The 125,898-nt window shown below is 39.8% G+C and overlaps 3 protein-coding genes across 9 annotated transcripts; 1 reads left to right on the forward strand and 2 right to left on the reverse strand.

Annotated features, from left to right (window-relative positions):
- Positions 1-505: 505 nt before the first annotated feature.
- Positions 506-26,946, reverse strand: TRMT10A (tRNA methyltransferase 10A). Of its 3 annotated transcripts, none has more exons than XM_059066909.2 (8): positions 26,792-26,946; positions 21,009-21,205; positions 17,737-17,899; positions 7,840-7,911; positions 6,701-6,775; positions 4,652-4,801; positions 3,682-3,787; positions 506-2,485 (listed from the first exon to the last, which is right to left on the reverse strand). In XM_059066909.2, the coding sequence occupies exons 2-8, from the start codon at positions 21,191-21,193 to the stop codon at positions 2,220-2,222; spliced, it is 1,017 nt and encodes a 338-aa protein (XP_058922892.1). In that variant the 5' UTR covers positions 21,194-21,205; positions 26,792-26,946; the 3' UTR covers positions 506-2,219. The 3 variants fall into 3 exon arrangements, with proteins under 3 accessions (XP_058922892.1, XP_058922890.1, XP_058922891.1); XM_059066907.2 differs by lacking the exon at positions 26,792-26,946 and adding an exon at positions 26,192-26,486 and having other exon boundaries at positions 1,245-2,485; XM_059066908.2 differs by lacking the exon at positions 26,792-26,946 and adding an exon at positions 26,168-26,439 and having other exon boundaries at positions 1,245-2,485.
- On the forward strand, positions 26,621-83,058 carry MTTP (microsomal triglyceride transfer protein). 3 transcript variants are annotated; one of them, XM_067035541.1, is made up of 19 exons: positions 26,645-26,755; positions 36,277-36,434; positions 42,612-42,799; positions 44,263-44,406; positions 50,200-50,307; positions 51,498-51,614; positions 51,901-52,040; positions 53,787-53,937; positions 56,081-56,238; positions 59,757-59,925; positions 60,821-60,928; positions 65,598-65,810; positions 67,957-68,168; positions 70,536-70,633; positions 70,735-70,856; positions 72,232-72,459; positions 77,641-77,765; positions 80,020-80,190; positions 81,698-83,058. In XM_067035541.1, the coding sequence occupies exons 2-19, from the start codon at positions 36,374-36,376 to the stop codon at positions 81,867-81,869; spliced, it is 2,685 nt and encodes an 894-aa protein (XP_066891642.1). In that variant the 5' UTR covers positions 26,645-26,755; positions 36,277-36,373; the 3' UTR covers positions 81,870-83,058. The 3 variants fall into 3 exon arrangements, with proteins under 3 accessions (XP_066891643.1, XP_066891641.1, XP_066891642.1); XM_067035542.1 differs by lacking the exon at positions 36,277-36,434 and having other exon boundaries at positions 26,621-26,755; XM_067035540.1 differs by lacking the exon at positions 36,277-36,434 and having other exon boundaries at positions 26,641-26,905.
- Positions 83,059-96,346: 13,288 nt separating this feature from the next.
- On the reverse strand, positions 96,347-117,458 carry C6H4orf54 (chromosome 6 C4orf54 homolog). Of its 3 annotated transcripts, XM_067035545.1 has the most exons (5): positions 115,412-115,669; positions 109,149-114,583; positions 108,559-108,581; positions 101,013-101,139; positions 96,347-96,909 (listed from the first exon to the last, which is right to left on the reverse strand). In XM_067035545.1, exons 1-2 carry the CDS (start codon positions 115,477-115,479, stop codon positions 109,186-109,188), a joined length of 5,466 nt encoding a protein of 1,821 aa, XP_066891646.1. In that variant the 5' UTR covers positions 115,480-115,669; the 3' UTR covers positions 96,347-96,909; positions 101,013-101,139; positions 108,559-108,581; positions 109,149-109,185. The 3 variants fall into 3 exon arrangements, with proteins under 3 accessions (XP_066891646.1, XP_058922877.1, XP_066891645.1); XM_059066894.2 differs by lacking the exons at positions 108,559-108,581; positions 115,412-115,669 and adding an exon at positions 117,106-117,458; XM_067035544.1 differs by lacking the exon at positions 108,559-108,581.
- Between the last annotated feature and the right edge of the window lie 8,440 nt (positions 117,459-125,898).

The raw sequence follows: 125,898 nt of genomic DNA on the forward strand, positions 1-125,898 counted from the left end.
CTCATTCTTACTTCACATGTGATTATCTCTAGGCTCATCTATGGTGCTGGAAACAGCATTGTTTCATCCTTTAACATGGCTAATATTCCATTGGCTACATGTACCACTTCTTGTTTGTCCACTCATCTGTTGATGGCCATTTTGGTTGCTTCCATATCTTGGCTATTGTAAATCTTGCTGTAGTGGACGTTTGGGTGCCTGTGTCTCTCCCATTCTGGTCTTCTCAGGTTATAGGCCCAGTAGTGGGTCTGCAGGATCATATGGAATTTTAACTTTTTAACAGCACCTCCGTTCTGTTCTCCTTAGTGGCTGTTACCAGTTTACATCTCTCCAACAGCATAGGAGGGTATGCATTCCTCCACCACCCCTTCAGCATTTCTTGTTTGTAGACTTTTTGCTGATGGCCATTCTGATTGATGAGAGGTGATGCCTCTTTGTTGTTTGGATTTGCAAGTCTCTAATTATTCATGATTTTGAGCATTTTTCCACATCCTTTTTTTTTTTTAAAGAGTAATATTCTGTTGTTTTAAACCACTGGTTTGCAACAGTTTGTTATGGCAGCCCTAGGAAACAATTACAGGGCTTTTATAATCGGTGAAAATTAAACTATGTAGTGCTTGTAATGATCTTTCTCCACCTTTCAATATTAAACTGTGCCTTATTCCATATGGAGTAATTTAAGGAAAAGGCATAATGTTCCATGCCACCAACTAGATTTACTCAGAAAAACCTGGAACTTTGAAAAATACTACTTAAGACATTAAGCTTTGTTCTTCTACCATTGCGGGGGCTTTTCTTTGTTTACATACATTGCTCACAGACCTTAGACGGATAACTATAATAGATCACTATGAATAAAGCAATGTAAGAGACTGAACACCAATGTTAAATTCAATGAACTTTCTACCAGATAAATATATATAATTTGAGATGCCAATGAGTAAAAAGAATAGAAACTTAATTTATGCAAACTCAAAAGGCTTCTGAAATGTTACTTTAGCTATGACAGAGAATAATGACTTTAAACGTAATTGCTCTCCATTTACTGGTAGGAACTAAAATATCTTTCAAGCCCCATCTTCCCTTGCCATATGCCCTCATACAGATGTTGAGTTATGGATTTTTGCACTTTATGAAATTTAAATTCCTTAGTGATTTTCAGCACAATCATTCACACAAATAAAACATGTATGGCAACTCCATCCTATTATCGTTGATTAATAACTGAGAATCATACATGATATGGACAAATAGGTGTATATATAATTACATGCATATTTTCATATATGCTTATATTATTTATAGAAACATACATTTACATTAGCTTGAATATTATTATATGATAGTAGACAGAGCACATATAAAGTTAACTTTATTTGCTTAAGAACCAACATATTTTATTGTAAAGAACTACATATACATATGGAAGGAAAAGAATAGCTGCTAAGAGCTATGTTTTTTTTTTTTAAGAACTGTTTCTTTTTAAATTTGGGTAATGACAAAATTGATCCTTCAACAGCCTTTTAAAATAATATAGCCTAAAAAATTAAATTTTGTAATTGAAATAATTTACCATTATTGAAATTAAGAAAATATATTAAAGAGAGTCTTAACTCTTCAGTGATTGATTGCTTTAGAACCACCAAGGCATTACAAAGGAAGAACAGAGATGGGCCCCGCAGTCCAAAAGAAATCATTGCTTGAGTTTCTCAATCCAATGCTTATTCCTAAAATCACTATATTCCTTTGAAGTAACTAAATTGAATATAAAAGCTGCAAGTAGAAGGTAACTATCCATACAGAACACTTTGGTAGACTTAAACGAGTTTTAGGATATCTGCCTCCATAAATAAATAGGCAATAAATCAGAAAGACATTGATATAAACATATAATAATAAAACTGAAAGGTCAGAAGGCACATTCTGAAGAATACAATCTTGTAAATAAAAGAGAATGAAGGTTTACTAATAAGGTAAAATTCTCAAGAATTGCTTATTTGAGGCTTAGAAAATTATTTTTTAAATTACACATTTAAATCTTATGCAAAAACAAAAAAATGCTTTTTATCACTTAGTGCTAAAAAAAGAAAGTTGAAAAAATTCATAACAGAAATAAGAGAAAATTAAAGTTTCTTCCATTTCAAATATTCTATGAAGTATTCTATGAAATTCCATATTCATTTTCTCCTAATTTTCCTTAAACTTAAAAAAAAATGACATTAGTGTAGTATAGAGTTCACTGTAGATTCAGTGCTATTTTCTTTATCCTGCTTTTCTTCCTTATGTGGTGAATCTAGTTCATTTCTATTTTCCTCCTCACTGGAATCACTGTTCAATCCACCTTCAACTCGGGCGAACTTCTTGTCATGTGAAGAACTTTCACAGGCTTTGTCTGTGGGAACAGCTCCTTTTCTTTGGGGTAGGATAGTAAAAAATGCTTCTTGCCAGTCTCTTGTTTCTAGGTATTCCAGAATAATCTCAAACACTGCAACGAAGACAAACTCCATGTGTTTCTTAATCTAGTCCATCACAATGGTGCATGCTTTAAAACACACTGCTTTTGTGTTAAGAGTGCTAGTATGTCCTAATAACTACTTTGCTCTTATTACTTCTTTCTGCTGTATTAGCTGTCAGAGCCAGTATGCCTAAGGCTCTCAAGGCTGCTGCCTCTTTTGTAGCTTTTTCTCATTTCAGTTCTTAAGCACTCAGAGGTTTACCATTATCTGTTGTCAATTATAATAGACAGAGGACCTTTTTTGTTTCCTTCCTATTCTTTGTTCCTTCCACTTCTTTATCCTTTATGTGCTAACATAAAACTAGGAAAAAAAAAAAGGGTTAGGGTTGACCTAAATTTCTTCTATCTTTCCTATATAGTGCCACTCACTCTGGGGAGTGTCTTGACTGCTTTTTTAAAAAAATACTATCTCCAATGTCCTTTCACTTTAATACACTGCTGGGGGGAAATCTGGATTACCTTATGATAGAAAAGGATTTTCCACTAATTTAGCAAAAGTCTTAGAAGAAGTTCATTCCTTGAATCAAGTTTGTTTCTATAACTCCCTAGAGCCTGCTATAGAGAAATTTTAAAAGCCCAGTTAGTAGTTGTGTACTAACAAAAATCTCTACTAAAAAAATTTTTAAAAGCAAAACTCCAGGCAAAGACTTAATTAAGTCTGAGCATGTCTATTACAATGATATTTACAATAGTAAAAAGAAAAAAAATATCAACAACAGGAGAATGGTTACATTATTGTGTATTTAGATGACGGAAAATTACATAGCCACTAACAATGATTCAATAAATATAATAATAAATGGGGGGAAACACCCCGGATTTATAACATTTTATGCAATAGAGTAAGAATCCAATTATGTAATAAATAATATTATATATGCATAGGAAAAGAACTGGAAGAAAACACACCAAAAAGTTTCTAAAAAGTATTTCTGCATAGTGAAATTACACCTATTTTTCTTTATACTTTTGTACATTTTCAAAATTTTCTAAATTATGCATGTATTATTCAAACAAATAGTAAATGATTACATTTTATAATTTTGTACCCCAAATTGTGTGTTTTCCAAAGGTGTGTATTTTCTACTTGTCCAAAATGTAAATGTAGTGTTATTTTTCACAGTGTTCTCTCAGGTACATTTTCAGTTTCTCTCCTTATAGCTTACCATGATTAATTGCCAAAACTTTTCTACTATTCATCTTCACAAAATTTCCAAGGGGGAGCTGTGCATGATCAATTCCATGTTCTGATGCTTGTTTATACGTGAGTCCCTAAAACAAAGACACTGTAACTTGGGCTAGAACATTACATTATTTAAACTTAAAGTCTATGAAAGAATAATTTTTAGGAAAGACTTTTAGTTCAGAGAATATAATCTGAAAAAGTGTGTGTGTACGTTTAACCCCTAATTTGGAAACATTCTCTTGACAATAAGTATAGTTAGAATGTTGCTGGCATTTGTCTTAACCAATTTACAAACGAGGAAACCAAAGACATTATGCTCTCTGTCCCTTCACAAAGTTCCTCAGTGGCAGAACCAAAGGAAAAACCTGCCTCCTGCCTCCTCACTCAAACAGCTTCTCATCACTCCACACTGCCTTTCTCTCTTTAAGTACACAAACTGAATTCCTAGAGAAGCATCATCATTCTTCCCATGAATTTAAAAGATAAAACTATGTTTCAATTACATAACACTGAGAGGCACAAATGGCAAACACACGTTAAATAAAAACCTGAATTGAAAAAAATGTTCAATTGCCTATAAATTTTATTTTTCCCTTTCTGTCAATTAAAAGAATGCTGAATATAAATTTTCTCTCTTCTCAAAATTAAAATCCTTAAAGCCTGGGTCTAATCAGGACAGAAAGAACAAAAAGACAGAGTGAAGGAGGAAGAAGAGCTAAACTTCTCAACCAATAGTTTGCATGTTTTATTTTTTTAATTTTTATAGCACTGACCTCACTGGGTTGCAGTGAGGATAAAGCAAACTAATATATGCAAAATGCTTTGCTTAGCTAGAAAGGTGACTGAAATATTGTAGGCACTCAAACATCAACTATCAGTATTGACTATCAAGAAAACTGATATATCCATTTTAAGTATGAGCAAAAGCAAAAATAAAAACTTAATAGTACCTTGTGATGGTTGTGATCTACTAATCCTCCAATCACATAGGCCTTTGATTCATCTAATTCCTTTAGTACCTTAGGTGAATCTGATGTAAGATAAATCAGGTCTTCTTTCTGTATGAATTCACTATAGTGCTCTGGTTTGATGTGGATATCCTTTGAAACACAAGGGGAAAGATGTTATTAATAGGATTTTGTGAAAATTGGCTAAAAATATTATTTTCTTTTCCCTAGACAAACCCATCCAAAAAATATATGAAAGGAAGTTTGAAAGAATGTTATAACAAAGTATTATTTATTTAGAATCTACTACTCCAACATCTTTTCACCTCACATCTCAATTATTTAAGTAGCCTCCTGATGTTATTTCCCTGTCTCTAGCCTCAGATCTCTCCTATTTACTTCCACACACAGATGGTGCACTCACTTTCTGAAAACACTATTCTCATGTTTTATCTTTATCTGTAGAATAAAATTCAAACTCCTTAACTTGGTAATTCTTTCCTGAATATAGCACTAACCTATCTTTCTCTGTTCCAACAAAACAAATGCATTTTTGTCATGTATTTGCTCACATTGTTCTCCAGCCAAAGAATGCCTTCTCCAATTACTTCCTTCTCCATGTACATGAATCATCTAAAGGAAAGGGCTTACAGATTTAATAAATTCCATGCATCTGCTTCCACAAAGATACACATTTGAAATCTTCTTCACCAAAACTGTCAGGTCAGAGGTACAAGACTGAACAACAGTTGGCAGTCAGAATTTTGCAAATTGCACCAAAAGAATAAAGGAAGGTGCATCTCCAGGCTCAGATGGCATTTCTCAATAATTTTTGTGGAAATCAAAAATGAAGCGGGAGACCTCTCACCTAAGAGATATACCTTATTGATTAATAAACAGCCATTTTTCTGGAAAATGGTATATCATAAACTTGATCCCTATGTTTAATAAGGGCCTCAAGAGGAATGTGCATAATTAGAGAACAGCGAACTCACATCTCTCTGGAAAACTGGTGGTATGAAATAATAAATTTAACAAGCCACAAAATAACTGAAAGTATGCCTATTTTAACTTATTACATTATTTCTTAGGAAAGTAGGCATGAACATAAAACTTGGTAAATATATTGTACTTTAAAACTTAAAAAACCTTTGAAAATGTTTTATACTGTGGACTATTAATAAAATAAATGCAGTCATTTTAGTGAGTGAGACAGGGAAAGTCTGTCACGGTGATTAACTGGAGAAAGGAAAAAAGTGTAGGAATAACCCACTACTTCTCTGAGTAGAATAGGGTTAAGGTTCCTTAGGGACTGGTACTGAAGCCAATCTATTAGTCATCTTTGCAAATGACTGAGAGTAGTTTAGTCTAATAGAAAAAAAATGTGAGCCACATATATAATTTGAAATCTTCTAATAGCCACATTAAAAAAAAGTGAAAAGAAATAGATGAAATTGATATTAATAATACACTGTATTCAACACAATATACCTGAAATGTTATTTCAACTTATAATAACTGTGGGTTTTTTTTTTAATTTTAAGGAGATATTTTACATTCTCTCTTTTTTTTTTGTACTAAGTCTTTGAAATGCAATGTCTATTTGACATTTATAGCACATCTCAACTCAGACCAGTCACATTTCAAGAGTTCAATAGCCACATGTGGAAGTGGACACCATATGGTATAGCACAGATTTAGAAAAAAGAGAATGCAAGTACATTTCCAAATTTTAGAGTGACTTCACTCATAAATAATGTATAGCCAGTTTGCTAGGTAGAGACTGCATACAGACCTTTAAATTTTTTCCTTTTTTAAAAAATATGTTTTAAAGGTGGCAGTAAAATAGCAAGTGAGATTTCATGAAAGCAAGTACAGACTATATCTCAAGGCTCTTAGCTTCTCCCACTGGTAAACTTAGGTACAGTGATACACAGGGTTTATAGCTGCTGACTCATATTTATTAGCATTGTGTAGAACTTAGGTAAAAAATGTAGACCTTTAAGCATAAAAATACCTTGAATTATGTGAGAGTTAATCTATTTTAGTTACCTTCCAGTTGACCCATCCTTTGTCATTTTCATCCATGTTCTTTTTCAACTGGCCTCCATGGCTTGTCAAGTAAAACTGATAAAGAGATTGGCAGGTATAGAAAGAGAGAGCAAATGACTATTAAAGTCAATATTTTATTCCCTCATACACTCATCTGATTATCAATGAAACAAAAAATATTTTCATTCTGGAAAAAAATAAATTTATGGCATGCTTTAAACATGCAAGAATAAATTTGTGGTACAAGCGACGTGTATTTTTGTGTATCTCCTAACCCACTAACTTCTGTATTCCACCTACATTTTCATCCTGTTTTCTAAGCAGTTATAATCTGCCTCTTGTTTAATGATCACTTTACTATAAACTTCCTGCTTCCATGTGAAGTTTCCCTTCCCCTTCTTTTGCCACTACAGTTATTTTTTACCAGTCCAAAATCTTCATAATTTTGCTTTGACTCTAAACCCTGAAACCTATTTCAAATCTAATCAAGGGTGAGAAGAATATAGAATGTAAAAATATATTATTACTCTCACTTGATAAGAAGAAAATGTCTAACCAAAAGTATATTAAGATTTTCTGGTTTTTAACATCAGTGAGCCAGAATTAATTTTTAGGTCACCTAGAATTCAAATAAATTCAGTAAGAAAAATGACCCTACTCTTAAGAGCAGCCAACTAGTCTCACAAATCACTTCCTCATTCTAGCTAATAAAGTACCTTTCAAAATTATTAGTGACTCAATATCCTTTAAGTAGAAAAAAAATCTAGCCAACAGACACAATGCCACATATCAGCCAGGGGCAGTTACCCCATTCCCCAGAAAGGAAGGAATTGAGAGCTGAGAAACTGGTATGAAAATATGCATAAGTCCTTTAATGAAGATGTTCAACTACACAGCAATGAACAGGTCAGTGTGTACAAGACTAATGATGAATGGGCACAATGTGTTTGAGAATGACGTGAAAAAATGTTTAAAATATTTTATTTTTGTAGAAAAATAAAACATTTTTACAAATAGGCATTTTGTTCTCTAAGAAAGATTACCTGTAAGATTGTAAAAGCGACGAGGATTACCTATGCCTTTTCCGAAGGAAGATATAAAAGGAAACTAGAAGTTTGTTTTAAATTCCCCAAACATACCTGCACAGGATGCAGTGCTCGTCGATTTTCTGCATAACATCGTTGAATCTGCTTATGAAGTTTCTTAATGTCCTATAAAAGAGTGCAATTTTTAAAGCAATATTTTCAAAATTATCTATGGCCATTCCACAATCCGAGTGGAATAGAATAAGCAGAAGGGATGACTAGATAGGGGCATTCTTTCTTTTGAAATACAAGTCCTTTCTGATAATTTCCATTCAGTTTTCTTACATACTAATAAAATAATTACCATAAGTCAATACTCTATAAGTGACCCATTATTCCACATTTTGTAGCTACTTAACATGCACGTTCAGGAAAACTTTCACTCTTCTTAAGAGACAACAAAAGAAAAAAAGAACTCTCTTATAGTCATGCTATTACAATTTTTATAACTACCAAAGCTTATAAACATATTCCTTTTAGTGGCATTGTTTAAACAACCAGGTTTCTCAAACTATTAAATAAGAAATAATTCTATTAAGCCAATCATATTTCTTATTTTCTTCCTTTTGATTAGGATAAATAACAAACTCCCCACAGCTCTTTATGAGTAATATGCAGTTACTGAGTTTCATAATATATTACGGTATCTGTCTTTCCCTCTGTCTATAGATATACATATAAATAAAAACAACTTATTAGCTACTTTAATTTAGGGTACAGATATTGAAAAACTGAATTCAGGATGCATTTTAAAGCTGGTTTGGTGGTGCTGAATTCCCTTAGCTTTTGCTTGTGTATAAAGCTTTTGATTTCTCCATCTAATACGAACGAGAGCTTTGCTGGGTGGAGTACACATTCCTGCACACTAACAACAGAAGATCAAAAAGAGGAATCAAGGAAACAATCCCATTTACCACCAAATCAAAAAGAATAAAAATACTTAGGAATAAACATACCTAAGGACACAAAGGACCTGTACTCGTAAGATACTGATGAAAGAAATCAAACATATGGAGAGAGATCTAAGATATTCCATGTTCTTGGATTGGAAGAGTTAATATTGTCAAAATTACTATAGTACCTAAAGCAATCTACAGATTCAATGCAATCTGTAGCAAATTACCAATGGTATTTTTCACAGAATTAGAACAAAAAATTTTAAAATTTGTATGGAAACACAAAAGACTGAGTAGCCAAAGCAATCTTGAGAAAGAAAAACGTAGCTGGAGGAATCAGGCTCCCTGACTTCAGACTATACTACAAAGCTACAGTCATGAAAACAGTATGGTACTAGCACAAAAACAGAAATATAGATCAATGGAAAAGGATAAAAAGTCCAGAGATAAACCCATGCACTTATGGTCACCTAAAGGAGGCAAGAATATACAATGGAGAAAAGACAGTCTCTTTAATAAGTGGTGCTGGGAAAATGGGACAGCTATATGTAAAAGAATAAAATTAGAGCACGCCCTAACACCATATACAAAAATAAACTCAAAATGGATTAAAGACCTAAATGTAAGGCTGGAGACTATAAAACTCTTAGAGAAAAACATAGGCAGAACACTCTTTGACATAAAACGCAGCAAGATCTTTTTCAATCCACCTCCTAGAGTAATGAAAATAAAACCAAAAATCAAACAAATTTTTGTTTTTCTTTTCAGTTTTTTTTTTTTGGCCATGCACATGGGATCTTAGTTCCCCAATCAGTGATCAAACCCACGCCCCCCCCTGCATTGGAAGTGTAGAATCTGAACCACTGGACCAGGACCACCAGGGAAGTCCAAATGGGACCTTTTTAAGTTTAATTAAGCTTAAAGTTTAATTAAAACTTAACCTTTTAAGTTTAATTAAACTTCAAAGCTTTTGCACAGCAAAGGAAACCATAAACAAAATGAAAAGACAACCCTCAGAATGGGAGAAAATATTTGCAAATGAAGCAACTGACAAGGGATTAATCTCTCATATATACAAACAGCTCATGAAGCTCAATATCAGAAAAACAAACAACCCAATCAAAAAACTGGGAAGAAGACCTAAATAGACATTTCTCCAAAGGACATACAGATGACTAAAAAGCATGTGAAGAGATGCTCAACATCACTAATTATTAGAGGAATTCAAGTCAAAACTATACTGAGGTATCACCTTGCACCAGTCAGAATGGCCATCATTAAAAAATCTACAAATAATACATCCTGGAGAGGATGTGGAGAAAAGGGAGTCCTCCTGCACTGTTGGTGGGAATATAAACTGGTATAGCCACTATGGAGAACAGTATGGAGGTTCCTTAAAAAACTAAAAATAGAGCTACCATATGATCCAGCAATCCCAATGCTGGGCATATATCTGGAGAAAACCATAATTCAAAAAGATACATGCACCCCAATGTTCACTGCAGCACTATTTACAATAGCCAGGACATGGAAGCAACTTAAATGTCCACTGACAGAGGAATGAATAACGAAGATGTGGTACATATATACAATAAAATAATACTGAGCCATAAAAAGTAATAAAATAATGCCATTTGCAGCAAGATGGATGCACCTAGAGTTTGTCATACTGAGTGAAGTAAGTCAGACAGAGAAAAATATCATATGATATCGCTTATATGTGGAATCTAAAAAAAGGGTACAAATGAACTTATCTACAAAACATAAATAGAGTTACAGATGTAGAAAACAAACTTATGGTTACAAGAGGGTAAGGTGGGGGAGGGATAAATTGGAAGACTGAGACTGACATATACACACTACTATACATAAAGCAGATAACTAATAAGGATCTACTGTATAGTACAGAGAACTCTAGTCAATACTGTGTAATGGCTTATATGGGAAAAGAATCTGAAAAAGTGGATGTATGTATATGTATAACTGATTTACTTTGCTGTACACCCGAAACTAACACAACATTAAAAATCAACTACTCCAACAAAAATTTTTTTAAAAATGCATTTTAGAGGGCTCCAATCAAGATCGCGGAATAGAAGGACACAGAGCTCACCTCCTCCCACAAATACATCAAAAATACGTCTACATGTGGAACAATTCTCACAGAATACCTGCTCAACACCAGCAGATCTCAGACACCCAAAACTGCAGGAAAGATCTCCATGTAACTGGGTAGGATGAAAGAAAAAAAAGGAATCGGGACAAGACTTGAGCCCCTGGGTGGGAACAGTAAAAGAGGAAAGGTTCCTGCACCCTGGGAAGCCCCTTCACTGGCAGGGAGATCAGCTGGGACAGAAAGGGAGCTTCAGAGGCTCGGAAGAGAGTGCAGCAGCTGGTTTGCAGCAGGCAGAACAGACGGAGACCTGCACAAATGGTCCCTGCCACCACCCAGCACTCCCCAGTCTGAGATGTGCTTTTGCTTTTGTGTGTACGGTGGCTGGGTGCTAAAGCTCGGGCTTCAGAAGACAGACCCAGGGAGAGGACTGGGGTTGGCTGCACGGAGACAGCCTGAAGGGGCTGGACTGTGGCCCGGGCCTGCCACAGAAGTGAAGCACCATTGTTAAGGGGTGCACAAAGGGAAGGGCAGGGCCCGCCATAGCAGCCTCACTCTTGGCGCACTTACAGCAGGTGTGCTGTTGCCACTGAAACCCCACTATTAAGGGGCAGTGCCTGCCAAAGCTGTCTCTTTCTCAGTGAGTTCTCAGTAGGCTCAGTGCTGCCTCTACGAGCTCTGGGAGCATGCAAGTGCCAGTGAGTTGCCCACACACAGAGGCGGGGCTGAAATCAGAGCTGATCCCCAGGGGCCGTGTGACTTAGGAAGCAGGGCTGATATCTGAGCCCTCTCCCTGCGGCTGTGCGATCTGTGGGTTTAGGCCACTGCTGCCAGCTTTGTAAACTCTGCCTGCGGAACATCCAAGTGGGCTACAGGTGCTCCCATGGCTGGGGCGGGTCTGGCCTTAGCAGCTGTGGGCTTTGTGGGTGTGTGCATATGGAGTTGGGCTGGGGTCTGGGCTCCATCCATACCTCCCACGGCAGGTCCAGGTGTGCAACTACTGCGGTCCTGGTACCTGACTTCAGTGGATCTGAACCCAGCACCTGAGGAACAACAGGGCCAATTGCCTGCATTCCCATGGTTGAGGTGAGGCTGAGGGCAGTGCCAACAACAGTGTACTTTGTGAGCCTGCACAACAGGTGACAGATGACACGACAGAGCACACTTCTCAGTGGACAGCTCTGGCAGAGGAATACTCAGTGGCTCCTCTCCCAGTGGGAGTGCTCCAATACTGCTTACCTCACACTACAGCTCAGAAATGGATCTGGGGGCTTCTACTCCAACAACTGGGGAACAGACCTTGCCTCCAATAGGGCTGTGACAACCACAGAGCAAAGAGGAGGCCCTGCTCAATATTCAGTGCAGGCTCTGGCCACCACAACCCCAGTCACACCCCCTATCGAGGAGACAACGGCAGGCATCCATACAAAAAACAGCTGTCTCACCAAAAATATTAAACCCATGCAGGCTACACAGGGACATTCCCACATAAAAATATCTCCAACTATTTAGGAAATAATTGTTTCTCCTAAACTCATAGAGTAAGAGAACTATAAGTAAAATGAAGAAAACAGGAACCACTCCCAATGAAAAGATCAAGAGATTGCCAGTCAAAGACAATGAAACAGACTCCTTTAGTCTAAAAGACATCAAGTTCAAAAAGGAGATAATGAAAATACTGAAGGAAGTAAGAAAGGCTATTGACAGAAATGCAGATTACCAGGAAAAGGAACTAGAAAATATAAACAGGAGACAAGAAAAATTAGGAAACTCATTGGCTGAGACAAAAGCTGAGATAAAGTCAACGAACAGCAAATTGAATAATGCAGAAGAACAAATAAGCGGTACGTAAGACAGACTAATGGAAATCATGCAATCAGAACAGCAAACAGAAAGCCAAGTGAAAAAAATTACAGCAATATAAGATGTATGGGGTAATATAAAGCATGCCAATCTACACATAATAGGGATCCCAGAAGCAGAAGAAAGAGAAAAGGGAATCGAAAATATATTTGAAGGAATTATGGCTGAAAACTCCCCAAACCTAAAGAAGTAAACAGTTATACAGGTACAGGAAGCACAGAGTGTCCCCAAAAAGATGAACCCAAATAGACTTACACCAAGACGTATTATAATTAAAAAATGGCAAAAGTAAAAGATAGAGTATTCTAAAGGCAGCAAGAGAAAAACAAAGAGTTAATTACAAGGGAACCCCCCATTAGGCTATCAGCTGATTTCTCTACAGATATGTTCCAGGCCAGAAGGGAATGGCAAGATACATTCAAAGTCCCGAAAGGGAAAAGTCTGCAACCTAGGATACTCTACCCAGCAAGATTATCATTTAGAATAGGAGAGATAAAGAATTTCTCAGACAAGCAAAAACTAAAAGAAAAAAGCAATACTAAACATATCCTAAAAGAAATATTAAAAGGTCTTATCTAAATAGAGAAGTAAGAATCTATGCGAAAGAGAAAATCACAATTGGAAAGTAAATCACTTAAATAAGCCAGTATACAGATTAAAAAAAAAAAAAGAAAAAATTTCTGTGAAAGCAAGATAACCACAATGAACAGCAAAAGGATGAACATGAATATGTAAGAGAACATCGAAATCATAAAATGTGGGGGAGGAGAGTAATAAAATGTAGGGTTTTTTTTTGAATGTGTTTTAGCCTATATGACTACCAGTTTAAAGGCAGTAGATACAGGAAGGGGTTAACATACTTGAAAAACAGGGTAACCACATCAAAAACATACAACAGATTCACAAGAAAACAAAAAGAACACAAGCATAGTACAAAAAAAAATCATCACATCACAAAAGGAAATACAAAAAGGAAAAATAAAGAAGAAATACAAAATCAAGTGGAAAACAAGGTTTAAAATGGCAATAAATACATACCTATCAATAATTACCTTAAATATCAATGTGCTCCAATCAAAAGACCTAGAGTGGCAGATTGGATAAAAAAGCAAGCGCCTACAATATGCTGCGTACAAGAGATCCACTTTAGGGCAAAGGACACACAAAGACTGAATGTGAGGGGATGGAAAAAGATATTTCATGCAAACGGAAATGACAAGAAAGCGGGGGTTGCAATACTCATATCAGACAAAATAGACTTTAAAACAAAGGCCATAAAGAAAGATAAAGAAGGACAGTATACAATGATGAGAGAATCAATACAAGAAGATGATATTACACTCCTCAACATATATGCACCCAACATAGGAGCACCCAAATACATAAAATAAATACTAATGGACATTAAGGGAGAAACTTATGGGAAAACAGTAATAGTAGGAGACGTTAACACCCCACAGCAATGGATAGATCTTCTAGACAGAAAATCAGTAAGGAAACAGATATCGTAAATGATAAAATAGAACAGTTAGACTTAAATAACAACCAAACATACAAAGAAGAACTTATATCAGTCCTTCTCAAACTCTTTCAAAAGCCTGAAGAGGAGGTAACATTCCCAAAGACACTCTATGAAGCCATTTTCACCCTGATACCCAAACCAGACAAACCATAACAAAAAAGAAAATTACAGGCCAGTATCTCTGATGAAAATAGATACAACAATTCTTAACAAAATATTAGCAAACTGAATCCAAGAACACATAAAAAAGATCATACACCATAACCAAGTGGGATTCATCCCAGGGTCACAAGGATGGTTCAACATATGTAAATCAATCAATATGATACACCACACCAACAAAAGAGAAGACAAAAACCACATGATATCTCAATAGATGCAGAAAAAGCATTTGATAAAATTCAACATCCATTCATGATAAAAACTCTTACGAAAGTGAGTATAGAGGGAACATATTTCAACATAATAAAAGCTATTTATGACAAACCCACAGCCAGTATAATACTCACTGGTGAAAAGCTGAAAGCCTTCCTGCTATAAACTGGAAGAAGACAAGGATGCCCACTCTCATCACTTCTATTCAACATAGTATTGGAAATCCTAGCCACAGCAATCAGACAAGAAAAAAAATAAAAGGTATCCACATTGGAAAGGAAGAGGTAAAATTGTCATTATATTCAGATGATATGATACTATATATAGAAAACCCTAAAGACTCCACACAAAAACTACTAGAACTGATAAATGAATTCAGCAAGGTAGCAGGATACAAGATTAACATACAGAAGTCAGTTGCATTTCTTTACACTAACCATAAATTTCAGAAAGGGAATGTAAAAAAAAGAATCCCTTTTAAAATTGCATCCGGGGCTTCCCTGGTGGTGCAGTGGTTGAGAGTCTGCCTGCCGATACAGGGGACATGGGTTCGTGTCCCGGTCCAGGAAGATCCCACATGCTGCGGAGTGGCTGGGCCCATGAGCCATGGCTGCTGAGCCTGTGTGTCCAGAGCCTGCGCTCCGCAACAGAAGAGGCCACAGCAGTGAGAGGCCCACAAATAAATAAATAAATAAATAAAATAAAAAATAAAAAAAATAAAAATAAAATTGCATCCAAAACAAAATACTTAGGAATAAACCTGACCAAGGAAGTAAAAAACTTATATGCTGAGAACAATAAAACATCAATAAAGGAAACTGAGGAAACTGAAGATGATTCAAAGAAATGGAAAGATATCCCATGCTCTTGGATTGGAAGAATTAATACTGTTAAAATGGCCATACTACCCAAAGCAATCTACAGACTTAATGTGATCCCTATCAAATCACACATGATATTTTTCACAGAACTAGAACAAATAATCCTAAAATTTATATGGAACCATAAAAGACCCAGAATTTGCAAAGCATTCCTGAGGAAAAGAACAAAACTGGAAGCATAACCCTCCCAGACTTCAGACAATACTACAAAACTACAGTAATCAAAACAGTGTGGGACTGGCACAAAAACAGACATATGGGTCACTGGAACAGAATAGAGCCTAGAAATAAACCCACGCAACTATGATCAATTCATCTTCAACAAAGGAGGCAAAAATATACAATGAGAAAACAAAGTATTTTCACCAACTGGTGTTGGGAAAGTTGTACAGATGCATGTAAATTAGTGAAGTTAGAACACACACTCACACCATACACAAAAATAAACTCAAAATGTCTTAGAGACTTAAATACAAAACATGACATCATAAAACTCTTAGAAGAGAATCTAGGCAAAACATTCTGTGACATAAATCCTACCAATGTTTTCTTAGGTCAGTCTCCCAAGGCAATAGAAATAAAAGTGAAAATAAACAATTGGGACCTAATCAAACTTATAACCTTTTGCACTGCAAAGGATGCCATGAAGCAAATGAAAATACAACATATGGACTGGGAGAAGATATTTGCAAATGATGCTACCAACCAGGGCTTAATTTCCAAGATAAACAAAAAGCTCATACACCTTAATATAAAAAAAAAACCCAATCAAAAAATGGGCAGAAAACCTAAACAGACATTTCTCCAAAGACATACAGATGGCTAAAAAGCACATGAAAAGATGCTCAATATTGCTAATTATTAGAGAAATGCAAATCAAAACTACAATGAGATATCACCTCACATCAGTCAGAATGGCCATCATCAAAAAAATCTACAGATAACAAATGCTGGAGAAGGTGTGGAGAAAAGGGAACCCTCCTATACTGTTGGTGGGAATGTAAACTGGTACAGCCACTATGGAGAACAGTATGGCGGTTCCTCAAAAAACTAAAAATAGAGTTGCCATATGATCCAGCAGTCCCATTCCTGGGCATAGATCCAGAGAAATCTATAATTTGAAACAAAACATGCACCCCTATGTTCACAGCAGCACTGTTTACAACAGCCAAGACATGGAAGCAACCTAAATGTTCATCAACAGGTGAACAGATAAAGAAGATGTGGTGTATTTATACAATGGAATACTACTCAGCCATAAAAAAGAATGAAATAATGCCATTTGCAGCAACATGGATGGACTTAGAGATGATCATACTAAGTGAAGTGAGTCAGAGAGAGAAAGACAAATACTGTATGATGTCACTTACATGTAGAATCTAAAAATGTGACATAAATGAACTTATCCACAAAACAGAAACAGACTCACAGACACAGAGAACAGACTTGTGGTTGCCAAAGGGGAGGAGGGGTGGGGGAGAGATGGATTGGGAGTTTGGGATTAGCAGATGCAAACTGTTATACATAGAATGGATAAACAACAAGGTCCTACTGTATAGCACAGGGAACAATATTCAATATCGTGTAATAAACCATAATGGAAAAGAATATGAAAAAGAATATATATAAATGTATAACTGAGTCCCTTTACTTCCCAGCAGAAATTAAGACAGCACTGTAAACCAACTATACTTCAGTAAAATAAATTTAAAACACAAGAAAAGAACAAAATAGCCAAGAGGTGGAAGCAACACAAATGTTGATCGACACCAGATGAATAAATAAACAAAACGTGGTCTATACATACACTAGAATATTATTCTGCCTTAAAACATAAGGGAATTCTGACACAGGCTACAATGTGGGTGAACCTTGAAGACATAATGCTCAGTGAAATAAGCCAGTCACAAAAGGACAAATACTGTAGGATTCCACTTACATAAGGTACACAGAGTAGCCAAATTCATAGAGACAGAAAGTAGAATGGTGGTGCCAAGGGTTGAGGGAGGGGGAATGGAAATGGCTGTTCATTCAGTGGGGACAGAGTTTTAGTTTTTCAAGATGAAAAGACTTCTGGAGACTGGCTGCACAACAACATGAATGTACTTAGCACTACTGAACTGTCCACTTAAAAATGGTTAAGATGGCAAATTTTACATTACATGTATTTTACCACAATTAAAAAGAAAAAAAAGATGCATTTTAGTACATAAAGTTATATCAAAGTCATATTACATATTAAAGCAAAAATTATTCAGCCTAGTTCAGTTACAGGATTTTTCTGACAATGATTCATGATACCTTTAATGCCATCAAGCTATCAAAACTGCAGTCAATGATAAGGCGGAGTGGGCTGTAAACAACATCTCTCCGAATACGTTTTCTGTCACTTCCTTCTGAGTTTGATTCCAGTTGACACTGTCGCTCTAATTGCTTTCTCTTGCGTTTTTCCTTCCGCTTTTGTCTAAAATTAGTAATTGAAAATAATTTTTCATTATTTGTATATTCATACATTTACAGTACTTTTCTAAATAGACAAAGAAACAACTACTTTTTAAAATTAGCAGACTAAACCATAACAAAATTGCCACTTCTATGGATCAAAAATTGTCAAATATAAGCAATTTTATATAATCTTATCTAAAAGCTTTACATAATAAATGAGTTTGCAAAAACAGTATAGTACTTTTTACACAAATTCTAACTATACTAATAATTTTATTTACTATTGGTAGCACGTTAGACATACTTACAAAACTTTTAAAATACTGAGTTTGAGAGTTATGATAAATTTTACTTCTATCATTCTTCTCCTACATGATTTTTGAGTTACATTTATAACCATATAAAAAAAGTAAAATTTTTATTCAACATAGCTTTGGAAGTCCAAGCCACAGCAGGCAGAAAGAAAAAGAAATAAAAGGAATCCAAATTGGAAAAGAACAAGTAAAACTATCACTCTTTGCAGATGACATAATTCTGTATACATAGAAAATGCTAAAGTGCTACCAGAAAACTACAACAGCTCAACAATGAATTCAGTAAAGTTGCAGGATACAAAATTAATACACAGAAATCTGTTTCATTTCTATACACTAAGAATGAAATATCAGAAAGAGAAATTAAGGAAACAATCCCATTTACCATCTCATCAAAAAGAATAAAATACCTAGGAATAAACCTACATAAGGAGGCAAAAGACCTGTACTCTGAAAACTCTAAGACACTGATGAAAGAAACTGAAGATGACACAAACAGATGCAAAGATACCTCATTCTTGGATTGGAAGAATCAATATTGTTAAAATGACCATACTACCCAAGCAATCTACAGATTCAGTGCAAGCCTTATCAAATTATCAATGGCATTTTTCACAGAACTAGAAAAAAATTTTTTTCTAGACAAAAGAAAAAATTTTTAAAAATTTGTATGGAAACACAAAAGATCTTGAATAGCCAAAATAATCTTGAGAAAAAAGAATGAAGCTGGAGGGATCATCCTCCCTGACTTCAGACTATACTACAAAACTACAGTCATGAAAACAGTATGGTACTGGCACAAAAACAAAAACACAGATTAATGGAACAGGATAGAAAGTCCAGAGATAAACCCATGCACCTATGGTCACCTAATCTATGACAAAGATGGCAAGACTATACAATGGAGAAAAGATGGTCTCTTCAATAAGTGGTGCTGGGAAAATTGGACAGCTACATGGAAAAGAATGAAATAACATTCTCTAACACCATATACAAAAATAAATTCAAAATGGATTAAATACCTAAATGTAAGACCAGATACTATAAAACTCCCAGAGGAAAATATAGGCAAAACACTCTTCAATATAAATAGAAGGAATATATTTTTGGATCCATCTCCTCAAGTAATGGAAATAAAAACAAAAATAAACAAATGGGACCTAACTTTTGCACAGCAAAGGAAACCATCAACAAAATAAAAAGACAACTTATGGAGTGGGAGAAAATATTTTCAAACACTGCGACTGACAAGGGATTAATTTCCAAAATAAACAAAAAGCTCATACAGCTTAATATCAGAAAAACCAAACAACCCAATCAAAAAATGGACAGAAGACCTAAATAGACATTTCTCCAAAGAAGACGTACAGATGGCAAAGAAGCACAGGAAAAGAAGCTCAATACCACTAATTATTAGAGAAATGCAAATCAAAACTACAGTGAGGTATCACCCTACACCAGTCAGAATGGCCATCATTAAGAAGTCTACAAACAACAAGTGCTGGAGAGGGTGTGGAGAAAAGGAAACTCTCTTACACTGTTGGTGGGAATGTAAATTGGTGCAGCTACTATGGAAAACAGTATGGAGGTTCCTTAAAAAACTAAAAACAGAGTTACCATATGGTCCAGCAATCCCATTCCTGAGCACATATCTGGAGGAAACTGTAATTCGAAAAGATACATGCACCTCAGTGTTCATAGCAGCACTATTTACAATAGCCAAGATAGAAGCAATCTAAATGTTCATCAACAGATGAATGGATAAAAAAGATGTGGTATATATATACAATGGAATATTACTCAGCTATAAACAAGAATGAAATATTGCCATTTGTAGCAACATGGATGGACCTAGAGATTATGATATTAAGTGAAGTGAGTCAGAGAAAGGCAAATATGATATCAGTTATATGTGGAATCTAAAAAAATGATATAAATGAACTTATTTACAAAACAGAAGTAGACTCAGAGACATAGAAAACAAACTTATGGTTATGAGAGTGGATAGCAGGGGAGTGGGGAGATAAATTAGGAGTTTGGGATTAACATATACATACTACTTATGCATAAAATAAACAAGGACCTACTGTATAGCATAGGGAACTATATTGTATGTCTTGTAATGACCTATAATGGAAAAGAATCTGAAAAGGAATATATATACATGTATATACTTATACATATATATATAACTGAATCACTTTGCTGTATACCTGAAGCTAACACAACATTGTAAATTAACTATACCTCAATAAAAATAAAATGTTTTTTTAAAAACTATTCCCATTTTTAAAAAAGTAAAATTGTTTGTGAAAAAAAAGTCATATTTTTTTCTCTCATCTGCATCAACAATAATTTATTTTCTTCTAGTAAATTTTGTCTTTATATAGTGACAGCTTCAGCCTAACTTCTCTCACCAAAACCTGCAATAGTTCTTCTAGTAAAATCAATGTTAGGCCCAAATTTGATCTTTCTGAGGTGGTTATTTTTGTTCCATATCTAGGACATGGATGCTAACTATATCCCTTTTGTAAATCAGTTATTTTAGAAATTGTGCTGCTACTCACAATAGGTTCTGGGTGAGAAAAGTGTACAGTGTAAATTCATCAACACTGCTAAAAAAATAATTTAAAACACATACAGTTTTAGTAGCCAATTGACAATGTTAGCTAACAATATATAGAGCCCAAATTTTAATTAACACAATTATTTTTAATGTGTCAAAGGGCTATTGCAAGGTCCAACATTCCAATAGGGGTATATTGGAATACACCCCTGTGAACAGGGGTAGAATACATGCATTTTGATACATACTTGCGGAGTTCTCTTTGTTCTTCCCATTGTTTCTGTTTCATTAGCTTCTTCAGTTGCCGTTTAGATATTGGTTCAAATCCTTCACCTAATCCTGGTTTCTGATTCTCCTCTTGGTCTTCATTTAAGTCTTGCTTTCTTTCAACATTAGAAGTCTCACTAAATGCTGGCAATATTTCAGATGACATTATTTGATGCCTCTGAAAAATTGAAAAGCAACTTTGACATGAACAGATGACTTACAAACACAAAAAAAGTAAAAAAAAAAGACTGAAGGATGTGATTAAAATTAAACCATATTAGTAACGAATAAAAATGCATATTTGGGCAATTGTCATTTACTGGCAAAGATCATTTGATGAAATGGGATATTTTCATACAGTACTGGTGGCCATGGCACAATTTTTCCAGAAAACTACTCAGACCTATAATGTTTGAAGAGCTTTAAAATGGTGATACTCTTTCACATAGTAATTTATTTCCTTAGAATAAATTCCTGTAAATTAATTAGAAATACATACAAAATTAATGCAAAAGGATATATGTACTATTGTTATTTTTAACAATAAAAAATTAGAAACTACTTGAAAGTCAGCAAATGGGGACTAAATATAAATTAAAGTTCATCGATAACACTGGCTTGGAATACTAAGCAGCCAAGAAAAATCATGTTTCCCCAAATTATTTAATGATAAAGGGAAATGGTTATGTTAAATAAGAAAATCAAAGCAAAAAACAACACATATGTCCAATTTTGTTTTATAAAAATACACACACACGTTTTAACTCTGACCCACCCATGGCTTTCTGCATTTTCTAAATTTTATATAATGAAAATATAGTTTTATAAAAAATATATCCTTTTTTTTTTTTTTGCGGTACACGGGCCTATCACTGTTGTGGCCTCTCCCGTCGCGGAGCACAGGCTCCGGACACGCAGGCTCAGTGGCCATGGCTCACGGGCCTAGCTGCTCTGTGGCACGTGGGATCTTCCCAGACTGGGGCACGAACCCGTGTCCCCTGCATCGGCAGGCGGACTCTCAACCACTGTGCCACCAGGGAAGCCCCAAAAAATATACTATTTTTTTAAAAGAGATGGAAGACACCTTTTGGTACTTGTCTTTAATGCTGCCCATACAACAAAAATATTACTTTCACTATCTGGGCATACCCTCAACAATTGGGCTTTGACAACAGACATGCTATATATTTCTATCTTTTGGCCAGTGCAGAGAACAACTTTGGTTGCCTCCACCCCAATATATTTCATTGTAAATACGTAATTGTCAATTTTCCACTTAAGTCACAGCTGAAAAACAAACTATGTAAGCTGACTCTGTCATCAGCTGTGGAATACTTAGGGCCAACTCAAACATCTTTATTTCATATCCATTGCCTAGAACTGAACTTGCTTTCAGATTACGGAAAGGGCTAGAAATATGAGATATCTTTTCTCTTTAATTGATTCTTAACATCAAAGCTTAAGAATGTATGTTATTTATCCCTACCAAAGACTAAGCATGAAGCTTGCAAATGTTCTATTGGCCTTATAGAAAAATATGATTCTTCCCTCTTACAGAGATAGATAACAAGTCTGTGCAGAGAAGCTAACATCTAAAAGAAAAAAGAACAATCCCCACAATTCAGATAATGGAAGGAAAAAAACCTTTGCAGAACATAATTTGAGCAGTAGTTTTATTATATGGTTCTTGCTTTCTTTAAAAGTGCAATGATATAACAGGACATATGGGGATAACCAAAGCAAACTTAGAAAGTTTACTGCATTTTGACTGAAAGACAAGAAATTTTACGATGCGTGCTTTAGGGCCTGGAGCAAAAGCCCTGGCATTTTATTAGGTCACAAAATTACTAAGAGGGGAAAAAAATCATTTAGTAATACAAGTAAGAATTCACAAGTTTCCCTTATGCCACCAAGCAAACAGTTCTCCTTTGGGAGGACATCTCCTAGAAATGACAACTCAACTTTGACTCTACACTGGAAACTCCACTGGGTAAGGGATAAGTCTGATTTTGCCCACCATTATATTGCCAATACTAATACTTGGCACTTCGTAGATGCTTATTATACGTTGGTAGAATAAACAAATGAGTGAATATGATATTACAAAGGACTTTTTAAAGTAATGAAAATAGAGCAAACATTTATTAATTCTTATTATGCTTAATAAAAAATTTATTATCTAATTTACTCTTTATAAAAACCCTATGAAGTAGATAGTATATACCTGCTTTGCAAAGGAAGAGGTACAAAGGTTAAATAACTTGCCCAAAGTTAGAACGCTATTAAATAATTCTTAAGAAACAAGGCACCTAGAGCAAATGTCACACAAAGTAGGTCCTCAAAATACTAGAATGAATAGACAAATGAAGTGATGGAGCTAAGATTCCAACCCACATCTAACTCTACCATCTCCCAGACATCCGAAGTCTTATTTAGAAAATGAGGGTTTCCAAAGAATGTTAAAGAGCTGTGTTGCTTTAACCCTGGTGTTGGAGGGTTCTGAAAAGACCTGTGTCACTGAAATATCTGGAGAAAAAAATAGCTCCAGTTCTATTCTTATGCCTCTGCACCGAAAAAATTGGGACAGACTTCCTAGAGATCACTGCCAAAAGTTCATGTTTTGATGCACCCTGCCTCCCAATCTTGAAATATATGACAACAGTAGATAAAATATTAAAAGGGGAAACAAAAAAGGTACAGCCTCTCTCAAAATCCAGGTTAAGAACTGGGTCTTCTGTGTAAAGGCACCTAGACATTTTCCTAGCTTTAAAGTAAAGAGAAGAAGAAGAATAAAAGATAGAGGATGAGAGAAAGATGGGAGACAGTTTAAGATGAACCCTTAAACTAGTGTTAGGGGTGGGGCTCCTCTTTCCATGAAAAAAGCCTGAAAACAGGTAAAATTATAGACTATAGCTTATACAAAACTGACTACTTGGGGGAAACGTGAAGGAAACAGACACAGCCTCTTGGCTACAACCTGGGTCCAGCATGAGGTGACATATGAACTTATATTATTACATGATTAGAATTCTGAACCACATATATAAGCTCTGATGTGGGCTGAAGCACTGAAAAGGGTCATGGGTGGGAGAAACCACAAAATCAGTAGTTCGAAGAGGAAAGTTATAATTCTATTCAAGATGAGTCTGCAAAGCAAAATTACAAAAAGACAGAAATGATGAAAAAAAAAACCCAGCTAAATCAACAAGCAGGAGATAAATTCACTCTATAAAAATTGAATAGAGCAATGTGAAAATGACTTTAAAATAAGTTTGGTTGAAATCTTTCAGAGCTCATGAAGAGTAATAACCATAAAAACAAAACAGGAAATTGGGACACAAAAGCAGGCATAAAAATAGGAAAACAAGAATCTGTAAAAAAGAACCAATTTGGAAACAAGGAAATGAAGATATAAAAATTTCAACATATGAGACAAACTCCAGATTACCTGGAGTCCAAGAGGTAACTGATGAATGAGAAGACATCCTCAGAATCTAACTCAGAATTCAGACAGAAAAATAGAACGAAAAAATAGTATGTCCGAGCATTTAGATACAAATAACAGGATGAGAGAACTACAGGCCAAAAAGGTAACTGAGGGTAAATGTATAACCTTGAGTGCATTCACTAATTTTTTTTTTTTTAATCTGGAAAATAAGGTTAGCGTTCAATGTAAGGAACAGGAGACAGGAGAAACACAGTAAGCCTGAAAAGATCAGAAGAAAACATTTAAATATATATTGTGACCCCTATGATCACTTTTATTTCCTTTCCATAGATAGTACGTTAATAAAAATGGGCAATGAATGTATTCAAAATATAGGGTGGAGAAAACATAAGCTAAACCTGCCTATTAAGCTAAATGTGTAAACTTAAAGGCACAATTAAAATTCAGAGGAAACAAATTGCTTTCTTCATGAAACAGTGATTAATATTCTAAGAGAGAATATTTCTATTATCAGTGGCATTTTTTGCTAGTTCTCTACTCTGTTCCAAATTGCAAGTGTTGATTTGCTTTATCATGTGAAAATTTTAGAAAAGTATAGCCATGTTTTACAGCTCATGCACACCAGGGGGAGCTTTCGCCTTTCCTAAGAAGTCTAAGTTAAATCTAATTTGCTTATCATTGCATACTGTTTTTAAACAGCCTATCAAATACAAAGAAAGCTCATGAGCTAGTCAACATTATCACTACTATTTTTGAAGTTATTCCCAATTAAGAAAATGCACTGTAGTAAGAGAATTTTTTTAAGCTTTGAATAAGCTTAGATACATGGCACATTGCACAACAAAAATGATGCTAGCTTGAGATCCTATAAATTATTGCTTGCAGCATACTTTACATACAAAGATACGTACCATCTCCTACTGCCTACAACATACAATAAGCATTTCACTATGAGCTAGCTTGTTTGGATTAACCTGTTAAGTAAAATATAAACTCCATGGAGTTTTGCATTCCTCCCTCACATGCAGTGATACAGCTCATTTTCATTCACTCACCACGTTCAACAAATTTTGTAGCAATTATAGAAATAACTGCGTGAAATTTAGTTTACCGGGGCATTGAATTTTTTAAAAAATGTTTCATTTAGTTGCAGATCCAGGTTATCTGATGGTCTTATAAAATTAACTGGATAGGATGACTAAGGCAATTTGGTATGGGATAAATACATTAAAAACTAGTATTTCAGTCGTCCTTGTATTCCCACTTCTTTGCACAACTGCCGGCAAGGAGGACATACATCATAATGAGTGACCGGCCAAAAGTTTAAAAAAAAAGAAAAAAAAACATTTCATGGTTTTATTGGTTGGGCTAAAGGCTTCATAATTTATGACACAGCCGCCCTTCCAGAAAGATCCAAATGAATGTCGGAATAACTGCAGAATGGAATTAAATGAACTGACGGTGATAGAGAAAGAATACCCTTTTTAAAACGCGCTGGCCAAATCTGCATAGCTCGGTTCAGCTATGAGGCCCTTAGGCAGAGGGCTGGGCCGGGCTGGGGAGACGGGGCAAGATTTAAAACAAAGAAAAATAAAGTGAGAAAGTCTTCTGTCGCTATTCTCTTTATATGTCTAGAAAAAGTCCCGAATTTTAACACAAAATATTTCAGTGAAATCCAGTAACACCACGGACTTCTTAAAATCGTCCTCAGCTCACCACCGTGGGGCTGACAGCACCTGCAGCAACTTCGCCCTGGGCTCTCCCCACATTTCAGAGCGCTCAGCGACGTCAGCCCTCTTTGGAAAACTGAGGTAAGGCAGGTTTAAAGAGGTGAAGCGACTTGCTCACGCTCTCTAGCCACCAAGTGGCAGAACCACAACTCGTTTTCCAGCCCTTTAAAGTCCGATTTCCCTCTCCCTTCATTCTTGGGAAGCGCACACCCTTCACATGCTAGGGGCCGTATCGCTACCCCCAAGCAAACGTCGACAGCTACAGCCCCGACGCTGGTGAGCAGAGCCGCGCCCCACTCTTCCCTACAGGCCGCCCGAGGGCGGACGCATTCCAGAGGCGGGATTAAACTGTAGTCGACGAATCAAAAATCTGCTTGGCAAGGCAAGGGGGCGCGCGCTCTCTGACGTCACTTCCTTCGGAAGCTGGGTCTCGGAAGCTGGGTCTCGGCTGCTGCTTCTAGTGTCCCACTCCCCTCTCCCTCGGAAGCCCTACTGCTAGTGGAAGACGGCAGTGGCACGCGCTCCTTTTGCGCTCGGATTATATCAAAGGGTAGGCGAGCGATAGCCTCCATGCCAAGAGACTTACCGAACGGAGGAGTTGGCGGGGAATCTGAGAGCCCGCACAGAAAGCTTTTTGTAGTGGTCTTTACCACTCCAGAAGGTCCTCTTTCGGAAACTTCAACTCCCAGAGGCAGACACGGTAGCTACGCGTAGGAGGCTACGGAGGTTACGTCTTACGTCAGCTAACTGCGCCTACTCCGTACCCATAGTGGGAGAAAGGGGCGGGAGTTTATGTGGGGCGGGGTCTGGAGTTCGGGTTTCTGGAGTGGGAGGTAGTGCGTGATGTCTGTTTTTCCACTTCAAGGCAAGGTTATAGCTGCGGCATATGTTCACTCATATTTCTGTGGGGATGGCGGGGGTTGTTAAGACATTCCTACTCTTAAAAATTACAAGTGCGAAATACTGATGAAGGACTCTTAATTCTTCCGTGTTGGAGATGAAAGCGTATCTTGCCTAAACTATTTGTAACTAATACAGAAGAAGGTTGTTAGTAGCACATGATTTTACACAACTCAAATGGAAAATCGAATTTTAAAAGTGAGTCAAACTCCCAATAAGATGCGTGTAAACCTGGAATGTTTAAGCTTTTTCTTGCTTACAACCGCAAGTCTTACTCTCCATTCATTTCTTGAACGGTTTTACACATGCTATTTTGCAAAACATCAGGTGACATTTTATTGTTTATAATACCTGACCTTATGTAATCTTTTTGCTACATATAAGTCAAGTCAGCTGAGGGAGGGCTGAAACATAATCCGGTAGATTGTCATTTTCTATTTAGTTTTTAATTTGTTCCTCCTTTGTTTTGTTTTGTTTTATTTATCTATTTTTTTGGCCGCGCCTTGCTGCATGTGGGAGCCTAGTTCCCCAACCAGGGATCAAACCCTCCGGCCCTGCAGTGGAAGGGCGGAGTCTTAGCCAGAAGTCCCTGGTCCTACTTCTAAAAGGTGATTATTGCAGAATTTGAAGATAAGAATGTTGTTTGATTCAATGAATAGAAGACTGCCATCTCAGTATGGAAAGAACTCTGAAGTAAATTATTCTTGATATTTGAAAACATTTAAACATGTTTAAAGGTTTCAGTGAATAGAAAATTCTGAATTTGAGTTTTCTTAAAGAATTGAAATTTCTCTAAATTTAGTTACAAAACGGAAGTCACTCTTGCTTTAAACCATCAAATTTTACTTGAAAAACGATGTCAGCTGTAACATGGTTGTAAGCCGTGTCTGTTTCTTCATGATATCCAGTCCAAAAGATCTTTTAACTAAGCATTGGCAGAGAAGTCTGGATCCATTTCTGATCTGTTAGTAGGGCATCTTTTTTCAGCTGCCTCCATATCAGGCCAACGAGTAGCTGAGGGAGGATTAGTAATTGGATATGTAGCCCTTCACATGTAGGTCATTAAACTCAGGCTGGCCATAGTGATGTGCCAGAACTTTCAACAGCTGTTCAGTTGCCCCTCAGGGATCTGTTTTATGAATAATTATATATTTTTTTCAGCGTTAATACCTGATATCCTTAGATATTTAAAACAAGAATTTTAAGTTACTTTAAAAACCCTCATATTTTAACAGTGGGGTCAATGTTTTCTTTTGACATAGCCATTTAACTTTATAATCATAGGGTGCGAAATTTAAAATGATTCTGTATCAATCCAAACTAATCACCAGCATAAAATGGACAGTTTAACCAAAGATATAGAAAGCATTCAGAAAATATAGGAAGGTAAAAATCATAATATGAAATAATCTTATTTTCATTGAGTTGTAAAATTCGTGTTTAATTTGACATATTCATTGAGTTCCATTTTTTTTGGTTTGTTTTAGTACTGTTGATACAAAGATAACTAAATAATGATCTCTGTTCTTGAGGACTCCCTAGTCTAGTGGGAGAGCCAGTGTTAAATATCATACAACATATAATGTACTTGAGATGCCTGTACATGGAAAGGAGCAACTAAATGTTCCTGGAGGTGGGGGACATAGTTTCAGAAATTGAATAATTTGCTCCATCTTGGAAAGTAAATAGGAGTTTTCCAGAGATCAAGAAGGGAAAATTTATATATTGGGAAATTAAATACTGGGAACAGTGAAAGCAAAGACATGTCATAGTTTGGTACATGACTGATAAGCTGTGGGTAGGATGAGAAAGGGAGAGGAAAGAATAACCCTAAGAGTTTTTCTAATTTGGACAACTGTAGGAATGTAATTCTGTTAACTGGGTCATTTGGAGGATAGTGGAAGAAAATTAAGTTTTGGCAAAATTAGTTTGGTTTTGAATATATGGGTTCTGGGGAGTCTTCAGAACATCTAAGAAGAAACAGATCTAGAAATTATCAGCACATATTTAGTACTTTAAGCCAACACAGGAGGTTGAGATCAGAGATGCTAGACCATGGGTTACAAACCTATCATGTCAATTAGGACTAGAAGGTAAATGAGGGAAGCTATCAAAGAGAACAGTGCCACAAACCTGAGAGCATATTCTCTGTTTAATCAGGGTACAAGTTCCAAGTAGTAGGCCTAATGACATCAGGTATCAATTTTTTTAACAGTAGCCGGAAATCTGGATTTTTATGTGATATCTGATTTTTAAGTGTTGGCAACTATTTTGTTTGTTTTTAAGTACTGAGGAGGCTAAACAAAACATGTCTTGGACCACATTCAGACAATTGGCAGCCAATTTGTTAAACTGGACTGTAGATTGTAGTACAGATAAAAACAGAATTTTAGGACACAAAAATATGGTAATAAATAAAATTATGAGATCCTCTAAGATGCTTGGCCTGAAAACATAGGGCAGTCATCACAAGTTATTTTCAGGCGAGTTCTGATGTTTTATTAAGTCTGAGAGTGCTCTGCAGCAGGTTGGGAAGGTCTGGGAATAGAGTTACACTTGTGGGTAATTAATCTGAGGCTAAGAAAGCCAAAAAGGACCTAATTTCTTTTAAATGATGCGAGAGGTATCTAAAATCAACCTATCATCTATAATCATTTCAACTTGCATTTGGATTGCCTTCAAAAATATACAAAAAGTTTTAAAAGTTTTAAAAAATACCTTATTCCCCCCTCTTAAGTTATTGAAGACTCTAGGAAGATGACCATGGAGACTGTGGTCTGATACTCTTCATAAAACGGGCAGAACATCCAGGATAGCAGAACGACGCTAATTACAGGAGCAAATCATGGCTACAGCAAGAAAGAATCCTTATAGAGCTCAAACTCTGAACCGGTGGGAGCAAACCATTAACTTAGTATCAGCATCTGTGTAAGAGGAAATAGTGGAAAGACAACAGAGCAGCTGAAGGCCATGAGAATGGGAGGACTTCAAACTGCCAGCAGGTATTCACTGAAGAGCAAGGGAGATCGATGTGAGATTAGCAGTAAAACGGACAGACTCTAATTTCAGAGTGAATACAAAAGTATGAACAGGAAGGTCCGGAAGTGCTCATGGGGTGTGAGGGTCCACGAACTCTCAAAACTTAATGAACCTGAAAAGAAGCCCAACACTAAGAAGAAACTTCGGGGAGTAAAATCCAAATTGAACAGGACAGGGACAACAGAGGCAAAGAAAAAAGGTCCAGGTAAAAGTGGGAGAAAAGAAGAGGAGACAGAGCTAAGAAATGACCAGGATTTTATGAAAACATCAGAAAAGGAAGCTCTAGAAGCTAGAAAAGCTGTTCTACCCACTTCTGTCTCTTACACATATAGAATAACTTATTTAGCCTAAAAACATGCCATGAAAAGAATAGTAATTGAATCCTATTTAAAGCTGTTATAATAAAAAAGAATATGAAGCAGAAAATAGAAGAAAACTATAACCCAATATTATAAAATGAGAAATTTTTTAAATGCTAGGAGTTAGAACAACATAAAACAGAAAAACTCAGAAATAAAGTGATTGGAAGAAAGATTTGAAGAGCAGTAACAACTCAGAAAAGAATATGATATATAAAATGTATACATATATATTTAACATTATATTGGAGTGTGAGCTAGTGCAATAAGAAGAAAAGGAAATAAAAGGAAGAAGTAAAACTGTTCTCAGGTGACATGATTGTCTATGAAAAACATCCCCCCAAAATCATCCAAAAACCCCTCATGGAATTAATAAGTGATTATAGCAAGGTCACAGGTGACAAGGTTAACATACAAAAGTCCATTGATTTCCTATCTACTTGCAACGGACAATTAGAACTTAAAATTCAAGAAAACATTAGCACCAAAAAGAAAGGTGTAAGTCTAACAAAATATGTACAGTATCTATATGAGAGAAACTGCAAAACTCTGATGAAGGAAATAAAGATATAAATAAATATAAGATACTCTGTGTTCATGGATTACAAGACTCAGTATTGTAGGGAAGAGCACACTTTGTGCTCAGATCTTGGTTTCTAATACCATTCTTCAGTAAAAGGAACCACTTGGAGAAAGGGCTGATTCTAGGATTGGGATGAAAACATACAAGATGAGCCTGGAGCATCTTGTAGTTCCAGAAATGAAGGAAATGCTTAAACACACACACACACGGAAGGGGTATGTCAAAGGGACACAGGAGCCAACTGAAAGAGCTCTTGATGGCTGAAGCTGGAACAATTGTAGATGTAAATTTAAAAGTAGTATTAGATTATAACCCCAAATGTAAAATAAATAATCATGTGCTTATAAGGCTATAAATGATAAACGGGAGAGAAGTGACAAATCTCTTACGCAGAACAATTCCAAATAATTTATATAGATGCTCCACCTTCAAGGAGGAGTAACGTAATTCCCTACTCCGTAAGTATGGGCTGCTCCTAGTACTTTTCTTCCAAAGAGTACAGTATGGAAAAGAAGTTTAAAAAAAGAGTAAGTTTACAGTGGAGAAACCTGATGACACTTGTCAGCCAGGTGATCAAGGTCAGCGTCAACAATGATAAATCACATTGATAATATGTACTTTCTATAGTGTGATGAAAATGGGACCTCTGGGGTCTTCCTTCAAACCTACAAGCCCACTCAAATCATGAGAAAAGCATTCCACAAACTCCAATAAAGGAACATTCTGCAAAACACCTGACCTGATCCTGCAGAACACTTCAAAGCTGTCAATGTCATCAAAAATGAGGAAAATCATTATATGTGGAATCTTAAAAAAAAAAAAAAAAGTACAAATGAACTTATCTACAAAACAGAAATAGAGTTGCAGATACGGAAAACAAACTTATGGTTATCAGGGGTTAAGGGGCGGGGAGGGATAAACTGGAAGATTGGGATTGACATATACACACTACTATATATAAAATAGATAACCAATAAGGGCCTACTGTATAGCACAGGGAACTCTACTCAGTACTCTGTAATGGCCTATATGGGAAAAGAATCTAAAAAAGAGTGGATATATGTATGTGTATAACAGATTCACTTTGCTGTACACCTGAAATTAAGACAACATTGTAAATCAACTATACTCCAATAAAACTTTTTTAAATGAGGAAAATCAGAGAAACTGTCATGACAACTAATTTTAAAGTAACCTGGGTGGGATCTTGGAACAGAAAAAAAAAAAGCATTAGAATAAAACTAAGGAAATCTAAATAAAGTAAGGATTTTAGTTAATATGTAAATTATTAATATACCACACTAATGTAAGATATTAATGATGAGGACAACTGGGTGCAGTCTATATGGGAAATCTCTGGAATGTCTTAGTAAATAAAATGTTTCTGATCAAAATTTAAGTTTGTTTTCTTTACAATAGTTCATTGAAATAAAGCCATCAATTTTCTCCTTTAAATGCTAGAAATTCGATTTTCTGCTGCCAAAATTAGTGTAAAGTTAGACTCCTCTTAGGGTGACTGTTATTGACCCATAAGGATTTTGTTGATTGTTGTCAAATACATGTGTGTGGAGGGGTGGGAGGTGGAGGTAAAGTTTGGCTAATAACTCCATTATGGAAACTGACTATCCTTTTTGGAGAGTCTTAGATTCCAAACTTTTCAAACCTAAGTCTTCTTTACTGTTTCTAAGGAAAGACATTTAGTGCATTTGTATTTTCTCAAAGTGAATTCTTAAAGAATACCTTAAAAAATAGTATATGTATTCTATAATTTTTGCCTTGGCATGAAAGAGAGCATCACTTCTTAAGAATACAGTCCCATAAATTGGGAGATTGGGATTGACATATACTCATTATTATATATAAAATAGATAACTAATAAGGACCTACTGCATAGCACAGGGAACTCTACGCAATACTCTGTAATGACCTATATGGGAAAAGGATCTAAAAAAGAGTGGATATATGTGTATGTGTAACTGATTCACTTTGCTGTACACCTGAAACTACCACAACATTGTAAATCAGCTATACTCCAGTGAAAATTTAAAAAAACAAAACAAACAAATAAATTGAGAAAATGTTAACTGACAAAAGGCACACACACAAACATACAGTCCTCTCTCAGTATCCATGTGGGACTGGTTCCAGGACCCCCACTGTTACCAAACTGTGGATGCTCAAGTCCCTTACAGTTGCCCCTCCTGGGTATCCCCTGGTTCCACATCTACTGATACAGAAGGCTGACTGTATTCTTAACCTACCCAAAATATTTTTTCAGGATTCCTTGAAAATGCTTACTCCCTCATTGAATTGAAAATACTATTAGACTTTATTATGAATGCTTAGGGATAACTTGAAGAGTCCCTCTAAGAATTTGTTTTTCGTTAATGTCGTGGTTCTTTCTGGAACAGAGTAAAGTGTCTGATGTTATAAAGACTTTTTTTTGTCTATAGCTATCATACATTCTGACTTACTGTATATAGTAGGTTAATACCTTTCCTTCTAACCTTTAGTGGGGTGAAGTTCATTTATCTTCTAATCTAGGAAATGAGTTAACTCCTAACAACCTCTGATACTCAACAGAAACACGACTGTACTTTGGAATCAGTCAGCTGTCTTTATTTCATAGTCTCTTATTATCACTGCAAAATAGTAGTATAGCAAATATTCCACAGTGTCATGTACTTACCAATGGAATTTCATTGCAATGGCATTTAAAATCTGTTATTTGATTTTGACCTGGCTAGCACAGATCAATTTTTTTCCCCTGGAACATCTAACCACAGCAATCAAGTGCTGTTTTAGCCTCCATACAAAAGTGTGATGAACTTACTAAAAGAGAGCCCCAATTAATAATTCTGTGTCATCCATAAGAAATCAATTTTTTTCTACCTCCTATCTCTAATATTTTTTAAGGAGAATATTGGATCTAGGTCTCAAGGCTTGTTTTTCTATGGTCCCTAAATCATTTTACTAAATAAATCTGAATATCATTTTGCTAACATGTGAAATGATTGTTGTTAGGATATACTACAAAATGTACAATACTATATATTGTACATAGTAATTGTTCCATAGATGGCAGCTCTTATTTTTGTATTGTGCTGTGCTTCTGTCCTGCTTCACGTGCCATGTAAATAGCTGATTTACTTGTGATGAGATTTGGAGGTTATCTCCGACATATATTGTACAATGTTTGCTCTGCTTGATCAACAGAGCAACCGAGGAGAATGCCTCTCCTTTGGTACCCAGAATTCACTGAATATGAAGACTTTGGCATTCTTATTTCATCTCTGTGAAACAATCTTAAGTCTTTCAAATGTCTTTGTAAAAAGTTACGAGCAAAATATAAAAGGATGATGGTTTTTATTACCAAGAGAGGCAGCCTTATTTGAACACCCTATGTTGGAATGACTACTTAATACAGTGACTCATAGGAGCTTTCTAGTGAAAAGCAAATGCTCAATGAAACAGATTTTGTTCGGCAATAGTGATATGCCTTTTATTGGTTGGATTCTGGTAAACACCTGACAATGAACGGTCCTTTACCTGAATAGACATGTATCATGCACCACATAGTCTAACCACAAACATGTAACTGTGAGCCTCAAATGGAAATACAAAGTTCTCATAAGATTCAAAATGGTCCCTAATTTAAATAAATAAGTATGTAAAGTTTAAGTGACTATAGTGGCTTCATGTCACTATGTATATAATGCAGAAATTGTGGGAATACATAGAAATCTATTCAAATGTAAAGCAATAAAGCACTTTCACATGATCTTGTATTTATAATACCTACTATTCATAAAAACTTACATTTCTTCAACAGTTATTTTTCTAAGAATGGCCTTTTCTATTTACCCCAGGATAACATTATATATAAAGTGATTGTCATAACCAAATATTTTATTTTTGTATAGGTATTTTAGTCATGATTTATATATAAAACATGATAGGAAATGAAGTTCTAATCTCAATAGGTTATAAATACAAACAATTTTTACATTTCAGTTCTTTATACAAAAATATATTTCGAGAGGAAATTTGCTTAACTGTGAGATTTTTAAATTTTAGCTTTCATCTTGTGGCCCTGTCTATAGAGTTGACTGTCTTTTACCTGGGTTGTCTAGAAGATTTAAGCTTAAGGTTAGGATTCTAGAAAAGGGTTTGGAGAGAGGTGAGGGTAGATTTAGGAACCCATTTTATGCTTAAACACGGCCATAAGTATTTTCAAGTTCATTCAAAAAAGCTCTTCGCCAGCACTTTATTCCTTCCCTTGCCAAAACATCCCCATGTGCCCCCCCAAACGACCTCATTTTAGTAGGTTTTATTCATATAAGGTTTCTCTTGCAGAAGTTTACAAGGACAGAGTTGGTTTAGTTAATGTGGCCTTAGCCATACTAGGGTATTGACTTTAACTCTAGAGAAGTGTCGTAATTGATTTTCTGTAGCAAAAGTGTTAAGGGCTGGAATCCCCCCTCTGAGTTTCTTCCTAGAAATGGGATTCAGAAAGCACAGGGGACTCTATCCAGCCATTTTAGGGACTCGGACAAATGTTTCCTGTCATAGATACAGCTAGAGGTCTACTATGATAAACTCAATTGCCTGCTAGTATGTTAATGGTAGACAATGCTGATTCACACATAAGGAGAACCATCTAGGTTTCAGAACTGAATGTTTTATCTAACATTATTTTGAAGTGATTGGTGGTGGTACAAGTTAAAATTTTAAAATTTAACTTCTAAAATTCAGAGTGATTTTTTTAATAATAGCATACACATGGTATAAAAAAATTCAGATGACCATACAATAAAATTCAAATTTATCTGAGTTTGCAAATCCTCACCACCCTTCCACATAAAGTGGTAAATGTGAAGACAGGCATTTCCTGTTATAGGCATGGTGATAATAATGTACTGAGCAGAAATGTATCACCACCAGTTTTCCTTGAATGCCCCTCAGTACTTCTAAATGTATAGGATGGTAGCCTGGTTTAGTTTAGCTCTCAAAAGTGAAAATTTTCTTGATTTTTCTTATTAAGTAAAAAATAAATAAAAAGAGTGAGGGACTGAAAACTACAGCCCACCTAAGTTTAATCATTAATAGTGAGCCCTTCTGTGAACTTAGGTCCTGATTTTGGAGTTTGGAATTTGACCTTTCCCCCCAAGATAACCATTATTGTTGCAGGTTCCGAGGAGGGGCACTCCCTCGCTGCCATTGGAAGAGTCCACTTCTCAGTGACTCCTAGCTGGGAACTGGATGCAGTAGAGGGTAGCTAGTCAATATGATTCTTCTTGCTGTGTTTTTTCTCTGCTTCATTTCCTCATATTCAGCTTCCGTTAAAGGTAAGTTTGTGTTGCTTTCTGCTAAACTTTAATCGTTGAGGGAGAAAAGTGTGTGTGTATGTAGTGAAAAAATTCCTAACTAGGCGATCTTCAAAACCATGTAATTTTGGAATGTTGGTGAAGGCATGACTGGGTTGGAATGAAAATCAAATTCGAATTCCTACATAAAGAAAACAGAGGTTCCTTTTAGTTTCAGTCCCTCAGACTAGCATGCTTCTTGCTTCATTCTCTCATTCATGGTTTATTTTTAAAAGGGAGAAAAAAGCCGCCAACTATTGTTACCTGCTGCTGTAGGTCCCTCAATGAATGCAGCTCCTTCATTTGAATTGTAAAAGTAGATTTAGAAAAAAGCCAGTTCTTAAATTTCCTTCTAGTTGCCTAGCAATGTTATATCAAGAAGAATTAGACCCAATGAAAAAGGCATTTGACTTGCCAAAGGATTATGAATGAAATGGTAAAGGCTGTATTTAATTACCATTCAGAAGTGATAGGACTATCAGAGTTGGTGAATTACAGAAAATAAAACTACATGACATAGATTTAAGAAGTAACACTTATCTTTGGAAAAATAATGTTGCTCATTATAGTTTCTATTTTAAGATAAAATTGATTAAAAAACACATGAATTGATAACTTTCAGAGCAAACATTTTGAGTAAGGATTTTAAAAAGCTGTATGAAATGTATTAATACGGAATCTTGTTTTAAATCAGCTAGTTTGTGTGCGCGTTGAATTTCTAAATGTTGCACCTGTAGAATCATCACTTTTTAGAATCTCTTAAGAGGACTCACTGTCAAAGCCAGTAGGCCGAAGAAAAAACTTAGCATGATAGGGTCCAATTTTAATAACTGTGTACTCTTAGTAAGTGATACAAAGTAATTCACCTGTAAACTTTTAAAAGCCTTTTGGGATAACTATGGCGTTTTTTCATAAGGTAAAGTTTGTCTCAAGATTTTTTTGCACAGAAAATTTCCACCTGAGGAAAAGAGACAATCTTTGCTATTAGAGCAATAAGAGGTGGGGAGGTTAAATTATTTCACCTAAGCAAATCACACTTTAGGTTCTTGAACTAAAGATAATATATATTTTTTTACCAGATTCTAAAATGTTCAGTATTTAAAGATACAGTCCTTACTTGGATGAAATTTTAATGAGAAAAAAGTAAAAGTTTGTAAATTATATCTGACAGAGAATTGCTATATAGAGAGCTTACATTTTATTATCTGTCAAATAAACTGTTGAATATTGGAAATATGAACGATTCATATACCATGAGATCAAACCAATACCATGATTATTTTGAGAAAAATAATTGAGATATAGTAGTTATTGTGGGCTTCTCTTTTATCCCCTCATCCTACAAATGAGAACATTGGATAACTTGATGTTTTCAAATACATGCACTTATAAAGATTTAAACACACGCACACACAGAGCAATGACATACAGGGAAATACGACTTAGAACATAACAGATAGCTACAGTTTTTTGTGTGTAAGTTCAGTGGCAAGTCCAGAATTTTAGAACCTGAAGTTTATGCAATTTAGGCTCCATCTTTGAGAAAAAAATATCTACTTTTTAACAAAAATATCCTACTTTTGCAAATGTTACTGAAAAAAAGATATGGCACGTGTACACAATGCTAGGGTCCCCTTCCAAGATCTTGGAAGAAGCCTTGGGAAGTGAGGGCTCCAATGCTTAAGCATTATTAGCATCATGGTATAAGCTGCTTCTGCCAAATACCATGAATAAAAAGTACAGGACTTGACAGCTCTCTCTTACCCAGATGGGGTCATTTTTTGTATTATAGTACCATGGTTTAATTATAGATTCCTTGCCCTTTGCAGTGATTGACATTTAATAAGCGAACTACATGTGAAGAGTTTACTTTAAAATCAGGCCATTATAAATTTTGGGATGTTATGCATCACTTCAAAACTCATCTCAAATTTAATTTTCAGTGCAACTATTTAGCAAATCCCCAGATCTGGGTGGATGTTGAGAGAGGTTGGACCATAAAGAGGATGGAGGAGGGGTTTAGAATTAGAATGGAAAAGGGTCTATTTAGGAGAGATATGCTGATATGCCGACGGAATGTTTGGAAGACTCAGGTTTCCCCTACTTTTTCTGAATCGCATTTTGTAATGGTGGCTCTTTGCCTTCTTCGGGTTTTCTTTATAGTGCTTTTCCCTTTGATAACCTGCCCATACACTTTCTATTTAATCTTGTTACCTCTGAACCTGAACGGTTCCTTCACTCCCAGTCTTTCTCTCAGCCCCTGGCCCTACCATGCTTTTCAGTTCATTCACAATAATCATCTTCCATATTTTCTCTCTTATCCTGCATCCTACTCGTTTACTTCCGGCCTTCTAGTCTCTGGTGGATTCTTAAATCCCATCACCTATCTGCCTTATCACCAACGCAGGCCTCTTCAAGCCTCACCTTTATTAACTTATCTCTATTTTGTCTTTTTGCTGAAGTCCATGAACTATTATATATTGATACAAGTTTAATTAAAGGATATTTGAAGATATTTCTTTAAAAGTTCAAAATTAAGAGTTTTGTTCCTTTTACATGACTAAAAATTTCACTTGAAGGGGCACCTTGAAGAGGTACTGACTCCTTTGGGGGCTAAAATTGATTTCTCGTTTAATCTACCATCAGTTCCAATTGCCATTCTGCATACTCTACAGAGCAACACCTTAAGACAGAAATTTAGTCACCAATGTAAATGGGACATGCCCCCACTGCCCAGTATTGCCGGATATCTGAATAACAGAAACAGAAATATCAATAATTATCAAAGAGGAAAGGATAAAAGGGACAACACTTCAGCACCGTCAGCACTTATTTAAACCATTTTAGGCTTTATCTCCTGTTGAAAGAGGTAGGGAAAAGTTCTAGGAGAACAAAGCCCAGTCTTTCCTGTGCTTTATCACTTCCAAATCATAGTCAGGAACTGATATATATATTGTCACTTTTCACATTCTTTTGACCAGTCAAGTTAAAAAAAAAAAAAAAAAAAAGAACAACATGATAGTTTGGAAAGCTTTGGAATTAAAGAGAGGCTACTTTACTGCAAACTTTTCATAGCTATTTTAATCAGAAGACACCTTCAGGTAGTCCACAAAACTTGAATTTTAGCATATTCCAACATCAACTTCTGCATTATATCTGCTATATTGGATTAAACGTGGAGTCAGCTTTTTTCAGCTGCCATATACTGCTTACCTTTCAGACTTGCTGTATTAGATAAGACAACAATGTATTTCCTTTTTGCCCTACGTGGAATTTGATAGGTGTCATAAAAAGAAGGCCTCTGAGCTTCCCTGGTGGCGCAGTGGTTGAGAATCCGCCTGCCGATGCAGGGGACACGGGTTCGTGCTCCGGCCCGGGAAGATCCCACATGCAGCCGAGCGGCTGGGCCCGTGAGCCATGGCCGCTGAGCCTGCGTGTCCAGAGCCAAGAAGGCCTCTTTGACCAAAATATCTTCCTGGTCAGAAAACCAAAATATCTTCCTGGTCAGAAAGCCAGTGTTTGACCCTGCAGCAGTGTCCCCAGTTAAAACGCAGAAGAGGTGGAGATCAGGGAGGCTAGAGGGAGTCCCAGACTTCATCTCCTGCAAGGTTTCTCCTGCCTTTGTCTGCCTTCTGTATCTCATACCTGAGGTTCTGCCTGACTTGGTGTTTGGACACAGCCTGTTTTTGTGTACACACTTGGAGACCCCCCTCCTACACTTCCTTCTCCTGGCTTTTCTTGATTCCTATTAAACGCCTTATTCCCTTTCTTTGAAGGTTTGTCAGATCATGTATAACTTCACCACGCAAAACTCTCCAGTGGCTCCTCATGTCACTCAACCAAATTCTAAATCTATGCAAATGTCCCCCCAAGTCTCCCAGCCACCCATGGGTACCTATTTGACCTCATCTCCTTCTGCCATGTCTTTCACTTAGCCAATCCCAGCCTCTTTGGCCTCCTTGTTGTTCCTCCATTACACCTGCATGAACTCTCCTCAGGGCCTTTGAACTTGTTACTCCCTCTGTGGAGGGGCTGAGGGGGCTTAGGAATGTGGGGAAGGACGGAAGGGGCATTCTCTTTCCACAGATATCCACGTGGCTAGCCTAAAGTATTTGCCCAGAACATTACCTTCTCACAAAGCTCTTTCCCTCAGCAACCCAGTTCCCTTTCCTGTCTCAATTTCTTCATTAACACTTCTAACATACTTTATAATTTATGTACTTGCTTTTAAAATTTTCCATCCCTTCCTCATTTAAAGGTAAACTCCACAAGGTAGACATTTTGTCTGCTTGTTAACTGGTATAGCCCCAGAGCCTAGAAAAGTGCCTACTACCCAGTAGGTGCTCAGTACATCTTTCTTGAATGAAAGAATGAATTCCTAGGGCTTCCCTGGTGGCACAGTGGTTGAGAATCCGCCTGCTAATGCAGGGGACAAGGGTTTGAGCCCTGGTCTGGGAAGATCCCACATGGGGCCCGTGAGCCACAATTACTGAGCCTGCGCGTCTGGAGCTTGTGCTCCGCAACAAGAGAGGCCCGTGCACCGCGATGAAGAGTGGCCCCCGCTTGTCACAACTAGAGAAAGCTCTCGTACAGAAACGAAGACCCAACACAGCAAAAATAAATAAATAATTTTTTTTTTTAAAAAAGAGTTGACCATAAATAAAAAGACATAAATTTAAAAAAAAAAAAAAAAGAATGAATTCCTAGCTCACTCCCCGGGAATGGAAGAGTTCAACTTAAAGATTTTATGTGTATAATATTGGTAAGAGCATGGTCTCTAGATCCATACAGGGTGTTAGAGGCTCCGCCACTGTTTTCCTGGGTGATCTTGGGTAAATTGTATAATCTCTGTGTCCCTTGATTTCTTCATCTATAAAATCAGGCTAATAATAGTACCCGCCCCATGAGGTTTTTGTGAAGATTTAATAAGTTAATGTGTATAAAACACTTAGAACAGTTTATTAGAGACAATGTATTTGACCTTTTTTTCCCTCTGGGCAGTAGGCGCCATAGTAGGTGATAGAGACAGTAAATAGTAAAGACTTTTCAGAGGTTTTCTAATTTCTGGCTTTTCAAGTAATTTCACTTCCTTTCTCAGCTGCCTCACTTCTGTCCTAGTCATCTCAACCTCCTTTCCTGTCCCTCTCCCACGTGCATATGTCCTGAGGGAAAAAAAGGTATGGTTCCCTATACAGTTAACGAGGCAATGCTACCCTGTTAGCACTGAGGAAAACTGTATACTGAAGTCGTTTTTTTACTATCTCCTGCGAGCTATGGATAGAAAACATACAAAGACTTTGTATGACCATAAACTGCAAGTCATCTCTGGGAAAGACTTGATCCTACTCTTTTACATTTCTTTGGGTTAAGATAAACTGACTTGGAGAGTGTATGAACTCCTCCATATATCAGTTTTTTTTGGTCATAATACTGACTTGTATACTATTTGACATTAAATTGTCCCTGCCAGATTAAAGCCTGTGCTAGGATTTTATGTAGGAAAACATTGTTTTATTGAGAAATAGCTAATTTAAATTTACATATGTGTAGCCTTGAAATGTACGTTCATACTAAAAGTTTACTAATTAAATTAATAGGATAAATTACATTAGAGGAATATTCTTTAAATACTCAAAATATCCAATGTAATGGACTGATTTCTAACTACTAAAATTACTTTGGCTTTGATCTCTTGTATTTAAATGATATGTTAATAACAAATGTTTTTTTATTAAATTATAAAGCAATCTCTAGCTGCATCTCTACTTGAAATCATATTCATTATACCTCAGTAAAACTGGGGTGGGGGGCAGGGAAGAAATCATATGTATGTAATTTAAAGCAATACAATGATATTTCTTTAAAAAATATTCTATAGTTCAACCAGGGCAATATTTAGATAATCTGATTACTGATTAAGAATACAAACTAAGGTTTTCTGAAATGGAAGCTTATTCCTTTGTTAGTTGTGGTTTTTGTTTTTGTTCAAGCCAATAATTTCAGCAGATGGAGAAGTAGAACCATGTTTCACTTAGCAAACATTTACTTCCATTAGCAAACATAAGCTCCCACTGTGTACCACTGTGCTAGATAGCACAGTCCCTGGCCTGATGGGTGCCTTACAACTAAGACTTGACTTGTGTCACTATCTTTATGCAGGTCACACGACTGGTCTCTCATTAAATAATGACCGACTATACAAACTCACATACTCCACCGAAGTTTTTCTTGATCGGGGCAAAGGAAACCTCCAAGACAGCGTGGGCTACCGAATTTCATCCAGTGTGGACGTTGTCTTACTGTGGAGGAGTCCTGATGGTGATGACGAGCAACTGGTCCAGATTATGGTGGGCATTTTCTACCAGAGAGACGCAAAGACTAGCTGTCAGCAGTCTTTGAGAAGTGTACCATTCAACAGCACTTGTCTGTACTCTTGGTCATATAGTCATTGAATTTGTTGTCCATCACTAAAATAAGTAGAGATACAATTTTGAAGTTTTTGCTAACCAAAAGTGATCTGATCTTTCCAAATTGTTGAAGCAGGCAAACAAAGTTGTATACGGGTGAGTAACTGAAGTATGATGTCCAGTTCTATATGTCATATTAATAGGCACATTAAACTAGAATCCATTTGAAGTGTTCTGAAACTAAGGACTCTAGAATCCATGTTACGTGTAAAGCAATCGAGACCACTCTAACTGAAGGAGGAGATAAATTGTGACCTTCCAATTTTTCTGAGTTCCTTGATCCAACAGGTAAAATTACCAATGAGGGAGTAAACCTCTTCTGCATTCTTCTTGAGGACAGAAGGAGGTGCTCCCCTGAATGGCAGTGTTTGGTCAGTTATGACACTTTAGATTTATGTGTTGACAAAGAGGTTCAAATTATATGGCCTCTGGGGCCTGTTCCAGTTTCAATATATGGTGAGCAAGGACCTAAAGACAATAGTTTCTCTAGTATAGTCAGTTCTCCTTCTACATGTTAGTGTGAAACAGGTACACAGGACCAAGATTTGCTTCATTGTCACTGATAAGTAGTTACTGATATATATTATAGTGAGGTGTCACTGCAATACGTTTATCAAGTGATCTTTGCTTCTTTGGTTGTCTCTAATAGCTGTGTGTGTTTTCCAAGTTGGATCAAAATTTTATCATCCACCTCACTAAGCCATTTCTCAATAGAACAGTATTTTGCAGAAAACATTCTGTACCTCTTTGTTCAGTAATCAGACTGTTCATTTTAATTTTGTATGTACAAATAAAGTACAGTGGGGCAGGATTCCTTTCAAACAAATGGTACAGAAAATGAAGAGAGCAGGCAGACAGCAGCAGTTCAAAATAAATGAAGAGAGTGACAATGACATAAAAGAGCTATCTTCTAGCCACACTTATGTAGACCTGAAGTCACAGATTTCTTTTTTTTTAATTTTTAAAAATTTTTATTGGAGTATAGTTGATTTACAGTGTTGTGTTAGTTTCAGGTGTACAGCAAAGTGAGTCAGTTATACATATACATATATCCACTCTTTAAAAAAAATTTTTTTCCCATGTAGGCCATTACAGAGTATTGGGTAGAGCTGAAGTCACAGATTTCCTTGATGTCAGTATTTTTACCTAATTCAAAAATCTAATTTTTAATACCTTCTCCATTCTTTTAAACTTGATAGTTAGGTCCTATGAATCATGAATTGAGAATGACAGAAGAAATTATGGCCAACCCTGTTTATCGCTTTACCATTTTATTTTCTAGGAGACTCTGATGGAAACAGACATAGGAAGTTTTTCTAATAGGTTTCTTTCCATGATTCCAGATAAAAGATGTAAAGGTCGAAAATGTGAATGAACAGAGAGGAGAGAAGGGCATTTTCAAAGGAAAAAAACCATCCCAAATCATAAGAAAGGAAAACTTGGAAGCTCTACAAAGACCTATGCTCCTTCATCTAGTCCATGGAAAGGTAAAAGTGATTTTTGGAGTTCCACATTGTTTTTTCCAACTTCATATTTTTCTCTCCTTCAGTAGATATTATTTTAGGTGATCATGGTGTCGCTACTTTTATGGAAAATGGAAATTTTCAAAAACTAATAAACAGAAGTTGCAAATTAAATGGTTCAGAAGTAAATCAAAGCATTGGATTCATTTATATTTCCTAGCCATTTATGATCCCTATTTTTACAAAAAAATCTTTATATAGGATCAAGTATATGTTTATTTGTAAGAGGCATAATTAAAAGGTACATTCCTTATTAAATTAGGAAGAATTCAAAAGATATTGTAACACAATAGGTCATCAGAGATGATTGGATAAATTCAGGAAAGTAGACAAATTATGAGAATGAAATAATCTAACTTAGACAAGTGATGTTAACTTGTCATAAGAAATCAATAAGTGGATTAAGTACAAAATTGAAGCTTTTGAAGGGGTATGGCATTTCTAAGATAGAGTTGATTCTTTAGAAAAGCATTTAGATTATTTTATAGCTACGACTGAAAAGCATTTTATATGTTAAAGTAATGAATGAACACTATAATATACATTGGAAGTTTGCTCTGAAAATTCTGTAACTGTGCATTTCTTACGGTTTGAGTCTAGTCTATTAAAATGGTCTTAGTATGTTTGGAATTGAAAAGCAATTTTGATCTGTGAATTATCAAGCAGTACATATGTGGGTTTAAGAAAAGTATAGATGTTATACTGACATGTATAAAAACATGTTAGTATAAGATGAAAGCTTACTTTTAGGAACTAAAGTAGAAAAACAGAAAGGGATCATTCTAGTTAAAACTACAAATCTCTAAAATTTCTCTAGATCCAAAATTTCTAGATTCAAACTAAAAGTGAAAACAAATACTTTAAAATATAAATTTCAGACACGAAATATGTTGCTATTCATGATGCTCATTTTTAATAAAGTACTAAAACGGGACTCACAAGAAGGGTTATTATATCATCACTCTCTTATAACCAAACATGAAACACCATTTCCAGAATCTTCTCTTCCTTCTCCACTTGTTAAAATACTTACCATGCTTCAGGCTTTGCTTGCAGGCCCTTTCTTTTATAAAGTTCACACCCTTCTAGCCAGCTGGAAATAACCATCCCTCTTCAGAACCCTCTTAGCACTTTATAGCTCACTCATGCCCCTCATTACTTTCCCTTTGGTCATTTGTGCTCATTGCTAGATTATGGGTTTTGGTGGAGAAAATTGCTGTTCCTCTTTATATCGCAGCCCTTCTATTCCCTTCCTCCCCAAAGCACCCAGAACCAAGCCTTGCACTGACCAGCTTGGTGTTCTGAAAGCCTTTCCCCAAACCCCGTACTCCCCTGCGCTTATTTCTATCCAAGCATTTATCACGGTGTATTGTAATTCTCTCTTTACTTGTCTGCCATCCACATTCAGAGTAAGCTTCTCTTGGGTGGCAGTTGTGTCTTTATCTTGTATATTCAGCACCTTGTTCGTAGTGGGAACTCAATAAATGTTTGTAAATTAAAGGAATGAACAAATAAGGTTATATGGGGCTAAAATGAGTCAGACTTTGAGGAAGTCTGTGCCTATTGTTTGCTTAATAATAGCTAAAACGTACTTAGTGCTTAATGCCTAAACTGACTGAAGGCATTACATGAATTCTCTCTTTTTCCTCATGACAGCCCTAGGAAGCAGGTGCTGCTTTTTCTTCCTCTTGTAACAGATGAGGAAACCAAAGTTAAGAGAAGTAAAGAAACTTGCCTAAGGTCACACAACTGGCAAGTGGTGGAGCTGGGATTTAAAACAGAGGGTCTGTGCCGGAAACTTCTATATTTTATTGTCTTTTTGAGCTGGAATGTATTTGGGGGAAAAAAAAAAGTCTGGTTGCCTTGTAGTCTGCTTTTTATTCTTCACTGTATCTATTAACTCCCTTGATTTTCATATGGCACAACTTTATTAACAACATGAAATACTGTTATTTTCATCGCTGGCGTTCCAATGTGGCAAGATGCTTGGTTTATAAAATATTAATTGCATTTATAATCTTAGCGACAAACCAATCATTTTATAGCCCCTTAGGTAGCGGTTGAGTACAAAGTCTTTTGTTACACATACAAAAGCACTCAGTGGCCTCCCTGTTCAAAGGCTGGGATGGAGCTGCCACATCATTATTTCAGTGACTCCAACATGCCATTTCTACAGGAGCTATTACTTGTGATGATTTACTGTAGCTACAGGTCAAAGTACATTGTGGTATCTTTCAATTACACAATAAAGTACTTGTTGGAAAAAACATGACCCTGGAGACTAAGAAGCCACTTGGACTTTTTTAGCCACATCACTGTCAGAAAGATCATTATTTAAACTATCACTTCATTTTACTATGAGAGAAATTATGGAAGGGAAGACTGTACTGCTGTTTTCTCAAAGAGTATTTTCTAGCCCAGGCTCAATTTAAGAAATTTCTGTGATTTCAAGGATACTCATCAGCATGTATTTTTGTCCTCCCAGAGCCCCCTGTTTTAAGCTCCCACATTTACATTGTAAAAGATATCTCATGGAAATACTTAGATGCATATTTATTGCACATATTTTTTTCCATGCCTACTTATCTCCCCTACTTAAATGTTTGGGTATGACTCTAGTTTTATCTACAAATCGTAGATGAAGTCGGAAATATGACAGTTTTCTGGTTAAGACTGACATGCAAAAGATGCCTCAAGTTACAGTGTTGGATGCTAATCCAATTAACTAGAATATTACCAGACTTCTATTTCTGGTTTTTGCTCAGTATTGATTACATTAATCATGTGGCTGCTGAGTCTGTCCCTTATTTTGTGTTGTTCCTAGACATTGATTTGCTCTCTGAATCTGGCAGTGTGGCTCCTGTACACACACGGAACCTCCAAAAGAAATGTGGCACCTTGAAAACCTTCTAATTCTTTATATATTTCTTCACTTGTCTGTTTTCCAATGTACCATTTCTTAGCTATGCTCTGTCTTAGATACATATGAAAGAGACACAGCTTCAGCTAAGTAGACCAGATAAAATGACTAATCTCTGTTTGCTGAGATCCTTTTTGTTTATTTTTGCTCTTTGACCAGTTAATGAAAATTTCACTTTCTCTTAATTCTTAAAGAATGTGTAAATTAAGGGAATATATAGAAGTAATTTTTTCCTAAGGAAAATAAATATGTATAATCGCTACTGATTCCAAGGGGAGATTGGCCCTCAAAATTATCCCAGAAGAGGCACTGAGTCTCCTTCCCCACAACCCACCCTTCCCCTTCTATGTTTAGTTTCCTTGGGTTAAAGTCTTAGTTTGTGTCTGGTCTACGATGCTGCCGGTCTCTGGAAGTTTTGGGGACTGTGAATTTAGATAAGAGTTCTGTGCTCTTGGATGTTCAGAGCTCATTTCAGAACTGAATGAAGTAATCAGCTTTATGGCCCGAATATAATAAAACTTACTTAGTTCCTGTTGTGAAATAATGAATTTAAGATTATTGTTGTGTCAGCCGTGTGGATTAAACTTCCAAGTTCTGATATTTTATTATTATTTTCTTAATTATCAAAACCCTACTCAATTCTAACAGTTTTGACATTTAGCTAATATGGATACCAGTGCTGTCTTCACTTTGGATCTCATTGCTCTGCACTAAAGGAAGAGAACTTGGGCCCCAATGTAGCAGGCAGACAAAGGAAAAAGAGACTTGTTCACTTTTCTAGTTCTAGGGAAACACTAAAAGCTAATAGAAGGAATGAAAAAAAAATTTTCTGTCTCACAGTTTATGTTGCTCAGCCTTCCAGGAAAAAAAATCAGTGTACCATTTTCTTAGGTATCTAGCAGTCAAGATCAGAAGAAGTAGGAGAAACAGGAGAGCATTTAACCTCATGCATAGTCTAAAGATTAAATCTGAGACCTGGGTTTCCTGAAATTTTAGGTGAAACTTTATAAATAGTTCAGGCATATTTTGTAGCTTGGAAGCAAAGTGAGGATACTGATGATAGTACAAACATTTTCCCCACTTAATGGCTCCTCTCACTTTCTGAAGTATTTAAGGCTCAGGCCAAAAAAGTCACAGGCCTTAGGCATGTGTGTTTTGCTACCAGTAAGCCCTTCTGACTGTGTATGGGCTCAAGCGATCCAGTTGTAAAGCTCTATTAGTCCTGATATTTGCAGATTCCATACTCCCAAATATTTGAAAAGAAAGTTACACTATAATTCCTAAAAGGAAGGAAGACCTAGTTTACAAAATAGAACATCAGAAACTCAGCCTTGGTTCTGAGAAATTGCCAGTGATTTGTTTGAGAACATGATGCCATGGATTTTCAGACACTGAGATCACTATTCCAGCTCCTTTTTAAGCTGGACAAACACAATTCCAACATTTATAGGTTCATCCACTGTAATGACTAAAATTGATTGCCAGATAAAGTACCTAATAAATCTATTACTAGGCAGAGTATATGTAGAAAATAAAAATAGAAAACTTGAGGCACTTGTTAGGATAATTCAGGCAAAGTATTTTCTTCTTCTAAGGGATGAGGGAGTTTTCATGTACACTAAATTGTTCAGATTGGTATTAATTGAATTTATTGCATAATGACTGAGCTTTCAGTTTTACTTGAGAAGTCATGGTTGGTTTTAAAGAGAAATAGGAAGGCATTCAGGATATTTCTGGTAGAAATGCCAGCTATAATTATCATAGACCTTGGGAATTTTTACAGGGAAGCTATATCCAACCTCTCCATTTCTAAATCATGTGACATGTTTGGAGTCAAAACAGAGTAAAAAATGACAGCCTACTTTCCAGAAAATTCTTTGTATTTTTATCCTTGTTTCCTAAACATGAGCTAAATGTTCAAAATGGTATGAGACATCGTTATTACCTCTGTGCCTATAAATCTCAGGATGAAACCAAGCTAAGATAGCCATTTACAAATCACAGTCACCTTCCTCATTCCAACCTCTTTTTCCCACCTTCTAAAGAGAAACTCAAAGTAGCACGTGGGGCAGGCCATGCAGTGTTAGCACCCTAAACCTCAAGTCTTCCAACCTCGTATGTCTCCTTAGACCCAAGGCCAACATGAATGCTATGGAGGGCAGAACATCAATCCTGTGAAATCTTGACCATGGGCATTCTGGCCATGTGTGGACCCTTATCATAGCCCTTAGGGGCTGTGCTGCCTCAGGAGTCTCAAGCATGGGGATTGCCATTCTCTTCCAAGAATCTATTTCAAACCTTGGTTAGTTTTTGTTTCAAGCAGAATCACAGGTAGAGAATATTGACATGTTTGAAGAGAATGTTCCTGATTTCTCTTCCTTGGGCAGTCCTTCTTGTTTTCACAGAAATCCCACCCCGTATCGGTGCTCTCTTTCCTTCCCTAGGTTTCGCTCATCATATTCAGAGCCTTCATTAACAGTCTCCTGAAATGTCATATTTGGACGATCTAGCTTCTTAGAAATGTAAATAGCTTCTTTTCACAAAAAAAGAAGTCCCAGCTTTGGACTAACAGATCTCTTTTTCCCAGAATTGATAGGGGGTGAGAATCTAACCTTCCTTGCTATTTATTTAACCAAATCTGGTAAATGATGCATTTTTTTTTAAATTTAATTTTATTTTTTTAACATCTTTATTGGAGTATAATTGTTTTACAATAGTGTGTTAGTTTTTCCTTTACAACAAACTGAATCAGTTATACATATACATATGTTCCCATATCTCTTCCCTCTTGATGATGCATTTTTGCTCTATTTATGTTTGTCCTTTTTTTTGCCTAGGTCAAAGAGTTCTACTCATATCAAAATGAACCAGTAGCCATAGAAAATCTCAAGAGAGGCCTGGCTAGTCTATTTCAGATGCAGTTAAGCTCTGGAACTACCAATGAGGTACTTACTAATATTATTAAGGATCCAGAAACGTATTTGTCAATAAAGTTACCAAAATTGTTTATATGGGTTTCTATCTGCAGAAATTCAGTTAAAAAAAAGTTACTGCTATGGTAATGCTTAGAAAAGGTGACTTGGGTGGTTATCTCATTTACATACGAAACGAATTGCCGTTTACCCCAATTTGTATTTGAATACAAGGTAGAGGGAATTAGAGTCAGTCATACTAAGGAGACCTATGGAATGACCGAATGATAGAGATGCAAAAAACCTTGGAGAATATTCCAGTGGCATCACTGTGTATCACTATCCCACGGGGAACTTATTAAAAATATAGATTCCCTGGATTCACTGCAGAGATTCTGATTAAGTAGATTAGCATCTGTATTTTAACAGTTTCTCAGCTAATGTAGGTGCATTGTCAGTTTGAGGAACCACCGGTCTATACAAACCTCCTTCATTTTATAGATGAAGAAATCGAGGTTGAACTAGGGAAGTTTAGTGACTCCTTCAGTACCACACATGGAGTCAAAAGCAAAGCTGAGTCCAAGTTTTCTTGTCTAAATTCAGCCAGTCCATCAGTGGGTGAGAAAATCTGATGGCAAGGCTGGGCCAAGCGAATGCTGGTTAGCTTTCTAGAATGAAGGCTTGTAGAGGCCAGAGGGAAGACTCAGAGATGCTACACTGAGTCTGTACTGAGATACATTTGCCTACATTCAAACTGTTGATGTGACTTATAATGAGTTGAATTAATCCCACAGGTTTTTAAGGATTTCGAATCATACTCAGCTCATCAAAGCATGTGTGTGAACGTACGCGCACACGCACACACAGCCTACATACAGCATTAAAAGTCAATTCCCCTTGCTACATGATTACCCATTTACAAGAGGTTTTGATTATGACCAGGCCATTTGTCCAGTTCCTATTAGACATTAGAGAGAGGTAGGAAATCCTTTATTATTCTTGGGGCAATATGAAGGCACTCATAAGACTCAAACAAAGGGAATGGAAAAGAATCCACACGCTGCAGGAAACATTGAATTCTTCTGCCTTCCTAGCTTGTCAGCCTGGGCAGAAAGGCAGTCCCCCATGACATATTAGAACCCCAATTTTCAAGCCACTTCCCACTGGAACTCAAATGGTCCATGTGAGAATCCCAAACATTATATTTTTGCTTTTCTTTTTAGGTAGATATCTCTGGAGATTGCAAAGTGACCTACCAGGCTCATCAAGATAAGGTGATCAAAATTAAGGCCTTGGATTCATGCAAAGCAGAGAGGTCTGGATTTACAACCCTAAATCCGGTATGCTTGCTATCACTTTCTCTGAGGCAACCAAGTAATTACCTTTTGTAGAGATTATTTTAAAATAATAGGTGAATAAGGTAACAATGGAATTTGGGAACATTTATAATTTTTAGTTTAGGGTATTAGTTTTACATAATATCAAATGAATAGGTTTATTTTAATATATTGCAGGTTTGGGTGATGGGGAAGTGCTTGTGAAGATGAAAAGATAATTCACTATTTGGCTTGATTCAAAGATAAGAAGCTAATTACTTGTTACAACCACATATATTTATTTATTTAGGTCTTGGGTGTCACTTCGAAAGCCACATCTGTCACTACCTATAAGATAGAAGACAGCTTTGTTGTAGCTGTGCTCTCAGAAGAGATACATGCTTTGAGGCTGAATTTTCTACAAACAATTGCAGGCAAAATATTATCGAAGTAAGATAATGTTAGAATTTAAGTTTTCTTTACTGTTCTTTGATATATTATTATACTTGGTTTAAAAAAATATATACGTGTATATATACACCCCCATGTATAGTGCTTCCTCATTTTGACTGAGTTCCTTTAAAACAGTGATTGTGTCTGTTCATCTTTATTTTTCATATTATCTACAGTAATATATGGCATGTAATAAATACTTAATGTTTTTAAATAGAATTTCATTAAAAATAAATTGTTTATTGAATAGAATTTAAATTTTGAAAAGGCAAACTACTTGCTTCATTCTCATTTATTTTCTAATTTCTCTGTCAAATGACTTTAATGTTAAGCGTTAAAAAATGGTGGCATTTGTGAGTTCTCGCCTCAAGATTATTTTTTGTTATTGTTGTTAATAAGCACAGAAAAGTTCCATAGTAACGTGATGTGACAGAATTTTTGATGTGATTTATAGTACTTACATATTCAAGCCTATTATTTCAATTGGAGAAAATTTCTCTGATCAGAAAAGTTCTCACAGGCTAAAGAACTAGAATTTCAAATCTAAGAGTATGTATTCTTTTCAAATTTTAATTCAGAAGAACATCTCTAGCATTAAATGTAAGTTTTATCTTATGTCATTGTTTCTCAAATGTTTCTTCTGAAGTAGCCCTAATGTCAGAGGTACATGGTTGCAAAACCTTGGGAGAAATGCTTCACACCATAAATGCTTGAAATTTTATTGATGTCTCCTCTGGATCAGAACCTTGCGTTCTACTTTGTACTATATCCATATTGTTTTCATATATTTTCATATAAAATTAATATTTTTAATTACTTAGGTTTATCAGGTTTTCATTGCTCTATAACACACCACTCCAAACTTAGTGGTATAAAAAAACAGCAATCACTTTATTATTCTCACTCATAATCCTGGCACTTGCCTCGGTCCTGCTAGGCATGCCTCTCTTGGTGTCTATTGTGCAGTTGCAGACTGTCACTGACCAGAGCTGGTTCAAAGGCTGCTCCCTCACCTATCTGGTGTCTGGGTTGGGAGACTCAAACTACTGAGGCTCCTCACGCATCTCTCTTTATTTCCATGTGGCCTCTCAACACGGCAGGTTTGGGTAACCAGACTTCTTACATGGCAGCAGCTCAGTTCTCTCGAGGTATGTGCTGCTAGCATGCCAGATGAAAGCTGAATTCCCTTTTATGACTTAGCCTTACAAGCCACATATTGACACTTCTACTGTTCTCTATGAGTCGGGGCAGTCACAGAGTCCTGCCTATGTTCAAGGAGAGGGATGTCGATTCCACCTCTTAAAGGGAGAGAGGCAAGCTTCTGAAAGAGCGGATCAGATAAAAATATCATTGAGGCCAGTTTGGGAAAACAAGATTTCCTAATTGTCTTAGTTAATAAGTGAAACGTGGTTGGACTATAGACATCATTTTCAGAGAGCTGGGCTAAATCCAAAAGAGGTGACATCACATATCCAGGCAAATTTTCTTTCCTATAGCCTCTTGTCATAATATTTTTAAATTCCAGACTTAAATTTTCGAATCTTTGAATAAAATTGTTGCTCCAGAAAAATTTCATAATTATCTTGAGGTTTCTGTTACTGCTGGAGATATCACTGTTTGAAAGACATGGCCTTACAGAATTTGAATAAATTAGTATCTTGTTTGCCAAAAGAATGACAGTTAGTAGCTTGTTCGCTCAAAAGAATGCTGCTAATGTGACATTTCTCCTCCTTGGTTATGCAGGCAGAAATTAGAGCTGAAGACAACGGAAGCAGGCCCAAGACTGATGCCTGGGAAGCGGGTTGCAGCCGTCATTAAAGCAGTTGATTCGAAATACACGGCCGTTCCCATTGTGGGCCAGGTCTTCGAGAGCGAGTGCAAAGGATGCCCTTCCGTAAGTGTGAGCAACTGCGTTGTGTGGCCAAATCATGGAATAATCGTGGCTTAAAGTTCTGTTTTCCTTTTGTCTCCAGTGGAAGCTTCGGTTAATTTGTAAAGAAAGTTTACAAAGAACTACCAGCCACCACTGAGTTATAATGGCAGTAGCCTAATAATATGCACCTAAGGTGATGCATAATACAATAATTAACCAATGATTACCATCCACTCATGTCCAATAAAAAATGTTATGACTTAAGGAGAGCTTCCTCAAAGCAGCACTTAGAATGCAGTGGGGATAAGGACCTCATGAAGTTAAGGGGAAAGCATGGCATCAAGAGCACAGACAGGGATCTGAATCCTGAAAGTTCTGTCATTTGGTAGCAATGTGTCCATAGGTGAAATGTTTTACTGACCTCAGTGTTCTGAGAATCGCTGTGAGGACTAAAAAAGGTACCAAACTCTTTGCCTGAATTGGGAACACGTATTTACCATGCCCCAACCTCCCCTACAGTTACAGCCAGAAGTGAGATAGAACATCCCCAAGGCAAAGTGTAGATCATCTCGTAACATTTTTAATCCAGCAAAGAGAAATTTAATTTATTGCATGAATCATTTGTGATGTATGGCCACAGATATGACTCTGGGTTCCAGCATTTCCTAATACTCCACCTCTTGTCAGGAGAGCAAACGCTCGGCTTCAGGCTCTGTTCGTAGCTACCAGAAGATGCTCTACCCTTGGCTATTATTAGTGTTGAGAAAAGTAGACACATCAAGAACTAATACCGTAATTTGCTTAAAGTCTGAGGCACTAATTCCTTTCTAGTTTCTCAAATATACCAAAATTGAATTAAGGGAAAACCAAAATGAGACAAAAAAATAATGGTTCTCACACTTGGTTTTTTCTTTTGTTTTTCTTCCATAAATCATCTCATGTTCTGGTGTAATGTTCTAATGTCATATGAGATGGAAATTATTTAGAAAGGTGACTAATGAAACCAATCATCTTTTCTTATGCTGTTAATTTTTCCCCCCACAGTTATCCAACATTATGAGCCATCTAAGATTTTTCATAACTATTTCTTTATTATTGAGGGAAAGGTTTATGTCTTTGAGGAATTTGTTTTCCAACTTCAGTATAATGTCACCAGTGCAAGCCTTTAAAGAAAAAAAAAAATCTGACTTCACACTGATATGCTGTCTGCCCTTAGAAATGACCCAGTGAATCTTTAGCTAAGTACAACTGGAATTTTGTTTTGGAATATCCTCTTAAAATTAGGTAACCAAAAAGGACTTGAAAAAAGAGCAAAATATATATCTGTTGCTTATTGGAAGGAATGAGTAATTTAAAAACTGGCAGCATGGACATTATTCAGAGTTAGAGGTCACTGATGAGATTTAATACATTTTTTTACAACTGGGGAAAAGTGGTAAACTACGAAAAATAAGTTTTCAGCTTATTTCTAAGCCAAAGGATGTCATTAATTAGAACTATTTACTATTTTTAAAACCACAGTAGCATAACGATGGTGTATGTGAGAATTACCTTTATCTAAATAATACTCTACTTAACATGGATATATGAAATGAACAGTTCAGACCCCAGCAATATGTTTTACTATGGTTTGCAAACTATTTACTATTGTTTGCATTTCATACAGAAGTAAAATAAAGAGAATAGGGAGCTCAAATTATTACAGAAACTGGTTTTCAGTAAGGTTCCACTACATAAGAAACCTGATACAATTCTTCAGCAGTTCTGATATTTTTCGCCTCCAACATATCCTGTTGTTAATGAAATTTTGGCATCATTTCACTATGGTAGTCAAAGTCTGGCCTCAGATAGAATTCCCTTATTGTAACCATGGAATAACCCATATGCCTAGAAGCCTGAGATCCTTTGAGCTAAGTGCTAATAGACAAAAATAGTCCTCCTACAGGGGAATTGTACACAGAGTCAGCAGGCCTCTGTGTTAGCCTCCCAGAGCCACAGGAGTGTGGCACGGACAGGGGGCGATCAGATATATCGAGGTAAGACACAAAAAGCTTCTTTGGCTTGTCAGATACAAAGGAAAGTTTATTTCGGGAAAGAACATCCTTTGTAAATGTGGATGTTCAGAATTATGGATGTGGTGTGGGCCTGCGGCCATGTGTTGCAGCTCTCGGAGCACTGGCAGTCCATCAGAAAACACCTGCAGCCTGACAACCTCTCCAAGGCTGAGGCCGTCAGAAGCTTCCTGACCTTTATTAAGCGCCTCAGGACTGCAAAGAAAGAAGAGATCCTCCAAATCCTAAAGGCTGAAAACAAGGAAGTACTGTAAGTGCCCTGAACATTGTGTGGGGTTGTCTGTGGGAAAGCATTACTGGGTTATTGTTTATTAAGCAAGTAAGATCCCTCTTTAACCAACTGCCTCACCTTCCAATCAATTGTTTTGTTGTTTTGCGTTTTCATTGAACAGTTATACCTCCGTGCAGCAATGCAGTGGTTAATTGACCAGACGTGCAATAACAAGTTTTCAGTAGTGACTCAGAGTGAGCGTTGTTTTTTGAGTATTCATGAGTTTACATCAGGTCTGGATTGGTACATAGATGGGGGGGGCAGGGCTTCACTGTGACACCACATGTGCATGTGCTGCCTCGTTGTTGTGAAACTGTGTTCCCTAGCTATTCATTTACACTCGAAAAGATTTCAGAGTTGATTATAAAACCAAAAAACAAATATGATTTTTTTCAGTTGAAAATGTGCTTTCATTTTTATGTGATCATCCCCATTGAAGCCGTGTTTTAAAAAGAAAATTGAGTACTGAGGTAAACAGCCAAAAGAATCCAGAGAAAAGAAATATGTACATTATTTGAATATTTGATGAGAGAGTGCTTTATTTGACATGCACAGTAAAGAGAGTTGACTTAATTACCAAATTTACTTTGTAAATACAAATACACTTTCTAAGTAAAAGTGTTTTGGTCTTGTAATATAAAATTTGTCTGTAACTACAGATTCAACCATATGACACTAATTATCCTAACTGATGATATAGAACATGGCTCAATTAATTTGACAAACAGTGGAAACTAGCCATTAAGATAATAAAAAGTAGAAAGTGGCTGTTATACACGCGCATGTACACACACACACGCACACACACACACACACACACATACACACACACACACACACACACACAGAGCAGCAGTAGTCACTGAGTTCAAGGGACTCAATTACCCAAGAATAAGAGAATTTAGTTTTTTTTCTGAGAAGTCTGTTTATTCTAGATTGTATTTATTATTTACTCACCTTGAGGACATTAAAAAAATTGATATGAATTCCATATGACAAACCACGAGTTAGTTGGGTACCATCTTCAAAAATAAATATTTAAACCAGAAGTTAAATATATGCAAAATCATAAATTCTCAGACTCTGTTTTCATCATAGAACTTAGGAAAAATATATTTTAGAGTGACTTATCTTTTTATCAACAACAAAAATATGACAAGGATAGTGCAAAAATTAGCTATTTAGAACAGAGATTACACTAAGCCTTAGCCTATTTGTATCCTAAGAATTTTAAGGTGGCAATAATTTGCATGATTGCTTGATGTAGTTTCTAAATCAGGTTATTTACACAATATTGTACCATATCATAAGTAACACACACGTAACGTAGTACGGTGGAAAAGATACTAGGATGCACTAATATCAGAAGACCTAGTTTTAAATTCTGACTTCCAACAGCATACAACCTTTAAGTAGATCATTTACATTTAGCTTCCCTGAGCCTCACTTTCAACATCCATAAAATAAAGAGAATAATTCCTTCTCTTTATTGTAGGATAGTGAAAGTCAGGGTGGTGGAATGTAACGGTTCCCAAAGTTTTTATTATGTGTATCTTATAACTTATAGAATATTAACAAGTATGCCAAGAGGAAAGCCTTCGGTGAGCAACTGAGTTTGAAAAACACTGGGAGAGGCTTCCCTGGTGGCGCAGTGGTTGAGAGTCCGCCTGCCGATGCGGGGAACACGGGCTCGTGCCCCGGTCCGGGAAGATCCCACGTGCCGCGGAGCGGCTGGGCCCGTGAGCCATGGCCGCTGAGCCTGCGCGTCCGGAGCCCGTGCTCCACAGCGGGAGACGCCACAGCAGTGAGGGGCCCGCGTACCACAAAAAAAAAAAAAAAAGAAAAACACTGGGAGAAACCAAGTTAAACAGTTCTCTGCTACAGAAATATCCAGCATCTTTAATCTGATAATATTATGTATAAATTTCCTTAAACATATTCCAAACTTACACGACTTTGAAAATCCCTTTTCTTAAAGCATTTGGTAGGACTAGTATTGCCTGAAAAACACTTTAGGAAACACTGTAATTAAAGACCGTGTACTCCAGTCAGAAAAACCTGAGTTCCAATCCTAGCTATATTTTTACCAGCTATGGGACCTTGAACAAATGACTGGATATCTCTGTTTCTTTATATATAAGAGAGAATATTAGTATTAAACTGATAGAGATGTTCAGTGAGGTGGTGGTATTAATACCAGCATATATTTATTGAACATTTACAATGTGCCGAGCGCTATTCTAAGTGTTTTACATAGACCGTGTAATTTACTCCTCCCAGCAATCTTAAAATAACTACTGTTTTTAGCCCCATGTCATGGATGAAGAAGTTAAAGCAAAAAAAGGTTGCACACTTAAAATTTCTGGTGCAATAATAGACACTTAATAAGTATTACCTCTCTCTCAGTTTGTTTCATTCACTAGGGTTTTTGTTAGGATCAAAATGGTATAGTGCAAGAATACCTTTTTAAAAAAGTATAACATATTAAATACATGTATGGTATGTTATGTGAATGTGGAATAAAATATATATCAATACATCCCTGATATGTTCATTAGTATGGCAGCTAGTTTCAGAAATTTTACCATCCCAAGACTCAGCCAACCAAAGGTTCTTGATGAGTAGAATATGTAGCTAGCACTTTCCTGCAGGAGTTTCAGTCTGCTCACAAGTAATCATTGTGGTCGAACTTGAACTATGGTTGAACTTGAACTATACCATGGTGCTTTTTATTTTTTTTTTTCACCTTTTTTTTTTTTTTTTTTTTTTTACTTTTTAACATCTTTATTTGAGTATAACTGTTTTACAATAGTGTGTTAGTTTCTCCTTTACAACAAAGTGAATCAGTTATACATATACATATGTTCCCATAACTCTTCCCTCATGTGTCACCCTCCCTCCCACCCTCCCTATCCCACCCCTCTAGGTGGTCACAAAGCACAGAGGTGAACTCCCTGTGCTATGCTGCAGCTTCCCAGGTGCTTTTTATTTTTTAAAAAATGAGCAAAAACGTCTCTCTTGGATATAAATGAAAGTGAAAAGAATGTCCCATCTTTCCATTAAATGATACTACCCTAGTTAAGTTATGTATTTGAGAAATGTATATATTTGCAAAGCTAATTAGAGAAAGAATTGATTTGGGGGACCATAGCTTTTATATATGACCCATACAGAAAAGAGTTTGAACCTAATTTATAATATTATTTATATGATTTTATTTATAAATCTCCAAATTATATTTGGCTTAGGCTAATACAGTAAAATTAATTTGTATATTCTGAGTATACATTGAGGAGAAAGAAGGGAGTTAAGGGAGAGATTTCAAATAAAATGGGAAAGGGTCTTTGGAGAAAGTCATTCATTTTTCTTTTGTTTAAATAAAAAATTTTTCACTTCTTTAGGAAACGTAAACCAATGGGGTCTATGAATGGTAGCGATTCAAAAGAATTTCTTAAGCACCCTAAACATTGATATCCATGACTATGCCTTTTTTGTAGACCCCAGCTGGTGGATGCTGTCACCTCTGCTCAGACCCCAGACTCATTAGATGCCATTTTGGACTTTTTGGATTTCAAAAGTGACAGTAGCATTATCCTCCAGGAGAGGTTTCTCTATGCCTGTGGATTTGCCTCCCATCCTGATGAAGAACTCCTGAGAGCCCTCATTGTAAGTCAAATGGAAACTGCAAAAATAAAGGCTCTCAGCTGCTCTTAGGAATCTAGGCAGTAATTAAATTTGCTAGCATCAGAATACAGGCTGAAACTAGAGCCTTCTGATTAGTCATATTCAAATTCCTTTGGGCTATTTTCTTTCTGTTAATCATTGACTGTACAGTAGATTATTTCACATAGTGTCTTCTTTGTAATTCCTCTAAATAACTTAAACTATACTTTATGGAAATTTAAAGATTGTGTTCACCTATCATATAATGTAACATAGGACAAAATTTCAGAGGGGAGCCTTGATTATGCTTCAAAATTTGATTTTAAAAGATTTATTTTTGACTTCAAAAATCTTCATGGTATTTGATGTACAGTACATTGTATAATGTATAATCTTATACATGTTATATATATATATAAGATACAATTCTTCTGATATTAAAAATTATATTGTAGGCAAAAGCTAGAGTTCTCTTGGATCCAAGGTTTAAAAACAAAAAGTGCACTTATTCACTTATGATTTAGGGGAATAGGTCATAATCTTTTTAGAAAATGGGTTTGTTTGAAAAATCTGATAAAATCAGTGAAACCCCTCATTACCCATACATAAAATTTTACAGACCAGTTTTTTGATTCACTGACCCAATGACCCCAGTCCATAAACCTCTCAGGACTTCACAGACCCACGTTAAAAATACCTGGAAGGACTCTAAGACTCTTCAACCCAAAGCTAGATAGTGAATTTGTAAGTGTCCCCAAAGCAAAATTCAGAGTTTGCAACCTAGGAACATAAAAACAATTTCCTCAGGCTTTGGCTTCTTTGTTTCTTTACTTAAAATATCCCTTGGAAATGTTTAAATGTTTTGGTAACCTATTTTATATCCTTGTTTGGCTAATAGAGTAAGTTCAAAGGTTCCTTTGGGAGCAATGACATCAGAGAATCCGTTATGATCATCATTGGGGCCCTTGTCAGGAAGCTGTGTCAGAATGAAGGCTGCAAACTCAAAGTAAGTGCCAATCCAATCTCATTTACCGTATCTATAGTTCCGGACCAATCTATTTAACATTTACCGTGCTGCCCACCATTGGGGCAAAAATCAAATTTGTATGGTTTTTATGACATTAAAGGACTATGACTTCTTATATTTTTCAATTTCCATAATTATTTGAGTTGGCTGGTTTACTTCAGCAATCATATGTCAAATATCTTGGCTAAACACAAAACTCACATATAAAAACATCCATTCAGTAGTATTTGATGAGTGTTTACTCTGTGCTAGGCATTATGCTAACTCCTTAATATAAAGATACATAAAACATTCTACCATCCTCAAAGAACTCCTAGTCTGTTTATCAATGCAAACAGATAAATAATAATATTGAAATATAAAAAGAGTGCGCTGGGGCTTCCCTGGTGGTGCAGTGGTTAAGAATCTGCCTGCCAATACAGGGGACATGCGTTTGAGCACTGGTCTGGGAAGATCCCACATGCCCCAGAGCAACTAGGCCCATGTGCCACAACTACCGAGCCTGCGCTCTAGAGCCCACAAGCCACAACTACTGAGCCTGTGTGCCACAGCTACTGAGGCCCGCGTGCCTAGAGCCTGTGCTCCGCAACAAGAGAAGCCACCACAATGAGAAGCGCCGCGATGAAGAGTAACCCCCACTAGCCGCAGCTAGAGAAAGCCCGCACGCAGCAACGAAGACCCAACACAGCCAAAAATAAATTTTTTTTTTTTAAAAAAGAGTGCTCTGTGAATACTACAGAAGATGCACCAAACTATTCTGTTTGGGAGTGCTGGGGAAGCTGTCACCAAAATGATAATATCAAATAGCTTAGCCTAGAAGAAGTTTTTAGGTGAAGAGAGAGTTTTGTGGAATAAAGGACAGTCTAGGAGAGATACAATAATGTATAAAAAAGCCCAAACTCAAAATGAGCCTGATATGCTTGAGAACAGTGAGAAATTCTGCGGGGCTGGAGCAAAAAATATGTATGTTTGTAGGGCAGATAGGTGGGAGTGCTGATGAAGGAAAGAAGGGAAAAGAGAAGAGAGGTAGGCTGGATCTCTATTAATGGCAAGCTAAGGACTCTCGACTTCACTCTGTAGAGAAAAGGGAGAATAATGTGGTTTTTAGGTGGTGAATGACACACGCCGATTTTTTTAACGTAGGAAGAAGCAAAATGGTATATAGACTGGGTGTCAGCTGCCTTAGGGCCAGTATGATCTGATCAGAAATGTTTGCAACAACCTGGGCACGAATTAATAAAGGTCTGAATTAATGTAGGTGCTTTACGGTGAGAGGAGACAGATTCAAGAGCCCTTTAGGAGATAGAATCGATAGTATTCAGTGACTGATGGGATGTGGGGAATGAGAAAGAGGTGAGAATCCAGGTGACTGTTAAGCTTCCAGGTTAGGATACTAGATGTACGGTGATGTGAACCACTTAAGCAAAATTTATTAGAGAACCTGGTTTGGGGGTGGGAGGAGGGTAGAGCTATTAATTTGTTTTGGCTATGTTTGAATCCTTTGGGACACCAGGTTGGGTTGTCCAATAGGCAGATGGCCACATCCATCCGTAGCCCAGAAGAGGAGTTTAGGACCAGGAATAGAGAGTGACTAAAACCTTAGGAGACAATGGGATTACCCAAGAGAGGCATATAGAGTGAGAAGGAAGCAAAACAAAGGATTACATTTAAAGTTCTTCTGATAATGGGACAGCCTGGTTATCACGTCTTTAAAGTTACCTTATGAGTATAGCTGTAAACTATCCATCACTGTCATTCAGTTTTGTTAATGTTTTTGAGCGACTTTAAAAAAAATGCATCTTTGAAGATAATGAGACTTGGCTACCCAATGGACCATAGCAAATGTTCAAATTTTCTTTTCAACTTTCCGCTGTGGAATACTCATCTGTCTTTTGCGCATATCAAAGACATCTGGACAGAAAGAAAATGATGTATTCTAAATACAAATTTAAGTCATCTGCTGGGCACACAATCCACACTACCTTACTGTCCAAAAGGTACCTGCGGAGCTATTGAGTGCTATAGCTTTTCAGCATTTACTGGCATGAAAGCTACTGCCCTATGACAGTCTAAAATGGCAGCTACACAGGTCACAATGAGTACTAAACCTCTATTTCCTTTTTCTATTTGTTTTTGCTTACATTTTGATCGCCCTGTATCCTAATTTCTTTTTTCGCCAAATTTATATTTGAAAAAATTCAAACTTATGGAAAAATTGTAAGAATAGCACAATTCCACTAATATTTGTATACCTGCTTCATCTAGATTTGCCAATTGTTAACGTATTGTCATATTTGCATTATCTCATTCTGTTTTATTTCATTTTATATTATTTTGGTTGAACCCTTTGAGAGTAAGTTGCATGCATCTGACATTTCACCCCTAAAGACTTACTTCTTATTACTTGAGTGCCATTGCGAGTTCATACTGCTACCTCCAATTCTATAGGGTTCTTTCTCTCCTTCTGTCATTCCATAATTATACCTTTCTTCTCCCACAGCGAGAACCGTGGTTCTCAAGAACATTAATATCCTGACTCATTTGCTCAATCCTAAAACACGTACAAAATAATTTTGCAATTGTTACACCAATGTCATTACAAAAACCAAACTGACTTAAATAAAGTTCAGGACTTCATCACAGTCTTTTTGACCTTCGAATATATTTCACTAAAGGTATACAGTCAGAGGACTATGTTCAAACATTGCTTGGATTAATTCTTTTTTATTCTCTTCTGTTTAGTTAGGTTATTACTCTGATATACATTCATGTTCATTTGTTTCTGTTTGAAATCAATTTTAGCCACCTTTCATCCTTGTTGACTTCATTTTATTTCTTGAACCTGTGGAATAGTAACATGATTCAAAAGTCAAGACTTTATTTTAAAAGTTCCTCAAAGAGGTCTCATACCCTTTCCTACCCTTCCACCCATTCTCACCTACCTTTTCTACGTAAGCGGTATCATTCGTTTTAGGTTCTCCTTTCTGTTTCTTTTTGCAACAGTAAGCAGATGTACACACACCTTTTATTTCTTTTTTCTTGCACAAAATATAGCCTTCTCTATACACTCTCTTGTATCTTCTTTTTTCCACTTAACAACATACCTTGGAAATCACCCCATACTGGTTCACAGAGATCTTTCTCCTTCCTTTTACAACTGCCTAGTACTCTATTGTGTGTTAAACTGAGGCACAACCGTTTATTCTCCCATGTGTGGTCATTAGGTGGTTTCCACTATTTTTACTATTACAAATAATGCTTAAATGAATAATCTCAGGCACACTTTCTCTTAATTTTGGAGATATAGCTTCAGGGCCAGGGCATTGGATCAAAATGCAGATTTGTTACCTTTTGCCAAATTATCTTCCATGGGAATCATAGCATTTTTTGCTTCCACCTGAATGCCTGTTTCCCTGTAGGCTCAATAACAACGTATGTTATCAAACTTTTGTATTTTTAAAGATCAATCTGATAGTTGAGAAATGGTATTTTTTTAAGTACATTTGAAGTTTAGCATCTTCATTCTCTTTGGGGGCCTTTTTTATCTTCCCTACCCCCCGTCTCTCTCACGGTGTGTGTGTGTGTGTGTGTGTGTGTGTGTGTGTGTGTGTGCGTGTGCACGTGTGTGTGTACCTGCAGCCTGGCTTCAGAGTTTATAAATCCTATAGATGAATTAGATCTTAGGAACCTTTATTTTACAGATGATACTGAAGCCCCTAAAACATACGTCGCAGCAAAGGTAAAATAAGAGCCTAGATGTCCCTATTTCTAATTTGCTTTTCCATTAAACTATTAACTGCTAGTTCATAGTTTCTAGGCCAGAAAACTGAAAGGCCTTTTCTGATTAAAGAATATGTTTGAAAAGTACCTAGCAAAGTACATGCTACATAAAAGGCATTCAAGGAATGTTTTTTGAACAGTATGTCAGCATTTATCAAATTTGGAATCAAGTGGAAACAAGCACTTTTTAAACATTTAGAACAAGACCTTACAGTTGAGTGCTAAGTGCTTTCACTGAAGTTGTTACTAAGGAAAAGGTGTGTGCCACCATTTAGGCACCATCTAACCATTATTTTAGAATTTCAGTGAATGGGCAGTTTTAGGAATAATCGATCACAAGGGAATTTTAAAAATGACTTTATACATTCAGAATGCGTTTAAAAGTAAATATGCCCATTATTAATTATACTCATTGCTTCTTAATATGTTAATGTATGTATTTTTTTAAAAAACAACAACACCTTTATCAAGCTTTACTTGTTCATTTTCATTGTGTGTCTCAGTCAGGCAACCAGTGTAAAACTTTCTAAAACTTTAGGCTGTTATCTTGGACACAAGAGTGAAGCTGATCTTACCCAAACTTTGTTTAATATATGGTTATGCAGGGCTTCCCTGGTGGCGCAGTGGTTGAGAATCCGCCTGCCAATGCAGGGGATACGGGTTCGTGCCCCGGTCCGGGAAGATCCCACGTGCCGCGGAGTGGCTGGGCCCGTGAGTCATGGCCGCTGAGCCTGTGCGTCCGGAGCCTGTGCTCCGCAACGGGAGAGGCCACAGCAGTGAGAGGCCCCCGTACCACAAAAAAAAAAAAAAAAAAAAAAAAATTAATATATGGTTATGCATATGTCTGATGTAGAATGTGATTTTTTAGGGAGTGGTAGAAGCCAAGAAGTTAATCTTGGGAGGACTTGAAAAAGCAGAAAAAAAGGAGGAGCTAATGATGTACCTGCTGGCTCTGAAGAATGCCCGGCTTCCGGAAGGCATCCCACTCCTTCTGAAGTACGCGGAGACAGGAGAGGGGTCCGTCAGCCACCTCGCCACCACCACTCTCCAGAGATACGATGCCCCTTTCATAACTGATGAGGTAAATTCTCCAAGAATATTGGCAACGTTCACAAAAGGAAAAAAGCATGCCTAATCACAAGTCAAATGCAAACTTCTCTGAAGTCACCCTAGTTTTTTTTTTTTTCCAAACTAACAATCTCTCTTTCCTGTTAGAAATAACTCTTAAATTGGATTTAAGGCTATTCTGAAGCAGCCTCACATTTTGAATAGATAATGTCCTATATCCTGAAGCATAAATATTGAAGCACATTCTCCCGTTTTATCACCAAATGTAATCGATAATGCTAAGATATAGGAAGTCAAGAGTATGAAAGGAAGATAAAGCAAGGGGAGCTGAATCTAAAGCTAAAAGATGAAAAACGGTCAGGCAGAAGAAAGGATATGGGTGTTGGATAGAATATGAAAAAGAAGTGGGCGTCTTTCAAGCAAGGGAAACATGGGTGAAGACCCACAAATGGGAAAGAGGGTGGAATATTCCAGGAAAAGAAGTAAGTCCAGAATGACTGGTACATGAAAAGTTAGGGAAAACATCTCTGCGGTATGGTTATGCAGCCTGTACTTGAATGTTTCTGGTGACTAGAAGTTCAATATTTCACAAGACTTCTTCATTATTGGACAACTCACACTGTCCGATTTTTTTGCTCATATCAAGGTGATATCTTCCTTCCCGTGACTAACACTTATTTGTCTTAGTTTGGCTTCCCCTCCGGCAGGAGAATTCTACAAGTATTCAAATAGAGACAAAGTCCTCTCTCCTCTTGGGTACCAATGCCAGTTCCTTCAGCAATTCCCTGTTAAATATGACTTCAAAATATCTTCCCCAGGATGAATTCTTGTTGTCAAGTGGTCTTCTTAAAATTAATATCAAAATTCAATAAAGTACTCCAAATGACAATTTTTTTTAAAAACGAAATTCTTTTCTGAAATATCTTTACTTCCACAAGTTTTAAGATGCCCTTAAATTTTTTGACACTGGAATAACTTGGCTTAAGTATTACCATGTTGGTTCCTACAGCTGCATTTTCAGGAAGCCATCCCAACTAAACTTTTTTTTAGGGCAGAGCATGTTTATAAAGTGTAAGATAAACTGCCTGCTGAGAATGATGTTCCCAGTTTGCAACTATGTTTTGTGTCAAAGTTGATAAGCTGCAAAGTGTGGTAATTAGGGTCATGAGTTCTTGAGATAGACAGACCAACATATGGATTCTGGCTCTGTCCCTTCCTAGTTGTTTTTGCTTAGGTGATTCTTAATTCCTATATACCTGAGAACAAGGTCAACATTTGTGGGAGACAGAAAAAGGCAGAGGAAAGTAGAACTGAAAGAAATATTTATAAATGCCTAGTACAGAACCCCAAACACTGCATATTGTTAGGCAATGCTAGTGACCAATGAAGTTATTTGTTGCCACAGAATGTAATTATTTTGGCAAATTTTCTTTTGTGTTAATGTTTTGTTGAAAAAAGAAAATCCTCTAATATGACCTGTGGACTTTGGGTGATAATGATGTATCAATATAGGTTCATCAAATGTAACAAATGTACCACTGAGATAGATGCAGAATGTTGATACAGGAGGAGGTTGGATGTTGGGGGGAGAGGGGAGGGATGGGGAGCACGAGGTATACAGGAATTCTATACTTGCAGCTTAATTTTGCTGTGAACCTAAAATCGCTCTAAAAAATAAAGTCTATTAATTTAAAAAAAGAAGGGAAGATTCTGAGGTACATCATTGTAAGGAAATGTAGGTTCATATAGCCATCTCTCTCCAGAGCCCCTTTGCCACGTGGCAGTGGTATCTTTGAAAATTCTGTGGTTGTTAGGGAATACCATGATATGCTGCAATAACAAACAAGACTCAAAAATCTCAGCTTCTCATCCACTCTATGGCTAAAGTAGGTAAAGGAAAATGTGGCCCTGAGCTCACTACCGCAGTAGAAGAAAGAGAGGGATAAGATACACCAGCTCTTAACTGCCTTGGCCCAGAAGTTACCCACAGTGATTCTGTTCATGGTCCACTAGCCAGAACTATGACCTCAACATAACTGCAAAAGAATATGGGAAATATTGGAACACATGTCTATTTTATGAGCGTTAACTCTTCCTGCACGATATCAATTTAAAAAATCTAAATGTGCACTAACTAAGCTTGAACATCTTACCAACAGGTGAAGAAGACTATGAACAGGTTATACCACCAGAATCACAAAGTTCACGAAAAGACTGTGCGCACTACTGCAGCCGCCATCATTTTAAATAACAATCCATCCTACATGGAAGTAAAAAACATCCTCCTCTCTATTGGGGAGCTTCCCAAAGAAATGAATAAATACATGCTCTCCATTGTCCAAGACATCCTGCGTTTTGAAATACCTGCAAGGTATGGAGCAGTGCCCCGTCTCTGCTTATCCAAGCTTATTTGTGTACTGATGTGGTACATGTGTGCCTAATAATAGTGGTGTGCTCTTTATGCTGGGTTATGTTGCATAAAACCAAAGAGTTTGCCAAAACTATTTGGAGGGCCAGATTAAACAACTTCACTTTGGCACTGTGGTTTGGAGCTCTGGGTGTGACTTTTTTACTCTAGGTCTCCCGCTCAGTCTGGTAACATCATTGCCAAATGTTAGCAATGCTTTAAAATCCAACTGTATTTTCAGTAGGACTATTTTTATAACAACTAGCATCATAAAATGAGGTAGGTTCCCACCAAATGGTCTTTCATCTCAACTTTCCAAATGTTAGGAATCTTTGAAGCCTCATTTATCACAGCTTAAATGAAGTTACCATTTGAGTTTAAAACCTTAGACATGACCCATGTTTTAGGACTATTCAAAGTACAAAGAATGGAATCAGCAGACTTCATTGCTCTCGGTTACTTATTGGAATCATCTTCCTTCCAGTTCCCAAGTCTCTTCTCCCAAATTCACTGCTGTCCCTTTTCCTCACTGAAATCAGAGGGCCGGGGAAGGAATCTCCATTTCCCCTGAGTTACAGGCCGAGCACTGCCTTCAGGAAGGATCATGTTTGAGTGTTCCCAGTTGAAAGGGGAAACAGACGTGGGGGCAGGGTGGGAAATAGGTAAGGAGAAAGGAAATGGAAAAAAAGGCAATAAAGATCGAAGGAAAGAAACAAGGAGTAAGACTGAGGGGAAAAGAAACAGGAGGAGTAAGTACAGACAAAGGAGCAGAGCAAGTAAGGACGGAGGGGGAAGCAGATCAGAGATGCAGAAAAGAAACAAATTCTCTGCAGCTATGTGTGCCTGGTCGAATGGGTTTGATTTCTCCTTCTATTGCTTTGCTTTTGTGAGACCCTGTGGGGGAGATCCTGGGTGTATTTGCTGCCATTGTCTTGTGAACCTAGTGATTCAGGGGACAGTAAAGAGGAAGCAGCGAGGTAGAGAGCAGCCTGGCAAACACGAGGAAGCCATCGCGAACACTGCAGATCAGATTCTCAAAACGGAAAGCATCAGAGTTGGAAGGGACGTGAGAGACCCCCCTCGCATGCTGTCCCTCTCCAGTGCGGCGGCCTAATCTCCTGGCAGGTGGTGTCCAGACTTTGCTTGCACCTCTCCATTGGTGGGAGGTTCACCACCTCTGAGGGAACTTGTATCATCATTTAGAGACTCTCTCCATTACTGCTTTGCATAACTGAAATCTTCCATTGGCCCAGATTTTATTCCTGAAGCAAAGTGGAAGAGATCTAACCATTCACCCACACGCAGGCCCTTTGAATATTTGAGGACTACTCTTCCTCTTTCCCTTTTCAGGCTAAAATCTTATAATCTAGTGATACTGGGGGAAAAAAACCTATAAGATACCCATTCTTCCTGTCAGTGATGTTCTACCTCAGAACTAGGTCCAGATTTCTTTGGTTGATTATTTTGCTGAGTTGTTATAATTTTATTATTACTGATATGATTAGTGTTAAGCAGTCAGGAATGGAAATATCTCAACACTAATTAGTTAAGTCGATAAAATAGAGGTATGAGGTCAGGTTTAAGACTTACTTTAGAGGAGACTGTTGGGTTTTACTGAGATGTTTCTTTAACTGAAAGCTGCACAAATATAGAAGAAATTCCTGGGAATTTGCTGTTATATATCATTAGCCAGTGATAACATTAGAGGGTGTAGGAAAACATTTAAAGAAATATTGGGCAACCTCTCCAGTTTGGTACAACTTTCCTTAAAAGTATATACTATTGGGCTTCCCTGGTGGCGCAGTGGTTGAGAATCCGCCTGCCGATGCAGGGGACACGGGTTCGTGCCCCGGTCCGGGAAGATCCCACGTGCCGCAGAGCGGCTGGGCCCGTGAGCCATGGCCGCTGAGCCTGCGCATCCGGAGCCTGTGCTCCACAACGGGAGAGGCCACGGCAGTGAGGCCCGCATACCGCAAAAAAAAAACAAAAACAAAAGTATATACTATTTAACAATAGAACCACGATGATTCAAAGAACATGTGTTTTCCACTCCTGAGGTGTGTCCATCAGTCAGCTTAAGCCATCTCATAGCTGGCTGTCCTCGCCTTGCTGTCATTTTGATACCAAACTGAACTTCATATATCCGAGGAATGTAGGGGAAAGCCCTCATCCTGATGCTGGCACTCCAGCTGGCACCTCCCCAGGTTTGGAGTGGCACGAGGAAAATTTGGCCCCCTCTTTTTTCCACTGAGGATTTGGGTTCTTTCCAAATCTGACTTGGGAAACAGCCATTACCATGAATGTGCAGCTTTTTCCTTTTACGTGTTACAGCAAAATGGTCCGTCGAGTTCTGAAGGAAATGTTTGCTCATAATTATGACCGTTTCTCCAAGAGTGGATCCTCTTCTGCCTACACTGGCTACATAGAACGTACGTAACCCCAAAAGGGCTTCTCCCTCCCTGCTCCATCCCCTGCTTGGTATTGCTGGAACTGTTGTTAAATTACAGGTTGTTTTTCTTTCCGTCCTTAGGTAGTCCCCATTCGGCATCTACTTACAGCCTTGACATTCTTTACTCTGGTTCTGGCATTCTAAGGAGAAGTAACCTGAACATCTTTCAGTATGTTAGGAAAAATCCTCTTCATAGTATCCAGGTATCTCATTTTGCATTAATTTTGCTTATTAAGGTATATAAGAGGTTAGTGTGCAGTAAAATAAAATATATACTAATAATAACACTATAGAACATGGAAATTAATGGCGGATCTATCATGTTGCCCATGATTCCATCATCTGCAAGAGGCTGTATGGTTTACCGTCCCAGAGAGAGTTTCAAACATGAACTTGAAAACTTACGTGTTTTGAGTCACTGGACTTGCCAAACATCCATAGTTTTTTCAAAGTTACACATAGTCACAAGATTGAAGTCCTGCCAGTATTCCTCATGTATGTTTTAAAAAAATATTTTTATCCATAGATATATTCCTTGGAGCTCCAGATACTTATTTATAGAATATATTTCCTTCTCTTGGTGTTTCTACGAAGAGACTGATTCCCCATAATAAAAGCTTTCATAATAGATTATGGCTCTCCAAAGAGTCAATCTATATTTTTTCAATATTGCTAAGAGAGAAAAGAATAAAGTGTAGGCATTTGACAACTGGCTGACTTCCATCCCTTTAGTTTTACCCCACATGTGGTGACAATCTCTAAAGGCTTCCTAATTGTAAAATATACTTTCTTTTTAGTTTTTATGCATATCAAACTATAGCCTTCTCAATAAGCTCATTTAAGCTTTAAAAGTGATGCAATGTATATAAACGTGAGCTCTTATCAATATTGTATTACTACACCTTTGATAGGACTCTAGTTAGGATACCATGCTTTCTGTCCTGAGGAATCACCATCTGTTTTCTGATACGCGTTCTGAAATGCCGCATGCCCGGTGGCTAAGGTGCTGGGTACGGAGGACAGAGAATACGTAGGATTCCTGCGGGTGGCAGAGATCAGGATGTGAGGCTCCCCCAGCGTTCATCATCTTTTCTTTCCCTGGAGAAAGTTTTATGTGGAAAGGTGTGAGTCATGGCTTTGAGAGTTCCACACCCTCTCATAGGGCAGATTGTCCCAGCACTTCTCCACCTCTTGTTAGGGGCTCTACAAGATAGCCGATGCGCTGTGTATGACGGTTCTGCAGAGACCGAGTCTCTAGGATGACGCCATTAAATGGAAAGCTCATGGTCTTTGCAGTCAGACAGAAGGGGTTTGAGACTTACCTCCGCCATTTGAGCTTTTTTTTTTGGCCTCATGTGCAAAATGGATACAATCATATGAACCTCAAAGGGTGGCTGTGAGGATTAAATGAAGAAAACGAACTCCTATTCAGGCCTCGAGTTGTTTTTGTTTTGTTTTTGCCTAGCAACTGCAAATGTTTGCGTTTTTGACGCCCGGGAAAGTTCTAGTTGTAGCTCATCATCACGTACAGAACAGGCAGGGAGCTAACGCCACGAATGCTATAACCATTTCCTCTAGGTGGTCATTGAAGCCCAAGGACTGGAGACCTTAATTGCAGCCACTCCCGACGAAGGAGAGGAGAACCTTGACTCCTATGCTGGCTTGTCAGCCCTCCTCTTTGATGTTCAGCTCAGACCTGTCACTTTTTTCAACGGATACACTGATTTGATGTCCAAAATGCTGTCAGCATCTAGCGACCCTATGAGTGTGGTGAAAGGACTTATTCTGCTAATAGATCATTCCCAGGTAATTCATCCTGCAACTGTTTACCGAAGGTACCAGGCATGCTTTAAGTGTCCTCCGTGCTTGGAGGATACAAGACAAAGTTCCACCCACCTTGGAACTCAAATTCAAAGCATTTGACCCTCGTGGTATTACTGCCCTTTCTCTTTCGCTACAGGTAAATGTGTTTTCTTTTGTCTGTATTATCTGATTAAGACATCTTTTCACTGTTGAGGCAAAAGAAGAAATACTCAACATAATATGAGTGTAATATAATGTTATTTATATCTCAATAAAACTAAAAGGCGGTGGGGGGTAACCAATATGAACAGAGACGAGAAATTATGGAGAAAATAACCTAGGATTCAACAGAGAAGAGACGGCCTTATCTCTTCACTTGGCTTTCCTGGGCACAAGGGCTTAGATGATATTTTTTTCTGAAGGCAAGAGCTAAAGTTCATGGCTTCATTGTTACTGATGACATTTATCATGACAACAATGGTAAGATCTAAATAGAGCATCATCCCTGCCAAATTCGTAGAGACACAAGCAACCACTGACACCAACCACATTTTCTTTTTTTGTTTGTTTGTTTGCGGTACGCGGGCTTCTCACTGTTGTGGCCTCTCCCGTTGCGGAGCACAGGCTCCGGACGCGCAGGCTCAGCGGCCACGGCTCACGGGCCCAGCCGCTCTGCGGCACGTGGGATCCTCCCAGGCCGGGGCACGAACCCGTGTCCCCTGCATCGGCAGGCGGATTCTCAACCACTGTGCCACCAGGGAAGCCCCCCAACCACACGTTTAATGGAGACTCTTTGCCCCAAATTCTCATGTTCACAGAACCTTACAAAGGTTCACTCATTGTTAAAGAATAGGATTACTTTCATTCACTTGACCTGCATTCTTCAGAATAGTTTTCAGTTTGCTTCACCCCTAAATCTTACATTACTGTACTAAGGTACGACAATACTATATTCTGTGTGGTAAGATTTAGGTGACCAGGTTACTGTGAGATGGGAGTGAGCTGCCTCATGGAATTTTTTGAGAAACAGAAAAGGGTTAATCTGAATAACCTTTGAGTTTGAGTGTTTGATGCTTAAAATTTTTTTCTTTAATGGCTTGACATTTCCTGCCTTACTAAGCATAGCAATATAAAAATGGAATATTTGCTAAAAAAGGATATTATGGGAAATCCTTAAAGTGATCACTTACACTCTGATGTATATTTATGATATTGAAGATATATGAGGAGATTGGATTAAAATTTACAGACTATAGGACTTGCTTGGGCAGTTTACTTTTGTGGTTTAATAAATTCATAAGTAAATTCATAGCCTAGCTTTTTTTTTTTTTTTTTTTTTTTGCGGTACGCGGGCCTCTCACTGTTATTGCCTCTCCCGTTGCGGAGCACAGGCTCCGGACGCGCAGGCTCAGTGGCCATGGCTCACGCGCCCAGCCGCTCCGCGGAATGTGGGATCTTCTCGGATCGGGGCGCGAACCCGTGTCCCCTGCATCGGCAGGCGGACACTCAACCACTGCGCCACCAGAGAAGCCCAGCCCAATAGCCTAGTTTTGACTTTTGCATTCACTAGTTACTTTCTGTGTGCTCTTGGGCGGTTACTTAATAGCTTTAAACCAGGATTTGCTACTCATAAAGTGAGGCATCTGGAACAGATGATTCACAGTTTTTATCAGCTTTGTTCTTTGCCAGATAATTTGAGGATCTTGATTTGTTGGATTCTGGTTATGAAATCATAGATTTTAAGATGTGGGAGGGACCTTAAATATCAGATTTACTAAAACTCCACCAAAACATCATTGGTTGAAACTAGATGCTAATTCCCTATCTTTATTATTCCTCATAACAGTTCAGGATAGCTGTATATAACCAAAAAAAGCCAGTTTGGGGTAGCTTAACCAAATAGTTTGATTTTTATAATGTAACAAGTATTTGGAAGTAGGTAGTCCAGGATTGATATGGAAACCCTAAGATATTGTTAGGATCCAGACTCTTTTTCCTCAGGTTGGCCATCTTTACTTGTGGTTTTCAACCTTATGCTTGTTACCTCATGATTATCAGATTGGCTGCTGCACTTCCAGCACTAATTCCTCATTCCAGGAAGGAAGAGAGAAGGGTAAGGTGCAGCAGAGTCTGAGACTCTTTTTCAAGAACTGTCCTGCAAGTACTATCTATTTCTACAAAAGATAAGCATCTACAAAAAGAAGTCCTTTTTTATTGACCCAAGATGTGCCATATGGATATCTCTAGCTGCAAGAGAAGCTGGTAAATATAGTTTTTCAATGGTTGTGTTGACACTCTGAACAAAACTGTGTTTCTGTGAATATGACTGAAAAGAAGGACAACCAGCAATGCGTTTCATGCCCCTCAATCCTCAAAGTCGCAGAAGAAAACCTGTTCTCAAATTATATTATAATTTTACACTGCATTTTTCCATTGAAGTATTAGCTCTGGAGAGATGTATTCTTAATGAAAGAATCTCTGAAGAAGGCATAAGAGTGCTGAGAAATTAGTCCACGTTTTAAGATGCAGGAATAATAACAGTTCAGTACCACTTGTATGTACTCACCTACCCAACAGCAATGCCTAATAGTCTGAATCAAGGTATAAATCTTGATGTTTGCATCAAGTAATGTTTGCATCAAGTAATAACCTAGGTCAGGGTTGGCAAACTTTTGTGTAAAGGGTAGAGAGTAAATAGTTCAGTCTCTGTGAGACATATGGTCTCTGTTGCAACTACTCAACTCTGCCATTGTAGAGTGAAAATAGCCATAAGTGACATATTAACAACATACGAGCGTGGCAGTGTTCCAATAAAATTTTATTTACAAAAATAACCAGTGGGCCAGATTTGCCTGCAGGCCATAGTTTGCCAACCCCTGATCTAGATTTATCTTGTATGATTTTTGTCTTCATTAAGCTAGGGCACTGCAGGCATATTCTAAGGGAAAGATCTTCCCTTAGCTATTGAACATAGCCCAATGCCAGTGTAATTTAGGTTGGAGTATTTGGCAGGTCTGGGTTTATTAAACAAATATGCTGTTTGAGTTTCCCTGGCTCTGCAGAGCACTCCAGTAATGCCATGCTAGCTTCAGGGGCACATACCACTCTAGGTCAAGTGCTGACATTGAAGGAAATGCTGGCAGTGGATGACCTGCACAAACGCCAGGGCAGATGAAATTACTCTGTGCTTACTCTCTCGCTCTCTTTTTGCAGTTAACTAGATTACTCTTCAGAGAAGGATGTCTGATAAAGTCAGATTAACAGGGGGATCCTCTTTAACCAGCAAAGAACATATTTTCCTGAACGGGAGCAATGGAATGAGTTGTCAAAATATCAGTGTCTGAGCTCTAAGAAACACCTTTAGGACCCAAAGTAAAAGATCAAAGGGGTCACATTAGCTACAAATACAAAGCTCCAGTATCTTGTTCTTCTGGTTCATAAACAAGAATTTAAATAAATATGTCCTCTTGGTGAAACAAGGACAGAAGCCTATGCTTTATCTTTTCTGCAATGTTTCTCAGAACAGGCTTCCTTGCACACTAGGAGACAAATGACAGTTATGATTTCCTGCTAGCCATGCATGTATGGTAGTAGAAAAGTCTCCCCACGAGAGACAGTCTGGGTATTCATTCTAGCTCCACATGCAGCCTCCAAGCCTAATTTTTCTTTTCAGTCTTCAGATATAATGCCCACCATGGAAGATTTGTATGGGAATTAAATGAGATACAAAATGTAGAGCTTTCGGGGCACAGTAGGTGCTCAAAAGCTGTTAGTTCTACTTATTTTACACCCCTCAAAAATTAGAACCACTGCACTATGTGGTTTAGTCCCTTTCATGAAGGAAAGAGTGGTTTGTCCTTCTACAGGGCTCAGTGATCTGTCCTTCTATTGCGGGGTGGGGAGGGCAAACAAATTCCTCTGTGACTATGCATAAGAATTCTTCCACGCTCCCTTTGCAGGAGAGAAGTGGAATATTCCCAGAAAGCCAAGGCACTCCTCAAAACCCACACTGCAGTGGAAATGCTCTCTCCCCACAAAAGGCACCTTGTTTAATAGCCGTGAAATGTTCTTTTCCATGGCAGTTGGTGTGTTTTGACATCCACGTAATGTATGGCCAGTGGGAAGGCTAAAGTCCACATCAGAGACCTCTGCCGAGTTATGTGGACTAACGATTATAGTTTTCAAATGGGGAAGAGAGAATATGATCCAAATAAGGAAGTACTTTTGAGGCAGGGCATACAATAGGGCCAATTTGGAAATAATGACAATAACAGTGCAAACGCAGAACTCACATCTTGGATCTGCAGTTCATGGGCATAGGTTACAATTGGGATATGATTATCACGGTTTTCTCAGGATAATTTGTCTTCCTTCATATATGTTATGATGCCTGAGGTAACCCCTGCACCCCACCACCACCACATTTTGTTCTGGATCTAATGTAGCAGTAAGTATCTTTAGGGCTGTCTCCTAATGCGGCCCGAGCTCTGTGTTGAGAATCTCGTGCTTTCATCCACGTGTCTTTCAGACTGAAGGTAGTTTCATGCCACAATCAGACTTTTCTAGTAAACCAAGTTCTATGATTGAGATTTCTTGCCACATTTATTTGAAAGTTGGAGAAAATTCAGGGAGATCAATGATCAACACAGTACTTTCTAGGAAGTGAAATTGCGGCATTAATTGTTGTTGAAAGCATGGCTTATTTGGTCTGAATAGGGCAGTTACGTAAAGAAGTTAGTCATGCTGCCAGTTGCTGTGGACCTAAGATCTTTGGAGGAATATCAAAATTAAAGGTACTGAGCCTTTCCCCCAGAACTGTTACCATTTCAAACACTGTCCCAAGGCAATCTGATTCCAATCAAGCTGGAGAATTTTTCAGCCAACATTACCCCATCTAATGTACCTAGAATTGCAAGACTTAAAGGGTAAATGCTTGCAAACAGCATAAAACAATGGGTTTCAGACAACTAAAAAATTACTGAGGATGGACTATGTTCGTAAATGAGTCCTGTCCCTCTGGAATATGCCGTGGAGTTCACGTTGGTCTTGTCTGTTATTTTGATGTCATTGCAAATGGGTTGAATGTGCCTTTGGAAAGGGGCTGGCTAAATTGTGCCCCCTCCTCTCCTCCTCCTTCTTCTAATTCTTCTTCTTCTAACTGTTATTCTATATTTTTGTTTCTAGGAGCTTCAGTTGCAATCTGGACTTAAGGCAAATATGGATGTCAAGGGTGGTCTGGCTATTGATATTTCAGGTTCAATGGAGTTTAGTCTGTGGTATCGGGAGTCTAAGACCCGAGTGCAAAATCGGTAAGCATATGTATAGTACTCTATGCAAAGAACCACAGAGATAAGGTTTTTTTAAAAATTTTATTGAACTATAGTTGATTTACAATGTTGTGTTAATTTCTGCTGTACAGCAGAGTGATTCAGTTATACATATATATAGTTCTTTTCCGTATTCTTTTCCATTACGGTTTATCACAAGATATTGAATACACTGTGCTATGCAGTAAGACCTTGTTGTTTATCCATTCTCTGTATAATAGTTTGCATCTGCTAAGCCCAAACTCCCAGTCTACCCCTCCCCCACCCCCTCTCCCTCTTGGCAACAAGTCTGTTCTCTCTGTGCAGAGATATGTTTTTGGAATTGTTTAACTTTCCGACTTCTTGAAATCTACGCTTCCTGTTTGTAATCATTAAATCGTAGAGTAGGGAGTAACCATGGGAAGTCATTCTTTCCATAGCTTCTTATGAGCAGCTAGGTACCTAATATGACTCAGCCCAGGGTCTTTTCGCTTTTAAAGACATCCATGGACAGCTTGCCCAGTGGATGAGATGTTCGTCTTCTCTTGGTATTCCACTTTAGTAGTTGACAATGCTGTCAGAAGACTTTACTTTTAAGCAATCTTTTTAGCTTATACCTCTTGTTGGGATTTAAAATCTTTCCTCGTTTGCTGCCTTCAGTGGAGAAAAATAAAAAGATGATCACTTCTGTGAGAATCTAAGTCTTCAACATTGAGTCCTTAAGTGTTTTTATTAGTGCCCATTTTTCTAACCAGAATTTTCTCTGCTCCTTTAGCTTTTCTAATTGACCCATCAGATCAAATGAAAGTGTTTTATTTTGAACTTAAAACAACGTCTTTGAACCAATGTGATAATCAAAAGAATTATTCTTCTGTTTGTTGTAATACTGAAGAAAAGAATATGCAAATGCAATTGATTTTTACCTTTTTGGATATTTAAAAATACAGTGGGGCAGAAGTGAGATAGGAGTGCTAAAATTAGATTTTTAGTTTATTCTGAACAATGGATGAAGGAATTGAGAAAAATCAAAAGGGGGCACGTTTAACATGAAAGGTGACCCTCAGTGTTACTAAAAGGAACCAAAGAATGAGAAATGGGAGAGGCTTTCAGAGTGATAAACAATATAATTTAGGGCTTCCCACTGCGTCAGTCATCTTGGTCATCTTTTTGATGTATTTTCTAGACAGAAGTTTACCCAAATTAAACTGAACTGAATTATTTTCAGAGGGAAATCAACAACAGCTACAACAAAAATTTCTGGCTTTTTAAAAGAGACACGGTATCCTTAAGTATCTGCCTGTGTCCACATTATAGCCAATTCATCTTCAATTTTCCATTTGTTCATTTAAAAAATATCTCTTAAGCCTTTGTTGAGTGTAAGATATTAGAAGGTATTCAGGGATTTAATGAATTCAGGGAAAAGGATTCAGGGATTTAAATGATACCACCTCTGACCTACTTTTACACTGGCAATAGCAGCAGGTGTGCTGTGAGAAGCACAGCAAAAATTAGTAGCCTATTAAAAGAGCACGAACGTACAGCTCTGGTTTCATCTAAAGTCTACAATTAAATTAGAGTAGTCCTAGAGGTAAGCCTTCTACTAGGATCGTTTATCCTCTTCATTTTCATCCAAGCCTCTATCCTAGTCAATCCAATCTGTCTAGTTGATCACTGGAGAACCTATAATATCTGTCCTTTCTGGGGCACCCAATAAACATGCTGTAGGAATGGTTCTTTGTGATACTGTATTTTTCAAATATCTTGGCAACCATAGACTTCTGTCATCAGAGACCCTTTGGAGAAAGTAATGAAGTGGAATTGAGGTAGCTACATAGAAGCCAACAGAGAGAGAGTTACCAAGCAAATTGTTGTAAACATCAACTGTCTTCTGGGTGAGCTTAGACTTTGTTTTAAGATAACACAGGTATTTCTGACTTCCTGATAGGACCAGGTCCCAGGCATGTTTTCCTTACGGCTCTTGGTATGCCTATACCAAACACTAATGCCTGACAGACATCTCATTCCCACATCTAGAATTGAAGGCTGGGGGAGGACTCAGGAGTAGGGCAAAACTTCACTGCCCAATTGCTGGGACAAACCAGTTCCCGGTTACCAACAGAATTCTAAGCACATTTAGCTCACCTATTAGTCCCTTAAGTGTTTCTTTCCAGTTATCAGCATGAGAAATTCAGACCCTGTGGTCTGTTAGTTCAGCTCAGTTAAATGTGATTAACAGCTTATTTTGCTCAATTCTTAGGGTAACTGTGGTGATAACTGGTGACATCACAGTGGACTCCTCTTTTGTGAAAGCTGGCCTGGAAATTGGTGTGGAAACAGAAGGAGGCTTGGAGTTTATCTCCACGGTGCAGTTTTCTCAGTACCCCTTCTTAGTGTGCCTGCAGATGGACAGGGATGGAGTTCCGTACAGGTAAGAAGCAGTGCGTATGGAATGTTCCAGGGCCAGCCCCCGTTCACCAGGAACTTGCACCCAGTTTTGAGCATTCCGTTACAGAAATTAAAGGAAAATGGTAAAAACCCAGTGAAACATGACTTTTCTTTAAATGAGCAAAAGAATAATTGATAAGACTAAAAAGAAAAGTTAGTTTCTAGGATACCAAGAAACTGTAATGACTAACTCATTTGCTTCTGGAGATAATATCATATTCTAGCCCAGAAATAATTTATCAAGGCAACAAAGGGATTTGATTTACCGTAAGAATTGCCACACAGTTTCAGCAAAAACACTAGATGCATATTTACTGTCAGCTATCTTCACAGTTGTCTCTTGGACAGAAAGTTCAAAACAGAACATCTGACAATCATTTACCATGGTTTAAGAGCCCAAATGAATCACAATTTTTAGGTAATCCATACAACAGCAACTTGACCTGGTTTAAGTTTTGGCTCAAGCTTAAGATTTGGGGATTTTGAATTTAAAAAAATAAAAGGCTTTCAGTGGAGTACTTAGTGTCCCAGAAACTAAATATATAACTGTCCATGTAGTTTTCCCAACACCTTATCCACTCTAGAGCTTTTCATTTACACTGTGCCCTTTGAATTTTGTAACAGTTATTCTAATAATACTATAGTGAGGAAGTAGCATGCTTCGGGTCTTGGGAGCACTGACTTTTCTGTAGTGGGTGTAGAGGTCGCCTTGACATGCACGCTTAACCATGAAGGGAATCTGTGCACTTAAAACAGAGAACCATGTTTTACATGATCTCCTTTGATAAGTAGGGCAGAGTTAAGCACCTTCTTTCTTTATTTTTTTATTTCATGATCCATGTAAGGAATGCTAGATGATGTAAGTACAAATATGAGCAGGTTATGTTTTTACAGAAGAAAAGATTGTAGATTTTAGTACATTAAGCTGTTGCTAATTTATTAACTTAGGTCTAGAATAAACCTCCTTTAATACATTTTAGAAAATCAACCTTCCAACGGTCAAAATGCAGTGACCAGCAGCCCAGACACAAGGCTAACTGGTTAGGTTCCACATTTCACTTGGGCCCGGGCTCTGGGGATGTTTCCCTGTCAGCATTCTCAGCTTAAATCCGGTTGGATTTGCTCCTTTCTCAGAAGGGGAATACTCCAAAGGCGGGGCTCCTGGAATGAGGGTGGGGGACATAGCGAGGCCTACAAAGCTTAGCAGCATCTGCAGGAAGCTGAGAGACATTTGGGCCTTCACTCCAGAAGAATGAGTAGCAGCACTCCCATATTCCAGGCGTGGGAAGTGTATCTGCTGGTGGAAAAAGGAATGCGAAGAAAAAAATCACCCCGTTCGTGAGGACGAAAGCTAGTTGTCTTTGGTACCCACATCCTTTCTCAAATGGCTTTGAAACAGAAGCTTCGGGTGTTCACTCAGTAACTTGGCTCTTACGGGTGTGGGGTGACTTTAATATGTGTGTAATTTTGTTATTATCGTTGTTACGCAGGCAACTTGAGACAAAGTATGAAAGGCTGTCCACAGGCAGAGGTTATGTCTCTCGGAAGAGAAAAGAAAGCTTAGTAGCGGGATCTGAATTCCCGCTGCACCAAGAGAACTCTGAGATGTGCAAGATGGTGTTTTCTCCTCAACCAGACAGTAGTTCCAGCGGTTGGTTTTGAAACGGATGGGCTGTTTCACGGGAATCCATCTCCCCGGAAGGGATACGGTGTGACATGCCTAAGTACTTGTTCTCTGAGAGCACAGTGTTTACATATTTACCTGTATTTAAGAGTTTTGTAAAAAGCAATGAAAAACCTCACATAATTAAGCTTGGGCCTGAATCATTCAGCACTACCTACAGTGTCATTTTGAGCCAACCTATGTGACACTTGTAGTAGCATTCTTAGTTTTATTGTATCTCTCTCAAATCACGTTTAGTACCATGAAAATAGTTCTGCCCTAAGAAGAAACTATTGTTTGTAAAAAACAGGACACACAGACACACATTCAGGAGAGCACAATTTTGTTTCACCAATTTTCAATCAATGTATATGAAGCCCTTGGTAGAACCTTACACAGCTTGTTTCTACGAAACATGCCCAATCAGGAAGAAGCAGACCATTTTTTTTTTTGGAGAGGGGAGCATGGAGGAAAGGGGTAAGACTTTTAATGGCTTTTGTCAGCCATCTTCAAGAGTTAATATTTATCTCTTCTGTTAGTTGTATTGAGTATTGAGGTAGGAGGCACACAGAGTGGACATATACCATCTCTTCTTTCTGCTGGCCTTGTAGTCAGATCGCTGGAAGAAAGCTAATCTGTCCTCTGCCTTCGGCCTTACAAAAATGTCGGGCTCGGCATATCAGAATTAGAAATATTAATTTCAGGAATTCCATTTGATTTTTTCTTGTGCTGTATCTCTTTGAGACTATAATGTGGTCTACTGTCCTTCATAAGGGACATCCTCAAATAGACATCATTTTATTTTTCACTCAATTGTTTTGTGGTGGAAGTTCCAGTCTGTTGGACTGCAGTCTACAAAAGCCAGAATGGCTGAGAGAATTTAATAATGCTTTGAGAACCTGATGGATTTGGACTTCTAAAATATGAAACAAAGAAAAGAGTGTCTCTATTTGCACAAATTAAAAGAGCCACGTTAACCATTTTCAAATATTTACTAATAAAACAGATACATGTTTTGATAGCGACAGGCCCAAAACAGATAACAGGTGCTCACCTGTCCATTAAACACACACACACACACACACACACACACACACACACACACACACGGTAAGTTTAGCTAGCCTGCCACTAGTTGTAAATTTAAAATGATGTGTGATGAAATAAATATGTGGAATTCCTATTGAATTGCTTTTGTCTTCCATTACTTCGAGCACCATATTTCTCTGTTCCTGCCACTTTCTGAGCCCAGACACATATACAGCTAAGCCTCTGAAGCTCTATAGAACAGGCCAGATTCTCTAATAGGTGGTCAGAGCCCACCTATTAGAAAATAGGCTACTGAAAATAGCAGCAGAAGCAGTCAGAAGCTCTTAAGGACCGGCAAGCTGAAAAACAAGCTCTAAGCCCAGTTTTTATAAAGCTCTGGAACTGCACACGTATTGTTATGTTATTGAGAAGAGAAAAAGGAATACAAACAGGAGGGTTTCAGGGGTACTCTTGGTGGTGGTGGCGTTGGCCTTGGAGGAAGCGTTCTGTAGAGATACTCATGCTTCAGCAAAAGCAAGTTGATCCAGGGCGCTGAGCTGAAGATGCTGTGGGCTAAGGAACCTCATCCATGTGACACTTAATAAATCACAGCTGCTTCTGTGATAATAATTTACTTATTACATAAAATAATAGCTTACTTAAGAGTGATGACTGTAGTGTCCTGGATATTACTGTTATGCTGTTTCCCAACTGCTTATCTACCTGGCTGAGTCGAATATGGCCACTTATTTGAAGAATGGATGGTACTTACCAACTCTAACATGCTCCAAAGAAAAAAGAAACCTGAAGCATAGAACAAACATTAACTCCTTTCTAGATAAATGAGACAACTTTAAGAGGAGTAGGGTGATATTTCACATTTTATACGACATATTGGAGCCAGAAGGACTTACATGGCATCCTTATTGTTGAACTCTTCAACAGGTGTTGACCTGTTTCCAACACCAGTGTCCAGACGGCTGACTTTTGCAGAGATGGCTGTCTGGGAACTGCACGGCCCTCTGACATGAGCCCCTGTGCCCAGTCAGCCTCTGCTTGCAGACCTGAAGGATTTAACCTGGCTGTTCTTCTTCTACAAAGCACTACTGCCATGCCCTGTCTCTCACACATGTGCTGCCCATGGCAAGTTGCTCTCTGCTTCTTTGAACCTGACCACCTTCAAATACATGTTTAAAGCTAACACTTATTTAGCTCTTGTAAGGATCAGGTATTTTTAAGCATTTTACTTACATTAAAAATTATTTAATTTTCACAACAACCAGATTTAAAGAGGAACGTTATTATTTCCATGTTGTAGACTGGCACTGTCCAATAGAAATATAATGTAAACACAGATAATTTTGACTTCTGTTTATAAATATAAACCTGTTTAAAACTAACCATAAATACAAATGTAGGTTTGTAATATAAACGTTAATAAATATAAACATAAGCCATTTTAAGTTGCTAGTGGCCATATTCAAAAAATAAACAGCAACAGGTGACATGAACTGTAATAATTTATTTTTAACCCACTAGATCCAAAGTATTATCATCTCAAATGGGATATTCTCTTTTGGGGGAGGGGATTAGGTCTTGGAAATGTGATATATAATTTGCACCTACAGCACATCTCAATTTGGATTGGCTCGTTTCCAGTGTTCAATAGCCACGTGGCTAACGGCTACTGAATTGGACAATTACAGATGGAGAAACCAGGGCACAGAAGACATTCAACTTACCCCACAGGAGACCTTTTCTCGTCTAGGAAATGGTGAAACTAGAATTCAAATACCCCAGAAACTGCTCTCTGAATCCACTATATTTCCCAGATGGTTTGGGTTTTTTTAATTTGCTGCTAAAAGAATACAAATAGTAGTTATGAAAATGACAAGCCTGGAAACAGTGGCTACGAAGTTTTAAGCTATGCTACAAAGTTCTGAGAGCCATTGCCCTTTCTCTGTAGTTCTAGGTCTCTTTCTCTGACAGCATCAGGAGTCCTTGTACACTCACGGGTCTCGACGTTTCTCTTTGCCAAGCGTCCTGTGTCCCTTCCTCCAGGAAAGGTGCTTCACCCCTGGAGGCAGGTCTGAATGTGCTACCAACAAATGAGCACTTTATTGATAGCAGCTTTACTGAGATGCAATCCACATCACATACAATTCATCCACTTGTAGTGGAGAATTCCATTTTTTGTATTATATATAAATATAGTAGAGTCTCAGAGTTGTACAACTATCACTACAATCTGTTGGGGAACGTTTTCATCATTTCAAAAAGAAATCTGTACCCCTAGCTCCTACCCCCAATCTCTTCAATCTCCCAGCCTGAGGCGATCACTAATCTGCTTTCTGTCTCTATAGATTTATTCTGGAGATTTCATATAAATGTAATCTCATAACTACATGGTCTCTTTTGACTGGCTTCCTTCACTTAGCACTATGTTTTCAAGGTTCTTTTTTTTTTTTTTTTTTTTTGCGTTACGCGGGCCTCTCACCGTTGTGGCCTCTCCCTTTGCGGAGCACAGGCTCCGGACGCGCAGGCTCAGCGGCCACGGCTCACGGGCCCAGCCGCTCCGCGGCACGTGGGATCCTCCCGGACCGGGGCACGAACCCGTGTCCCCTGCATCGGCAGGCGGACACTCAACCACTGCGCCACCAGGGAAGCCCTACTCTTTTTTACAGTTGAATAATATCCCGTTATGTAGATATGCCATTTATCAGCTGATGGACATTTGGGTAGTTTTCACCTTTGGCTGTTATGAATAATTCTGTCATGAACTTTTGTGTACAAATTTTTGTGTGGGCATGTGCTTTCATTTCTCTTGGGTATATACCCAGGAGTAGAATTTCTGGGTCACACGGCAACTCTGTGTTTAGCTGTTTAAGAATTGCCAGGTTGTTTTCTGAAGTGACTACACCATTTCATACTCCCATCAGCAGTACGTGAGGGTTCTGATGTCTCCACAGCCTCAACTACAATTTTATTATCTTCCTTTTTGAGTATAACCATCCTAGTGGATGTGAAGTGGTGTCTCCCTATGGTTTTGATCTGCATTTCCCTAATGACTAATGATGTTGAGCATCCTTCAATGTACTTAGTAGCCATTACACATTCTTACATCTTTTTTGGAGAAATGTTTATTCAGATCCTTTGCCCTTTTAAAAATTGGATTATTTGTTTTTATTATTGAGTTGTAAGAGTTCCTTATATACTTGGGGTGTAAGTCCCTTATCAGATATATGATTTGCAAATATTCTTTTTCATTCTCTGTGATGTCTTTTCACTCTCTTGATAATGTCCTCTGAAGCACAAGAGTTTTAAATGGTGGTGAAATCCAAGTAATCTGTTTTTTTCTTTTGTTGCTTGTACTTTTGGTCATATCCAAGCAACCACTGCCAAATCCAAGGTCACAAAGATTTACCCCTATTTTTTCTTCTAATAGTTTCATAGTTTTCGCTTTAAGTATTTGGTCTATATTGAGTTAATCTTTTTATATGATGTGTGGTAGGGGCCCAAATTCATTCTTTTGTATGAGGACACCTGGTTGTCCCAGCAGCATTTGTTGAAAGATGATTTTTTCCCCACTAAATTGTCTTGGCACCTTTGTTGAAAATCAGTTGACTATAAATGTAAATGCTCATTTCTGGATTATCAGGTTTATTCCATTAATCTGCATGTTATCTTTGTCCCAGTACTACATACACTCTCTTGATTGTTGTTGCTTTGTAGTAAGTTTTGAAATTGGAACTTGTGAGTCTACCTGCTTTGTTCTTTTTCAAGATTGTTGTGGCTATCCTGAGTCTCTTGAGTTACCATATGAATTTTAGGATCAGCTTGTCACTTTCTACAAAGCCAGCTGGGATTCTGATAAGGACTATATTCAACCTGTGCATCAGTTTCAGAACTGTTACCATATTAACCAAATTAAGTCTCCTGACCCATAAATGTGAGACACCCTTCCACTTACTTAAATCTTTTAAAATTTCTCTCAACAACATTTTGTTATTTTCAGAGTATAAGCTTTGCACTTCTTTGGTTAAATTTATTCCAAGTGTTTTATTATTTTTGATGCTATTATAAATGGCATTGTTTTCTTACTTTCAGTTTCAGATTGTTCATTGCAAGTATACAGAAATACAATTTTTTTTTGTATTTGATCATGTATCCTGCAGCCCTGCTGAACTCACTTATTCTAATATCTTACGATAGAAGGATTTTCCGTATAAAAGATCACATCAACTGTAAATAGAGATTGTTTTACTTTTTCCTTTCCAATATGAATATCTTTTATTTCTTTTTATAGCTTAATTGCCCTGGTTCGAACTTGGAGGTTGAAGGTTGAATGGAAGTGGTAAGTGTGGACATAGCCAAGATGTTGGTGTTAGTGAAGATGGTGGTGAGGGTGATAGTAATGGGGTATAATAATAATCCCCGAACCCGAAAGAAAGCCTCAAATCACTTGGCAACGATCTGGTTCTATTTTCACTAAGTAATATATTTTAAGATTCATAAGAACTTATTTGAAACCTTAAAACACATTCAAAATAGCCTAAACGCACTCCCGTACAGGGAGGAGGAAGAGAATTCGAGATGTCTATCCCCACATTAAGAGTCTGTTCCAGACTCAGATTGATTGCAGCTTTGATGCTGCTTCTGCATTAATTTAGTGGTCAGCTGAGACAGCGGGTCCAGCAGGGGAGTGGGGCGGGAGGGCTGGCTTGGAATTCCAGTCCTACTACCTATCGGTTGAATGATGTTGGATATATGACTCTATCCGTCATCTCTAAAATAGGTGTGATAATCCCTATTTCACTGGGTTGGTTTAAGGATTCATTGAGATAATGCATGTAAAGTATAGTGTTGAGCACACAGTAGCATCTGATAAATGTTATTTTCCGCTTTCATCAGTGTTGTTTTTCATGTTAGAATGCGGTGCACAATGTTCTTATTTACCAACGATAGGTTTCAATAAATGGGTTTGTTTACGTGTTCTTTCTACCTCTACCTTCCAACTAGTCAGACAGCACAGTGGTCATGCTTCTCTAACTCTCAGGGCTTGGTGCAGCGTGGCGGGGATATCTGAACCTCTCCCATGCAGCATCCAGGAAGGTGGGAAGCAGGGCAGGACAGTCGCGAGGGCGACTCTGAGTAAGATTCTCCTGTGTATCTGAAATCTCACCTCTTCCACAGAGTCCTGCTGTATGAACTGCCAAGCCTCATGGCTTTCACATGTGTGAAATGAGCCTCTCCTCATGGCTTGTTGCGTGGATGAGGTGAGGTTACGTGCCAGCACCCGGTACACAGCAAAAACGTGGTAAGTGTTCACTAATATTCACTTTCAATATGTGGTCTGATAGAACTCCTGACAAAAAGCACCGTGTTACGTCATGACTACTCCATGGGGTGAATCTATTTTCTGGACTTTCATCCATGAGGAAAATGGGTTTTAGGAAGATTACCAGGCTTATTTATTTGCTTATCATGAAAACACTACTTTCACATTGTAAGATTATTCTCATATTTTGTAAAAACATGACTTTCATCCGTTTCTCTACCTGCCTAAATTGACTTCGGATTTCACCAGTCCTTTCTTTACCAAATTCCTTTGCCTTTGTTCTCTGTGAATGTGATAATTACCAAGAAAAAAGAATAAGTATTTCCATGAGGAAGCATGGAATGAATCAAAAATTCAGCCTTAAAATAAGCAGGTTCCAGTAGACAGTTCTTCTAGAAAATAGTAAGAAGGACTCCATATCATAAGTGACATGTACAACGTTTTTGAGAATGAAGAAAATATGGGAAGAAGATTGCATCTCAACTCAGTCATCAACCTTCTTCCGGACTTGAGCAGGACATCATCTCTGTGCCTAAACTTCTGCATATTCTTAGTCACCTTCACCCTCACTGTCACTTTCTTTTTCTCTGTCAGGATCCCTGGAGGAAACAGGGCCACTGCATAAAACTGATGGCACATCCAAACTGGGTAACTTGAGAAGAGCTTAATAAACCTTAGAAAGATAAGGGCAGGATATAAGGAAACTTCAAGGGTGATACAGCACCTCCAGGCTCATAACAACAGGGAACAGGAAAGGTCAAGGGGGATCACTGGAACCTAAGAGCCTAAGCCATGTGGACCTGTGGCCTTGGATTAAGGGACACAAGCAGCCCTCACCACCTCCCCCGGAGGGAACCAGGGAAACAAACATCCTGACTTCACTTTCTTTTCTCCCTTGGATCTCCTGCCTATGGTACCCATTGGCTGAGACCAGCCACAAGGCAGAGAGCAAGAGTTTCTATGGACCCAGACTATCCACAAAGATGGAAAGGGTAGAGAGGGGTTTGGAGGAGAAAATGGAAGAAATCTAGCCCCAGTTTATACGATGGGTTCTCCTCTACAATTTATTAATTTCTGTAATTAATCATCTTACAATGTGGAGAGTCTATTAGGATCAAGAAATATACTAGGTTAAAAAAATGTAGATGGGTGGCCTCAGCTCAAGAAACTCAGTGAATTAGGGAAAACAATACAACTACAAATAATTTTAGTACAATGAATAAATGTTGTAAAAGAAACGTGTTCACAATCCTAAGAGAGCATAAAGAGGAGAAAGAAAGAAAAAAATCATCAAGGAGGTGAAATTTGAAGGAGGCCATATGATTTCTTTACCTCTCTTTATCTACCGCTTCACCAGAATTGGCTTCTTTGTGCGTCAGCTTCCTTTACTATCCAGGCCATCTCAGGCCCCCAAATGGAGTCAGGTCTGCTTGTCTTCATCTCGAGTGTGCAGACAGCTCACATTCTCAGAGAGCCTACCGCACAATTGCATACGCTATTTGATGAGATTAGAGAAGAAAATAAAAATTTACATCAATAAAAAGTCCACCATTGGAGGTACATTAGGTCATCATTTACCTTCCATAACGGGATTACAGTTAAGCTAGAATGAGTTAGTAATCCTTTGCTACCCTCCTATTAATAAAAGTTTAATTTATTCACAGTTGACTTGGAACATCACATAAACCTGTATGCTATTTTCATCCTTCTATTTTTACTAGAAAGATTCCTGCCATAATCTTCTAGGATTACATGTAAACGTTTGGACGTTCTCTTTTCAGAATAGGCTTTAGGTTTAAATTACCTGATTCTTCTGTTGGTGAAAGTGACTCACCTCCATTCTGTTTTGAGGTACCAATCCCCACTTTTCTATACTTCTTACACTCAATCTGCCTGAAGATCAACCATGTAGACACAGTCATGAGTGAGATTTCAGTGGGAGAGGAATCCAATTATTGAGAAACAAAGAGATGCTTAAGAGTGGACACGTTCTAATATATTCCCCAATTAGGGAAGAAGACGTCAGCTCTTTAATAAAATCTGAGGGGCCTTGGTGGATTCAAAGCACTTATGGGATGAGAAGACAAGTCCTAAACATTAGAATTATCTGTGCTTAACCAAAGTCTCCACAGTCTCCCTCTACCCTTATTACTCAACATTTTATATTACACCTGTTAGGCAACATGTACAGCTCTAGGCACTTCATAGGTATCCAATCGTTTCGTTCTCAAAACAACCCTATAAGGTAGAAACTGTTATTATACACCTTTGGTGTATGGGGAACTGAAGAACAGAGATATTCAGTGACTCGTTTAAGATCGCACAGCTGGTGGAAAGCAGAGTCAGAATTTAACCCTGGAGTCTCCCTCTAGGGTTTAAGCATGTAACCATTGTACTATGCTACCTACCCAGGATCCAGTCTAAGCTCCTAAGCCTGGAAGTCCATTCCTTCTCCCCACTCAAGTTCGACATTTTATTCCAGCCTCATGTGCACTAGTCTTCACGAACAGCACACCTCCTGTTCCGGCCACGTGCACTCTCCAAACACACCAACATCCGGCTGTTCCGGTTCCTTGGCTCTCATCCTTCCACCTGCCTTCTGCCCAAATGAATCCTCCCAAGCCCAGCTTCCGCTGCATTTCCTATGCATAGAAACTGCCAGCTACTGAGCCACCTGCCTCCCAGGTACACTTATTACATACACCACCACTTGTGAATTAACCATACCAACCCGCCCTTCTCTCTTTCCTTATGTCATTAACATTTTCTTTTATTATGTAAATACCCTATTTTCCCAAATGAAGGGTGAGCTTCTCGAGCTCAGGGCCGCGTATATGTCCTTGGTATCCTCCACACAGCACAGCCCGTGTTCAGTAACTACTGAGCTATTCCCCAGGGACGTCAGTACGTTTGTAACTTTCAGGGTGCTCAGGCCGCCTTCAGAGTGGCCGAGGAGACATTTGAAGCAGACGGAGCCTGCTGTCTGTCAGAGCCTCCATAGTGAAGCCATGTCCCTCATGGCCCAGGGCTCTATGGTTTCCTCAAAAGAAAAAAATAAAGGAACAAACAATAAGGGCTAGATTAACTTTGCCAAAAAAGAAGGAAAGCAATATTTCTTTTTTTATGATAAGCAATTTAATAAAATAAACACGATTTCACAAAAGCTCCTGGTCAAAACACAATTTTTTGAACAAAATATTTTTCTTAATTACAAAATACTTCAGATGGAAAATAGAGGGCGAAACATCTATGCATTTAAGATCCAGGCTTGGCACTTCCCTGGTGGCGCAGTGGTTAAGGATCCGCCTGCCGATGCAGGGGGCAAGGGTTCGAGCCCTGGTCCAGGAAGATCCCACGTGCCGCGGAGCAACTAAGCCCGGGCGCCACAACTACTGAGCCTGCGCTCTAGAGCCTGCGAGCCACAACTACTGAGCCTGTTGTGGTCCCTTGATTCTTAAGCACTGCACCACCGGGGAAGTCCTTCTTGACTTCAGATATTTAAAAAAAATAGACAGGTATAGTTAAAGCTCCTTTTCTGTCTTTCCCTGATCTCTCTTCCTCCCTCCATAGAACTAGCCGCTCTCCTCAAGTTGGTAAGTATCTTTCTAACCAGGCTTTTGGTTCTTAGGAAGTTTCTGTGTAGTCATAAAATAGACATTTTTGTTTGATATACTTGGGAGTTTATATAAATGGTATCACACTGCACCTGTCATTTTGCAACTTGATTTTGTCCCTCAGCATTGCTCCTCAGATTTATTCATGCAGATACAGGTGGTTCCCACTCATTCATTAAATGACATCATTCTGTTCCACTGTACTAATAACCCTCATTTTATTTACCTATTCTCTTATTTATAGGTATTGAAATTGTTTCCAATGTTTTGTTATTTCAAAAAAAGCAGCCCAAAGACCCTAGTTTTTGCTTTTCTTGTTTTTGTGTATGTTTGTATGTGTACCTTTGCCTTATTTCTTAAGCAGTATTTTTTTTAATGTTCCCCCAAACCCTGAAACAGGCATTTATTGTCTCTATTAAAAAAAAAAAAATCATCGGGCTTCCCTGGTGGCGCAGTGGTTGGGAGTCCGCCTGCCGATGCAGGGGACACGGGTTCGGGCCCCGGTCCGGGAAGATCCCACGTGCCGCGGAGCGGCTGGGCCTGTGAGCCGTGGCCGCTGCGCCTGCGCGTCCGGAGCCTGTGCTCCGCAACGGGAGAGGCCACAGCAGTGAGAGGCCCGCGTACCGCTAAATAAATAAATAAAAATCATCGAGGGAAATGAGGACGGGAGGGGACTACGTCTCCGGGGATAGTACACTAACGTGACGGCTGAGGAGCATAGCTCTCCCCTCGGGATGTCAGCCTTCTGGCTTCCCTCCGAGAAAGAGGTCAGCTGGTGGCTACCGGTGCCCTGTGGTCCAGAGCAGTGGGTCTCCAAATTGTGTGCGGAAGAATCACCTGCAGGGCTTGTGAGAGCACAGGTTGCTGCCCCTCCTCGCCATTTTGGATTCAGTTGGCCTGAAGTGTGCCGAGGATTTGCGTTGAAACAGGTGAGGCTTCCCAAGCAAAGGCACACAGTTGATGGTGGTCCCACTTTGAGAGCGTTGCTCTTGAGAAAAAGGAAGACACTTAAGGTCATAAGAAGACCACCGGTCTCTCCTGAAGTTTGTAAGCGGGGTGTGTGTGTGTGTGTGTGTGTGTGTGTGTGTGTGTGTGTGTGTGTGTGTGTGTATTTGGGGGGATTGTTAGGGGGTTGAAAGTAAGAGTTTGTATTTTCAGCAGGGAAATATGTATTTCAGCAAATCACAAGGAGCTTCTCATCCCTCAATTGTCAGGATAATTTTATAAAAGTGCTAAAATATAAAGTTTCTAAATGAGGTGTTTGCATGTTTCTGGGTGGATGGTGGGGAGACATCTGTGTGAAAAGTTTTAAGAATGTTTATGTCCTTTTATTTTTTTTTTAATTTTTTTATTTTTTTATGTCCTTTTATTCAGTAATTCTACCCAGAGGACTTTATCTCAAGGAAATCATCAGAGATGCTTGGAAAGATTTGTGTTCAAAGACGTTCATTGCAGCATTTATTTTCATAGCCCCAAACCATAAAAACTAAGTACTTAAAATATGAGATTGATTAAACATGTTATAATACAGCCATATAAAGAAATTTAAGATATAGCTGTTAAAAATCATTCCTTTAAGAATACTGGAAGATGAGGTAGGTTTATAAATTTATGAAGAAAAAAATCGACTACAGAATAGCAGGTAAAGTATCAAATGCACTTGCAAGTATTTATTTCTGGAGGCATTTTGTTTAGTGATTAAGAATTTTCCCTACTTTTCAGTTTTTAGAAATTTTAACATTTTCTAAATATCCTTCAAAGAAATTCACTATGTTTATAAACAGGAGATATCCCAATAAATGGTTTGACTATTTTTAAACAACCTGTATAGGAGTGAACTTGAATTTTTCAGGAGCAGAAATGTTATAATGGAGAGGTATATTGTAGTAGTTAATATTTCTTGAATACAACTACAGGCTAGGGGTAATATATATTATCTCACAATTCTCTCTTTATAATACTATATAACATGTCACATATTATATATAATAATGTTATCCTGCAATACTGTATCTGATGTGTGTTTGTGTGGAATATACATATGTATATAATAAAACCTGTTTTCCCTCTCTATCCAGTAGTCCTGAAGGTATATAAGCCTTCAGGGAGGATTACACTCAAGAGACAATCTGTTGATTGGGTTGTAACTTCAAGGAGCATAAAAAAACATATACGTTTTTGCTGTGTCTTTGATGACTATCTTTTCACACCACTTCTGTAGGATAAACTTGCTATCAAAGGGTTTAATCCATGCCACTTCTCCATACACTCCTCCCCTTACTGCATTTCAGCAGCTCCCTGCCCACTACACAACTAAACAGCTTTTTCTTTTTCAGTCTCTTGCTATTGCGCTGGTTTTCTGGTTCTCTTCACACCTAGCCCTCTTTGCTCCCTGCCTGCCCCATGCTGGGTCGCTGGCATGGATTGCCTCTTTGTGGCTGCTGGCCAGTTTCCTCTTTCAATCTCTGTGCATTTGACAAGGCTTAGACTGGAGAGCTTCATCAGCGTATCAGGCATTCTCACCATGTTTAAAGGCTTCCTGAAATCCGAACCTCTTCATGAATCAGAGCACCTGGCATATAGCAGGCATTCATTCATTCCTAAACAACATTGATTCCCTCCATGCTGGAAATACAGCCGTGAAATTCTGCCCTCTGAGATTCCAGCATACTCCCAACACACACACAAAGCACGCCCAACAAATCTTGTATAGACCATTCTCATTCTAGATTTTTTTCTAAAATCTTTGACGGAGACTACACTAATCTAAGAACTAACTTTAAAATTCCTTTTTAAAAAAGTATCTGTTTAAAAACACTCCTTAATGAGGATGGTGGTTAAAACAAGTTTCCAAATTATTTGACAGTCTTTCCATTGAGAGCTGGGACTGTGTTCCTGCCCACTGAATCTGGGTTCTGTGATTGTTTGTCAAATAGAGTATGCTAAAAACGATGCTGTGTCACTTCCCGAACTAGGCCGTGAGAAATGGGCAGCATCTGCTCCTGTCTCTTGGATACTCATTGTTGGAACCCAGCCACCATGTTTTGAGGAAGCCCAAGCAGCCCAAGGAGAGGCCCAGCTGAAGAGGAACTGAGGCCCTTGGCTGGCTCCAACTGAACTCTCAGCTGATAGCTATCATCAGCTCTCTAGTCATGTGAGTAGATTCTCCCTGGAAGTCACGCTGCTGTCTGAAGCAGAGCCAAAACTTCCATGCTGAGCTCTGCCCAAATTGCAGACTCACAAATTAAACAAACGATTTTTGTGTTTTTTAAGCCATTAAGTTTTGGGGTGGATTGTTACTCAGCAATACGTAACTAGAGCAATGGTCCTGCACATAGCGCAGTGGATCTGCTTGAGTAGGGCTTCGTTGGGTGGTTAAATTGCTCTATATAAGAAATAACAGGAAATTAGAGGATTCTGAGCCAGCAAGCTAAGAAGCAGAGGAAGCAGAGGATGAAGAGAGGGAGAAGGCTGTAGCCATAGGCAGGACGGCTAACGCACAAATGAACTCAACAACCAGCAAAATGACCTAGTGCCAGAGGTGACAGGGGACTGTATAAGAACAGGGATGCAGTGCTCAGGTTGAAGGCGTTTGCTAATGCAGCTGGCTGCTGTAGGGTAGAGCACCTGCTAATCGCCACCCCATGTACCCTAAGCCTTCAGCAAAACCCTGCCACACATATACAGTCTCAAGTCTGGAATGCTCAGGACGGGATGGGTGTCCTGCAATGAAGCCTGGTGGGGTAATGAGTTGCAGGGTAAAGGAACGCACACTTGAGGCAAAATGGAAGAACGGAATTTGAGAATTCACTGGAAACAAGAGCTAAAAGCCAGAGGTGAGTCAGGAAAATGCAAGGCCTAGAACAGCCCTCAACTTAATTTCTTGCCCTACAACCCCAAACCCGGGACATATCTAAGGGATTCTGGATGTATGTTCTTGTGGAATGTGGTTTCAAGTCTTTTGGGGGCTTCAATCTTAAGGTGTATAGTGACTTCAACTAGTGCTTGACATTTTACAGTACGGACCCTCCCTGTGCAGTGGGTCTCCAAATGTGTGCTTCAGATATTTAGGTTTTGAAGGGGGCAGACCACAGTTACTCTCCCGGGCCTCAGTGTGGACCCGCAGGGACACTCGTTGTCTGGGTTGCTCTTTGGTGGCAATGGAGTATCCCTCAACTTGGTAGGTGCCCCTCACGATGCTACTTAAAAATGTAAGCAGTTAGACGCCTTCGGTTGATCAGCTGAAATACTCCGGCTACAGGGAAAGAGCATACCAGACTCTGACCTCCAGAACTGTAAAATAATAAATTTGTGTTGTCTTAAGCCACTAAGTTTGTGGTTCCCATAGCAAGAGAAACTAATACAACCTGGATGTGAAGCATTATAAAAGAGTATTTTAGTTAAAGGAAGGATTTAAGTTAGAAGACGGAGGAAAATGAAAATGTCCAAAGCTTTTTTTGAGTTAAAATAAAGAGAAAGAATGCATGTTTTCTTTGCATTTACTTTTACTGGAAAAAAAAAACAAAAAACCAACAACACATTTTTTTTTTTTTTCAAAAAGAGTCAAAATAAAAGACCATTACACAAGATCGCACAATCACAAATGCTGGCAATGAAAGGTAAGTAAGCTAGTCAGTCTCACAGAGTCCTCGTCTAAGTAGTTTTCTCCATATGCAATCCACTGACAAGGGAACTCTCAGAGCTTCGGGGCTGGATTCACAGTCTCAGTGGCCATGCTCACCGCATTCCAGAATTGAATCACATCAGACCTCAAGCAGAAACTCTTCCACCAAGATTTCTCTCTTGAGAGCAGTTTAAATGTTCATGTCCTTTCCATTTCCCATTGGCTTTTTTCATAGTCAGGGGTATAATTCAGCGTAATCCAAAGTCTTTCTTTCTCCGTTTACCACACGATTTACTCTCCTCTGTTTGGGACCTAACTTCCTCAGTCTTCACATTCTTTTCAACCATCACTGTCTTTACTGTACAATAAGATGACTTCAATGTAAGTATAGAAACGTACATCTTCAAAGGGGGAGAAAAAGAAAGGGCCACCTGCTAGAAAAAGATACAGGGATGACAAGTAATTTCAGGGAGCCCTGGGTAGCACTTTTTGCCATTAATACCAGCTTATAAAAAGCAAGTAGGAAACTTTAAAAAAGAGATCAAATTCGATGTGTTTTGTGTGTGTGTGTGTGTGTGTTTTATTCTGCACCATTATGAATCAAATAGGAAAATAACTAATAAAATATGCTCTAGCTGCAACATAAAACAAGAATGTTAACAGCTTACAAATGCTACTGTGAACGTTTAGTTCTCTTCTGAGACAAGGGGCATACAAATGAGTCCAATTTTCAGAATCCTCCCCTGGGCCTTGCAATGACATGTGACACAAATGGACACGTTTTTTTTCCCCCCAAGGACCAGAGTCTACAATTCCGATTAGATTCAAGCTCAAGGTATGATTTAGCAAATGCTACATGCTTTATTAATGATTTTATGCACCCGTGAGGTCGACTTAGGACCCAGAAGTTAGTTAAGAATATAGAAGCAGTCTCTTGAAAATATATATCATATCTATATGATATATATGTATACTTCCTTAGGAATTATGTAAGAGCTTAACATAATTTGTGAAGTTGATTTTTATAAGTAGTTTTGTAAAACAAACCTACACATAATTTTCCCCCTCAACAGTACTGATAAAATACAGGGCACCTTTTTCTTTCAAGTATTTGGGTAAAACAGCATACCCTGAGAATTTGGGGTGCAAACCTACACCTTGTAAACTGTAGAATGAAACGCCTCAAGCACCACATTGGAAAATGTATACCGTGATAGTTTTTAAACAGAGACTATTACTGAATATGTTTTCTCATGCACATATAATATACACTTATCGAGGGATTATAGTCAATCTACTTAAGAATCAACACTGTCCTGCACTCCAAAGTATTATTTCAGGTAGCATGAGCATTCAGTTTGCAGCAAACACTGACTTCCATTTCTATGAAATATAAAAATAATTAAAATGCATTAAATCTCTTTAATAGGCTAGAATGATGAAGTCAAATCTGAAATGAAGAAATTTATATCGCTAGATATTTCCTAGTGATATAAGGATGGATTTGAAATGTGTGTTAACATTTAAGATTTATCATAAAGATGTCAAAGTGTAATTTGTTTTAGCTTATTTACTCGATGATATCCAGAGAGCCATACACATACAGACATATGGAGACACAGGCAGACATACAGAGAACCTATATGTTAAGTCAGTAACTGCATATTTGGGCTTCATTTCATCCTGAGGGCAATTTCAGTGAGTGCTTTTGAAGAAAATACATTCTGGTGACTTAAATTTTCCTACGGGTTACAAATTTGTTCAGTTTTCCAAAAACAATTCAAATGGAGCATATTTCAACCTTACCGCTTAACCAACAGGGGTAAACAGGAAATGGGTCAAGATTTCTACACACAATGCCCTGTGATTCGTCTGGAAAACTGAGTCAAACGTGCAACCCTGAGAGGAAAGGGCAAAAGCCAGACTCTGCAATGCTAATTAGATTCAAGCTCCAGGCACTATATAGGAAATGCTACCTGCTTTAGTAATGGTTTTGTGTACATGAGCCATAAAAGAGTAGTTCAGTAGCTTAAAGGACTCTAATAGGGTAATGGTTTTATGGATGGGAAGGCTTCATAGACTCTTGGTTTTTTCTACTTAACTTTGGTTGAAAAAGAAAGGGCACAACTGTTTTATTCAAATATCAATTCAACCTCAAGAAATAATAAAACAATGAAAATGAGGATTTAGATTTACCTCATGTTTTTAAAAATGTTCCTCCCTATATCACTCGAGGTAGTAAATGGCCCGGCAGGTTTGATTTGGTTTTTTATGGCTTGATGAAATGGAAAGCCATAAAATTAACAGTAGATGATATGGTGTTCATAGAATACTATTTTAAAGTCACATTTTAACCACTTGGACATTCACTACATCCACAGCAGCTTCTCAGAGAACACGGCCTGTCTGATAGAACCGACAAATGAAAAGTTCTCCTTTCTTCCCAAGTTTCTGTCCTGGTTTACCTCAATGTGAGAATTTAAGGCTCAGATCTGCTGGTGATAAATAATGATAAATAGTGATAAATAGCTTATCTTATGGGCCTCCCAGACCCTTGGTAGCTAAGAACTCTACCACATGTTCTAGGAAAGGAGATGTCTCTCATTTTGAAGACCTGGCAAGCCGTTGACTACTTGACACGAGTGCTGGGTTTTCCTAAGAGTCACATGTCATTCTAAAACAGTCTTATCAATTCTGGTTCTACCTACCAAATCCTATCTGAGTTTCATAAGATGTGTTCAAATACTTGAGATTTCATGGTGTTGCTTTAAGTATTATAAGTTTAAGATCTTTGATTGAGTCTACTTTCTTGTTTCAATATTAAGTGACCTCTTACCCAGCACATCTCTACTGAAAATGAGGAAGGGCTGGTGCTGTAAGAGAAGTTTCCCAGTGGTGAAAAATTTAGCAAGTTCTGGGGTGAATCTGTTGATGTACTTGGGTAAGAAGACCTCTATGACAAAAGAATAATGCTTTCCCCAATATGGCACAAGGGGATCTTTTCCAAATGCAGAGACTGTTTCATATTTCATGTTCCATGTCTCAGAGAGGCTATTGCTTCATGTCATAGCTCATCAGCCTTAAGATTGATTGAAATGTGACCAGAGATGACTATTCCTTCCTCAAACCCTTCCTTTTACCCAACAGAACTTCTTTTCAGAGTAAGATCCCTTTAAGGAAGTTCCTGAATGTGAAATTGAGTTTTTTTTTTTTTTAGAGTCCAACTGAGATAAAAAACATAAATACAAAGTAATGAGATTACATAAATCATACAAAAATCAGTCTCTTAGTTTTTCTACTCACACCTTCAGTTATGAGCAGTATAAAATTCTGTGGTTTCAAGAAGCTGTTTTAAGCAGAAACCAATATTGATGATCATTAAAGTCAAAATAAGGCTTTAAAAAATTACCAGAATGCTTTATCTTTGAACAAATAAGTAAATAAGAGGAGATTCCTTAAAAAAAAAAAAAAAAGCCTGGGAGAACCTTCAAGTTATTGTTTTAAAAAGTAAAGAAATATTCCAGTGTAACATTTGTTGAATATATATTGACTCATTATTATGACGAGCTAAATATTTATCTGTTCAATCAACTCTTCAAAACTCACCATGAACACTCACTAAAATAACCTTCAGAATTGGGCTACAACTGAGGCAGTATTGAATGTCAATGAAAGATTCTGTGATTTGGATTCTCGACATCTCTTAAAACCATAAGGAACAATTGATATAAACCTAGGTCACTGCTATGGGTATGGCTAGGGCTGGAGATAATCAGAGCCACCAAATCAGAGTTTACTTTCTACTCCACTGCCCCAAACAGGTCACTCTTCAGACTCCAAATAATCCGTGAGAGACAGGAGTGTGCAACTAAGGAGGGACCACTGAAGAAGAAAAATAATCCTATACACTCATAGCAGAGGTTGGATTCTGAGGGAAGTAGATATTTTATACCTTTCTGAAGCTAAGAACTTAACTTTAAATGCAACCATTGTCTCTCTAGTCTTTCAAGCCATTCTATTTTAAGGCAACAAATAGTGTCATGGCATTGTACCAATGGGAAAGTTAAAACAAGGCACAAAAGTTAAAACCACTGTTTCACAATCACATTTGAAATCATGCTAAACCCAATAAAAGAACATGTAAAACATAACCAAGAGAATGACTAGGCATGATCCAAAATGCAGACCCATCATATTTAAATCCAAACAAGTGCTACAACTCTGCCAGCCAGCCCTGATATATTCCAAGAATCTGCAGGGAGATTTGTCATCCAAATTACTGATGTGCTCATTTGGTTTACAACAGAACCAATCCGACTCTGCTGTATGTTTTGACTGAACTATGAGAACATGTAAGAGATTGTTTGCCTAGTCACAAATGCAGGAGGGAAAGGTGAAAGGAAAGCTTATATTCTGTATTAAAGTATAAAAAGAAGTAGTTTTACACAGGAAAAATGCAACCATTCAATCAGCTTCATAAAACTAAAATAACACAAGCTGTCTTAACAGGGTTATTCAGAAAAATATAGGAACTTACACACTTGGTTTATAGAAGCAAAAACTAAGAATAACGTATGAGGAGGAAGGTTTCCAGATAAATTCTTAGCGCTGTTACAATGCAGCCTTCTGATTCGAGAAGATTCATCCATCTTTCTGTCTTGCTCCTATAAACAAACATAATCAAGGAAAAGATTGTTAGTAAATCTCGCTCTTAAAGAAGGAAGAAAAATGACAAAATACATTTTATTTAAATATTGGGCTAATTTAGTGTGAATAATGATGAAGTTCACATTTTAAAATGTCTTTGGTGAGTGTGTTTCTGAACCTACTAGACATCCTACTGACTTTAAGAAATTGCCCCAAATGGAACCCTCTCTTTGAAACTTCAATTAAATACAGTCAACCATTCAAAAATGATTTTAGAGTTAAATATTTAGTTTTACTGAAACCATCCATAAAAGAGATAAAATAGTATAACAGATATGTTCCTAAAATATACAAAAATGATATTTAAACTCAATTGAAACATTTGAAATTTACCATGAGTTATTAATCTAGTTAAATGAATAAACTCTATACTCTAAAGTGAACGGTCACTTCCTAAATTATGTGGAACTTCATATTGTGCATTTTGTTTAAAATGAGATATACTAGTTAGAGCCTATAACTTAGTTAAATCCATTCCAAGACAAGCATTGACATGTTCAAAAGCTTACTGAAAATTAGCCCTTTCTTTCTGTTAATCTCTTTCTCTCTATATATTAGAACTTTGCCTAAAGAACATTTTTATATTAACCTCTGGGAGTTGATATTTGAACATAATATTATGAAGACAGAAATACAGTGCCCTACAGGTAGTATTTGTTAGGGATTAGAAGACTCTATCATGTGAAAAGTAACTTCTAAGAAGTATCAAATAACAGCTATCTAATCAATTATATGCAGAGTAGTGTGGCAAAGGATATTTTAATCCTGCCATCTAGAAACTGACCTGTGTTAAGTATATACTTAAGGAAAAAGAAGTCTATATGAATAATTATGGGTTTAGAGAATGGCTCCTGTGTATATATTTCAAGTTTGTTGATTTTACTCTTTTGTGTTTTATATCGAGAAATGACTTTCAGGAGGAAAGGGACAGTTGTGGGTTTGGAAACTTCTCATTTGCTAAAAAAGTTTAAAATTTTTTTTAACCTTAGGACACATGGAGTAGCAACAGGAAAAAATATTTATAATTACAATGGGGAGGATAAGAAAATAGAAGACTAAGAAGAAAAATTTTAATGTGGACCCAAGGATCTAGTGACAACTCAAGCTGAATCCCATCGTGAAGCAAGGTTTGCAAGGACTCTCTGAGCAGATGCGGGACAGAGAGAGAGAGAGAGAGAGAGAGAGAGAGGGAGAGGGAGAGAGGGAGAGAGAACAGTACAGGATGGGGAGAGAAGTCTGAAGAATGGAGGAAAAATCGGTTTCTACCAGCTGCTGGGATCATTTTCAGGGATCTATAGGCCAGATACGGCCTTTGCATCCTTTTGCAGGATACTGCTTCCACTTATATTAACTTTAGAGGAATTTTGTTTGAAACTTTGAAAGTAATAAAATGCTCCAATTCCTATTAAGGATGAAATAATAAAAATTGCCCGTTCAACCTAGCAGAGGGTCACGGAGAAGTCAGTAAAGGGAGAGGAGTGGCTGCACTGTGTCACCGGGCAGTTTGGCCTGGATGACTCCCCATGATTTTAGGACCGGAACACATGACAGAGTTCAGCAGGGATGTTGGATCCGATTTTCCCTTGCTCCACAGAGGCCTGTGCCCAGACTGAGGGGAAAATCACCACACGCCTCTGGCCAACTATGCCCAGAGTTGTGTAACATGCTGGAAAGCCGTGGGGCATACTAGAGGACCCCGACCACAGCCAACTGGCCTGACCCAGGGGGTCAGGCAGCCCAAAGGGGACCGCAGAGCTGTGGGCATGACCTCTGGTTTGGGGAAATAGCAAGCAATCCTGGGTACGGGTCCCCGGTGCCATCCCGAGAGTCTACGGGAATAAGGGCTGACTTGCTGCCTTTGGTGGGGGGCCCTGAGAGATGAGGGGCTTCTGAGGCATTGGTGAGCTTCTAGTGTCCAAGGGACATAGAACTCTTACTACATATGCCATGGACCGTGTGCCACATCCTTTGCAGTGATTTTACGATTCAGTCTTCACGACGCTCCTGAGAGGTATTCCCATTTTACAGTTGAGGAAACTGAGGTCCAGAGAGGGCAAGTCACTTATCCAGAGGTGGAAGATTTGGGGCCAGGGCTGCCTGAGTTCATGGTGCAGATACCTGGGTTTTAGTCAAAGCCACACAGCTTCTCTTAGACGGAAAGGCATGAGCCCATCAGTATCCAGGGGGATCCCACGCTCAGGTGACAGACCACCCTCGCCCGTCCCCACATACACACAAAATTATCCCCCCCCCTCCACACACACACACACTGGGAGCCACAGCCCCTAGAAGTGCTGGAACTGTTTCTCTTTGGGACACAGGAGAGCTAAATTTTAATCAAAAGAAAAACACATACGGAGGCTTAATATACGCTAGACATCGCCAGATTCGGGGTCAGTTTCTTACCTTATTCCCTCCCTTTTTTTCCCAAATAAGGGAGGAAGGACAATTCACAATAAGGAACTGAGACGGGGAGGGCCGAGAGGGAGAAAGTGGGCGAACGCGGGGTCATCAATAAGAGCACGGGCCCCCAAGCTTGAAGGGCCTGGATTTCAGCTGATCGCTTAATCTGGGACAAGTTATTTTTTCATCTGTCAAATAGGGATAAGAATAGTACCCACTCGTTTAAAGAATCAAGTAGCACCATGTTAAATCTTAGTATATAATAAATAAATACACATTACTTTTCACTTTTTTATTAATTTTGTAGAGTTGAGAAGAAAATATAAGGCAGTAAAATTGTAGAGAAAGGCACAAAATAATAAGAACGGGGAAAGCTACAATCCAAGAAAAGAGAAAGGGAGAAAAGAAATGGCACAAAAAAGACAGGAGGAAGATAATAAAATAAAACAGCAGCTATATATAATAATCAGGAGAGGAAGCCACCATCAAGTTAGAGGGAAAAAATAGATATAAATGAATTGATTCAAGACTGTAATCGTGGGGGCTTCCCTGGTGGTGCAGTGGTTGGGAATCTGCCTGCCAAGGCAGGGGACACGGGTTCGAGCCCCGGTCCGGGAAGATCCCACGTGCCGCGGAGCAACTAGGCCCGTGAGCCACAACTACTGAGCCTGCGCGTCTGGAGCCCGTGCTCCGCAACAAGAGAGGCCGCGATAGTGAGAGGCCCGCGCACCGCGATGAAGAGTGGCCCCCCCTCGCTGCAACTGGAGAAAGCCCTCGCACAGAAACGAAGACCCAGCACAGCCAAAAATAAATAAATAAACTTTTAAAAACCAACGAACAAAGAATGTAATCGCGGGATGAGCTGGCAATGAGATGTCGAGCTTGCAGCCTGCAGCCTCCTCGCCCGGCCTCGTGCCCAGGGCTTCAGAGATCGCAGGTGAAGAAGCCGCAGCTTCAAGCCTGCCCTTGAAGCTGTCCAGTCTGGGATGACAACAGACTCCAAACAGAAGAGGGAGGAGAAGGGAAAACGCAAGGTGGGGCTTTAAACGAAATCAACTTCAAGTGAATGGGAAAGAGAAACCACAATAAGGAATTTTTAAAAATATATATAGCAAAGAACAGAAAGTCAATTCTCAAATAAAAGGCAAGGGAAGAAAAGAGGGGAAGTAAACTGTGGGCCCGACCCCAGAAAGACGAGCGGCCCTGGGGAGAAAAAGCGAAGCGGACTGGGAAGCAGTGAGAAAGAAGCAAATGGAAACTAGACTCGGGTCTGGGATGCTTTAGCTTTTGAGTCCCAACTCTGTCCCAGAGGGACACTGTGACTTAAGAAGGGTCACTTAACCTCTCTGAGCCTCAATTTCCTCCTGCAGTTTTAACATAAGGGGACGGCGTTCAAGGATCTAAGTACCCTGTGGGTCCCTTTAGAAAACTCTCCGAAAAGAGCTCCCTCTGAAGCCCCCTTTCTCTTTCCACTTCAGTTGCTGATGTTTGGGGCTCTGCTCAGGGCGTAGAAATAACTCTGAGGGGGTGAGAAGAAAAGAAACACCGAGGATGTAGGAACAACATAAAGCACACTCAGAAATGAAGAAACAAATGGGTAAAGTTTTACAGAAGAAAGAAGAGACATTCAAAGGAAACAAACTAATTGTAATACCCACTGGGTAGCAGGCATGGTGCCAATTAAAGTTTTCTGTTGTTATTATTACACATCTATCTTTAGGCCCTTGTAAATGGTATTCGGTATCAAGTCTCAAAACTTAAAACAAAATTATGGTCTCTAAGTGGCCGGGTAGGAGAAAGCAGGAAAGTGAATATGTTAGGGAAGGAAAAATATAGCTCCGTGCCTTGAACGACAGAAAACAAAAATAATCTCATCAGAAAAGGCGTCAAAGGTCCTGTGGAGAAGGAACTTGCAAAATGAAAATGAACAAACCACAAAGGCCGAAAACAGAAAAGGCCTAACAAAAACGGAGAGAGTTGTGAAGCGTTGAAGTGTTGCGCTCAGCACACTGGTGCGTTACCAGTGGGTTCCTGTCGTGACTCTCGGCCACTGGGCCACCGACTGGGAACAGTCTGGTCCATTTAGCACAATGTATGATGTCATTACTAAATACACATAAAATACGTAATATTACTACTTATCTTCTGAGATGGGTTGCGACCTGGCGAAATCTGAGGAGCATTGTAATTTTCACCACAGAAAGAAGAGAAGCAGGAAAGACCCCACCTATGAAAGCAAAACTAGAGGAAAATTCATAACAGAATAATCCGAGAGTAGCTGCAGCTGGCTACGCTCCAATCTATACAGGGGGAAAGAAAGCCTCCCCGTTCCAAAGTGCGGCTAAAAATAGGCGATGAAATACTTATTATTTGAGCTGGAAGGAATCTTAAAGGTTAAGACAGGACTTGAACACTGGTTCTGCCGTTCTGCATGTACGGTCTGTGCCCTCCAGCTGGAGTGCAGGCTCCTGGACTGTGGGACGGTGCCGGGTCACGTGTGAGGCTTTGCAGCCTCACTGCAGAGTACACCGTGCCTGGCGGAGTGTAAACGTGTAGTTCACGTTTGTTGAATGAATGATGGAATTCGTGCTTTTTGTTCAAACATTCGTTTCACAAATGTCCGGAGAGGCAGAGCAGATCCAAGGTGTCCTGGCTGCCGGTTCGGGGCTCATTGCACTTCTCTGCCATCCTTCTTGGCGTTTCATGCCTCCTACCAACAAACACAGAGCATGGCGTGGTCCAGGAGCCGGGAGCCAGGCCCATCCTGGCTCTCTCACTCTCTGGGGACCTCAGCAAAACCGTTCCTTTCTAAGCCCCAGTTTTCTTCTCTGTGAAATGCTGTGCTTGGATCAAACCATTTACGTGACTTCTAGTTGAAAGGGGTACATAAAACCCTACCCTACCACAAGGAAAAACTCTGGAGTGAGTCTGGTTTTCAAAGGAAATCTTTTTTTTTTTTTTTTTTTTTTTTTGTGGTACGCGGGCCTCTCATTGTTGTGGCCTCTCCCATTGCGGAGCACAGGCTCCGGACGCGCAGGCTCAGCGGCCATGGTTCACGGGCCCAGCCGCTCCGTGGCATGTGGGATCTTCCCGGACCGGGGCACGAACCGGCGTCCCCTGCATCCGCAGGCGGATTCTCAACCACTGCGCCACCAGGGAAGCCCTCAAAGGAAATCTTAAACTGAAAACAGCTTCCAAGCCTTCTCACACTGACCAACTGATGGATGGGAGTGTACAATGTGATTTTGGATACATCTGAACCATGTTTAAATTTTCCTCACACAAGGAAAAGAACTATACACTTCTTTTTTAGGTGTCTGACTTTTCTTTGGAAAGTGGCATAGAACTTTCAGGGTGGTGAGTTTTGAAGGATTTTTATAAGGATTTCAGTTATTATCCGAATGTGGGTAATTAGATTTTTGCCTGTACACAAAAAGCTAATAACTAGCTCCGGGCTAGTCTTTCGCTTTCTATCTTTAGGGCTGTGGACGAAAATAAAGGTTAAAGAAGGGAAAGCTTTCAAAGAAATCACTGTTCAAATCTCCAGTACAGAAAACTCTGATTTGTATTTGTGTCTGATGGAAACAACTCCAGGCCTAATCTCTCCAGACTCAGCAGACAGGAGAAAGGCCAAAGGCAGCTGCTACAGGGACACGATTCAAGCGTGCGCCCGGTTCCTCCCTCCTCTGGGCCCTGTCCTCCCTTCCCCTTGCTCTGCACCTGCACAGCTCACACAAAGGCCTTGCAGGATTAGCTGCTCCCAGAGAGCCACAGGTAAGCATCCCACCTGTCCAGAAGATGAAAATGTTTTTATCTAGAGGCTAGTCTTTTCCTTCTACAAAATGAATTCTCTAAATCTGCACCTCTTCCACATGCATATTTCTTTATTTTCTACACTGAACAATAGAGACATTGTTTATCTTTAATCTTCCCTCCTCTCTGTATTTGTGGTCATTTCGTAGGGCCCGTTGCAAATTCTTGGAAAGGAAATCATCTGTTTCTAGATTGCAAGTAAAATGAGGCTTGTGCTTTCACCTGAATTCTTACAGAAAGACCCAAGGATTTTTGAACAGTGGCCTAATGTGTCTTGCAGTCCAAGAAAGGTAATGCATAGTAACAATCCCTTAATTTGGAAAGTTTTTATATTTTGCAATACACAGTTGTATCATCTGACATTCAGATACACTTTGAGGAGTAGAAATTATCGACACACGAGTGTCACGTGTGCTAGTGAGTTTGCATGTCTCAGAACACACAGCCGGTGAGAAGACGCTGGGACTCTGATCTAATGATCCTACTTCCTAATTTAAGGCTCTTTCCTTGAAGAAAGAAACAATGTTCCTGTTTCTTTTGAGTACAGAAGAGAGAGGAATGCCTTATTTCTTTCATATAAGCATAGAAAGGGCTCCTCTCCTATGCTGGTTCAGCGTGATCTTACCAAGGAGTGAAACTCCTCAGAAGCATTTATGATGTCAACCCTTCCTCCTGCGAAGAGGACTCGAGAATGAGAGGGCAAGTTTCTCCCCACAGTGCTGGCAGCTTTCTGCTGTATCGGAAGGTTGCCCCCGTCTTACGTTTTTGACCTGAAGTGTCCTGGTTCAGAAAACCCAAGCTCACCTTTCCTATCAAGTTCCACGGACCGTACTTACGGCCAGGATTCCTGTCTGTAAATCTGAATTAACTTGGGTGTCAGGATCTACATCCACTTCATCTGATTTCCTTTAGAGGGGGCAAGGGGGAGTTGATTCTTTTCTGAAGGGAGAGAATGCAGATAGGCAGATGCGTGCCTTGTAGGGGTCAGCAGCAGAGCGTAGTGGATTCAGTCTGGACGAATTGGATCAAACACAGCCGCTCCATTTCAGGAGTCACTGCAGGCCCGGAATCTCCTCCTCTCCCGGAGGTCAAGCCAAGTGTATGTGTGTGTGTGTGTGTGTGTGTGTGTGTGTGTAAAATACGTTAAAGACTGGACTCACCTAAGAAAAAGTATTCTGATTGTCTGAAAACAGAAAAACAAGAGCTTAAAAATACCGCCTTTTTTAAGTATAAGAAACTTCAAGAGGAAGACGTGGTGGAGGGAGAGAAGCCTTTCTGTAGATTTTAGAAAACCTCCTAACAAGAAGATGTCAGTCTTTGACTCTCTTTACTCTGAGGAGTAACCAGAGTAACAGTGTCGCCAAGGACTGGGGCTGCTAAAAATAGAGTGAAGCTCGCTCCACAAAATCCAGACCGGGTTTTTATTTCTTTCCCCTGCCTATCTTCACCCAAGGCTAACCTGATAGATCCAGGGTTCACTTCCCTCCCACCCACTGTGGGAAAAACACTCAGGCCATTGGAAAAGGTCAAAGGGGGAAAGGCCAGCTGTGGGACTGAGGAGTGGGGAGAGAAGGAAGCTTGGCAAGCAAATTAGCTCCTTCATAAGATGTATGCAGTTTTCGTTCCGTGCTTCTGAAAATGCCCATTTCTAGAGACAGCCTCCGCTGCTGTAAGTCTGCCCCTTCAAACACAAAGAAACAGGATTGCTGTTAATCCCTTAAACCTGATTCTCAAAGTGATGTCCACTCACCAGCAGCTGCGCCCTTCTGCTTTCCGGTGACAGCTCATCATCTGTGTTCCACCACGAAGCTCATGGTGGTGCCGTCAAAGGAGGGGGGGGCGATGATCCGCGGCCCCAGGGGCTGCGAAGTGATGCTGATGACAGGCTTGCCATGCAGCTGGGCAAAGCCCTTGGCCCCCACGAGCTGGGACGCGGCCGCTGGGGCGGAGGAGGAGGAGGAGGAGGTGGGAGACTGGCCGGAGGCCATGAAGTAAGGGGCCTCGGTGAAAGATGCAGCTGCCTCTTTGCTGGGGGGCTCTGCTGCCACGGGGGAGAGCTCGGCGCCCCTCGGAGTGTGAGCGATTGGCGTGGGCTGCAGGGCGCCGGCGGGCAGCGCCGTGGGCAGAAAGCCGGGGTAGATCATGTAGGCGGGGCCATAGGCCCCGGGACTCAGGGCCAAGGGAGGCCCGGGGAGGGGCATGGGAGCCACAGCCTGCTGCTGGGAGGTCATGGGCACGTCCACATACTGCCCCGTCTCGGGGTCAAACAGTCTCCGGGTCACGGGCTGTACCGGTGTGTCCACCAGATAGTACTGGCCGGTTGTCACATCCAGGAGCATCTTGCGCTGGGTCTGCGGAGGCTGCGGCTGCTGGAAGGGGTCTGTGGGGACCGGAGCTGGGCCCACAGGTGCCGGGGCAGGCATGCCCGGCGGGGAGAAGCAGAGGACCTGGGGCTGGGCCCCCTGGAGGGTGAAGGGCAGCAGCTGCTGGTGGAAGATCGCGGTGGGGGGCTGCTCGGGGCTCTGCGGCCCTGCGGGGGCAGCGACCGTCCCCCGGGGGTCGTCAGGCTTGGTGCGCCAAGCTGGCCGGCTGGTCCCGCTGACCTGAGAGCCTTTGGGGCTACTGGGGACCTGACTGCGGGCGCTCAGCGGGGGCAAGCTGCAGAGAGAGGTGGCTGAGGAGGCTGGGGGCCCCGGGGGCCCCTCCCTGCCCGGCCCAGGCCCGCCTGGAAGCTCCCCAGCCGCAGAGCTCCCTTTAAGGGGGATGGTCAGGTAATTCTCACAGTCGCTATGGCTCTTTTCCAGATGGCTGCCATTTTTCCTGGTGGTCACCCCTCCGAGAGATGCCCGAGTGGCCGGAGAGATCTTGAGAGACCGGAGTCCCTGCGATTTGACGCCCTTTGCCGCCGAGGGGCCCTCTGGAGCGGGGCCTTGTGGGAACTTGCCGGCGACCCCCCCGGTCTCCTGGATGCTGCTGGCGCTCACTGTGAGCACGTTCCGCTGGCTGGGGAGCGGGGGCAGCGGCTGGGTTCTGTCCGCATCCTTGTGCACCGGGGGGATATAGAGGGACCGGGGCCTCTCCCTGGCCAGGTTCTCAAAGGCGGCCGCGCGGGCGGACACACTCTCGGCGCTCGGGTTGGAGTTCCTCCGCTGCAGACGCTCTATGGGGGCCCCTCGCAGGACCACCCCTGCGCCTTTGGGCCCGGCGCCCCGCTCTTCGGCCCCACCCAGCCGTTTGGCCGCCTTGTCGGGGTCCCGCTCAGCACCGCCGGCCCCTTCTCTCTCCTCGCTGGCGATAAGCGACAGGACGTGGCTGTCGGTCATCAGGGGCAAGGGGTCGCTTTTCCGCTTCCACGCGTTCCTGTTGAAGCTGTACAGCTCTTCCATGGACCTCACGGCCGCCGTCAGCTTCTCCAGAGCGTCGCGGGATGTCTTGGGGCCTTTCCCTTCCTCCTTGAGCTCCTCCTCCTTGACCTTCTCTGGGGTCTTCTGCGCCTTGGAGACGATCTTGAACACGGGCAGGTACGAGCCCTGCTCAGGCTTATTGGGGGCGATGGTGGCCACGGGCAGCCTGCCAGATGCCCTGTGAACCAAGACTGTCCCTTCTGGCGAGGAGGAATTCAAGAGCCTGCTGCTGCCCGCCTTGCCCACGTTCTCCCTGGGCTCTCGATCTGTGCCGTCTTCCCTCTGGTTCACCACGGCCTGGCACGTAATCACCACGGGGGACGGGGATCCCGATCCGCCGGCCGCAGGAGCCAGCTGCCTGGGTTTGGGCCCGCTCAGCCCCTGCTCTGGGGTGACGCTGCCCTTGTCACTGCTGTCCCCGGACGCTTTGATTAGTTTCCGGACATCTCTCACCTGGTGGAGGGGGCCTTGGGCCTTGGACTTGTCCCTGACATCTCTCACCTGGAACTGGGGCACTTTTTCCAGGTTGTCCCCCCGGAAGAGTTTCTGCTGTGCCCTGCTGCTGTCCTCAGCGGTCTTGAGGAGGCTCGAGGCGCCGCCGCTGGCCAGTTTTGGGGTGAGCAACTTGGCAATGCTGAAGTCCGAGCCTGGCTGTTGCACGCTCCCCAGACGGATCTTGATTTCGGGAGCCTTGGGCCTGATCACTGCTGTGGAGGTGGCCTGGGCGGCAGGGTGCTTGGTGGCCTGCTTCCCCGGCTGCTTGTCCTTGGGTGTCTGCTGGATGTTGGGGACGAAGAGGCGAGACATGATGGTGGACTTACTGGCAGAGATCTCCCCGAGATCAGCCCTCCAGTCGCCCCCTTTGGGGAGTTTCAGCTTCCCAATGGGGGCCTTTGCGTCCCCCTTCTCAGCCTCTTTCTCCTTCCACGACCGGAATGCACTGTTCTGACTACGGAGGAAGATGCTCTTGACAGTCTCTGACGCACTCTTTTTAATTTCACACACTTCTACCGGGTGTCCGTCAGCGAAACTACGGCCGGAGCCTGCATGGCTCTCCCGAGGGGCGCTGGCTTTGAAAACCGGGGATTTAGACCCAGCTACGGACCCCTCCCCACCTGCATCAGACACGCTGACCACCGTGGGCTCAGAGCCGGCCTCCGAGGGGCGAGAACTCTGCTGCCTCTGCAGGCCCCTCCCACGCTGCTTCTCGGCCCCGGGCGGGGGGCCCTCCGTCTCCCTGGAGGTGCTGGAGACGTTATGGTGGGATGTGTCACTGACTTCTCCCCTCTCCATTTTGAACTCGTGTTCCCGCTGCATCTTCTTGGAGATGACGTTTTTGAGCAGACTGGAAGCGAACTTGGACTTCTTCTGGGGGCCGTCAGCTCGGGGGGCAAGCCTGCCGCCCTCGGAGGTCTCTGAGCCATCATCCGTGTACACCGACCCGGGGCCCTTGCTGGGGCCTTGGGTGGTCCTGCAGGGCCCCGCGGCGGAGCTGGCTTTGCTCTCACTGCGTAAATTCAGAGGCTCGAGAAGGGTGACCACGCGGGAGCCCGACCGGACCTGCTTCTGGAAACACAGAGGCGTCTCCACGTGTTTGATCTCCCCCTCGACTTTGCTGACGACGAACTCCAAGGCCTTGGTCTGGGACTTCTTGGACTGGATGTAGAGCTGGTCTGCGGTCGCCCTGGCCCCGCTGCCCTTCCTCAGACCCGCAGCCATGGAGGCGGCGCTGCTCCTGAGGAGACTCTGTTCCACCCTGGCTCCGACGCCTGCGCATTTCAAGTCCAGGAAGGCCGACCAGCGCCCGAAGCCCACTTCGGAGAGCGAGGAGGACTCCCGGGAACTGATGTTCAGAGCCTCAAAGTAGGGGTAGGCGAGGCTCCGGAAGGCCCGGGAGGTCAGGTTACGCACCTCTTTGTCGGCGTCGTCCAGCTCGCTCACGGCACTGGAGGCTCCGCTCGAGTGGTCCGCCAGCTCCTTCGCCCGGACGGCCCCGCACCGCGTTTGCAGGCGAGCAGGGACGGCGATGAATTTCTTTGCATGGTCCTGAGCCACGGCTGCAGCCGGGTCTTGCTTCAGTGAACTTGAATTGTGTTCAGCAGCTGTAGAGACGCGGAGGCTCATGTCGCCTTCATGCTTGGCAGCATAAATAATGTTTTGCTTTGCACACACGTTGCTAGGCTCATTTATAGCCCGGGAAGTCGGTTTGATTGATAGGAGGATCTGGCTTGCTGCACTCCCGCAGCTGCCTGCGGCGGCCGAGGCTGCCTCCAGCGGCTGCAGCAGGGGCTCACACGGGGTGGCAGTGCCAGGCCCCGTGGCTGGGGGAGTGGGGTCGCTGTCCGAGGGGCCGCTGCCCACTTCCGTGCTGCTGGTGTCGCCACCGCTGCTGCCCGCGCTGGGGCCGGCGGGCTCACTGCCGGTGGGGCTCGGTGTCCGGGTGGCGTTGGTGCTGGGAGTGGTGCTGAGGTAGCAGCTGTTGTCATCGTCCTCTTCGCTCGGCGTGGTGACGTCCTCTGGGGTCTCGTCGCTGCCACCAAAGGAAGCATAGTCCACGAATGAGTAGATCACGTTGTTGTCCTCGAAATCCCAGCGGGAGGCCAGGCCCACGTCGAAATCTGTGTCCTGCTCTACCTCGCTCAGCTGGATCTCGTGGGTGGTGATGTAATGTGCCTCCTGATTTTGGGGGGGGTCCCTGCTGCCCTGAGATTTGGCAATCATGTCTCTGCACTCGGTTCCATCTCCTCCTCTTCCTCCGGCTTTTTCCCCTTCTTCTCCTCCCTTGGGCTGGCAGCCCACTGCGTTCTCACCACTGTCACTCTCAACGTCTAACGATGAGGACGAGGTGGCCAGAGCCCCTGTGGATGTGGTGGTGTCACCCATCTTGGAAAGGCCACCTTCTTCTGCTTTGTCCACCAGGGAGGAGGAGGAGGAGGAAGAGGAGAGGTTGCTGCCCTCGTCAGTGCCGGAGCACTGGGATCCGGAGGGTTCCAAGGAGGCAGGATTCTCCTGGGGGGTTGGAGCCTCGCACTCTTGGCTGCCGGGTTCGCCTTGGGCTTTCTCCCTGGGGCTCCCAGAGCCCCTCTGAGACCCCAGGCGCTGCTCCAGAGTAAGTCTCATGGTCCGGGGACTGTCCCTCTGGACTCCAGCTGAAGTGCACATCTCCACATGTCTCGCTTCTCCCTGCGAGGAGGCCGGTGGCTTGAGAAGTGGCCGCAGCTGCTGCTTGAGCTCCTGGCAATCTTGAGCTCCACTCACCCCCTCCCTGACCTCCCTCGGTCTGGCCTGCAGATTCGGCTCAGGAGGGGCGCCTTCCATTCTGAGCCCTCGCTTAGGTTTCAGCGACAGGAGGAGACAGTGGAGAGCACCGGGGCTGTCCTGGGCCCCTCCCTGGCCCTGGAGGGGCTGCAGAGTAGCCCGAAGCAGGGTCCCACGTGCCTGGATCGGCCCCAAGGCTGTAGGCACCACTGCCGCGGCTGCCGCCACCACCTCCCGGTTCTTCAGCCCCTGTGACGGGGCCCGGGCGAGGCTGAGGGAGGAAGGAAGGCTCCTGGATGGGGCGGCAGAGGTGGTCTGTGGCCAGGGGGCTGCGGCTCCGGCCGAGACCGTGGCCAGCTTCCCGCAGCTGAGCTGTTCTGTCCAGTTGTTTGCCTGACACCATCGGCAGCTAGGAGTCTGAATGCCATCGGCCACGGAAGGAACAGCATCTGTAGGCCGACACCGGGACTCCCAGAAATGAAAGGAAAGCATGTGCTGTTCCCTGTGAAGCCTTGTTCCTTTCCTGGATGGGGTAAGAGTGGGTCACGTTATTCCAGAAATATTTTTAGTGTCTAGTCCCTAGTCATACGGAAACCACACTTGAGGGCAGAGAAGAGAGGCTCTAAGATGAAGAGGGAGTATTGGGGGTGGAGGAGGCATGTGGGTTCTAACTGAGATCAACCAAATGTCCTATGTAATCTATTACAGGGATGTCCAGCAAGTATGAAATTGTTCTTTACTGGCTGCCATCTTTCACTCCCAAGTCTGATTAGATGTTTTTTTTTCCCCCTTGTTCTTAAATAAAACCCAAATTCAGCATTGCATTTCAAATCAATTAAGGACAGCTCCGAAAGACTTCGGAATCTCCCTTGAACATATGGTAGCTTTAAGTTTGTCTCAAAAATCTATGCGTTTCCTTTCTCTTTCATCTCAAATCAATCAAGTTCTGGTAATACAACTTTTCACAGGAATAAAACACTCTGTCCTTCCTTCCCCAAAGTCCTACTTTATGAAACATAATCTGTTTGTTTAAAAATAGGAAGAATCCCTTCTAGAATCTTTACTGTGGACTCCAAGTGTACAGGGGCAATTTTTAAAGACTTAGAACTTAACACTTCAAATAAACTTTTAATTATAGTCACGAAAAAGGAGCACACGGGTTAAAAGTGACACGACTTCAAATCCCTACCACCTCAAACAAGTTCCTTAAACTTCTAAAACCGTGGCAAGACAATAAACCTCCACTTAAATATAGCCTGGGCTGCAGCTTCACGGGTCAGTTACACTGGCTGAATTCCAGACCTGCAGGGCACCAAGTCAAAAAGCACAGAAGGACAACGAATACACTTACCCTTCATGAGTACAGTGAGGCTTGGAGGGAGGTTCAGAGAGGAAATGTGACCCACTGGCATGTCCCATGGCAACGAAGCCCAAATCCCAGTTCACTGGCTCTGAGATCCTTCCATTTCAAACAGTTCAGTAGTTGTGTAAGCGAATTTGCCAGGCAACCCAAATGGGGGTTCTGTCCTGGCCCTCCTCAGAGCAGATCCCTTGGATGCTCTCTGTGGAGAACCACGACTCTTGGTTTGGTGAGGTCTGGCCCTCATCGTCTGCCAGGCCCAATTCCACCACTATACATAGTCTATGTGTCACTTACACCGATTGAATAAAGCACTATTTTAAACATTCACATTTGTGGGGAACAAAAATAACACCATCAACCAGCCCCTTCCAACATGAAGGCACCCCTCACACAGAAGAATGTTCCTTCCTCTGCATGGGCGTGGGAGGAGGTATGGAGTGGGGTCCCCTAGCAACTGAAGCATGCACCTTCCCATCCTTGGGGTGTGGACAGCACAGCCCTGCCACTCTCCCGGGGACAGCTCCCTTCTTCCCACATCACTGCCATTAAAAACGTGACACAGGGAAGGCTGGAAATATCAAGTATCACAATGTGGATATAAAGCCAGAGCGCTAGATGAAGAGAGTAAAAGAGAAAAGGACACAGAAAGAAAGGGAGAAGGGGAGAGAGGAAGGGAAGGAAAGAACAAGGAGGACAGAGAGGGAGAGGATTTGCTAAATTTGCAATCAACTGTTTTGATTATGGAGAACCATGTGTAATGGCACAAAATCCTGGATTCTTAATGATAACAATTTTAAATCATAGTAATTGCAATATGAGTGACAAAAGTGTTTACTATGTGTGAGACGCTATCTGAAGCGCTTTTAAATGTGTCTGTATTCATTTATTCTCATTACAATTTGGTGAGTTAGGTACAATTATGGTAGTGATTTTACAGATGGGAAAGCTGAAACTCAGAGCTGTTAAGAAATTGTGGAGCAGAGTTCACGCCCGGGCTGTCTAGTTCCAGAGTTTGACCCTCAACGGCGATGCTGCAGAGCCTTGATCACTTCCACGCTCAGATACTCTCTAGGGCATCTACACTCAGATGCTCAATTAGGCGGGTGCAACGCATCCTAGGCAATTTCACCTGCGTGACCGCAAATAAACCACATAACTCTTTCTCGGTCTTGTTTGGTTTTGTTTATATCATCAACCTCTGTACACAGTATGTATTCAGGGATGAAGGAACATGAGCGTGAACATAAAATGAAATAAAATATAATCGGCTCCTCCAGGCAACTAGCGTGTCCTCAATGCCCCATTTTAATTTTGCTTTGAAGCCTTGGACGAGAAACCCTGAACACTTTCTCAAGCGCTGTGGGCCATGCACACTCCACAGCTGAATAGAGGATGGAGTTTCTGCCCATCAAGAGGCAATTATAGTCTAAGAAGAAATTTTTCCAGCACTTTCCATATGGCCCTGTCTGTCATGACAAGTCAGCAGATTTTAGCAGTTTTGCCTTGCAGTTGGCAAAGTACAAAATTGGAAGGTCAGATGCCCTGGATGTAGGTTAAAGCATAATTGCTTAAAGCTCTGAGTTCTGGAAACTTACTTCCAGAGTTTTGCTTCCTCCAGAGAGTGCACCCCTAGCCATAGCCCCCCAACAAAGAGAGAGGGTTATCCGAAAAGAGGTACTTACCTCCAAAATATCCGTGTGGCTCCTTTTCTCTTTTTTGTCGAAGTGAATGCCAGTGTAGGAAAAAATCTGTAGAAAAACCTTTTTTAGATAAGGTCAATTTCCGAAAAGTGGGGTTTAATTCAAACCACAAATTCTATTTAAAAATCAAAAAAGCAGAGAATTTGGAGTAGGATGGATTCTATTAAAAGATTAAAAAAAAAAGAAACTCATACATGGAAAAACAAAGACCAATTGTAGGGTAAAGTAAAACAATTAAGAACACCAAACTTCTGCCGTCTGGCATTTTCAGAGCTCTGGATCAGTGTATGCTACTATGCAATACTCTCAATTCTGCTGAAAAAAACTTTTGTCATTCATTAGCCATAGAGACTTTTATTCCCTAACAATGACTACAGTCATGTTTTTTTTTTTGCAGATGAACTCAGTGGTTGCCTACCTGATCTCAGCTCTTGAGCAATTAACAGTGACTAATGCCACCAGCATTAACCCAAGTTAAGCAAGCATACTTGCTAGACCAGGCAAGGTATATGGCAGGCAACTTTATATGGGAATTCAAAGAGCAACAAAAAGGAAATGACTCGTGTCGTTATTTTTATCTCTGCAGAGACAGTTTCTTAGCATTCCCTGAAAGTCTTGTGAAATGGATCATGGTAGGGAAAACTTTAACATGATTCAAGAAATGAAGAATGAAGGCCAGGCTATCCACCAACTGGTAAAAAGGTATGGTTATGTTTCAGGTCTCTGACAGTGGCATAGTATGATAGACAAATATCTCATTTGAAAGGAAGAACAGTTTATCAGAGGTAGACGGGAAGAGCAGAAATGAAGAGGTAGGTTTAAACTCTGGCTCAAACTAGGAGTTGGACAAAAGATTTTCCAAACAGAAACATTCTCAGGATTCTCTGGGGTGCAACAGGAGAGAGAAAGGGAGAGAGAGAGAGAGAGAGAGAGAGAGACTGTACTTTAAATTTTGTGTAAGGCTTTCCATAAACAGCTGCACGCCTATCCACACACATGGATGTGAAGGAGGCTTTCCTTCAGGCCACTGCTTAATGCCTAGAGTACAGCTGTTTCTCCTCCTGGCCCGGGTTGACACCTGTAAGAATTACATCTGAAGGAAAGGCACCATTTTTGTTTGTGTGGTTTTTTTGGCTGGTTGTGCCAGAGTGTCTATTATTTAGTGACTGATATAAATGTTTTACACACTTTAACTCTTTAAATCTTCTCAAAAACACCATGCAAGGGCAATTATTATTCCCATTTTATGGATAAAAAATTGAGTGAAGACATGTAACCTGGATGACTTTTCACAACTAGTAAGTGCTGGATCCCTCACTACCTGGCTCCGAGTGACTCCAGCCCGCGCTCAGTCGATGGCTGAGCTTTCAGTCCATGAGGTGGAGGTCACAGGCTCTTTCCCAGTGCTGGCCAGTTAGCTGTTCCGCAGCCTCCACCAGCTGCCTGCACACGGGAGAGCTGGGCACCGTGGAGACCAAGGAAACCCTATCCCTGTGAATAGAAAACAGCATGTCCCGTGAGGATGAGTAAGTAGCACTATCTTCTTGTGCAAAGAAGAGCACGTTATCGTGGAAGCGTGCCGTGCACATTGGAGATGCAACCTCTTAGCTATGCCCTTGAAACTTGGAAGGACAGGAAAGAACAGTTCACCACCAGAAATAAAATGTTCGCAGACACAGGGCACACAGAGGGCAGAGGTGGTGCGAGAAGTCCTTTACGTTTCCCCTTGAGTCAGGATGTGCATTGGGTGTTGCTCCTCTCTGGTCTCTCCCAGCCCACCACCTGTCTCAGTGGTCTCCTACCCATTTGCCCTCCCTTTCCCCAGACCCATGCCCCTTCTTCTTCCTCTTGGCCCCTGACAATAGTTTCCATCTCGTTCTCTCTTGAGGGAGTAGTGGAGTGTTTTGGGTGTTTCAGATCTTACTGGATAAAGAAAAATGATCCCTTCCAGAGCAACCTCAAAGTGCAACTTGGACAGGACAAATAAGTCTTCTTCCATGGAATACAGACCACTCTGAAGCGCCTAACTCTAAATGTTTGTCCATCTCACCCAAGGCTGTCTGTTATCCTAGCCTGTAGGAGGCGAAGCCTGAGAGGACTGTTGCTAAGGTTGCCTCGTTGGTCTGGGAGAGCAGGTCAGGGAAGGTGCCTTCTTAGGGTTTCACAAGTTACTGTAAATTTTTTGTGGTTGGTGTTGAAACAGAATTTAAAGCATCAATCGACTCAGCTGTCTGTCTACGGAGTAACATCAATGACTTATTTCTGAGACTTTAGAAAGGAATTTTTTTTTGCCTTTTAATTCTTGATATTGCATTTTGGGGGCTAAAAAAATCATGTTTCTGTTTTGTGTTACTCTGGAAAATATTTCTTCTCCCCATATTTCTGATTTCAGACCGCAGCAATTTCAAACCGGAGCCTTTAAAGATATACTCAGTATTTTATTTTTCAGCTTTCTATTTTCTATGAATATTTGGAATCATTATGAAAATTAAGAGCTCATTTCTTTCTTTGCTTCAAATCTCGCTTTTAAATCTGCTCAAAATTCAAGTACTGAGATGCAAATTAAGCAACTTTTTAGAAAACAATCTGACAGTTTCTATCTATCATACATAATAAGACCATTAGGGTTTAATAACATATGTACAGGAATGTTTATTGCAATGTGTTGTGCTAGCAAAAATAAATTGGAAATCATGTGAATATCAACCAGTAGAGGACGGTTGATTGATTACAGAGCATGCACGCTATAGCTCATTGTGCAGACATCCATTCTTCAGACACTAAATGAAGAGAAACATATGTTCCAATCTTGGAAGAATTTCCATGAAAAGAAAATTACAGAATAAAAATGTATTAGTATGATTCTACTTCAAAAACAATCATAAAACTTAGTGAACATTACTTACCATGTAGAAGTATAACACCAAACTGATATTGTTTTTGTATATGTAGGAAGGTAAGATGGAACAATTATTATTAAATTTTCCTTTCTGCAGCTCAGTGTTGTTTGAACCGTTACAAGAAACAAGTTTTTCTTTTATAATAAAAAAAATTTATTTTGGAAAAATTTCATTTCTCTGTAAACTTTCCTTAAGTTAAACCAATGCTGCTTAGGGTGGAAACAAAGACAACTCACTGCAGAAGACCAAAGAGACTTTTTAAGTCTCTTTACTTTCTGATTTCATTAATGTAGGAAATGAAGTTCAGAGACTGTAAGTGACTTGCCCAAGGTCACACAGCAGCAATGAATAGCGGAGGTGGAGTAGAGTCCATTTCTCCTGACTCCAAATTCAGTGCTTGTTCCTGTGTTGCTCAAACTTAGTCATCGAAGTGACCAAAGGGAATAGGAGATCAAATTGCATTCTCAAAACATTGGGGTATGATCCCTAAAAAAGCAAATAATTTTATTGTGGAGTTATGTTTTACCTTAAAAACTAATGCCAATTAAATAAACTATTGCCACCTGCAGCAATATAAATGAATCTCACAAATGTAATGTTAGGAAGAAGCCGGCTGCAAAGAGAACATACTAAATGCTTCTATTTATATAAAAATCTGAAACAGGACAAAAGAATCACTGGTGTTGCAAGTCTATCAGGATGGTGGTGACCTTTGGGGGTAGGGTCAGAGAAGGGTCAGTGGGGCCTCTGGGGTGCTGTAAGTTCTATTTCTCCATCCGGCGCTGGTTACATGGATGTGTTTACTTTGTGAAAGTATATTGAGCTCTATGCTTTCGATTGTTCACTTTTCTGTACCCACGTTACACAACATGTTCATTAAAATATTAATGTGATGTTTACAACCCCCGTCCCCTGCATCGGCAGGCGGACTCTCAACCACTGCGCCACCAGGGAAGCCCTACCCCTGACCTTTTAAAGACTACGTATTCAGAGATCTCTTTTTATTTATTTATTTATTTATTTATTTTTGTGGTACGCGGGCCTCTCACTGTTGCGGCCTCTCCCGTTGCGGAGCACAGGCTCCGGACGCGCAGGCTCAGCGGCCATGGCTCACGGGCCCAGCCGCTCTGCAGCATGTGGGATCTTCCCGGACCGGGGCACGAACCCGCGTCCCCTGCATCGGCAGACAGATTCTCAACCACTGCGCCACCAAGGAAGCCCCAGAGATCTCTTTTGACCCAGGAAGCTCCTACTTGATATAATTGGCCGATGTACAGACAGCAGAGAATTTTGTTGGACGCAGTGACCGGTTTGCTGAAGTGCTACGGCAGGCTCCAAAGAGGCCTCTTCTGGTTAGTGGTAGGATGGGAATAAAACACAGACTTACTCGAGCATGGACTTGAGGATATGGGGAGGGGGAGGGGTGGGCTGTGACGAAGTGGGGGAGTGGCAGGGACATATATACACTATCAAATGTAAATTAGATAGCTGGTGGGAAGCTGCTGCATAGCACAGGGAGATCACCTCTGTGCTGTGTGACCGCCTGGGGGGGTGGGATAGGGAGGGTGGGAGAGAGGGTGATGCAAGAGGGAGGAGATGTGGGAGCATGTGTGTATGTATAACTGATTTAGTTTGTTGTAGAGGGAAAACTAACACACTATTGTAAAACAATTATACTCCAATAAAGATGTTAAAAAACAAAACAAAACAAAACAAAAAAAAAAAAAAAAAAAAAAAAAACAAAGAGGCCTCTTCTGAATTTACCTCATCAACTGTTGAGCTGAATTATATACAAAAGTCACTGCTTTAGGATTTATTCATTCTGAATATGTATTATTTGATAACAGTGTATTTAGCAGTTCATGTTTGCTTGATTTAAAACAGTTTTTTTTCCTAAGCAAATGTCACTTCACATTCCCCTTGGCAAACTCCAGGGTGTCTCCGGATGCGCCAGCGCCCCTGGTATTGATGAGAAGCGAGGAATCGTGGTCATGCTTGGCTGCAGCAGAAGTCAGGACATTTGGGGCCTATCAACAGAGTGTCCCAGAGCTTGGGCACTGGAGTTCCACTGCCTGAGTCTGAATAATGACTCCACCTCTCCTAGCCGTACAACTGAGAACAAGTAATTTAACTTCCCATTACCCCAATAGGCGACATGCCAATAAAGCTGTGAGGATTAAAACTGGGTAATCCACTTAAAGCCCTTAGCACAGGGCCTGGCCCATAGTAGGCATGGAATAAACGTTAATTATTGCTAACTCTCGTTACGCTGTGTGGACATTTTAACCCTTCTCTACCTACATGTGTACCTCCCATCTCCACCTCCCAACCAGAACACCACGTGTTGCTTTTTTTTTTTTTTTTTTTTTTTTTTTTTGCGGTACGCGGGCCTCTCACTGCTGTGGCCTCTCCCGTTGCGGAGCACAGGCTCCGGACGCGCAGGCCCAGCGGCCATGGCTCACAGGCCCAGTTGCTCCGCGGCATGTGGGATCTTCCCGGACCGGGGCACGAACCCGTGTCTCCTGCATCGGCAGGCGGATTCTCAACCACTGCGCCACCAGGGAAGCCCCCACGTGTTGCTTTATACGTATCAAATGTTCCATATTTTTTAATTGAATTGAATCCAATGCTTCCCCATGGTCTATAGGAGAAAGGGCAATCTCCTAAATGAAAACTCATTTAAGGTTGTCCCTCATTTCATCCCCATCTATTTTCCAGCTCCAGTTTCTTCACTCTTCCATATTTATCCCCTGTCCCAATCATGCAAGTCTAGAACAATCGCTGGGCATGACTTGAACTTTTGTATCTCAGAATGTTTCATTGCTTATGTCTTGCACTGTCCCCACTTCCCATAATATCCTTCCTCCTTCTCTGTACCTTCTATAATTTAACCAATGTTTTAAAAACGAGATTAAATTGATCTCCTATAGCAATGCTTCTAATCTTTTTCGACTTACAAAACCCTTTGAGAATTTGACAATTCTTTTTCTTAGAAAAAATATGTACACACATACAAACCACCCGGTTCTGGAGGCTCCACAATTCCTCTGAGCCCTGGTCCGGTCCCCCACCTGTGGTCCTTAGACTACTATCACCGTTATAAAGTGACTCTTATTCTCAACTAATACATTGTCCCTTCTTTTGACATTTATTTTCACTCTTTTGTGTTTTTTCTCATACCCAGAATGTAATTTCCTTGAGGATAAAGGCTTTGTCTCACACATCTGTTTGCCCACGATGACTAGGCAGTACGCCTTGAACATAGTGAGTCCGGAATAAAAATGTGTTGACTAACTGTTCACTTATCATCTGTCTTCTCTCCTCAGGTGATCTCATCCTGGCCCATGGTTTTAAATGCTTTACGTTTGCTGGTGCCTGCCAGTATTATGCCCTCAGCCTAGCCGTTGTTCCTCAATTCCAGATTCTTATACTCCGTAGGCTACTTGACGTTTTCATGTGAGTGTCCAATGGGCATCACAGATATAACAGGTCAAGAAGGGAACTTGTGGTTGTTTGCACCACCCTTCCCCTTCCCCAGACAATCGTATTTCTATCTCAGGCTTTTCCATCTCAACAGTGGTACTTCCATTAATAAAATGTATGTCTTTATTTACTGCCCACCTTTTCCAGCAGCATTTAGACTCTCTGTAGGCAGGGGACATGTCTGACTTGTATATTACTTCAATCCCAACATCTAGGAAAATATAAGTTCCTCAGGGCAGAGATTTTCTTTTTTTTTTTCTTTTCTTTTTCTTTCTTTCTCCCCTCCCTTCCTCCATCTCTCCCTCCCTCCCTTCTTTCCTTTCTTTTTCTTTTCTTTTCTTTTTTGTTTCTTTTGTTCTCTGATATTGTCCCCAGTACCTAAAAAATGTCGTGCCACTAGTAGGCACACAACGAACTTTTGTTGCCTGCAGAATGAAGAGTAGGGACTCAGTAAATGCTGTTTTGTCTACTTTATTCAATCAATCGGTCAATCAATAGTTTAATTATTATTTTGGATAACTGGAGAAAGGCTAACAACATTATTTAGGGAAAATCCTCCTTAAATGAGTAGCTAAAAATGATTTATAACTAATGTATCAGAGCACTGTGATCTCTGGGAATTATTAACACATTGTTTATAAACGGTTTCATCCAAAGTCCTTAGAAACACTTAGTACTCAAAAGTTAGCAAATGATTCCCTCATTATCTTCTTTACCTTAAAAATTTGCTTAGTAAAAAACTGTTTTAAATCAAGCAAACATAAGCTTCTAAATACACTGTTATCAAATAATACATATTCAGAATGAATAAATCCTAAAATAATGACTTTTGTATATAATTCAGCTCAACAGTTGATGAGGTAAATTCAGAAGAGGCCTCTTTGGAGCCTGCCGTAGCACTTCAGCAAACCGGTCACTGCGTCCAACAAAATTCTCTGCTGTCTGTACATCGGCCAATTATATCAAGTAGGAGCTTCCTGGGTCAAAAGAGATGTCTGAATACTTAGTCTTTAAAAGGTCAGAGGTAGGGCATCCCTGGTGGCGCAGTGGTTGAGAGTCCGCCTGCCGATGCAGGGGACACGGGTTTGTGCCCCAGTCTGGGAGGATCCCATGTGCCGTGGAGCGGCTGGGCCCGTGAACCATGGCCCTGAGCCTGCGCGTCCGGAGCCTGTGCTCCGCGACGGGAGAGGCCACAGCAGTGAGAGGCCCGCATACAGCAAAAAAAAAAAAAGAAAAAAAAGGTCAGGGGTCATTCATCAAGAACGACTGTTTCCTTTAAGCTCCAAAAGCTGACCATTTTCTGCCAGCAACCACGGGGGATGAAGGATGCAAGGAGATCTAACTTTCACTGCTGAGCATCTAGGCTTAGTGGGATTACAAAGGAAGGAGAAATCAGCCAGATACATTTCAGGCCCACAGACCCTTCTTATATTTATAACAACATGTTTTCCTAGTAACAGTTTATTTTGCTGAAAACATTTAATAAAAACGTTCAGAGCCTCTTAGGAGAAGATGGCTTCACGTTTCCTAGTCAAGCACCTGCCTGACTTTAATGTGGTGCTATTTTAGTCCCTGGAAACATATACCGCCTTCCGTAAGACTCAAGCTGGTCTCTGTATAATCACCAAGCTCACAGCCCCTAAGAATAGAAATAGGTGCAGAGGATTTTTCTGGCTAACTCTGGTGAACTGTGCTCTCTCAAGCCCTTAGCAGCCAGGGAAGCAAACTCACGGGAAAGAATACCATTTCTAACTCAACAGAACACACTTTAAAAATATATATATTTTACTGAAGTATAGTTGCTTTACAGTGTTGTGTTTATTTCTGCTGTACAGCAAAGTGACTCGGATATACAAATTCTTTTTCGTATTCTTTTCCATTAAGGTTTATCACAGGACATTGAATATAGTTCCCTGTGCTATATTGTAGGACCTTGTTTATCCATTCTATATATAATAGTTTGCATCTGCTAATCCCAAATGCCCCGTCCATCCCTCCCCAACTCTACCTTGGCAACCACAAGTCTGTTCTCTGTATCTGTGAGTCTGTTTCTGTTCAGTAGATAAGTTCATGTGTCAACACAGCACACTTTTAATATAAGAGCTCACAAAACATTTTTTTCACTGACGTTGACACATGTTCTCCTAGTTTTGAAAGTTCTTCTCACCTGAATTTTCTCCCAACTGTCTTAGTGTAACCAAGGCAACCTCTATACAATTCTGGATAAGACCTCACAGACTGATCAAAAACACAAAGAGAGATTTGGATTGGTACTTGGGACCAGGAGACATCCTTCCCTTGGGCCTTTTCACTCACGAAATGGCAATTTTAATTCACAGTGGAGTCACAGGCTGGTTGGGGCCTATGGGTTTCTAAGACTGTGCTTAAGGTA

Source organism: Kogia breviceps, chromosome 6 (genome assembly GCF_026419965.1).
Source record: "Kogia breviceps isolate mKogBre1 chromosome 6, mKogBre1 haplotype 1, whole genome shotgun sequence".
NCBI classification, from domain to species: domain Eukaryota; kingdom Metazoa; phylum Chordata; class Mammalia; order Artiodactyla; family Physeteridae; genus Kogia; species Kogia breviceps.

Coding starts and splice junctions, on each gene's coding strand:
- TRMT10A (XM_059066909.2), bottom strand. CDS start 21,193: ATGTCATCTGAAATATTGCCAGCATTTAGTGAGACTTCTAATGTTGAA. Junction 6,776..7,839: donor GAGCACTGCATCCTGTGCAG/GTATGTTTGGGG, acceptor TCTCTTTATCAG/TTTTACTTGACAAGCCATGG. Junction 4,802..6,700: donor AAGGATGGGTCAACTGGAAG/GTAACTAAAATA, acceptor TGTGTTTCAAAG/GATATCCACATCAAACCAGA.
- C6H4orf54 (XM_067035544.1), bottom strand. CDS start 115,479: ATGGGACATGCCAGTGGGTCACATTTCCTCTCTGAACCTCCCTCCAAG. Junction 114,584..115,411: donor CCTCACTGTACTCATGAAGG/GTAAGTGTATTC, acceptor TACCCCATCCAG/GAAAGGAACAAGGCTTCACA.
- MTTP (XM_067035540.1), top strand. CDS start 26,776: ATGCCAAGAGACTTACCGAACGGAGGAGTTGGCGGGGAATCTGAGAGC. Junction 26,906..42,611: donor AACTCCCAGAGGCAGACACG/GTAGCTACGCGT, acceptor ATCTTTATGCAG/GTCACACGACTGGTCTCTCA. Junction 68,169..70,535: donor CGTTTTGAAATACCTGCAAG/GTATGGAGCAGT, acceptor TACGTGTTACAG/CAAAATGGTCCGTCGAGTTC.